Below are 144,179 nucleotides of genomic sequence, written 5' to 3'. Positions count from 1 at the left end.
CCATTATTGAGAATGTAATTACCATATGCAGTGCCTTGCCCAGTTAATAATGCAAGAAAACTAAATGACAGGGCTACTTTGAAAGGTGGTCATAGTTTTAATAACTGCATGAAAGAGGTTTCATAAATCTCTACTCAAATAAAAGAATTGCTCCTGTAAGAAAGTGATATTAAAGTTAGGAAATGCTGGGCAGAACTGATCATAAATGGATTGAACCAGAACATTCATATTTATCCTCTTTTAATATTTTTTCTCTTGGTATTTCAGAAAGTTACCTATTACATTATGTGGCCTGTAACTCAAAAAATGAGGTAAAGTATAGACTCAATTTTTTTTCACTTTTAAGATATCTCCTCTCTCTTTGCATGTGTGTGTATGTGTATACATACATTTTATGTACACACTCACATGTGTACAATATATCTGACACTTAAATACATATAAAAGTTCATATACACATATGTAGAAATTTTGCAATTTTTTCCTTTCCTTTATATGAACAGAATGATGCTTGAATGATATTTGATGTTTTGTTGAACTATTACTAATTTCCATTTAATATATTCAGAGAAAGATGTCAGACATATATATAATCCTTACTCCCGAAATTAATGCAAGCATTCAAATCCAGGGAAAATTACATGCATGAGTTTATAAATGCAGATGTCTGGTAATAAAGTGCTGTAATTACCTTACAATTAACTCTCTATTGATAATACAGAAGATAACAACTTTTTATCAGAAATAGCACAGGAGTTTTTATGGGTAATGTGCCTTTAGATTTCCTGAATGGATTTCTCTACCAGTCAGAATTCAGTGAAGGAAGCAGAAACCACTCTAGGCATTTTTAAGCATGAAGAAATTTCATATGAGGAATTATGTGCTTATCAAAGCATTGCCAGGATTGAAGAACAGTTTCTAAGCTGTATCTCCTGGAATAACTCCCAGACTTATACAAAATTGATCCATTCAGAGAGCAAATACCGCCGAGGCCACTATTGAAATTATGCCAGAGGTAAGAACTGCTACCTTTGCCTACACAGCCCAATGCTGAAGGTACAGGGGAATGTGCTCACCAGTGCAGGGATCCATGGATGAGAACCACATAAAGGTGCTGCACCCACCTCTGCCTCAAATATGTAGAAAGCTGGAGGATGGACAGTACTGCAGAAAAGCCTCACATTTCCTGAAACTCCTGTGCCAGCTTTAACAGCCAAATGACATAGCAAGAGGGTTTCTGCTGAACTCTTACCTTTTAAAACTTGTTGAAGGCATCCAAACAGTGGAACTTAATTTACATCCAGGATCTTAGCTGAAATAAATCTGGGAAATATAGTTTTTAGGTGTTCAACCTTATGATAAAGGAAGATTAGTTTAAGAGAGCATTATTAGATGTCTAATGTGAGTCACCTATTACAGCATAATCCCCATAAGGAAATAAAATGCTTTAAAAATAATACAGTAATGTGCTATTTATTCCATGAGAACATATACATACACCTCAAATTTTACAAAGTATGTTCTGGCAAGAAGAAAAAAATTTCTTAAAGCAAATTAATTAAATTTGGCAAAGAGAAGTTAAAATAGGAAAAAATCAAGGGCATCTTTTTTAAAAAGCTGTTAGGATTTGATAGGAACAAATACTGTGTCTAAGTCCCAAGATCAGGAGCAACTAGTGGTCACATGAAAAGTAAAGTAAATTTGAGTCCATTTGTGATTGAGGTCATTTCCCAAATATTTTACCTCATTTAATTTAGAAGGTAGTAACATTTATTAGAAGCAAGGGAAGAAAGTTTTTTACTAAATATTTACAATGTGGTAGTACTGAAAACTGACATTTAAAAAATAAATGTTTCCATGGAAAATTTTACCTTTTGCTACCAGAGCAACTTATCACAAAGAGTAGTTTAAAATAGTTTAAATTTATCATCTTACAGTTTTATTGGATAGATGTCCAACACTGGTCTCACTGAGCTAAAATGAAGGTACTGGCAGAACTGTGTTCCCTTCAGGAGGCTGTGGGAGAGAATTATCTTGCCATTTCCAACTTCTGGAGGCTGCCCACTTTCCTTTCTTCATCTTCGAAACCAGTAGCGTTGCATTTTGCTGTGCCTTTTTCCTGTAGATAGATCTCTGTCTGACTTTCACTTCTGCCTCCTTCCTCTACTTTTAAGAATCCTTGTGATTGCACTAGACCCACCCGGATAATCCAGCATATGTCCCACCTCAAGATCTGTATCCATAATCCCATATGCACCATCCTATTTGCCATGTAAGGAAACATTTTCTCAAGTGTCTGAGTTAACAACATGCGCGTCTTTGGGGAATCTACCACATCTGCTAAGAATAAGAATAACAATGAATTACTGAAATTTCTTATGCAGAGAAAAACTCTTAGCTGTGATATCTAACTTACTCTCATATTATACATGTTACTAAATGCATGATTATAGGGATGCATTCTAATATAGTGTTCTGAATTATCTGAAAGTTAACATGCAATTTGATTGTTTATAGTTGAATCAATGTAGCTGGAATACTCAAAAAGATATTTATAGTAATAACTGCATGCAAAAAGCAAAATTTATTTTATTTTTAAATAATTTCATGAGCAAAGATAAGCTTGTATACATGCTGTGAGAATTATTTCAATAAATTTCTGAACACCTATATTATTTTTTAAAAAGAGGTGTAAGATGGAGGCATTTTCAGGACTTGGAATTGTCCTGGATGACTGCAGTGACTGATACAGATCATTATACATCCTGCCATAACCCACAGAATGGTATGAGAGTGTAAAATACAGTGTAAAATACACAGAGTGGTAGAGAGTGTAAAATACAGTGTAAACTATAATCCATGCCTAGTGGCAATGCTCCAAAGTGTTCATCAATTGCAATTAAAGTACCACATGATTGAAAAAAGTTGTTAATGTGGGGAAGGGTGGAAGGTATGGGAAGTGGGGCATGTGGGAATCCCTTGTATTTTTTTGCATGTAATATTTAGTTTAATCTAAGTATCTTTTAAGAAATTAAAAAAATATATTGAAAAAATTCAGCTACAGATTAACAGTAATATTTGGATATATTTATTTGCTGTATATACCATAGAATTTAACTAACAATGTTTAGAAACAGGTTCTTATTTTCTGTGTCTGTTTGGTTGCATCTATTTGAGGACATGGAGTTAGACTAAAGCAAAACAAAACAAGAAATCTAACCCGAAGATGACTTCTATTTGGAAGAAATGAATGCAAAATTATAACAAACAGTTTAGAAGTTATATTTCCTGGGGTAAAGAAGAAAGACTGTATGTATTATTGAGAGAAACTTAACATGGGAATGTGAAGGTAGAGATTGAACAGGAACATACTAACCTCTGCTTTATATGTATAAACTGATAAAATACAGATGTGTGACAAAAAAATCAAATTAGGTATGGATACAGAGTATCCACACACAATATGTAATTCCCAAAGGAGTGGAAGTATACATATATAATTCACATATCTGTGAAAACGGATTAAAAATAGCATCATTGCTTTGAGTGGAGTTTCCACATTCCTCATCAGCCTGTGGGGCACCATTAACAGTGTTAACTTAAATTCTCTGGCTCTTTTCCTCACTGCTTATGGAGAACATCAGCCTCCCAGCTGGTTATTGCTCTCTCCACCTAAATAGTTTGCATTTTCCAGGTTGTCTTATGTGTGGAACAAGCACAGACAAGGGCATCCTTTGACAGCTACATCTTTGGGACATGGTGACTCCAGTCACTCATTAAGATTAGATTCACTGGGAAATAACCCTCTGAAGGAACTGGTGCCCATGGGCATGGTGTCAATTCCCTTGGTCACTTTCCATATGCACTATCTCCCAGATCACACTATTAATGTACTAGAAATATCCATGGGCTCTGCAGTGGACAAAATGGTAGAGTGTCTTTCTACTTAAGTGTCGAAGTCCATTTAAAAGCAACAAAAATATTGTGTTTTGGGTCCTGAAATGCAGTGGTTTGGTGAGAATTTTTTCTTTTTGCTTGGAGCCCTCTCTTTCCCTTGGACTTAGAGGTAGAAAGTCTAGATGACTGATCTTCTGCTGAAACTCTTAATAACTCTTCCCTCTGGTTACCAAGTTGTCATTACTGAGACCACGTTTTTTTTCTGCCTGGGTTCTTCTTCCTTTCCAGTGAGTTTCTCTTACTGAGTCTCAAACATTCATGCAATTAGAATTTGATTTAGACTTTCCCACCAATTCAATAGATAGGTATAAACATGTATGAACAAGACACAGCTTGGACTTAAGCTGAAAAATATATATTCATAATATATGTCACCTTTATTTTTTTTAAATAAAGGTTTATTTTATATTTTTCTCTCCCATCTCTGCCTCTACCCCATTGTCTCTCTGTGTCCATTTGCTGTGTGTTCTTCTGTGTCTGCTTGCATTCTTGTCATGCAGCACCGGGAAACCGTGTTGTTTTTGTTGTTGTTGCATCATCTTGCTGCGTCAGCTCTCCATGTGTACAGTGTTACCCCTGGGTGGGCTGCGCTTTTTTTTTGCATGGGGTGGCTCTCCTTGTGGAGCACACTCCTTGCATGTGGGGCACCCCTATGCAGGGGACATCCCTGCGTGGCATGGCATTCCTTGCATGCAGGCAACACTGTGCATGGGCCAGATCCACACGGGTCAGGGGATGCTGGGTATTGAACCATGGACCCTCCATATGGTAGGCAGACTCTCTATCAGTTGAGCCACAACAGCTTCCCATATATGTCACCTTTAATATCAGAAGTAGGAAAATACAGAGGTACAAGAAAATGAGTAAGCACCATTGATCTGAAACTATGACAATATGGCCATCAACTATCAACTTACTATACCTAATGCTGGGAAAACATTTATTCCAAATATAAAGATCATACACATCCTTCTTTCTCAAAATTTGAGAAAGGTAACAATGTACAAAGATGTTTTAGGATATTTTGGGCATATCTGTGCCTGAATGGGGAAGGGAACTCACCCTCCCTTCATCCAGTCTTGATTCATCCCTTGTTTTGTGTTCATCATGTATTTAGTAGATATTCATGGAAAATTTCTCAAAATACCTCCATGGTGAAGGAATTTTGTGGGATACAGTTCATTTCTTTAAAGCATTTCTGTAATGATGCTTAAATTCTCACTTGACAAAATGTATAGCCTCTCTCCTGGAGAAAATGGACTGTTCATTTATATTGAATACCATTCTCTTATCCATGAATTTAAAAAGAAAGAGGAAAAAATGGGACTGATAACATCTCTCTATTCTTGTAAGAGGGGAATATGTTCTTAAAGTAACTGAAAAATTGACTAGCTGATTCATCTTAATATTTGACATGTCAAATTTATGTATAGCCTGTAGTTCAAAAGTTAAATTATATTTTACTAAGAAATAAGGGTTATTCTAAATATGCCATCACCTAGTACTGTATCATACTTGGTAGAGTGTTCTAAAGTGAGTTTTTAGCAATTATGTGTTTTTTTCCCTTTAACAATGTTCTTTTTAAAAAGTGTTTGCATTTTATTTTAACATGTTATGTTTATAAGATAGGCTAGAAACATTATTTGGTCTGAAATGTAGTTAAATTGTTTATGTTTTTATTTAAAACTAACAGTATACATAATGCTTATCTCAAATTTTATAATATTATATTATATCTCATATGATATATCTCAATTTAAGTGTACACTAAACTTTTAAAAGGCAAGTGCAATTTTTGTAGGACAAAGAGGTAGATGAAAAGCAAAGATCATATGAGTAAGTCTGGCCACAATCTCCTCAGCTTACAAATGGGAAATTCGTGAATAATTAGTGAAACTTATTCATCACTATGCCTAATTTCAATGTGAATATTTTTAATATTTTGATTTTAATAAGGAGATTTTCTTAAGAATGAGGAATATGGCAACCCTAACAAAGTTTCCACCAAGATTTTAAAGCAGGAGACTAAAGAAAAATATTGTAGAAAATGTGAACCAAATAAATATGATTGGAAGGTTAAAAACATATCATAAGTACTTGCGCTCACTGTGCTTATAAGGCAATGTTTTTCCAACATGATAAATGCTGTAATATAAGTTGCTACATAATTCTCTTATGATTCCAAAAGATAAAGGAAGGGGTTATTTTTATAACTATTTCCATGAGTAACAATATATATATATATATATAATTTTTAAAGAAGCTTTAGATTACATGAATGTAATAAAAAATATAAGGCATTCCCATATGCCCTACCCCACTCCCCCCAACACACTTTCCCTTGTTAACTACATCTTTCATTAGTGTAGTTACAATTGATGAACACAAATTGAAGCATTGCTTCTAGCCATGGAATATAATTTACATTGTAGTTCATGCACTGTCCCACAAAATTTTATAGGTTTTGACAAAATGTATAATGGCCTTTATCCATTATTGCAATGTCATGCAAGACAATTCCAATGTCCCGATAGCCCTATGTTACACCTATTCTTCCCTCTCCCACCCCTCAGAACTTCTGGTGACCACTGCCTTTATATCAATGATAAAAGTACTTCCATTGCTAGAATAATAATAAGTCTATATTAGAATAATAATAACTTCTTTAATCCCTTTTTCAGTTCCCAACCTTGAGGATTTGGGGATGGTGATGCCCACTATGTTTCTAATTGAGAGGGGACTTAGAAACAGTTTCTATGTTTGGTTGGAGCTGTCTTGCTTGAAGTTGCCAACACTCTCTGTTTCTTGGGATAGCCATTATTCCTCATCATGCCCTTGCGAGCGTCCTTGGTGAGTCCAGTGAACTGGAGAGTAGGTGTTGAAACTCTGCAGAAATTCAGGGCTCAACTGGCACATGAACAGACCAAAGATTTAAATCTCTGGGAAATGCACTTGACAAGTATAGTGCTAGTTATAGGTCCAAATAAAAGGGGTAAAAACTAAAAAAAAAAAAAAAAAAAAAAAATTAGTCTAACTCTTTCACTGGGGAGCACAAATTCCAAAGTAAGTGCCACTGACAGGGTGCCAAATTCCTAGCCTGTCTGCCCTACATATAGTGTCTCTAGATGTCTCTAGAGCCCTTAGGAGCCCTGCTCTTTGACACCCTGTGGCAGTCAATGAGATCCTGCTGAGATGTGCATAAATGTAACCTCTGGAATGACCTCCTGACTCATTTTGAAATCTCTTAGTCATAAAATCTCATTTATATTTTATATTTCTCCCTTTTGGCCAAGGTCTTTTTCCAGATGCACTGCTATTTGGTACTTGGTAATAATCTCTTGGTGCCTGGAAGGCTCATCTGCAGGGAGTCATGACCCACACTGGCAGAAAGATAGTGCATTTATACGCCTAGTTTGGCTTAGGGAGAGGCCACAAATTATTCTTTTTTAACGCGTTACCTTATTTATCCAGATACAATACTCTGAGTTCTTTGTTAGTTAGCTTATGTTTCAGTCTCTTTACTTTGTGATATTATTCACCCTGTTTGAAATTTTTGAAACAGAGATTCAGCAGTACAGAGTTGTAAAATATATTGTTTTAGTTCCATGCCTCTTAGCTGGTAGAATGGGAGATGACAACGCATGATACTCCTTGGCTTATGGCAGCATAACTCAATCTGTGTCTTCTCTATCACATCTCTGTCACTGCCTCTGTCTCTCTGTCTGTGCCCAATTTTCTTCTCATAAGAATATCAGTCATATTGAATTAGAGCTCACCCTAATCCAGTTTGACCTCAATTTAACTAATAACATCTTCAAATATACTTTTTACAAATGCAGTCACATTCACAGGACCTGGGGTTAGGACTTGAACATGACTTTTGGAGGACTTAGTGCAACTGATAACACGTAGATAGGTTGTCTGGTACAGAGCCATTGCAAATCTAACATCCCTCACATGTTGCTAAAAAAGTTTGGTGAAACTAAGAAATATAATGTTTCCACATATTTTCACCAATATATTTTAAAATCAAAATCTGGAGTAATTCTTCCTTTTGCAAGCAGTTTATTTTAATGAAAGATAATTTAATTTCATAAGTAGAATATTTAGTCATTCTTATTGAAACAAAGTAGATGTGGAAGGAAGAATATTCATAGTGAAATCAGAAAAAGATATCACAAATAATTCAGCCAAATAACTAGGAGCTTTCACTGAAAAAAAAAAACCTGTGGAAATAATTATGCCTTTATGAATGTTGGGAACTTACTTGTGATTTATTCATAACCTACTCATATTTTCCTTTTAATATCTGCCTTCTGGCTTCCATTATATCTGATGTTAGCTATAATTGTTGTTGAGATTCACTTGTATGTGATAAGTCATGAATAAGTTCTTTTTTAATTTATGATTTCAAGATTTTCTTTTTGTCTATTGCTTCTTTCCACATTCTATGAAGTATATAGTAGTTAATCTCTGAGGCTATCTTACTTAGAGATCATTAAGCTTCTTAGATACATAAATCAGTGATTATCATTAAATTAGGGAAGTCTTTGGCCATAAAACCCATATACATATTTTCTGTCCCAACCCTTCTTTTTCCTCTCCTTCTGGGATTTTGATGGCAAGCAAACCAATTTGATGATCTTATTGATTTTCTCTATTTTTTTTTTTTTGGTTTTCTATTTCATTTATCTCCAATCTAATCTTTGTTATTTCCTTCCTTTTGCTTGCCTTAGGCTTAATGTGCTCTTCAATTTTAGTCCTTCCAGTTTTGTGGTTAGGTCTTTGATGTGAATTTTTTCTACTTTTTAAAATGTAAGCATTTATAGTTATAAATTCCTTTCTCAGCACTGCCTTTACTACATCCATAAGCTTGGATATATTTCATTTTCATTTTCATTCACCTCAAGATATTTCCCTATGTCAGTTCTGAGTTCCTCATTAAACCATTTGCTATTTAAGAGAATGTGGATTTTCCCTTTCTCCCTCTGTTAGTCATTTCTGGTTTCATTCCATTGTGGTCAGAGATTTTGCATGATTTCAATATTTTGAATTTATTGAAACTTGTGACCCAACATATGGTCTATTCTGTATAATGATCAATGGTACTCAAAGAGATTGTGTATTCTTTTTGTTGTTGTTGTTGGGTGCAATTTTCTATATATGTCTGTTAGGTCTAGTTGGCTTAGTGTATCATTTGAATTCTGAACTTTCTTATTGATATCCTGAGTAGATGTTCTATCAACTATTGGGAGTGGAATGTTAAATCTCCTACTATTAATGTGGAACCATTAATTTCTCCCTTAAACTTGTTAGTATTTCTTCATGTATTTTGGGGCTCTGCTATTAGGTGCATATATATTATCAGTTGTTACGTCTTCCTATTTAATTGTCCCCTTTATCAGTATGTAATGACCATCTTTGTCCCTCATAAATGCTTTTGATTTACGATCTTAGTACAGCCACCCCAGCTTTATTTTTCTTCCTACTTGTATATTTTCTATCCTTTCACCATTAATGTATTTGTATCTTTGACTTTGAGGTGAATCTCTTTCAGACCTTATATAGTTGGCACATGCTTTTTTATCCATTCTGCTAATCTTGGCCTTCTGACCGCAGAGTTTAATCCATTTAAATCTAAAATCACTACTTATAATACACGTCTTTCTTCTGCCATTTTTCTATTTAATCTTTGCAAGTCATATCTTTTTGCCCCCCACTTCTGTTAAATCCTGGAAAAAATCCCAGTTGGTCATGGTGTATAATCCAATTAAATTGCTGTTGGATTCAGTTTGTCAATATTTTACTGAAGAATTTGGCATCTATCCATAAAATTTATTGCTCTGAAATTTTCTTTCCTTGTGCTGTCTTTATCTGGCTTAGGTATCAGGGTAATAATGGACTCAGAATAAGAGAAGAAGTGTTATGTCCTCTTCTGAGTTTTCTAATTTAAATGTTTGTTAGAATTCAGTAGTGAAGCCACCCAATCTTGGACTATTCTTTTTTTGGGGAGGGTTTTAGATTACTTACTCAATCTCTTTATTTGTCTACAGTCCATTTATTTGGTCCTGAAGGATTCAGAATTTTAGGTCAGATTTTCTGGTAATGAAATCCTTTAGGTTTTGCTTATCAATAAATATCTTAATTTTTCTACCATTCCTGTAAGATAATTTTGCCAGATAGAGAATTTTTATTTGACTTTTTTTCCTTTAAGTTCTTTTAATTTGTCATCACACTGCCTTCTGGTTTCCATGGTTTCTGATGAGCTATCAGTTGATCTTATGGAGAATCAGTTATATGTGACAAGTTACTTTGCTCTTGTTCCTTTCAAAATTCTATCTTTATCTTGGGTTTTAACAACTTAACTATAAAGTATCTTGTGACTTTTGTTGAGTTAATCATGCTTGGATTTAGTTGAACTTCTTGAATTTATTAAGGAATATATCTTAGAGATATTGTGGCTTCCCTTCCAAACTACCATAATAAAGCAAATATTGTAATACAGTGAGTCCCATATTTTGTTTTGCTTTGGGTTTTTGTTGTTGTTGTTGTTGTTTCTCAATATCAGTAAATATAGTATGAATATGTAAAAAGATTATTGCTGTGGAAGGGAAAAGGGTTTCATGTTGGATATGTGGGAGTACTGTATATTATATATATGAATAACTGTGATCTAAAACTTTTGTGAAGATAAGCTTAATAATTAGAAAAAAATAAAAGAAAAAGATAGGATGTAGACATTGAGGAAAAGACAGAAGAAATTGCCTTGCCAATTTGCACACAGGGCAACACTTATTGCAGTGATGGAAGGCAAAACATCAAAAACAAAGCTTTTGCATTTTTTAATTTATTGATATTCCAATTTACTTTTACCTTAATTTTTCTAAATTAATATGTATTCTATATCTAACCTTTAAACTCATCACTATATTCCATTTTACTATTAATGGAACCTGGCAATATATTGGGCTTCACTTTTGAAGAAGTTTTGGATCACAGAGAGGTTCAACAATGGCAGGGGAGGAATACTGGTGTGGGATGTTATTGACAGGGGACACATGGTTGGCAGGGAGTTCTACAGGGCATATATCCAGGGTGCCTAAAAATGTTTGGATATTTTCATAGTGGATACAATTAAAAACAACAACTGAGGGAGTGCTGAGTTCCTAGCCAGGGGAGCTCTATCGCAGTCCCTAAAGGAACAGCAACAATCCCCCAAGTGCAATGGCAAAGACCAAAAAAAAAGAAGGTCTAACAATGAGCCCTTGATACTAATGACTATGCTTGTGAGCCTGTACACCTGAAATAAGAACAAGACCTAGAGCTGCAGGGTGCCTAAGAGTTACCTCCTGAGAGCCTCTGTGTTGCTCAAATGTGGCCAGTCTCGAAGCCAAACTCAGCATGTAAATGTGTTGCCTTCCCCCCAGCGTGAGACATGACTCCCGGGGATGAGCCTCCCTGGTGCCGAGGGATTACTACCAAGTACCAGCTGATGATGTAACTAGAACATGACCTTGAATAAAATGGTCAGTTCAGACCAGCAGGATATGTCTGTCTACATATAATACCAGGAGTTAAAAATGCTTTTTGGCCTGAATAAAAGGGGGAAAAGGAAAGGATAAATGAGTTTATGTGTCTATGAGTCTCCAAAAAGAGCCTGGAGGTTATCAGAGGGGTTGTCCTTATGCACACCTCAGCAGAGTCCCAGAGACAGCTAACATAGATACAACCCTGGGTATCGGTTCTTCTGAGTGCTACAGAGACCCATAGGTTTTATGGTCATGGCAGATGGAGTTCAGTGCCATGTCAATTGGCCCTACTTTGGAGTTTGTGTTTCTTTGTGATGGAGCTGGACTCAGATGTGATCTTTGTCCACAAGCTTCTCCTGTTACTTTTACCGGAACTGTAGTTGGTGCTGGGGTTTAATGTATACCCAGGGGACCTGAATCTCTGGACTGACCATGTGATTGCCAGGCCCTGCTCCTCAACAGACTTCAGCTCCTACACTCTGGTTTATTGGACTTACCCCACTCAGCTAACATGAAGGTGAAGAAGGTCAACCATCACACCATGGAGCCAAGAGTTCCTACAACTGAAAGCAGGAGAATTGCATCCAGTGTCCATGTGGAATCTAAGCCCCCTCTTGATATAGATGTGGAGTGGACACAACCATTCCAAGGTCCACAGGATGGAGGAATAGAGTATGGATTAGAGTGGACTCACTGATATTCTATTCATGAACTATTGTGATTAGTAATCAAAGAAAATGTGGCATTGGTGTAGAGAAAGGGGCCATGGTGGCTGCTGGGGGTAGGGAGTGGGAGGAAGAGATGAGATGTGGGGGTGTTTTCAGGACTTGAAGTTGTCCTGGGTGGAGCTGCGGGGACAGTTACCAGATATTGTATGTCCTCCCATGGCCCACTGGGTGGACTGTGGGAGAGTGTGGGCTATGATGTGGACCATGGGCCATGAGGTGCAGTGGTGCTCAGAGATGTATTCACCAAATGCAATGAATGTCTCATGATGATGGAGGAGATTGTTGTTATGGGGGAGGAGTGGGGTGAGGGGGTGAAAAAAAAACTATTAAAAAAAAGTAATAAATAATGAAAAATAAAAAATACGAAAGTTACATTTACACTCTACTATACTCTATTAAGTCTGTGTTAGCAATATGTCTTTAAAAGCAATATATACTCTTAATTAAAAATGCATTATTGCTTAAAAATGTTCATCATTTGATCCTTCAGCAACTCATAATATTCTTATGGATGAAGGATATTGCCTCCAAGTTGATGATTACTGTCTGATCAAGGGTGGTAGTTTTGAAGGTTGGGGTGGCTTGGCAATTTCTGAAAATAATTCAATGAAGTTTGTCACATCATTGTACTCAACCTTTCACAAAATCCTTCTCTGTAGTTAGGTTATAGAACAAGTCCAATGAATTTAGAAAGATTGAAATTATACAAAGCAATTTCTCTGATAACAAAGGAAATCAATAATGGGCAGAGAACTGGAAAATTCACAAATATACAGAAGTTAAACACATATTCTTAAACAGTAGGTTAAGGAGGAGTTGCAAGAGAAATCAGTAAATATCTCAATGAGAATGAAAATGAGAAGTCAGTGTATCAAAACTTATGGTATGCAGTAAAGGCACGCTTAGAGGAAAATTTATAACCCCAATACCTATATTTAAAAAAAGAAAGCACTAAAATCAAAGACCTAGCCTCACACCTGGAGGAACTAGAAATGCTAAAGCAAGCAGAAATAACAAAAATTGGAGCAGAATTAAATGTAATTGAGACTGAAAAGCAATAGAGAGAAGTAACTAAACCCAAAGCTGGTTTTTTGAGAAGATTAATAAAATTCAGAATCCTTAAACTAGACTAACAAAGAAAAAAAGAAGAGTGGATGCAAATAAATCAGAAATGAAGAGGGGACCTCCCCCCAATCCCACAGTAATAAAAAGGGATCATAAGGGGATACAATGAAAATGTGTGTGCCATAATAGATTAAGGGACAACTTAAATTAAGTGCACAAATTTCTAGAAACTCACAAACAACCTACATTGTGTGAAAACTGTATTGTACCAAGGATAGACATATTGACCAATCAAACCATATTGAAAGAGTCCGGTAGTAAACCTGGACTTCTGCAGCCTAGTTATATTTGACATGACTGCCTAGTCAACTCAATTGGGACAGAATAGTCTTTTCAACAAATGGTGCTTGGAGAACTGGATATCCATATAAAAAAGAATAATAGAGGATTCCTATCTCATGTCCTGTACCAAAATCAACTCAAGATGGATAAAAGACCTAAATATAAGAGCCAGAATCATAAAATTCCTATAAGATAACATAGGGAAACAGCTACAAGATTTGGTAGTAGACAATGGTTTCATAAACCTTATACCCAAAGTGCCAGCAATGAAAGAAAAAAATAGATAAATCGGACCACCCTAAAATTAAAACCTTTTTTGCTTCAAAGGAGTTTATCAAGAAAGTGAAAAGGCAGCCTACTCAATGGGAGAAAATTTGGAAACTACATTTCTGATAAAGGTCTTATATCCAGTATGCATAAAGGAATCCTACAACAGAATAATAGAATGACAAAAAAAAAACACACACACAAACAATTAAATAAATGGACAAGAGACTTGAACAGAACATTTCCAAATAGGAAATCTAAATGGCTAAAAAGCACATGAGAAGATGTTCCATATCACAAGCTATTAGAGACATGCAAATCAAAACTACGATGAGATATCATTTCATATCTGCAGTCTAGTAGCTATTAAATAGCCTGTCTAGGCTACTATTTTAAAAATGAATTAAAAAAATAAAACTATAAATATTGGAGAGGACGTGGAGAAATAGCTACAATCATTCACTGCTGTTGTGAAGGATGAATGACACAATAACTGTGGAGGACATTTGGGTGGTTTCTCAAGAATCTAAGTTTAGATTTGTCATATTATCTAGCAATCTTACTCTACATATATACCCAGAAAAATTGAAAACAGGGATATAAACAGATATTTGCACACCACTGTTCAGAGTGGCATTATTCACAATTACCAAAAGATGGAAGCAACTAAAGTGTTCCTTAACAGATGACCAGATAAACAAAATATGGTATGCATACATAATGGAATGTTATTCAGCTGTAAGAAGCAATGAAGTACTGATGCATGTGACAACATGGATGAATCTTGAGGAACCTCATGTAAGGAATTTATATTGAGTGAAATAAGCCAGACACAAAAGGACAAATATTGCATGATGTCACTGACATGAATTAAGTCAAGTGAGCAGACTCATGGAGGAGGTACAGTCTGGATAATAGGTTACCAAGAGATAGATTATGAGTAGAGATTAGTGAGTTAATGCTTAATCTATGCTGAATGTATGATTAGGTTGATTGTAATAGCTTAGAAATGGATGAAAGTGATGCTGGCTCAGTGATGAGTGTAATTAACAACCACTGAAGTCTGTGTGAACGTTTTTGAAAGGGGAAATTGTTGGTCATACATGTTGCTAAAGGAAAGCTAGAGGATAAAATAATAATTGTATGATATAGTGAACACTTGGGGTGGCCTGGGACTGTGGTTAATAATATAAATATAAGAACATTCTTTCAGGAGCTAAAACAAAGTTACATCACTAGTGTAGGGTGTTGATAGTGTGATGGTATAGGGGGGAAAATGCACCTAAATCCTACTCTATGGGACATAAATGTATTATTGATGTCAAAAGTATGTTTTCTGGATAGACAGAAGCCAACACAGCAGCTAACAAAATATTAAACTTCAATCCTGGTGGAGTGCCACTACTTTCTTAAATACATAAACCTTGCCTAATGAAAACAAGCAAGTAAGCCAAGGCCTTTATTTTAATGCTTGTAGTTATGAACTTTATTAGCATAATAATGAAATTATGCCTAATTAAAATTAATGTCTAAGAGTTACCTTTTGAAAATCTTGTTACTCAAACATGACCTCTCTCTAAACCACACTCCACGGATAAACTCACTACCTTTACCTGATGTGGAGATGTGGAAAATGACTCCTTGTATGAGGACCCCTGGCACTGCAGGATTAATACCAAGTGTTAATTAATGTTGCATTTGGAAAAAGACCTTGACCAGAAGGGGGAAATATTAAGTAAAACATAGTTTTTATAGCTTAGAGATTTCAAAAGGATTCAGGAGTTCATTCCAAAGGTTGCACTTACGTAGGTTTCAGGCAGTTTTCACAAACTGGCACAATAAAAAAAGCCTCAAACAAAAGTATTCCTGAGGGCCTTAGGACATCCAGACACTATAGTCAAGCCACATAGCATCATGAAATCAACACACTTTTGGTGGGCCTTACTTGGGATTATACAAAAATCTCTTTCCCCAATATAACAAAGTTGTACCCATTTATAATTCTCCTAACCATGATTCTTCTACTCCTTTCATTTAAACCTTTAATTTCAACATACCTGTTAAATGTATTTCTCAGAGACTTAAGTCTTTGGATTGTTCATATGCCTGTTGAGTCCTGAAACCCAGGAGAGTCATGGTCACCTCCTTCTTTATAGTTCTTCAAGCTTGCCATAGACAACTAACAAAATGTTGATGACGGACAAGCTGTATTCCAAAAAAAGTCATTATTTTCAAATGCAAACAAACCAATTCCTTTCCTCTGCCCCTTAATATCTAAATCTCTTCTCAGCCTTAAGGAATCAGAGTAGACATCATCCCAAATCCCTCAAAATTGAGAAATGAACAAAAAGAAGGGATGAATGTGCCATAGACCAAAATAGATTTACTGTTACTGTAGTTATTATCTTGTGTTAATGTGTACCCATGTAACATTGAAATAAAAATTTAAAAGTGAAAAAAAGAACCCACTCTGCTCATCCATAAGAACCTCCTTATTCAACCATTCAAGTTTATCATGAGATCACACCAATTCAGTTACATTTTCAGCTTCCATGTATAATTTTACTTCTCTTGCTATTTCTACCACATCTGTGGTGACTTCATCCATGGAAGTCTTGTAGTCCTCAAAGTCATCCATGAGAGTAGGAATCAGCTTCTTCCAAACTCCTGTTAATGTTGATATTTTGACCTCCCATGAATCATAAATGTTCTTAATGGTATCTAGAATGGTTAATCCTTCCCAGAAAGTTTTCAATTTGCTTTGTCCTGATGGATCATTTTTATCACTATCTATGGCAGCTAAAATTTTATGAAGCACATTGCTTATATCATAAGACTTGAATGTCAAAATTACTCCTTGATCCATGGTCTGATTAATGGATGATGTGTTAGCAGGCATGATAAAACATTAATCTTTTTGTGTATCTACATAAGAGGTCTTGGATGAACAAATGCATTGTCATAGAACAGTTGTATTTTAAATGGAATCATTCTTTTCCAAGCAGTAGGTCTCAACAGTGTCTTAAAATATTTATTAAACTATGTTGTATATGGATGTACTGTTATCCAGGCTTTGTTGTTCCTTTTATAAAGAACAGGCAGAGGAGATTTAGTATAATTCTTAATGGCCCTAGGATTTTGGAATGGAAAATAAGCATTGTCTACAACTTAAAGTCACCAACTGCATTAGCTCCAAACTAGAGAGTCGATCTATGCTTTGAAGCTTCAAAGACAGGCATTGACTTCTCTCTAGCAAAGAAAATCCTAAATGGCATCTTCTTCTAATACAAGACTGTTTTGTCTACACTGAAAATCTGTTGCTTTTTTTAAGTGTAGTCATTTTCTTCAGTTGTCTTAGCTACATCTTCTGGATAACTGGCTGTAGCTTCCACATCAGCCTTCTGCTTGACAGGCACATTTATATTATGGATATGGCTTCTTTTCTTAAACCTCATGAACCCATTTCTGCTGACTTCAAACTTTTCTTCTGCAGCTTTCTCACATCACTTCATTTTCATAGAATTGAAAAGAGTCAGGGCCAAGTTCTGGAATTATGGCATTGGAGTAGGTTAAGCAGGACACAATGCTCTTACAAAACAGGGAAGAAAATTGAGGAAGCTTCTTTGTAGATCTTCAGATAAGAAAGAGAGTGCCATGTGCAATGTCCGGGAATGATTGGAAACAGAGGGACATAAAGGCTGAAAGGAAAACTGTGAGTTACTCAGCCACCACAGCTGGGAATGGTGCCCATCCCCCAAACTTGAGATGAATAGCCTTCATGAAACTCCATGACCATGATCAAGTGTGAAGATAATGGATGTGTTCCTCCCTGCAAAGAGGGGTGCTCTGGCAGAGGGCTGATTGTGTTTTCTTTTCAATGAGTTGGAATGGCAGGGGTCTGCTTTGAATTGCAGGCTGAGGGCCTCCAGTCAGGGAAAGCTGAAAGATCCATCTCCATGGAAAGGTTTGTCAAAGATGCTATCTTCTGGCAGGCCAAGAAAGTGAAGAAGACAATGCTTGTCCCTTTTGTCCCTAATCCCAAATCCTCATGAATCTGATTTGTTCCTTGGTAATGGACCCTTGGATCTGTTTTAATTACATAAATGGGAAAACCTAAAAGTTTTAGAAAATGTTGAACCAAAAATCAAAGAAGAGCCATGAAACACAACTTGTAGGCAAGACAGGGAAATTGACCAACAAAGTAAAATCATCAAGATAATTAGATGCCTAGACAGCAGCAAAAATATTGAATATATGGTTTAGCCAAAGGAACAAACCAAAACTGATGAAATACAACTAATTAATAATGTTCACACAAAGATCCAAAATCAATTCAAAGAGCTGATGGAAAATATAGCTAAAAAGATAAAGGATATTGTGACAGCTTGAATTCTGTGACTCACAAACACAAAAGATTATGTTTTAAAATAATTAATCCCTTTGAGTGTGAGACTCATTTGACTGGATTACAATGGTGGGTTGTGATTTACTTTGAGTCCCTGCCCTTTGTTGGGTATGATATAAATGGACTCACTCAGACAGGCAAAAAAGAGAGTGCTACCATTTCTATCCTGCAATGTAAGAGAAAGAAGAGACTCAAAGAGCTTGGCCCTGGGGAGAGATGAGCCATTTGCCTGGTAGTTTGCAGCTGAAATTGGGAAGAAAGCAGAGCAGCCAAGTCTGAGAGAAGATGACCATTAAAAGAACAGCTCTATGCCTGGTTGTCCTAAGCTGAGTTCCAGGGGATAGTACAGTAGGGAGGGGAAGGCAGAGACTAGACAGAGATCACCCACCTTCTTGCTTCAACACATGTCAGCTGATGTGTGAGAAAGCACCTATTTTGGTGCCTTGAGTTAAGGTTTTAATGGCTTTGGAACTGTAGGCTTTTACCCCAAATAAATGCCCTTTATAAAAACTAACACATTTCTGGTACTTTGCATCAGCAAGCCTTTGGCAAAATGTAACAGATATTAAGACACAGGGTAAGCATAAAGAACAATGTGAAACCCTGCAAGGAAAATAAACAGAGCTTATGGGAATGAAAGATAAAATTGATGAGATAAAAAAATATATTAGAGTCATATAGCAGCAGATTTGATTGAACTGAGGACAGAATAAGTGAATTATAGGACAGAATATATAAACTCAAAAAGACAGAAGAACAGTAAGAGAGAAGAATGGAAAAAAATTGAACAGTCTCTGAGGGAATAGAAATGACAGTGAAAAAGTCACAAAAATATATATGTTATAGGTGTCCCCAGAGGAGAAGAGAAAGGAAAAGGGGCAGAAAGAATATTTGTAGAAATAATGACTAAAATTCCCCAAGGCTTATGAAAAATATAAATGTAATTATCCAAAAAAGAAAATGCACCCAAAAATGAATAAATATGAATAGGCTTACTCTGAGAGACTTACTATTTGAAATGCCAAATGCCAGAGATGAAGAGAAGATTCTGAAAGTAGCAAGAAAAAGGCAATGCATCATATACAGGGGAAGATCATTAACACTGTCAGTCATCAGAAATGATGGGACAGGAAGACAGTGGTATGGTATTTAAGGTTCTGAAACATAAAAGCATCCAGCCAAGATTAAATCTCTATCCAGCAAAACTTTCCTTCAAATGTGAATGTTAGTTTAAATTCTTCACAGAAAACAAAAATCTGGGTTTGTCACCAAGAGACCTGATTTATAACATATATTAAAGGGAGTGCTGCAGCCTGAAAGGAAAAGACAAGGGTTAGAGTCTTTAAGAGGAGTACGAAATGAAGATTATAAGTAAGGATAAGTAAAAGAGTAAAAACACTGACTATAGTAAGATATGACAATGGAAATTGAAAGGATAGAATGGATGAAGTAAGTAATGCCTTTATACTGATAGCAATGCATGTTAATAGACTGAAATCTCCAACCAAAAGACATAGGCTGACAGAATGATTAAAATAATATAAGCCATCTATATAATGTCTGAAGAGACTTGCCTTAGATACAAGGGAACAATCAGGCTGAATGTGAAAAGCTGGAAAAAGATATTTCCTGAAAACAGAAAAGAAAAATATCCTGGAGTAGTAATACTAATATAGACCAAATAGGTTTTAAATGCAAAACTCTTACGGGAGATGAAGATGGTCATTATATATTAATAAGAAGAGTAATTCACCAAGAAGAAATAATAATAAATATTCATGCATCTAAACTAGGTGCCCCAAAATACATGAGGCACACACAGGCAAACCTGAAGGAAATAATAAACATCTCTACAGTAATAGTTGGTTACATCAATACACCACTCTCAGCATTGGATACCTAGACAGAGGGTAAATAAAGAAACAGACTTTAAATAATATGATAAATAAATGTGATTTAAAAGACATTTACAGAAAATCACATTCCCAAAGAGCAAGATATACATTCTTCTCAAATTCTCATAGAACTTTCTCTAGGACCAGTCTCAATAAATTTAAAAAGATTAAAAGTATAGACAGCACTTTCTCTGATATTATTGCAATGTAGCTGGAAATCAATAATGGTGGACAAAGAGAAAACTCAATAATACATAGATTTTAAAACAAACTTTTACATAATCATTGGTCAAAGAACAAATTGCAAGAGAAATCACTAAATATCTCAAGATAAATGAAAACAAGAAAACAACATATCAAAATCTATGGGGTGTGATACAGTGAAGGAGATGCTGAGAAGGAAATTTATAGTCCACAGTGCTTATATTAAAAAGGAAGAAAGAGCTAAAAAATCAAAGACCTAATACTCACCTGGAGGAAATAGAAAAAGAACAGCAATCTAATCTCAAAAAGAGTGAAAGCTTTTCTGCTGAGATCACAACAATCAATATACTTTTATAAAAAATATTGGACATGTGTTCAATTACTTCCTGGTCCATTAAAATGAACATTCCTTTTAGTTCTACAATTTTTTTTCAAATTACTTTTGGGGACTTTTTCATAGGTTTTTCTATATAAAATCCTCAAGATTTGAGAATGAACAATGGACTAAAGTCGACTTACTATTATTCTACTATATACTTATTGTTATTCCAGCAATAGAAGAACTTTTATTATTGATGTGGAGGCAGTGGCCATCAGAAGATCTGAAGGTAAAGAGGGGAAAAAATGATGTAATATGGGGGCATTTTTGGAACATTGGAATTGTCCTACAGGACATTGCAATGATGGATACAGGCTATTAAATAGTTTGTCATAACTTACAAAATTACACAGGTCAGAGTGTAAACTATAACATAACCTATAATCCATGGTTAGTGGCAGTGTTTCAATATGTGTTCATCAATTAGAACAAATGTACCACACTAAGGATGTTGTTAATGTGGGGAAGTGTGGGAGGGGGAAGGAATGGGGTGTGTGGGAATACCCTATATATTCTTATGTAGCATTTATGTAATCTAAAGTTTCTTTAAAATAAATAAATAAGAAATAAATCCTTAAATCTTCATTCTGTTGAATATAAGACATTTTAGTGTTTATGATGATGCAATATTTTTGTATTGTTAGGGTACAACCTATTATGAAAGCCAAATGTAAATAATCAATATTTTTAAACATCCGAATTTGAAATAATTATCCATTTTTCCTTAATCTGTTTCTTCTGTTCCCTGCTCCAGGTTTTAATGAACATAATTTGATTTTAGACCCAAATAATAACTTTATATTCTGTATATTATTGCTCAATATTCCTTTCAGATCATATTTGATTGTAACTATGTTCAACAAAGGTTTTTTAAGGACATTTAGTTTATTGGTCTTGTTTATTACCCAACTTCTCTCCTACTATCTAGTTACTGATTTTAATTATCCCTTGTTTATCAAGATTTCTTCTTCAAACTTCTTTTGTTTTTCAAAGGTTTTCTTTCAATCTGAATCCTTTTAGGCCTGAGAATATTTTCTGTTCTTCTCACTTTAATAAACCAATCATTCAGCGGGTATAAATTTCCAGGATTACAGTTTTCACATTTAAAATTGCTCATATATTTAAGCAATTAATTCCAGAGAATCCATTGTTGTAAAGAAAATTTTGGTACAGAATTTTTTAACTAGTCTGAATTTTTCCTTATAGATTTCCAATTTATCATTTGTTTAAGTATGATGCCACACTGAGTTACTACTATTTGTGTAAGGTGTAATTTTTAGGTCCAGATTCACGTTTTTGTCTTTGAGTGTCTAATTGCTCCAGCACAATTTGTTGAAAATGACATCCTTCAAAAGAATTGATTTTGCATCTTTGTCAAAAATCCAATGCCCATATATTTTGATTTTAAAATACTATTCTCTTGCACCAAATTATGTCTAATTTTATGACAATATCAAAATGATCTGTTTATTGAAGCTTTATAGTAAGTCTCTAAAAAAGTAGTGTGTAGTGTAAATCTTTGTTCATTTTCAATGTTGTTTTCTACATTCTAGGTTACATGCCCTTCTGTAAACATTTAGTAACAGTTGTCAGTTTAAACCAAAAATCCTGCTGGAATTTTGTTATGGATTGTGTTGAATCTATTGTTCACTTTGGGAAGAAATGACATCTCAATATTATTTAGTTATTTAACCCAAGACCATGAACCCTCTCTCTCTCTTTCTCTCTCTCTCTCACTCTTTCTGTATTTAGATCATATTTAATTTGTGTTGATGAAATTTGGTAGTTTTCACAGAAAATGTTTTTACACATTTTGCTAAGCTTAGCCCTCAATATTTCGTGTCTTTGGTGATATTATAGTTGATATTTTAAAATTCCCATTTCCAATTGCCTATTAAAATCATATAGAGGGGGAAGCAGTTGTGGCTCAGGTGATAGAACCTCCACCTACCACATGGGAGGATCTGAGTTCAATCCCTGGGGTTTCCTGGTGAAAAACAAAAAGAGTAAGCATGACTTCATGGTGATCCAGTGCTCACATGGTGATCTGAGTGCTTGTGTAGCAAGCTGAGTGCCCACATGGGTGCCTGCATGGTGAGTTGAGTGCCCGCATGGTGACCTGAGTGCCCATGAGAGTGCCTGCATGGCTATCCAAGTGCCCACGTGGTAAGCCATGTGCCCACATGGTGACCCAAGTACCTGCATGAGTGCTTACATGGTGAGCCAGTGCCCATGTGGCAAGCTGAGTGCCTGTGCAGCAAGCCAAGTGGCACGTGATGAGCCAGTGCTTACACAAGTGAGTCACACAGCAAGATGATGATACAACAAAAAAGAGATGACAGGGAGAGTCTAGGTGAAGCAAAATAGAGACCAGGAACTGAGGTGGCAAAATTGACAGGGAATCCCTCTCTACATCAGAGATCCCCAGGATCAAATTCCAGTGAATCCGAGAAGAGAAAGTTGAGAGGAGAAGACAGAGAGAGAGAGACAGACAGACAGACAGACAGACAGAGACAGAGAAATAGATACAGAAGATCACACAGCAAATGGACACAGACAGCAAAAACAGCAGGGTGGGGGAGGGGGAGGGGAAGAAAAAAATCATATAGAGGGATTGGATGTGGCTCAAGCAGTTGAATGCCTGCCTCCCACATGGGAGGTCCTGGGTTCAGTTCCAGTGCCTCCTAAAGAAAACAAGCAGACAATGAGCAGACAACAAGCAGACAACAAAAACAATGAATAAACAATAAGCAAACAATGAACAAAAACAAATGAGCAATGAGGAAACAGATGAGGGAGCCAAATAAAATAAAATAAAAAATAAAAAAAAATATGAGTTCTATGTGCTATTTAAAGAAAAAAATCATATAGAAACACAACTATGTATATTGACCATGTATCCTGTGACTTTGCTTAATTCAGTAAGTTTTAGTATCACTTTGTAAATATTTCAGAATTTTCAACACTAATGACTACTCCACAAGAATTACTCCAGTTTAATTTCTTTCTTTCCAATGTGTATGTTTTTATATAATTTTCTTTTTAAGTTAATTGTAAAACATGCTTTGATAATTAATATTTCCATTAAAATTCAGTTATTTTATGATTTTAATATCAGTTTTATTTATTACTCTGTGGATTGCAATTTTATAAAGTTGATAATATGTAGTTATATTTAATATTTAATTACCTTGCTGTTCTAGTTTTTAATAACATTTTCATATTCAGAGTTAGTCTGCATAATATCATTTAAAAAATTGTTCCAAGGCTTACTAATAGCTTAACACTGAATTTTTTTTTATTTTTTTACTTTTTTAAATTTTTTAATTCATTTTTTAAAAATATTACATTCAAAAAATATGAGGTCCCACTCAACCCCACCGCCCCCACCCCACCACTCCTCCCACAGCAACACTCTCTCCCATCATCATAACACATCCATTGCATTTGGTAAGTATATCTCTGGGCATTGCTGCACCTCATGGTCAATGGTCCACATCATAGCCCATACTCTCCCATGTTCCATCCAGTGGGCCCTGGGAGGATCTACAATATCTGTTAATTGTCCCTGAAGCACCACCCAGGACAACTCCAAGTCCCAAAAATGCCTCCACATCTCATCTCTTCCTCCCATTCCCCGCACCAGCAGCCACCATGCCACTTTTCCCACACCAATGCCACATTTTCTCTGTGGACCTTGGAATGGTTGTGTCCATTGCACATCTATGTCAAGAGGAGGTTTAGATTCCACATGGATACTGGATGCAATCCTCCTGCTTTCAGTTGTAGGAACTCTAGGCTCCATGGTGTGGTGGTTGGCATTCTTCAACTCCATGTTAGCTGAGTGGAGTAAGTCCAATAAATCAGAGTGTAGGAGTTGAAGTTTGTTGAGGCTCAGGGCCTGGCTATCATATTGTCAGTCCAGAGATTCAAATCCCCTAGATATATCTTAAACCCCAGCACCAACTACAATTCCAGTAAAGTAGCATGAAAGTCTTGTGAAAAGAGATCCCATCTGTGTCCAGCAGAAACACCAGCTCCAAAGAAGGGCCAACTGACATGGCAGTGAATCCCATCTGCCATGACCATAGCACCTTTGGGTCTCTTTAGCCCTCAAAAGAACCAATACCTGGGGTTGTATCTACTCTATCTGTCTCTGAGACTCTGCTCAGGTGTGCATAAGGGTAATCCTTCTGACAACCTCCAGACTCTTTTTTAGAGACTCATAGCCATATAAACTCATTTCTCCTTTCCATTTCCCCCTTACATTAGGTCAAACAGCATTTTAAACTCGTGTTATTATATGTAGACAGGGATATTCTGCTGGTCCGCGTTGAACCTTTAATTCAAGGTCATTTTCTAGTTGCATCATGAGCTGGTGCTTGGTACTGATCCCTCGGTGCCAGGGAGGCTCATCCCTAGGTGTCATGTGCCATGCTGGGGGGAATGCATTGCATTTACATGCTGAGTTTGGCTTCGAGACTGGCCACATTTGAGTAACATGAAGGCTGTCAGGAGGAAACTCCTAGGCACAGTGCTGCTCTAGGCCTTGTTCTTATTTCAGGCATATAGGCTCAAAAGCATAGTCATTAGTATCAGGGGCTCACTGTTGGACCCTCATTCCTTCCTGGTCCTTACCATTGCACCTGGGGGACTGCTGCTGCTCCCCTAGGGACCATGACAGAGCACCCCCAGCCAGGAACCCAGTAACACCCCACCCCCACTGTTGCTTTTAATTGTTGCCACTATGAGTATATCCAAACATTACCATGCACCCTGGACATATGCCCTGTATAACTGCCTGTCAACCATATACCACCTGTCAATAACATCCTATACCAGTATTCCTCCGCTGCCATTGTTGAACCACTCTGTGATCCAAAACTTCCTGAAAAGTGAAGCCCAATATAAATGTCAGGATCCCTTACTAGTAAAATGGAATATAGTGATGGGTTTAAAGGTTAGATCTAGAATATTTATTGATTTGGAAAAATTCTACATCCTATCTTTTTCTTTTCTTTTTTCCTAATTATTGAGCTTCTCTTCACAAGAGCCTTAGATCACAGTAATTCATATATACAATATATAGTACTTCCACACATCCACCATAAAACCTTTTCCCTTCCACAGCGATAATCTTATAACTTATTCATATCATATTTACTTAAACTGATGTACAGACTCTGAGACAATAGCTTTCAAACAAGGTGACATCTGTGCTTACATTGTGGTCCATACTTTAGGATATACAGTTTTCTAAATTTTTAGTTATCCTATGTTTTACATTATGGTTTACATTATTAGTCTGTCATCCCCTATATGTTTTTGGTGTAATATTACATGTTTTATATCCATCCTTGTGTACTCTCGTGAAACTCCTCTCTTACCCCCACATTTACCTTGGTTCCAACCATTCAACATCCATTTTCCCCTCCCCTTAGGGCCCACAGCAACAGCCAATCTCCATTTCCCGAGGAGCCACGTCCAGAGATACTTGCAACAGTGTTCAGGGCCTGACTTGCTCTACTGCCCTAATGCCCTGGGAGCCATCCTTTCTCTTGAGAGATACAGTTCCCTATTTTTTGATGGCATTAGTCCTCCCCATGATGTGGGTCCACTCCCACTCTCACTACATGGGTCTCTATCCAATGGTACAACCCACCCTGGCAAAATGAGCATTCAGACATTCCCCAGGAGTCCATCCCATGTCAGACCATCCCCTCTGAGCATCCTAAACAGATAACCCTCTTAATTATATTTTGATACAGTTTTCTCAGCATTTTACTCTCAACCAGCTCCTGACACTCTCCTATGTTCGTATGTTGCCCTTCCCTCCCCCCAATTTTTTGGGCACTATTACCCATCCGCCCATCCCCAACCCCCCTCAAACCCGCAACGCCCCACCCAAAGGCAACCCCTTGCCCCCATTTTATCTCTTCTTTGTACTCATACTTACTGCCAGCTCATCATAGATTCCACCCCTGCAGACGTCGGCTCATATCCTTCCTCCACCCCCTGATTTCCTGTAAGCCTATCTTCCAGTCTCTAGCTCTCTAAGGCAGCTTGTTTATTTCATATCGTTGAGGTCATGTAGTATTTGTCCTTCAATGCCTGGGTTGCTTCACTCAGCATAAGGTTCTCAAGATTCATCCATGTTATCACGTGTGTTTGTAGTATATTTGTTCTTAAAGCCGAGTAGAATTCCATTGTATGTATATACCACATTTTATTGATCCACTCATCTGTTGGTGGGCATTTGGGTTGATTCCAACTTTTGGCAATAGTGAACAATGCTGCTATGAACACTGGTGTGCATATATTGGTTTGTGTCCTTGTTTTCAGTTCTGCTGGGTATATCCCCAGCAGTGGTATTGCTGGGTCATATGGCAAATCTAAGGTTAGTTTTTGAGAAACTGCCAAACTGTCCTCCAGAATGGTTGGATCCTTCTGCATTCCCACTAGCAGTGGATGAGTGTTCCCATTTCTTCACATCCTCTCCAGCATTTGTATTCTTCTGTTTTTTTCATAGCTGCCAATCTTATGGGAGTAAGATGGTATCTCATTGTAGTTTTGATTTGCATTTCCCAGATAGCTAGAGATTTGGAGCATTTTTTCATGTGCTTTTTAGCCACTTGTATTTTTTCTTTGGAGAAGTGTCTGTTTAAATCTTTTTCCCATTTTTTAAATAGGTTGTTTATCTTTTTATTTTCAAGATATAGGAGTTCTTTATATATGCAAGTTATAAGTCTCTTATCAGATATATGGTTGCCAAATATTTTCTCCCATTGTGTGGGTTCCCTTTTTAATTTCTTGACAAACTCCTTTGAGATGCAGAAGGCTTTAATTTTGAGGAAGTCCCATTTATCTATTAGTTCTTCCGCTGCTCATGCATTCGGTATGATATTCATGAAGCCATTTCTTATTACAAGGTCTTGTAGAGGTTTCCCTACACTGCCTTCCAAGATCTTTATGGTCTTGGCTCTTATATTTAGGTCTTTGATCCATCTTGAGTTGATCTTTGTATAAGGTGTGAGATGGTAATCCTCTTTCATTCTTCTACATATGGCTATCCAGTTCTCCAGGCACCATTTGTTGAATAGGCCACTCTCTCCCAGTTGAGAGGGTTTGGTGGCTTTATCGAATATTATATGGCTATATATGTGAGGTTCTATATCAGAGCTTTCAATTCGATTCCATTGGTCTGTGTGTCTCTCCTTATGCCAATGCCATGCTGTTTTCACTACTGTAGCTTTGTAGTATGTTTTGAAGTCAGGTAGTGTGATTCCTCCAATTTCGTTTTTCTTTTACAATATGTCTTTGGCTATTCGGGGCCTCTTTCCTTTCCAAATAAATTTCATAGTTAGTTTTTCTAGTTCCTTAAAGAAGGCTGTGTTGATTTTTATTGGGATTGCATTGAATGTGTAGATCAGTTTTGGTAGGATAGACATCTTAATAATATTCAGTCTTCCTATCCATGAACAAGGAATATTCTTCCATTTATTTAGGTCTTCTTTGATTTCCTTGAACAGTCTTGTGTAGTTCTCGTTGTATAAGGTTTTTACATCTTTAGTTAAATTTATTCCTAAATATTTGATTTTTTTATTTACTATTGTAAATGGTATTTGTTTCTTGATTTCCTCCTGATCTTGCTCATTATTGGTGTATAGAAATGCTACTGATTTTTGCGTATTGATCTTATAACCTGTGACTTTAATAAACTCATTTATGAGTTCTAGAAGCTTTGTTGTAGATCCCTCAGGGTTTTCTATGTATAGGATCATGTCATCTGCAAATAATGAAATTTTGACTTCTTCCTTTCCAATTTGAATGCCTTTTATATTTGGTTCTTGCCTCAGTGCTTGAGCAAGTACTTCTAAGACAATGTTAAATAGAAGGGGAGACAATGGGCATCCTTGTCTTGTTCCTGACTTTTGAGGGAAGGATTTTAGGATTTCTCCATTGTAAACAATGTTGGCTGTAGGTTTTTCATATATACTTTTTATCATGTTCAAAAAATTTCCTTGTATTCTGATCTTTTGGAGTGTTTTTATCAAGAAAGTGTGCTGTATTTTGTCAAATGCTTTTTTGTATCTATAGATATAATCATGCGATTTTTTTTCCTTCAATCTGTTTATATGGTGTATTACATTGATTGATTTTCTTATGTTGAACCATCCTTGCATACCTGGAATGAATTCCACTTGGTCATGTTGTTGAATACGATTAGCAAGTATTTTGTTAAGTATTTTTGTGTCTATGTTCATTAGAGAAATTGGTCTGTAATTTTCCTTTCTTGTGGTGTCTTTGTTTGGCTTTGGTACTAGGGTAATGTTGGCATCATAGAAGGAGTTAGGCAATGTTCCTTTTGTTTCGATTTTTTTGGAATAGTTTCAGCAAGATTGGTGTGAGTTCTCTCCGGAATGTTTTGTAGAATTCACCTGTGAAGCTGTCTGTCCCTGGGCTCTTCTTAGTTGGGAGGTTTTTAATGAATGATTCTATCTCTTTACTTGTGATTGGTTTGTTGAGATCATCAATTTCTTCTTTCATCAATATGGGCCGCTTATGTGTTTCTAGGAATTTGTCCATTTCCTCTGAATTGTCATTTTTGTTGGAATAGTTTTTCAAAGTATCCTCTTATGATAGTCTTTATTTCTGTGGGGTCAGTGGTGATAACTCCTTTCTCATTTCTTATTTTATGTAATTGCATCTTCTCTCTTTTTTTCTTTGTTAGTCTCACTAAAGGTTTGTCAATTTTGTTGATCTTCTCAAAAAACCAGCTCTTGGTCTTGTTTATCTTTTCAAGTGCTTTCTTATTTTCTATTTCATTTAGTTCTGCTCTTATCTTTGTTATTTCCTTCCTTCTTCTTCCTGTTGGATTACTTTGTTTTGTTTTGTTTTTTCTAATTCCTCCAAATGTGCAGTTAGTTCTTCAAGTTTTGCTCTTTCTTCTTTTTTGATATATGAATTTATGGCTATAAATTTCCCTCTCAGTATTGCTTTTGCTGCATCCTATAAATTTTGGTATGTTGTGTTATCATTATCATTTGTTTCAAGGTAGTCGTTGATTTCTTTTGAGATTTCCTCTTTGACCCACTGTTTCTCTAAAAGTGTGCTGTTTAATTTCCAAATAATGGTGTGAAATCTGGGCCTCTGACCCTTGCAAATTTCCAGCTTCACTCCACTGTGGTCAGAGATATTATTTTGTATGATTTCAATCTTTCTGAATTCATTAAGCCTTTCTTTGTGGCCTAGCATATGGTCTATCTTGGAGAATGATCCATGTGCGCTTGAGAAAAATGTGTATCCTGCTGTGTTTGGTTAATGATTTATATATGTCTATTAGATCCAGCTCCTCTAATATACTGATCAAGTGTTTTGTTTCTTTAGTGATTCTCTTTTGAGATGTTCTGTCCAGAGTTGATAGTGGTGTATTAAAATCCCCCATTATAATTATAGATGCATCTATTCTTTCACTTAGTTTTTCCAGCATTTGCCTCATGTATTTAGAGGTGCCCTTGTTAGGAGCATAAATATTTATGATTGTTCAATCTTCTTGACAGATTGTCCCTTTCACTAAAATGCAGTATCCTTCTTTGTCTCTCACAATTGTTTCGCATTTAAAGTCTATTTTGTCTGATATTAATATAGCTACTCTTGCCTTTTTGTGGTTATTGTTTGCTTGTATGATTGTTTTCCAACCATTCACTTTCAACCTCCATGAGTCTCTGGATCTAAGATGTGTCTCTTGTAGACAGCATATAGATGGGTCATATTTCCTTATCCAATGTCCCAGTCTGAATCTTTTGATAGGTGAGTTTAATCCATTGACAGTCAGTGTTATTACTTTCAAGAAATTATTTGTGTTATCCCTATTTTGATTGGACTTGTGTTTGTCATATTTTGTTTGCTTTTTTTTTCCCCTTTTCTTTTTGTCTTTTTGTTGCTCTTACACTCTCCTCCAACTCTGCCTGTCCTGTTTTTTCCTTTCTTCCTGCAGAACTCCCTTTAGAATTTCTTGAAGGTAAGTTTCTTGTTGGCATACTCTTTCAGTTTCTGTTTATCTGTGAATATTTTGAACTCTCCATCATTTTTTAATGCTAGTTTAGCTGGATAGAGTATTCTTGGTTGGAAAATTTTTTCCTTTAGTACCTTGACTATATCATACCACTGCCTTCTTGCCTCCATGGTTTCAGATGAGAAATCAGCACTTAATCTTATGGAGCTTCCCTTGTAGGGGATGGTTTTCTTTTCTCTTGCTGCTTTTAGAATTTTCTCTTTGCCTTGAGCATTGGATAATTTGACCAGTATATGTCTTGGGATGGGCCTGTTGGGGTTTATGATGATTGGGGTGCACTGTGCTTCTTGGATATGTACTTCTTTCTCTTTCAGTAGATTTGGGAAGTTTTCAGCCATTATTTCCTGCAACACTCCTTCTGACTGCTTTCCCTTCTCTTCTCCTTCTGGAATGCCTATAATACGTATGTTTGAGCATTTTGCATTATCATTCAGGTCCCTAAGTACTAGCTGGATTTTTTCTATCTTTTTATCAACCAATTCTACTATCTGTTTGATTTCCGATGTACTGTCTTCCACATCACTAATTCTCTGCTCTGCCTCTTCTAGTCTGTTGATATTTGCTGCAAGTATATTTTTGATTTCTTGAACTGTGTTGTTCATTCCCATCATATCTGTTATCTTTTTGCATATGTCTGCAATTTCCCCTCCCAGTGTTGTCTTCATGTTGTTAATCTCTTCCTTTACTTCATCAAATTTGTCGGTGATAAATGTTCTGAGATCTTTCATTGCTTGTGTGAAGTTCTGCTCCCCTTCCTGATTTTTGGTTTGTTGATTGGATTCAGCCATGTTTTCCTGATTACTGGTTTGGTTTGTAGATATTTGTTGCTGCCTGGTCATCATTTTATCTTGACGGGTTTAATCAGTTCCTTAGCTTCTTTGTCTTGTGTTGGGGATTAATTAGCTGTTGTTTTTGCGTAAGTGTTATATCTTCTCTTCGTCACTTTGTTCTTCTTATTCTAATTTCTTATCGCTGGTTGAGTTCACTTTAAAGGAGAGTATTAGGGCCAGGGAAAGGCATTTGTGTAAGCAAGGAAAAAGTGTAAAGTAGTAATGGTGATAAATGTTAACAGAGCAACAATATGAGATCTGGGAGGATGGATATTAGATTCATGTAAGTTGTGTAGAGTTATAGCAGTAGGTATAGTACCTATAATGAGGTAGTCAACTGAATATGGGAGGAATATGGTATGAATTAAAAAGCTAGTATTTTCATGAGAGAGACAAAGAGAAAAGAAAGGTAATAGTTTCAAGAGTGGATAACAGACAGAAAACAAAACAAAGGTATTAGAAATTAAGAGTTAGACACTTTGTGGATCAAAGAAAGGGAGGTGGAATATAGGAGAGACAGTAGATTATGGAGGATATCAAGATGTAGGGGAAAGGGGATAGTGTAGGTAGCCAAAATCAATTCACACAGAAATGAGGCAGTGGAGGATGAGGAAACCCAGCAAATGTGAGGTGTTCCCTGCAGCACCTATTGTATAATTAAGATAAAATAAAATAAGAAGAAAATGAGGGACAAGAGAGAGAGAAAAAACAGAAAGAAAAAAAAGAGAAGAAAGGAAGGAAGAAAAGGGGGTGGGTAAAGGGTGGGGAACAGGTAGGGAAAAGAAAAAAAAGATATACACCAACCACAACAGCAACAACAACAACAACAAAACACTCTAAATAACTGAAAAAAAAAAAAAGACTTTGGGGGATACGCTGGGAGAAAAGACTAGGGGATAATGCAATTTTAGCAATCAGGACATTAAAAAAAATAAAAAATAAGATAAAATGAAAATAAAAACAAAACAAAATGAAACAAAAAAGAAAAAACACAAACATTGAGGGCTAGAACTTTCAAGGACCTCAGATGGACCTCAGGGCGTGATGGATTCAGGGGTGGAAAGTCTGAGATATTGAAGACTCAAGAGGTGTGAGTCTCTGGGGTGTGGACCACCAGGGTTTAGGGTACTCAGACCTGGTAACCTCAAATCTGGCCAACAGGGAGCCTGGGAGCACTGCAGTGTAACACAGCCTTCAGGGATCCCCACGGCTGGGTGCCAGCCCTATGGGGGAAGTCAGATCTGCAAACACTATCTTATGTGTCTGAACCCCGCAATTCACTCACTCACTGGTGTCTATTCTGTGGATGTATCATCAGTTTGGCTTCAGGACTGCTCCCACCCTGTAAGCCCCCAGAATGGCCACCTGAGGGTGCCTCTACACTGTAGCCAATTTAATGACGCAGATCAGAAGCCAGGCCCGGGGGTGGGGCTCCAGCTGAAAACGCTGACAGCGGAGTCCAAAACCAAACTCTCCAAACTTCACAAAATATTCCCCCAATTGGCTTCCAGATGTTCCCCCCCCCCATCGCCACACCCTGTAACAGCCTCCCAGTTACGTCCCTTTATTGCCAGCAATCTAAGTTTGCTGCAGATCGGCAGCTGGGCTTGGGGGGGCGGGGCTCTTGGAGGAAGTGCTATTACTTGTGTCTGCAATAAAAAATTACCCGCTTTGCAACAAAACCCCCATTTGTCTCCCCAAATCGGACTGCAAAGGCATCCTGTCCTGTCAATCCCCTAACAGCCCGCCCAGGGCTCACGAAGTCCCCAGTACCACAGAGCCTCCAAAAATCATGGCTGCAGCACCGGTTCCGCAGCTCCACCCACCCGAGGAGGGAGCGTCCTGCGCACAGCTCTCACCTCTGTGCAATAGAGTTTCAATTATATCTTATAGACTAATCCTCTCTTTTACCTTCTCGCCAAATCGATGTCCAGATACTTCCTGCCCTGCAAAAATCCTGAAACAGCCTTGTCCAGGAGAACCTCCAATGCTGCCCAGCTGCTTCTTTGCAGGAGAGACTGTCAGGTAAGCTCACTCAGCCACCATCTTGCCCCACCTTCCCTCTGAAACTTTTTTTAGTATTCTATCTGTATTAGGGAGAAAATCTATTCTCTATTTGTTGCATAGATTGTATCCTTTATATCAAGCATCTTAATTTTTTAATTTAAGCCTTTAATATTATTACTGGAATTTAATTGGTTTGATTTGTAAACTTGTTGTAAATGTTTATTTAAATAACTAGAACTGCAGGGTGCCTAAGAGTTACCTCCTGGGAGCCTCTGTGTTGCTCAAATGTGGCCACTCTCTAAGTCACACTCAGCATGTAAATGTACTAACTTTCTCCCAATGTGGGACATGACTCCCAGGGATGAGCTTCCCTGGCACTGAGGAATTACTACCAAGCACCAGCTGGTGATGTAACTAGAAAAAGACTTTGAATAAAAAGGTCAATTCAGACCAGCAGAATATCTCAGCCTACATGTAGGATCATGTGTTGAAAACTGCCTTTTGACCTTGAATAAAAGGGGGAAATGGCAAAGACAAATGAATTTATATGACTAAGAGTCTTCAAAAAAGAGTTGGGAGGTCATCAGAGGGGTCACTCTTACACACACCTCAGCAGGACCTCAGAGAGAGCCAATGTAGATACAACCCCAGGTACTGGTTTTTCTGAGGGCTATGGAGACCCACAGGTTCTATGGTCATGGCAAATAGCCTGGAATTCAGTGCTCTGTCAGTTGGCCCTACCTTGGAATTCGTGTTCCTGAGTGTGATGGAGTTGGACTCAGATGTGAGCTTTCTACACATGCCTCTTCTGTCACTTTTACTGAACCTGTGGTTGATGCTAGGGTTAGTGTATACTCAGGAGACTTGAATCTCTGGACTCTCCATGTGCCAGTTGTGCCCTGAAGCTCAGCAGACTTGCAACTGCTACCCTCTGGCTCATTGGACTTACCTAGGCCAGCTAACAAGGAGGTGAAGATGGTCAACCACCACACCAGGGAACAGAGAGGGCCTACAGTTGCAAGCAGAAGAATTGCATCCATCATCCATGTGGATTCTAAGCCCCTCTTGATAAAGGTGGGATGGACATCATCATCTCAGGTCCACATGGTGGAGAAATAAAATAGGATTAGAGTGGACTTGCTGACATTCTACTATGAAACTCTTGTGCTAGTAATGGAAGAAATTGTAGCATTGGTGTGGAGAAAGGGGCCATGGTAGTTGCTGAGGGCAGAGAGAGGGAAGAAGAGGTGTGATTTGGGGGAATTTTTGGGACTTGGAGTCGTCCTAAATTATATTGCAGGGACAGATGCTGGATATTATATATCCTGCTATAACCCACTGAATGGACTGGGGGGAGAGTGTAAAGTACAATGTAAACTATTACCCATATGGCACAGCAGTGCTCTAAAATGTATTCACCAAATGCAGTGAATGTGCCACAATGATGAAAGAGGTTGTTGATGTGGAAAGAGTGGGGTGAGGGGAGGTGGGGGGTATATGGGAACTTCTTATATTATTTGAAAGTAACATTTAAAAAATATATAAACAGATAAAGAGAAAAAAGTTTTTAAAAAAGCTACAATGATAGAAAATCAGTCATTTAGTTTACCTTTGGAGAGCTAAGTTTTGCTTTATGTTATTGAAACTTCTTTAATGTGCATAAAAACTGAGTATTTTCATCTAGAATTAAAATTTTGACCAATAATTGGTGATTCATGTTATTCCTAGTAATGCTATAATTTTCCCACAAAAGTTAGTAAAGATAGATGCTTTTTAATATTTCTCCATGCTGATTCTTTAGGAATGCCATCTTAAAACAGGTTAATATTTTAATTTTTAAAATTTTATTTTATTATAAAAGTTGTAGGTTTAAAAAAAGATGTAAAATTCACTTCCTAGATAACCAATTATTAACATAATGTTATATATTTTTACAACTAATGAAAGGAAATTAAAATTAGAACATTAATTATAGTCCATAGTTTACATTAAAGTATATTTTTCATAATTTATCAGTCTATTATTAACAACTTGCAGTTGTGTGGTACATTTGTTATAATTTATGAAAAAATATTTTTATAATTGTACTATTTTATTAACTATATTCCATCATCTAAAATAGGCTTCATTGTGTTGTAGTCCTGTATATTTTATTTTAATTTTTATTTGAGTAACACATATACGAGCTATAATTCCCCATTTTAATCATATTCACATCTATAACTCAGTGCTGTTAATTATACTCACAATGTTATGCTATTATCACCATTATCCATTGCCAAACTTTACAATAAACCCAAATAGAATTTTTGTATAAATTAAACATTAACTCCCCATTCCCTACCACAACCCAGCTTCTGGTAAACTATTTTATTCTAGAATCTAACTCTAGGAATATTCTGATTCTAATTATTTCATATCAGTGAGATCATACAATATTTGTGCTTTTGCTTCTGTCTTTTTTCACTCAACGTAATGTCTTCAGGGTTCATCCATGCTGTTGCATAAACTGGAATTCCATCCTTTTTTAATGCTGAACAGTATTCTATTGTATATATTTTGCTTATCCATTTATGGGATGATAGACAATTGCAGGTTTCCATATTTTGACAATTGTGAGTAAGGCATCTATGAATACCAGTGTGCAAATTTCTGCTTATTTCCCTGATTTCTTTTGAGTTTATACCTAATATATGGATTGCCAGGTTATATGGTAATTCTTTCTTAGCTTTTTGAGGAACTGCCAAACTGACGTCCAGGTGGCAGCTCCAGTTCATATTCTCACTGGCAGTGAATGAGTATTCCTATTTCTTTATATCTTCTCCAACATAGGTAATGGTGTTGAGGACTTTTCATGTTGTTTTTAACCTTTGTATATCCTTTTAGGAGAAATGTCTATTCAAGACTTTTGCCCAATATTTAATTGGGTTGTTTGTGTTTTTATTGTTGCATTGTAGGATTTCTTTATATATTCTGGATATTAAGCCTTTACCAGATAAGTGCTTTCCAAATATGTTCTCCTATTGAATAGATTGTCCATTTATTTTCATGATGAAAGCTTTTGGGTTCCTCTGGGCTCAGCTCCTCTGTTTTCTCCTCAGGGTCAGCTGTAGAATATGAGGCTCTCTATGCTTCGCCTCTCTCCACAAGCTTAGCTGTAGATTATCAGGTGAATAGCTCTGTCTCTCTCCCTGGGGCATCAAACCCCAACATCAAAACTCCAACATTAAAAGCCCATCAACTCTGTTCTTTTCCATGCCTTTTATCTGTGAGTCCCCACCTACCAAAGGGTGGGGGCCCAGTGCCCTAATCATAACTCAATCATTCCCAGGTACTGAGTGGATTACATACATAATCTAATATCTCTTTTTGGAATTCATAACCATATCAAACTGCTACAGCCACTGTGGAGGATATCTGGCAGTTCCTAAGGCAGTTGAATATAGACTTGCCATTCCTAGGTATATATTCAGAAGAAATGAGAACAGTGACACAAATAGATATCTGCACACTGATATTCATAGCAGCATTATTCACAAGAGCCAAAAGTTAGAAACAACCTAGGTGTCCATCAACTGATGATAGATAAATAAATTGAGTATATGATGGACTATTATGCAACAATAAGAAGAAATGAAGTCATGAAACATTTGACAACCTGGGTGAACCTGGAGAACATTAAGTTGAGTGAAGTAAGACAGACACAAAAGAACAAATACTATATGATGGCCCTATTATGGGCTAAATATATTTTGTGAAATATTAGTATGGGTAGAATTGCATATGTAAGTCCATTTTTCTTTGAAGCTGAACAAATGTAATTTAATGTCACAAATTTTTAATATCAGACAAAAAATGAATTAACATTATACTAAGTGAAGTAGAACAGACATAGTGCTACATATTATATGATTCCATTTATATAAAATGTCAATATAAATCAATGTATAAAGAAATTAGATTAGTGGTTATGTACATCTGAGGAAAAATGCTAGGGGGTGTGGAGTCTTTCTTTTTGGAGTAATAAAATTGTTCTAAAATTTTTTGAGAAGATGAATATACAACATTGTGATTATACTAAAAGTCATCAATTATACACTTTATTTTTTAAAATATTTATTTCTCTCCCCTTACCCCCCTCCCAGTTGTCTGCTCTCTGTGTCCATTCTCTGTGACTGCTTCCATCCTTATCAGCTACACCGGGAATCTGTTTTTTTTTTGTTGTTGTTGCGTAATCTTGTGTCAGCTCTCCGTGTGTGGGGGGCCATTCTTGGGCAGGCTGCACTTCCTTTCACACTACGCAGCTCTCCTTAGGGGCTGCACTCCTTGTGCATGGGGCTCCCCTACATGGAGTCACCCCTGCGTGGCATGGCACTCCTTTCATGCATCAGCACTGCACATGGGCCCACTCCACCTGGGTCAAAGAGGCCCAGGGTTTGAACTGCGGACCTCCCATGTGGTAGGCAGATGCCCTATCCATTGCACCAAGTCCGCTTCCCAATTATACATTTTAGATAGGTCATATGGTATGTGTATATAGCTCAATAAAACTGCTTACTGAACAAATAAATAATTGTGCAAAAACAGCCAAGTATGGCTGCTATGTACAGCAGGGGAAGCATAATGAGATTGAGAGGTGAGGAAAACTTTGTCTGTTTTTTGTTTATTATTATTACTATTGAAATAATGAAAATGCTCTAATGATGACTGAGGTGATGAAAGCACAGCTAGGTGATTGCACTGAAAACCATTAATTGTAAACTTTGGATAAATTGCATGATTTATTAACATGTATCAATAAAATTGAGTTGTTTAAAAAGCCAATTGATTTGTTTAAAGTCAGTTGGCTTTTGTAATGCACCTTGAAGACAAGAAGTTTGAAACCTCTAACTTTGTTGATTTGGAGATGATTTTGATTATTCAGGACTCTTTCACCTTCCAAATAAGTGTGATAATTGGCTTTTCCATTTCTACACAGTAAACTGTTGAAATTTTGATTGGGATTGCATCAACTCTACATGGCATTTTGGGTAAAGTTGTCATCTTAAAAATATTTAGTTTTCAATCCATGAACATGGAATTTCCTAGATCATTGAATTCTTTTAGCAAAGTTTTGTAATTTTCTGTGCAAAATCCTTTGCATTCTTGGTTAAATTTAATCCTAGGTATTTATTCCTTTAATTGCTATGGTAAATGGAATTTTTTCTTGATTTCCTCCTCAGAATGCTCATTACAAGGTTATGAAACACTAGTATTTTTGAGTGTTGATCTTGTATCCCATCATTTTACTGAATTCATTTATTAGCTATAGTATCCTTGTTGTAGATATTTTCAAGATTTCTTATATATAGGATCATGTCATCTACAAATAGTGAAAGTTTTACTTATTATTTTTTAATTTGGATGGCTTTTATTTCTTTTTCCTGCCTCCTTGCTCTGGCTGGAACTTCCAGCAAAATTTTGAGTAAAAGTGCTAACCCTGGGCATACTTGTCTTGATCCAGATATTAGAAGAAAAGGTGTCAGTCTTTCACAACTGTATATGATGTTAGCTGTGGCAATTTCACGTAGGCCCTTTATCATGTTGAGGAAGTTTCTTTCTATTCTTAATTTTCTAAGTATTTCATTTTTCAAGAAATGAGGTGGGATTTTGCCTAATGTTTTGTCTCATCAATTGAGATGATCATTAATTGGAGTCAATTTACAAGTATTTTTAAAAAATTATTGAAGTATATCACTCGTATATGAACATACATAAACTATAAGTGTATAGTAATAGTTGTGAACTTACAAAACAAACATACATAACATCATACAGTGTTCTCATACCTCACCCTACCATCAATATCTTGCATTGTTGCTAAACGTTTTTAACTAATGATTAAAGAGCTTCTTCTAAATATTATTACTAACCAAAGCATTTTCCCCACCCACCCAATTATTATTTTTATATCATTTATACATGGTTATACATAAACAATAAATATAGAGTAAAAGTTGTGAACTTACAAAGCAAATATGCCTAACGTCATACAAGGGTCCCATACTTCAACACCTTGCATTGTCATGAGAAATTTGTTAAAATTATGAAAGAATATTTTCAAAATCTTACTACTAATAATAGTTCTTATCTTACATTTGATGTATCTCCCCAACCCACCTTATTATTTTTAAAATATATTTTTATGACAGAAGTTGTAAACTTACAAAACAATCATGTACATGTGCAGAATTCCCAAACAACACCCCCTATAAACACACCACATGATGACAGAATATTTATTACAGATTATAAGATAATATCATCTGACTATTACCAGGTCCATAGTGTACATTTGGCACACATTTTCTGTACTCCACCATTGTGACCGCAGTACATCTTAGGCATTGATGCAAGAATATTACATTATTATTGTTAACCACTGTCCATAGGTCACTCCAGTTGTATTTTTCCCATGCTTCTCCACATTCCCAACACCCTGCAGTAGTGATATACATTTGCTCTAGCTCACAAAGTATACTCTTCCATCTGTGCCATCAACGACAATTTTCATCCATCTCTGTGTTTACTGTGCTTTTCAGTCCCTAGATTATTCTCTAGCCTTCCGTCAATTGGCATTTACATCCCTAGACTACCATTTTCAGTCACATCCCCACTTAATAAACAAGCTGTTATTATAATGTGTTACCATTACCTCTTTACATTTCTGCACAGTAATCCATGTCAGTCCTCCTCTTATCTTTTTTAAGAATCCATCACCTACCACCAGGGCTTGAAGATATTTTCCCACATTTTCTTCTAGAAACTTTATGGTTCTTGCTTTTATATTTAGGTTTTTTATTCATTTTGAGTTAACTTTTGTACAAGGTGTGAGATAGGGGACCTCTTTCCTTCTTTTGTCTATGGATATCCAGTTCTCTCAGCACCATTTCTTGAATGGACTGTTCTGCCTGAGCTGGGTGGGTTTGACAGGCTAGTCAAAAATCACTTGACCATAGATGTGAGGTTCTGTTTCTGAACCATCAGTTTGGTTCCATTGGTCTATGTGTCTGTATTTATGCCAGTATCATGCTGTTCTTACCACTGTATCTAGGCAATATAATTTAATGTCTGGAAATGAGAGTCCTTCAAAGAAAACTTTTTGCCTGAATTTAATTACATAATTTCAAAATGCTGGTTCTTTGAAAAGTTTAAAAAACTGGCAGACTCTGAGCTAGACTAAAAAAGAGAACAGAGAGAAGATGCAAATTTAAAAATAAAAAATGAGGGAGGGAACATCACCACTGGTGACACAGAAATAGTGTCATAAGAGGATATTTTTACAAATTGTTTGAAAACAAGATGGATAAATTAGATGAAATGGAAAAAATTCTAGAAACACACAAGCAACCTCCATGAAATTGATAAAATTAGCAGAATCATCACAAATAATGAGATTGAATTAGCCATCAAAAACCTACCAACTGAGTCAAGATGGCAGCAGAGTAAAGAGCTCCTAGAGTCAGCTCATTTCACAGGACAGTTGGTGGTCACCCAGAGCTACCTAAAGAACCTGTTTGGAAGACCCAGGAGACCAGAGGATTATCTTGCAACATCCTTGAGAGTGTGGAAAGAGGAGGCTACCCATCTACAGAGAGGAATTATGAGTACAGTGCTCCACGCTGTGGAGGTCAGTGCCCACGGCATGAAAGCCTCCTTGGGAGCTGTTCTGTGGTTGGAGTTGGAAGTCCTACTTCCTCCAATAAAAACAGGAGGAAAACACGGTGTGGTGCCAATTTCAGCTACTGATTAGTGGATTCAGCAGGCTGAAGTTGAATTCTAGTACATTTTGAGCCTGTCCATGTCAGAGGGAAGCTGGTGGCTACCATTTTGACTCTGCCCCAGGCACAAGGGAAGCCATGCTGCCTGAAAGTCATAGTGCTTATAAGGACTGGCTTCTTTCTTCCCAGGTTGGATTGCAGGTCTAGCCTAAACCCAGTCCCACCTCCAGCAGGGAGGAAGTTGGGGGGACCTGCACCACCTCTTTGGGAAGCTGCATGCCACAGAGACTGGTGCCCATCCTATTCTAGGGGCACAAGCCACCTCATGAGATATTCCATGACTGGAGTTATAAGTTCCATTTACCATAAACAGTGGAAGAAGAGACAGATGTCCACTGACCTCAGCTACTGATTAGTGGGCTTGGCTAGCTAAAGTATAATCTTAGAGACAGCTAGGGTCTGAACGTGCCCAAGCTGGAAAGACTCTGGTAGCCACCATTTTGACTCTGCCCCCTGGCATGAGAGGAAGTGGGTTGGCTCAAATCCAGTGAAGTTAAAGATGGGTTCCTTTCCACTAAGATTGGACTGTAGCCCTAGCCTAGGCTCCAGCCACACCTCCAGCAGAGAAGTAGCTGGCAGGACCTGCATCAGGTTCTCAAGGCAACTGCAAGTGCTTTCCACTGGTACAGGTAGAATAGTCAGACACCTGGGGCTGCATCCCCACACCCCAAGAGAATATGTGAGGAGCTGGGTATCCTTGGCCTCTCTGGGCAATGACAGGAATTTTCAACCCACACAAACAGGCTTGTTGAGTGCCTTTGAGCCCATCTCCACCTCTGTACCCCCACAGGATAGGAGGTGGCTGATGTTGCCTCAACCTCTCAGGACAACAGTTTGGGGCTGCACAAGCCTGAGTGTTGGGCACCTGTGGCTTCACCTCCATCCCCAGTAGGACAAGAGATGGAGTGTGTTTGTCCAGCCTCTTTGAGTAACTGTGGGTGCTTTTGGCCCACAATAGGAAATTCACAATAGGAATGAAGGGGCTGGTCTTTCCACAGCCTTTTTGGGTAACAGCCTTTTTGGCTTTCATCGACTGGACTATTGGATGCCTATGAATCCACCCCCACCCCCAATAGGATAGGAGGGGTCTGACCTCTCCACAGCCTTTCTAGACAATGGTGGGTACTTTCAGTCAACAGGGACTGAACTCTTGGGTGCCTGTGGATCCAACCCTATGCCTTAAGAGGATAGAAGGGAGCTGGTGTTTCTTCAACCTCTCCAGGCAGGTATTCTTGGCCTAAAGGGACTGAAATGTTGAGTGCCCGTAGAACTACCCCCCACCACCCAATAGGATAGGAGGGGACTGGTGCTTCCTCAGCCTCTCCAGGCAATGGTGGGTACTTTCAGCCTACAGGACTGAACTTTTGAGCATTTATGGTTCTGTTCCCACCACAAAGGTTAGATTGTTGGGCACTCCAGAGGGTCCATTCCCACTCCTAGCATGGAGAGGTTCTGGTGATACATCAGTTTACCTGAGCAACTGTGGTCATTTTGGACCCACACAGCATAGATTGCTGAAAAAAACTGTAGCTCCATCTTTGCCTAAGGTAGGGGAGGAAGGCTTGTGAAGCTTCATTAGTGTCCCTGGGTGACTACAGACACTCTTGTGCCAGCTTAGATTATTCTACACAGCTGCAGCTCTGTCCCTACCCCTGACAGAGGAGAAAAGTGGGAGAAGCATCATCACTTCCTGGGGCAACATGGGCAGCTTCAGCCTCTATAGCTTACAGCACCAACTACATCCTTGGCTCCTACTACACAACCAGCAATGGAGAAAAGATAAGAAATCTCTAAACTAAAGGGAGTAACTGCACCGAGAATAAATACATCTAGCAAGCCAGATGTGGAAACACCAACAAAAAAATTACAATCCATACAAAGAAACAGGAAGAGATGGTCCAATTAAAGGAACAAGATAAACCTGCAGATGACATAAAGGAGTTGAGACAACTAATATTAGATGTTCGAACAAATCTCCTTAATAAATTTAATGCAATGACTAAAGAGATCAAGCATATTAAGAAGATATTTGATGAGCACAAAGAAGAATTTGAAAGCATACATAGAAAAAGAGCAGAACTTATGGGAATAAAAGGTGCAATAAATGAAATTAAAAATACACTGGAGGCATATAACTGCAAATTTGAGGAACCAGAAAAAGGATCAGTGAGCTTGGGGACATGGCATCCAAAAACAAACAAACAAAAAAAACAGATGAAGAAAAGAATGGAAAAAATCGAACAGGGTCTCAGGGAATTAAATTACAGCAAAAGACATGCAAACATATGTGTAATGAGTGCCCCAGAAAGAGAAAAGAAGGAAAAGGGCAGAAGGCATATTTGAAGAAATGATAGTGGAAAATTTCCCAATCCTGTTGAAGGATATAGATATCAATGTCCAAGAAGCATAATGTACTCCCATCTGAATAAATCCAATTAGATCAACTCTGAGACATATAATAATCAGAATTTCAAATTCCAGAGACAAAGAGAGAATTCTGAGATCAGCAAAAGAAAAGAAATAGATAACATATAAGGGATACGCAATAAGATTAAGTGCTGATTTCTCATCAGAAACCATGGAGGTAAGAAGGCAGTGGTAAGATATATTTAAGATACTGCAGAGAAAAACTGCCAACCAAGATTTTATACTCAGCAAAATTATCTTTTAAAAATCAGGGTGAGATTAGAATATTCACAGATAAACAGAAACTGAGACAGTTCATAACAAAAAGACCAGCTTTGGAGGAAATACTAAAGGGAGTTTTACAGCCTGAAAAGAAAAGAGAGGAGAGAGAGGCCTGGAAGAGAGTCTAGAAATGACAAATATATCAGTAATAGTAACTGAAAGTGTCAAATATAAAATGACAGATAAAATGCAAAGATCAAAATGTATGAAATAAGAACTGCCTTTACAGTAATAACATTGAATGTTAATGGATTAAACTCTCCAATCAAAAGACACAGACTGGCAGAATGGATAAAAAAATATAAGCCATCTATATGTTGTCTTCAGGAGACTCACCTCAGAACCAAGGATACCAATAAACTGAAAGTGAAAGGTTGAAAAAAGATATTCCACGCATGCAGAAACCAAAAAATAATCTGGGGTAGCTATACTTATATCAGATGTTATACACTTTAAAAGCAATACTGCTATTAGAGACAAGGAAGGACATTATGCATTAATAAAAGAAATGACTCACCAGGAAGAAATAATAATTATAAATATATATGCACCTAACCAGGATGCCCCAAGATACATGAGGCAAACACTGGAAAAACTGAAGGGAGAAATAAACTTCTCTAATAGTTGGAGACATCAATACACTACTCACAGAATTGCATAGAACATCTGGGCAGAAGATCAATAAAGAAACAGAGTGCTTGAAAAATATGATAAATGGACTAAACTTAATAGACATATACAGAACATTGCACCCCAAAACAGAAGGATATACATTCTTTTCAAGTGCTCATGGATCTTTCTCCAGGATAAAACATATGTTGGGACACAAAGCAGATCTCAATAAATTGAACAAAACTGAAATTATACAAAGCACTTTCTCTGATCATAATGGAATAAAGCTGGAAAACTACAAGCAGCAAATAAAGGGAAAATTCACATATATATGAGATTAAACACACACTCTTAAATAATCAGTGGGTCAAAGAAGAAATTTCAAGAGATATCAATAATTATCTCTAGACAAATGACAATGAGAATACAACATATCAGAACCTATGGGATGCTGTGAAGGCAGTGTTGAGAGGAAAATTTATAGCTATCAACACTAACATTAAAAAAGAAGAGCTAAAATCAATGACCCTACTACACAGCTGGAGGAACTAGAAAAAGAACAGCAATCTAATCCCAAGGTGAGTAGAAGGAATGAAATAACAAAGATCAGAGCAGAAATAAATGAAATTGAGAACGAAAAAATAATAGAGAAAATTAACAAAATGAAAAGTTGGTTCTTCAATAAGATTAACAAAATTGACAAATCCTTAGCTAGACTAAGAAAAAAGAGAGAAGATGCAAATAAATGAAATAAAAAAATGAAAGGGAAACCTTACTACTGACTCCACAGAAATAAGAAAGATCATAAGAGGATACTATGAACAGCTTTATGCTAAAAAACTAGACAATGTAAGTGAAATGGAAAAATTCCTAGGAATGTACAAACAACCTACACTGATGATAGAAGAAATCAAAGACCTCAACAAATCAATCACAAGTAAAGAGATTGAAACAGTCATCAAACAGCTCCCCAAAATGAAAAGCCCTGGACTAGATGGTCTCACAGGTGAATTCTACCAAGCATTTAAAGATTTAATAAAAATCTTACTCAAGCTCTTCCAAAAAATTGAGCAAGAAAGAATGCTATCAAACTCATTCTATGAAGCCAATACTACCTTAATACCAAAGACAGATAATGATATTACATAAAAAGAAAATTATAGACCCATTTTTTCTAATGAATACTGATGCAAATATCCTCAATCAAGTACTTGCTAATTGGATCCAACAACACATTAAAAGAATTATCCATTAAGATCAAGTGGGTTTTATACCAGGCATACAAGTCTGGTTCAAAACAAGAAAATAAATTAGTTTAGTACACCACATTAATATATCAAGGAAGAAAACTCATGTGATCTTATCAATTGATGCAGAAAAGGCATTTGACAAAATACTGCAAAAAATAGGAATTGAAAGAAACTATCTCAACATGATAAAGGCCATATATGAAAAGCCCACAGCTAACATTGTACTTAATGATGAAAAACTAACAGCTTTCCCATTGAGATCAGGGACAAGACAAAGATGCCCACTATCACCACTGTTTTCCATATAATGATAGACGTTCTAGCTAGAGCAATAAGGCAAGAAAAAGAACTAAAAGGCATCCAAATTGGAAAGGAAGAATTAATGCTTTCACCACTCATGATGCTAGGATTGCATATCTAGAAAGTCCTGAAAAATCTACAACAAAGCTGCTAGAGCTAATAAATTATTTCAGTAGAGTGTCAGGATACAAGATCAATATGAAAAATCAGTGGGGTTTCTATACACTAATAACAATCTGAGGAGGAAGTCAGGAAAAAAATTCCACTTACAATAACAACTAAAAGAAACAAATATTTAGGAATAAACTTAACCAAGGATGCATAGCACTTGTATTCAGAAAACTGTAATGCATTGCAAAAAGAAATGAAAAAGACCTAAATAATTGGAAGAACATTCCATGCTCATGGATTGGAAGACTAAATATCACTAAGATGTCAATTCTACCCAAATTGATACACAAACTCAAGGCAATATTGATAAAAATTCCACAAGCATTTTTAAAGCAAATGGAAAACACAATTATCAAATTTATCTGGAAGTCTAGGAGGTCCCGAATAGCCAGAAAAATCTTAAAAAGGAAAAGTGAAGTTGGAGGACTCTCAGTTCCAGACTTTAAATCATATTACCTAGCTACAGAGGTGAAAACAGCATGGACTTGGCATAAAGATAGACACATAGACCAATGAAACCGAACTGATGGTTCAGAAACAGACCCTTACATCTATAGCCAAGTGATTTTTGACAAACATATCAAGCTGCTCCAGTTGAGGCAGAACAGTTTATTCAACAAATGTGTTGGGAGAACTGGATATTCATAGCCAAAAGAAAGAAAGAAGACCCCTACCTCACACCTTACACAAAAAATAACTCAAAATGGATCAAAGACCTAAATATAAAAGGAAGTACAATAAAGCTCCTGGAAGAAAAAGTAGGGAAACATCTTCAAGACCTGGTGGTAGGTTGTGGATTTTTAAACCTTATACCAAAAGCACAAGCAATGAAAGAAAATATGTATAAATGGGACCTTCTCAAACTTAAACATTTCTGTGATTCAAAGGACTTCATCAAGAAGGTGAAAAGGCAGCTCAGTCGACAGGAGAAAATATTTGGAAACCACTTATCTGATAAGGGATTGATTTCCATTCTGTATAAAGAGATCATGCAACTCAACAATAAAAGAGCAAGCAATCCAATTTAAATAGACATTTCTCCAAAGAGGAAATACAAATGGCCAAAAAGCACATGAAAAAAATGTTCCATATTACTATTAGGAAAATGCAAATTAAAACAATGAAATACCATATAACACCAAATGACAATTATTAAAAAAAACAGACTATAATAAGTACTGGAGAGGATGTGGAGAAATGGGAACACTCCTTCACAGTTGGTCAGAGGATAAAATGGTGCAACCTCTGTGGAAGACAGTTTGGGGGTTCCTCAGGAAGCTAAATATAGAACTTCCATAAGACCCAGCAATTCCTCTATTAGGAATATATCCAGAAGAACTAAAAACTATGACATGAACAGACATCTGCACACCAATGTTCATAGTGGCGTTGTTCACAATTGCCAAAAGATGGAAACCCAAGTGTCCATCCACCAATGAATGGATAAACAAAATATGGTATATACATACGATGGAATACTATGCTGCAGTAAGAAGAAATGAAATTGGAACATATGTAATAACATGGATGAGTCTTGAAGACATTATACTGAGTGAAGTAAGCCAGACACAAAAGAACAAATATTGCATGGTCTCATTAATATGAACTAAATACAAATGATAAACATGTGGAATTAAAACCTGGAGTATAGGTTATTAGGAGATAAGAGGAGGGTTGGGAAGAACTGTGAGTGCTTAATATATGTAGAAGTTTTAATTAACTTGACTGTAAAAGTGTGGAGATGGATAGAGTTGATAGTAACATATTATAGTGAGTAACAACTGGTTTATAAATGGGATTGTGACTGAAAAATGTAGTCTGGGGAAGTAAACGTCAATAGAAAGAAAGCTAAAGAATAATCTAGGGACTAAATAACACAGTGAACCCGGATATAGTTGAGAATTGTGGTTAAGGGTACAAATGCAAGAGAATCCTTCTGTGAGCTAGAGCAGATGTACGTGACTAGTGCAGGTGATGGGAATATGGAAAAACATGGGAAAACTACAATTGGTGTGACCTATAGACTGTGGTTAACAGCATTACTATAATATTCTTGCATCAGTGCCAAGTTGTACTGTTTTGTTAATGGGGAGGTGTATGGAAAAAGTGTGCCAAATGTATGCTATAGACCATGATTGGTGGTAATAGTCTGATGATATTGTCTCATAATCTGTAACAAATGTTCCACCAGGGTGTGGAGTTGTATGGGAAATCTATACATCTGTATAACTGTTTTACAAGTTCACAATAGCTGTAACAAAAATATATTTTTAAAAAGTAGTATGGGTTGGGGGAAAAATACACCAAATGTAAGATTAGGAATATAGTCGGTAGTAATATTTTGATGACACTCTTGCATAGTTTATAACAAATGTTTCACACCAATGTGAAGAGTTGTTGGATGAGTGATATATGAGACCCCTGTGTGATGTTATGTATGTTTATTTTGTAAATTCACAATCTTTACTATATACTTATTGCTTATGTGTATTCATGTATGAATGATATACTTCAATAAAAAATAAAAAATTAAAAAAAAAAACTACCAACTAAGAAAAGTCCAAACTCAGATGGCTTCACAGGTGAATTCTACTAAACTCTTCCAAAAAATAGAAGTGGAGGAAATATTGTCTAATTCATTCTATAAGGTCAATATCCCCGTAATACCAAAGTCATATAATGATGCAACAAAAAAACTATATACCAATTTCTCTAATGAACCTGAATTCTAAAGTCCTCTACAAAATAGTTGCTAATCATATCAATAACACATCAAATGAATTATACACCATGATCAAGTGTGTTTCATCCCTGTTATATAAGAATGGATCAACATAAGAAAATCAATCAATGCAATGCACCACATTAAAGATTGAAAGAAAAAAATCACATGATCATCTCCATTAATGCAGATAAAGCATTTGATAAAATACAGCATCCTTTCTCATAAAAACACCTCAAATGATAGGAATAAAGGAAAATTTCCTCAACATGATAAATGGTATTATATTAGTCAGCGAAAGGGGTGTTGATGCAAAATACCAGAAATTGGTTGGCTTTCATAAAGGGTATTTATTTAGGGTAGGAGCTTACAGATACCAGACCATAAGCATAAGTCACTTCCCTTACCAAAGTCTATTTTTCACATGTTGGAGCAAGATGACTGTTGACATCTCTGAGGGTACAGACTTCCTGGGTTCCTCTCTTCAAGGGCCTTGCTTCCTTCTGGGCTCAGGGTTTCTCTCTTCCTGCTTCCTTGCTTCTCTTTCCTCTATGAGCTTACTTCCTGGGGCTCCAGCTTAAGGCTTCAGCATCATACTCCAACATCAAAACTTCAACATCAAAAAACCTCAACTCTATCCTTTGCCATGCCTTTTATCTGTGAGTCCCCACCCACCAAGGGCTGGGGACTCAATGCCCTAATGACATGGCCCAGTCAAAGCCCTAATCATAACTTAATCATGCTCAGGTACAGACCAGGTTACAAACATAATCCAATATCTATTTTTGGAATTCATAACCATATCAAACTGCTACAGGTATATATGAAAAACCCACAGCAATCATGATTTTCAAGGGTGAAATGCTGAAGACTTTCCCCCTAAGACCTGGAACAAGACAAGAATGCCCCCTTTCACAACTCTAATTTAACATTGTGTTACAAGTACTTGCTCGAGCACTTAGATAAGAAAAAGAAGTAAAGGACATTCAAATTGGAAAGGAATAAGTAAAAATTCCACTATTTGCACATGACATGATCCCATACATAAAAAGCCCTGAAAAATTTACAACAAAGCTTCTAGAGCTGATAAATGAATTCAGTAAAGTGCCAGGTTATAAATCAACATGCAAAAATCAGTAGCATTTCTGTATACTAATAATGAGCAATCTGAAGAGGATATCAATAAAAAAATTACAATTACAATAACAACTGAAAGAATCAAATATCTAGAAGTAAATGTAACTAAAGATATAAAGGGCATGCACCCAGAAAAGGTCACATCATTGTTAAAGGAAATCAAAGAAGACCTAAATAAAGGGAAGAATAATCCATGTTCATGGATTGGAAAACTAAACATCATTAGGATGTCTGTCCTACCCAGATTGATTTACAGATATAATGGAATCACAATGAAAATAACAAGAGCATAAGGAGAAAAACAAATTAAAAAATGATTGAATTAGAGAATAAACCTGTTCATACTTCTTTTTAAAATTAAAGTTGGATCTGCCTCAAGATGACACTAGGAGGCCATATTATAAACTATTTCTTGAAAATATGTTCTGTGGTAAAAAATTCATCAAACTATCTTCCAAAATCATATTAATTTTGGCATATTTACATTATATTCTGCTTATTTTTGGATGTTATTTGAATTATGATGAAAAATTATTTTATTAAAGCAATTCCTGTACATCTGTAGATCAGTTTCCCTTTGAGAAGAATGTTGATTTTAAGACAGATAATCCATACAAATAATCAAGCATATTTGTTATTATGCTCACAGATAGCAGCAGATATGTCTCCTTTTGAAGATAGAGCACTCATGAGGCAGAATAGATTCAGGTCCACTTACATGTGTATAAAAATCTAAGAATGCAATAGAAACCTAACAGTGGTGGTGAGGGGATAGGTATGTGGACACTAAGTAGACAGGGAATCAGATTAGTGTGAAATTCTACATTACAGATTTTATTATATTATTGGATTTTAAAACATACATGAATGTTTTACTTTTTAAAGGAAATTTTGAATAATCAAATAAATAGTAAACATATCTTCAGATACAGTCCTCAGTCTTTGTTTCCAACATGTATTTAGTTTCACTTTATGCATTATGAAATAATAAGGAATACAAATGATATGAATATCTTCCTACATGCAAAAAAATTTTGAAATGAGATGAAAATATCACTAAAAATGCTTTGATTCTTTTGTTTTTATGTATTTTAAATATTTCTTAAAAAGTAAACTTGAACTATTTAGATCTCATCAAAGTACATATTTCTAGAGGAATTATTTTTCTTCTTTCACATTGTGAAATATAACTTCTTTTGTCATATACTTTAATGCATTTGTGTAACTATGCTGTGTATTTTTCAGTCTAAATTGTACATGTCCACTTATGTAAAAACATATAAATGATTACTATCCAAGGATATATGTTTGAGTATATGCACAAGCATAGTTCATATTTTCACAGCATGCTTCCTTCCACATTTAATAGAATAAACAAATGGATAAAAGATTGCTGCATGGGCACACTTATCAACTTAGCACCTCTTGAAAATTTTGAGAACTTCCATTCCAGCTTTTACATTAATATCTTCCTTTCTCCTAACTTTACAATTTTTTTGTGGAAATTTATATGTCCTCAATGTATTTTATACTTTGATAAGTCCTTAAAAAGTCATTTTTAAAGAAAACATATTTTGTAAAATATTGTTTGGATATTTGTGTGTAGATATATAATAATATATATATAGAAATAAAGCTAATCTCTTTTTAATATAAGATATATTTTAAGAATATCTTAAAGCATTGGGCAGGAAATTTTATTCTAACATTTAAACTTATGCAACAATTTTGTTTTTTATAACATATGTAATAGAATATGTAAAAGAAGTACAGAGATGGGAGAAAACTTTATTAAACCCTGTTTTGCTAGTATTTCAAGGTATAGTTTGGAATTCTTATTAGCACTATCTTAAAATATAACCAAGGGATAAATATAGATCTAAACTATTATTATCTAATTAAGTTAATTTATAAAATGACATTTTATGACATATTTGTAGTAAAGTACAAGTGTTTGAATCTCTTGATATTTCTTGATTTTAAGCTTTATATTAATGCAAGTAAATGAAATGCCGTCATTGCATTATAAAAGAAGTGACAAATATGAGGAAATACTCTATTTTAATAAAATATGAATTAAATGACTTAAAATATGTTTTGCCTGAAGTGATAGTGCTCATTCAAGAATAGGTAAAAAACAGAACAGGTAATGTGTGATATAAAAGCTGTGGCCAAATTATGTTTAAACAATTATAACTTATTTCAAATATCAGCAATGGCTGCTAAGAAGATGTTAGCAATTTCTTAAAGAACATTTAATAATCCAATAAAATTTGACAATCTTTCAAACATCTTTGATTTGTAAATTTTTCAGTGTTATTTGTAATTTATATGGCCTGTAAATGGCAGAATGAACTATTTCACATTTAAAATTGCTGACTTGTCTTAATTTAGAGACTAGTATAATATTTCAAATGAAACCAGATACCACTTTTAATTGATAAAATTAATTCCCTAAGGATTTTCCAAATATAATGTTGCTTTACCTTGCTTACCATATTATTATTTTAGAAACAATGAGCACATTGTATTTAGCAATATCACCGTTGTTTACTGGAGGTTTAATTTCATAGACTGGTTTTAAAATTCATGTTGAACTCGGCAAGGAACACAAAATAAATAATGCTTTGAGAATTCTGAAGTGTTAGAGATGGGCAATAAATATTTTAAGGCAAGCAGTTTTTTTACAAAGACATCAGCTGATTGCACTAACTTCCTTCAAATTGAACACTAACCAAATAAGAAATACATTTTATACATTGTTACCATTTCATCCTTGAAAGAGAAACTTCCTCTTTTAATCAAACTTCTAAATTAAATCTTTTAAGGTGTTTATCCCTCTACTTTGGCTGAGGCACAAATTATCCCTAAACTAAGCAGTGTACAATGGCCATTTACTATGTTCAAAATTCTGTTAGTCAGGAATTTGGACAAGGCACAGCTGGGATGGCTTTTCTCTCTTCCATGATGTCTGGAGTTTTAACTGGACAGCTTAAAGGCTAGGGGCTGGAATTATATGAATCCTCTTTCATTAGTGTGTTCCCTAGTGCTCTAGTAGCTTGTTGGAAACTGAGGCACAGTGGCCTCACAAGGCAAGACGTGCTGTCTCCATGGCTAGGCTTGCACCCTAAGGAATGCAGTAATTAAGAGTTCCCAGCAAATGGGATGAAGCTGTTAAAGGCTGAAAGAAAAGATGAGCACATACTTTTTGTAGTAAATAGAACACTTAGACTTTGTACCTTGAGATAAGATTTTTTTAAATTCCTTAGACTATGAATAATGCTGATAGTTAACTGCATGTTGCTGCTTGTTGTCACGTAGACTGGGGTATATAGAGAGCCCCTTGTAAACAATAAAGTTGTCTGATGAGTCTCTACTCGCAGTCCCCCGATCCCACCTCTCTCGTTCTCGTTCTTTCTTTCTTTTTCTTTCTTTCTCTCTTTCACTCTCTCTTTCTCTCTTTCTTTCATTTCCGATACCCTTCGGGCCCAACTCTCCAACATCTTATACAATGATCTCCAATAGTAGCTGATAATGGTTGTCAGCTATGAGTCTTAATCATCTTCCACCTGGACTTCTCTATGAGGTTTTTCTAGTTTGGCTAGTTTCAGCTTCTTTATAACATGATAACTAGGTTCCAAAGGCAAGTGTCCCAAGAGGGACATGGACAAACAAATTAGTAGAAACTGTCTTGTCTTTATGGACTAGCCTCATCACAAAGCTTCATTTCTGCCACAGTGAACTTTCTCCCATATGTATAATACACACAGCTCCCCAGAGAATATCCAGTTTTATCATATTAGGACAGTTTGGGCTTAAAATGGAGGTTGAGAGCCTTGTCATCTAGATGAAGTACTGGTTTGAATAAGGCTTACCAAGTGTAGTTTCTTACAGAAGAACTATGAGTTAATGGATAAGTCATATGTCCCTTCTAGACTCAATAGTCAATTGTGGGACAAATATAGGTTATCTACTATAGTCTTACCTTCTCCAAGGGAGGAAAGTATGAAGCATATGGGAATCACTAGTCTTTAGAAATTGTGAAATATATCTAGACTATATCGCCAGTTTCTTGGTTAGGCATCAGTTCTTTTGATTTATATGCCTCTTAGATTCATTCTCTGGACTCTTGGTTCTTTCAAATGAGTCATCCTCCCTTTTCCGTGAAGGGTATCTTGTGTTTGCAACTAAGTTGTTTTCCCAGCTTCTTGCACTCTGTAGTTTGGGGGTTCAAATACTTGTTTTCACTTGCACTCTGACAATACCCAAAAGTCTCAAGTGAAGCCCTTCTTTACTTTTGGCATACTTTATTGCTTCTCTGTAATTTCAACTTTAAGATTCTTAGAAGATCTTTTACTTTACTAGGACATTTGCAAAAAAAAGCCTTTAAAATTCTTAAAAGGTCTTTTGTCTGAGTGAATGGTAGTCTGAGATACCACATCAGAATCTAATTTTTCTACCCTTCACTTAATATTTGCATGGAATTCTTTTTTAATTTTAAAGTATTGAAGAGACTGGGAATGAGAAACAGTTTCCAATGTTCTCAAATCTATTAAGTCCTGGCTCCTAATTGTTTAACAGGACTTTACTTAATGGATATTATTCCTCTTATGTTGTACTGTAATTAGCAAGAAGTCAGGCAGCACCATCAACTCTGCTTATATTCTTCTTGGTTAGATAACTCAGTTCATCTGATATATTACCTTCTACAATACTATAATCAACAGTATTGATAAACTTACAGTTGTTAAATACAATAACCTGTTTTCTTCAATTTCCAATACTATTATCTTCACTTTCATTTAGGGTCTCACTGACATTCTCCTGAAAGGGCACTGGACTTCCCCTAAAAGTCTAATCAAGACTAGTCCAACTTTTACACATGGCCAGGTCCCAAAGTATCTGACACATTTTTTATTTTTTTGTTACAGCATGGCTTACTCCAGAAACCAAAGTATTTTTCAGATTCTCTGGCAGCATAACACATTACCTTATTACCCCAAGACTTAGTAACATTAAACAATATTTTTCTCAATAATTCTATGGAATAGAAAATGAGAAAATGCACAGCAAGAATGGTTTATCTCTGGTCTATGATATATGGGTCTCAGAAAGAAAAATTCAAAGTTGGGTGGTAAAATTATCTGTAATATTCTTCACTTACTTAGCTGGTGGTACATACTGCATATAAGCAGTGGTTCCCAGTTCCTCCCTGTGTGGGGACTGTATGAACTAGAATGGGTTTACTCCAAGCATGGTAACTGGGTTGTAAGTTCAAGATGCCAGAAAGAGAATACAACAGATGAAAGCCAAGAATGGTAACTGGGTTGCAAGTTCAAGATGTCAGAATACACCAGATGAAAGTCATGCCACTTCATGTGAACTAACTTCAGCAGTCATACATTATCATCTCTACTATAGTCTCTTCTTTGTGGCAGTCACATATTCTGCCCAAACTTAAGGGAAAGGGAAATAGACTCTAATTCTTATTGGGAAATGGGAATGTTTATGAAAACCATTTTAGGACTAGAAATATTTGTTTTTTGTGTTTTTTTTGTTTGAAATGACAATCTGTTACAGATTGAGATAACTAAGTAAAACATTTTTTGAAAAAAGAAAATCTGTTACCTGTTATTTATAAATAATTGACTGTATACATAAGCATTTTATTAGTATTAACATATTGCAATTTATAAATCATTCAGAAGAAAATTGGATACAGAGATCTATGACTGAAATTTTCATCCCTAACCCCTGATTAGTTATACATGCACTAAAAGAACCTTTTTGCCATATTGAATAAATTTAAATAGTAATTGAGTGTTAATTTAACTCACAATGCTATGGAGTGTTATTGTGCTTTTTGTTACATATGGGATAGCTAATAAGATATTATTTCAAATACAAAAGGCTCCTTTGTTAAATATTTGACAATGTTATATTAGAGAGAAAAGAGCTAAAATAATTGTATCTGAAACATTGGAACCTTCAAGTCTTAATATACTTTATGTTAACTACTGTTAAGAAAATGGTTTAACATCAATGCTAAATGAACAGGAGACTTAACATTCTTAGCATATGTCAAAATAGGCAAGAAGTTATGCTGCTTTGGCTGGAGATATGTTTTCAATCCAAACTTTGTCACTGTTTTAAAATCCATAAATTATTATGGTTTTAGGGGGAATTAAAAAATGACCAACAAAATATGGATGTCAAGATAGTTTCTAATAAATATAATGATACATTCTTAAGAGAAATTGGATGGATAATAAGAGGTGTTCTATGCATTGGTGACAAGGAGTCACTATAATCATGGCTTCATGAGTTCCCAGCATGATATCACCTCATAAGATAATAGAAAAATAATGCCACTAGTGCAGGAATTTCGTTAAGGAGCACAGTAACTCTATTCACTATTTTTTGCCTTCCAACATTCATAAAAATAGTGAAAAATGTATTTATTTGTCATTGGAGTAAAAGTACTTTTCCTGAAAACTGATAGTTATTGAAAGAACTACGTGTCAGGGAAAATCTTAAGTCAGGCACTGAAGATAGAGGATTTGTGGTAATTTTCTATAGTTAACTTGACCTTTGCGTTGAACCATTTAAAAATTAGTCTATTGAGAAACCAAGAAATATAAGTGTGATTAGTAAATATACACTGATCTATTAACCAATTTATACCTTCATGAAACAAAAGTTTCCTGACCTCTCCTCCAGCACTGAACCGGTGCTTGGGACCCAACTTTGAATAAGACAGCCATGATCTCTGCTTTGATAGAATGAAATCAGTGAAAAATGGAGATTTCCAAGTGAAAAATGGAGATTTCCAATTATTATAATGGACTTTATCTGTACAAATGTCATCATTGTACCAATTACAACTAACTCTTAACTACACTTCTTATTGTGTGATTCAAAACACTTGAAAATATCTTTCTTAAATATTGTCTCCTATTTTAACACCTGCTAAACTCCCATATAAATATACATTATATTTTTACCATTTTTATGTGACCTAAATTCATATTTCCTTATTTCTTCTCAGGAATTTACTTTTATATGATCCAAAATAACAAAGTCAAAAGACATTTACACATAGAAAATTTTTTCAGTATTGGCTTTATTGATATTTTGGGCCAGGTAATTCAAGATGCATGAGGATGTCATGTTATTGAAGAATGTTTAACAGCATCTGTGTCTCTACCAACTAAATACCAGTATTACCTGCCCCCAAATTATGGCAAGAAAAATTGTCTCCAGACATTACCAAATGTCCTCTGTGGGAAACATCTCTCTGGTTTGAGAACTACTCCCATCATCTATTGTCAATAAGTCTACTTTAAGGAAAAAGACAAATGTTGCTTTTTGAGTTTGATAAACTCAGACATAAATTCAAGAAGAGATGCATTTTCCATCAAATAACTGATCCATTAAAGCTGATGAAGGGAGGAATACATAATATGAATATGTAATTAACTAATTTCATGTTTTATTACATGGTATATGACTGAGCATAATATGAACAAGATTTAGCAATCACATTAGGCTCTTTTAAGGTACTTCTCTGTGTTTATGGGGAATTGACAGATAAGGAATTTAAACAGAATATTTTGTAAAGTTAATTAACTTCTAGAAACATCATCAAAACCTTAATAGGAAAACAAATGATAAAATTGGCTGCTTCAAATTTTATCTTCTTTATTGAAATTCCACAGTGCTTAGTTTAGTGGTGGGCCACCTCAGAGGGGGAAAAGAAAAAGGAAGATCTTGAGTGCCTACATAAATCCTATATTATTCATGTACATTTTACCCTCAGAACAAATCTTTGAGTTAGCTTTTTCTGTATCTTTTTTTTTTTAGGAGGCATCAGGGATTGATCTCAGGGAAGCAGGTGCTCAAACTACTGAGTTACATTCACTCTCCTCGATAACATTTTTTAACTTAATTTAAAATATAATTAATTTAAATGTAATTTAATTTAAAATAAATTTAAAATAAATTAAATTTAACTTTAATATAATATTTAATTTTAAATATAGGGAAATTAAGGGTTGGGAATTTTCAATTACTGTTTTAATAGGCACAAGTATGGAACTGGTAATTTAAGCATCTAAACCCAAACATGTCTTACCTCAAGGAATATCACACTACAGTGCTCCTCTTCTTTTTAAATAAAGAAAAGTGGAGACATAAACAAACATAACTTTTCTGGGACAATTGCAGGTCAAACACATGAATTTGCAAATGTAGGGGATATGTCAGTCTATTGCCATTGTCCCATTACCCAGACTCCTCTTCTTTCTTTATTACCAAAACTCTGACTTTTACCCAGTCACATGTATTAACTGAAAAAATATTATATTTATCCTTTATTGTAGCTAGGTGTCATCATGTAACATGACTAAGTTCAGGGCAATGGATATATGTGAATGTGACATGGACAAGTTCAAAGTAACTCCCAAAAGAAAAAGTTGCTTATTCAATAATCCCTTTCTTTCACTATTGGAAGGGAAATACAATGACTGGAAGAATCTTGGAAACCATAAGTTAAGTAGAGAAGCTTTTTCAATCAGTCATGAATTGTTTACCTTTGGACTGTTAATGTGAGCATGAAATATTTACTATACTGTACATTTGTCTTCCTTATTATAATACATTAACCAGTACCCGAATCAACGGAGGGGGCATTTACAAAAGGGAAATAAGGTGTTACACCTAGGTTTTAAATGTGAATATTAAATACAAATTTCAATTTATTAATGTGAATATTAGAAGATCTGAAATTCTATTTATTGTTTTAATAGCAGAACTGTTTTATTGCTTTGGGTTTATTCCATATTTAAAAAATAAATAGTAATACCTTACATTTTGTACTTCAAAAGTAGTATAAAAGAACATCACCACCTTCCATGATGGAGTAATTGGTCCCAGACTTATCCTTTCTCCAAAAAATCTATAAAACTTGGAAAAAATATGTGACAATATTTTTTAGGAACTGAACAACAAATATTGCAGAACTTTGATCATTGAGGTAAGACCCTAAATCATCCCATAATTGTCTTTCATTTTTTTCTTGGAGCACAGTTTTATATGAAGTAGAAATGTGGAACACATGTAGAGATCAGAGGAGCAAGCTTTTTAAAAGGCCAGAATATGTGGCTCAAGTTACCTGAGAAGAAGGAATTATCTGCAAGTAACATCCAAATGTCTGTATGGATGTTCATTACTTGTCTTGGCACATGCATAGGGCAAAATGTCAGGAAGGCTTACCAGAACTTAGATTGATATAAAAATGGTGACCATTAAGGTTTTGCAACAATAGGATATTTTATAGTTCAAGCCCAGTCAAAGGGGTGAGACCTCACCAAGTATCTTAAAAACTTGCATTGCAAGTGAGGATGGTTTTTTTCCCCTTAAGTGAATAAAATGTCAATATCCTGTAGGACAATATCATATGGTCTACTAAGAATGTAATTACAGTCTGTGAAGAGAGAGAAGAAACAGAACAAATATTTGAAAACTTAATGGATGAAAAATTTCCAAATTTGAACAAAAAGCATCACTTAAAGACATAAGATGAGAGAACAAGAGGAAAATAAATACAAAGAAAACCACATTTTGGCATTCCATAGTAAAACAGCTGAAAATCAAATATAAAGAGCACCCTGGAAATTTACTTACAGGAGTAATATGAGTGATGTCTGATTTCTCATCAGAAAAATTGTAACATAGAGGACAATGGAACAAAATCATTGAAGTATTAAAAGATTAAATTACTATTACTAATTATAATAATTATAACAAAATATCACAGGATATGAAATTTAAAAAACTTCTCATTAAGTGACATCAAAGTGAATGTATTTGTATATTTTAAAAATGAAACTATTTGTTGCCAGCATACTTGCACTACAGGAAATGCTAAGGAGAACAATTCAAGATGAAAGAGAATATTACCAGATGGAAATTAGAACTATTGATTTTAAAAGAGAGCACTAGAAATAGTAAATATATGGGTTAATACATAGGTAAATATAAATCCAATGCATATTTAATTTTTCTCTTAGTGTCTTAAAATATATAACAGGTTAAAGCAAAAAGTATAACTATTTTTGGTTTATATCCTAGGAAGATTTGATATGCATAAAACCAGTAGCATAAAATTGAGAATATGAAATTAGACTGTTGCAGTTTTAACATTTGAGGTGAGGTAATATATATAGTTAAATTATAACATGATAGTTAAGGAGGTATAGTGTAATCACTTAAGCAGCAAGAAGAAAGTAATGCAAAGAGGTATAGCCAAGAGCCAATACAGGAATTAAAATACAAGAATTTAAAAAATGATTTTTCTTCTCATAAAATGCTGGAAAAAGGAACAGGGAACAAAAGGTCACAAGGAGAAAATATTTAGGAAAATGTTTGATATACTCAAACAATATCAATAATTGCACTAATTATAAATGAAATAAAATAAAGTGGAATTGGCTTTAAGACTGGGTAACAAAAGAATCCTGTCCCTAGTAGCTATTCCCTAGTAATAAACCTTAAATACATATAAACAATTGGTAAAAAGCAAAAGAATGGAAATAGAAATGATATGCAAACTTTCAGAATAAGAAAGCTAGAATGACTATATTAAGAGCAGGCAAAATATTTGTAAACAACCAGTATTGTCAAGGAGCTAAAAGCTAATATTTCATAATGAAAGTATAGCTCATCAGCGAGACATATTGATAATAAATAAGCAGATTTATCTCTGAGTATAAAATAAATATCTATGAATCTACACACACACATACATAATGAATGGAGTGAAGGAGTTGAGAAAACTTTTCCTTACAATGTCAATTAATGAATAAAGAAGGAATATTGGAGAATTTCTCAATGGTAGATAAAAGTAGTGAAAGGAAATTTGACGGAGAGAATATTTACATAGTCACAAACTTCTCTCTACAGATTACTTATTAATTACAAAAAGAAAAATAATGTTTTACACTGGAAATTCCTAACATATATCACTTTATTGAAATGATCATTTTGTATCACCAAAACTGGGAAATATTTACAAAATGTACTTCCTGATACAGTGAACTGAGAAGCACAAGGCATCACTTTTGTAGTGTTCCTGACAAAAATGCAGAACAAGAACCTAACCATGAAGAAGTACCAGAAAGGTTGAAGGGCATTTTGCAAATTACTGGTCTCTAGTCTACATTTAGACTACCGGAATGTAGCCTGTAAAGTCTATAGAAGAAAATGAAAAGATAAAATATTGTTTCAGATTAAAGGAGACTAAAGACAAATGGTAACTAAATGCAGTGTGTTATACTGGAGTAGATACTGACTATGGTTAAAAAAAATCTATACAACCTATAAAAAGGTATTCAGACAATTGATAATTGATTTGTCATATGAATATGGACTCTTGATGATAGCAATATTGTACAAAAGTTAATTTTTTTCTAATTTTGATATTTTAATGTGTTTATGTTAGATAATTTTTTCTTAGAAAACACACACTGACAAGTTTGGTAGCAAAGGGAAAAAAATCTCCAATTTACTCTCAGTTCATAATTGGTTTCTATAGATCAAAATTATGACAAAAAATAACAACGTTACAAGATACTATGAATATAATGAAATAAAACACTAAGTTACTTTCAGCTAACTTTAACTAAATTAATCTTAAGCTAAAGATTCATATTTATATATCCAGAATGTACTTGATTTTAGACAAGTCTTCAGGCACAATGAAAATAGATTAACAATGGTTTTATCACTTAAAGTGCTAAGTATTCATAAACTATTTTGGTTGCCTTGAATGAGTTTAAATTATATGCATTTACATTTTCTAACTTTCTTTACTTGTATTTTTATGTCTACAATCCAGAAACAGTTATTAAAGCCAGAGACATCTAATCTACTAACTCCTAATATTCTAAATTTAACCTCTTAGTGAAATTATAATTAAATTATTTAACTTTTAATTAATTTACATGTCTTCTATTTTTGGTTTTTTATATTTTTTGCCTCAATTTTTCTAAGTTGTGCCCAGCTTAGACCACCAAAAAGTGTAAAGTAACGCATAATGTGTTGTTTTAAGCCAGTAAGTTTTGTAGTTATGAAGAATAGCTAATAAATGTATTAGCTGTCTGGCTTTAGAGAGCTCCTTGTCCTCCTACTGTGTCAGTTTTTCTGATATAATAAAAGTTCCTGTATCATCAGCATATCATGATGATTAACCAGAAGCATCATCTAGCACATAATAAGTTACTAATAAATAGTATTAAATAAAAGCAGTATATATAGTTTCCCAAAGGCTACAGTCAGAATGCCTGAGTTCAAGTCCAGCTTTGTCACTTCTTAAAAAGTGACCTAGTCTTTCTGTGTGTCAGTTTTCTCATCTGTAAAATGCATATAGTAAATAATGTCTACCTAACGGGATTATTGTGCGAGTAAAATCAGTTAATGCTTGTGAAAGATTTAGAACATTGTATGGATCATATTGTAAATTTCTTACAATAAATAATAACAATAATATTTCATCACTCAGAGGCCAATATCTGTCATTTTGTAGTTTTCTCTTTACCTTTGATAGGCTCAGCTAAACACATAAATGGTACATCAGCAGAAGCCATATCACTTCAGAGTAATCTATCCAAGTGTAGTCCTTTTAAATTCACATAAAGCCATGGTATAGTCCCTTGGGGCTATTAGACAATAGTATTGCAATAGTTTTGACATACTGAAAGAAGAAAATATTTCATTTGGTTCTCTTTACCAAGAGATAGCTTCTTCTTTTAAATAGCTTTTTACAACTTCTAATACATTATTTTGCTGTATTGAACTTAGATTTCACTGAATATTTTTACTTCACCTCTTGTTTTAATAACAATTATTTCAATGATGGTGTGAAAATTATTTTAATGTCCCTAAAGTGTATGCAAACAAAGTATAAAAGACAATTGATAACTTAAAGTGTATTATAGCAGACAGATTTCAAAGGTAGCCCTCAAAGATGAATACCTCTTGATATCCACATTCCTTTTTAATACCCTCTTCTTAAGTGTGAACTAGACATAGTTACTTCTATCCAACAAAATACCATAGTGGTGATATCCTTTCATGATTAGGTTAGGGAAGATTGTGCCTTAATCTCTATCTAGCAAACTTGCTCTATTGTCTTCTTGGCCTGTTTTATTGAAGCAAGCTGTTATATTTGAGATGTGATAAGAAACTGAAGGCAGACTAGTCCAACAAACCAACTTCCATGTGACCTTGAAGCCATTCCTAGCCCAGTCAAGCCTTGAGATGAGTATGGCCAAATGGACACACTGATTATGGTCTATGAAGTAGAACATCCAGTTAGGCTGTGCCCAGATGCCTAACCACCAGAAAGTATGAAATAATGCATGCATGTTGTTTTAATTTGTTAAGTTTTGGGATAATTTGTTATACAGAAATAACAAATATAGTATCTTAACTATAAAGCAACTTAAGTGCCATGTTAATATGCATTTAACTAGTTTAAGATAAAATATCTTCACTTGACTTTAACTCATATGGGTACTGTTTGTTCTTGTTAGACCAAGAAATTTCTTAAAATGGATCCTTTCAGTGGTTCACATCAATTCCAAACTAATTTCAAATTAGTCTGACCCCCGTTTCATTAGCTAATCTCCTATTACATTGCCCAGAATGAAAGAGTTACATTTTAGTTTTAAACCACCACCTTTATTATCTATATAATTAAAGCTTTAGCAGAAGAACTCAATTTTGAACCGGTATCTATATTATTCAAAAAAATACATTGAACTAGATTTTTCCAAACATATAAGCTAACACCTAGAATAGTAGTAACTCAGCTTTCTAAAGATGTAAAAACCAGTTGGGGCTGGATCAGCCCTAACATAAATTTGCCTTTGGATGTTCCTGGATCACTTACTATAACTGGATTTGTATTTTTGGAGCAATCCAAGGTTATAGTGTATTATTAGATGGATCATAGATATAGAAAAGGTCATCTTGCTTTTTACTTCTCAAAAATCATTTCTGCAAAAATTATTCTAAGGAGGGAAGCTTAAGTCCATAATGGGTATATTTAATTTCTTAAATTGTTCTAAAAAGTTTTCATCCTTGTTTCCCTTATATTGCTGCCATTAAGAGCAGTTTCATCTACTAAAGTGTTTCTATTTATCTCACATTAAATTTTCAAACCTAACATATTTCCTGCAAGATATCTAAAATATGCAAATCAAATAACTTTACATTTTTTTGGGGGTGAGGGGCAAACTTTTCCTTGATGTTGAAACTGTTTTTCCCCTAATCTTTTATAGAAGGGAATTAAATTTATATACAGAGATTCAATTCTATTTCATTACTTCATTGTTGCATTTTTCAAAGTGAATTTCAAGTGCTTCTTTGTTTTGTAATTCTTTTTTTAAAATTAATAAAAAGAATCTGAATTAAAAGCTTTAATCTGATTATAAAACTCTAACTTTATAAGGAGGTTCAGATTTTTAAAAATATTTTAATATACATTTTGAAATTTTACTCTGGAGCCCTATGCTTACTAGACTATAGCATAAAAAACTGTGTATGTGCATGTGAGTGTGTTATGAGATCTAAATTAATTATTTTGCTAGTTTTCTGGTGCAAATACATATTCCATAAATACTTAGAGCAACCATTATTTGCACCTTATAGTCTTTCAATATTAATTATTATGCAACGAATATATATGTGATATAGTTTGCATTTTTAACCTCAATATCTCATGCATCAATAAGTGCTACCTGGGAAGCAGTTATTTATTCTTGATCTGGAGTTAGATGGGCAGCACACAAGCCATAACATTTCTCTGTCCCCTTCAGTATTTTTCAGTATAATTTCATTATAATGTCCTTTTCAAGTATATTCTAAGAATAGAAAGGAGCTACTGACACTTTGCTAGTTAAATGAAGTAAATGAGGTATAGCAAAGACTGTTCAGTCCTAGCTCAAGTCTACTTCTCCACAAGAATGCAGTTGTTTGAGGAAGGAATTAATTTTCATATATGGGGATAACTATGACTTTCTTAATAGCCACAAAGAACAGCCTGGCTCTTCATTCCAGGAAAACAGCATTTGAAGTTGTTAACTTTAATTAATGCAACATTTAGAACCAACTAATGCTTTGGTTTTTCATTTTTTGTTGTTTCTTGAACAACACAACATTTTACAAGTAAGGAATTACCATTTTGTGATCCAAATAATTCTCATCTAACTTCAGTGTAGGTTGTTTAATTTTTAATAATGATTATCTAGACTTAATACTTTAAAAGATTTCAAAGGGTAAAAAAAAGTCTCAAGAAGGAGAAGATATAGGTTAGTAGAGTTATGAAAAGTCAGTACTGAAGTAATAAACAAAGGCCCAATGTAGGAGATTGACTCATGAGCTCCACCGTAGACTTAAATAGGATTTCTTCAGTTAACATGTGGCTTAACTATATGAGGTTGGGCTTTAATCCAAAATACTGGAATCATTTATAAACAATGAAATTCAGAGAGAGAGAAGGAGAGAGGAAGAGAGGGAGGAAGAAGGGAGCCCCTAGGAGCTGCCAGAAGTTGGGAGTCAATGGAACCTGCAAGAGCAAGCGTAGATGCTGCCAATAGCTCTGGAAAAGCCACAGAACCTCAAAGCCACTGGCCAGCCAGAAGATACTGAGTCCAGGAAGAAGCAAGTCTTCTAGCCACTGAAACTGTGAGACAATAAATTCCCACTGTTTAAGCCAACCCATTGTATGGTATTTGTTTTACCAGTTTTAGCAGCCAGGAAACTAAAACACCTGGAAATACAAAACCACATTTTCATATGAAACCATTCATACTTAAGCCCTGTGGTAAAGAGTACAGAGAGGGAAAGATCTTTTTCACAGTGAACATGTGAGAATACACATGGCCAATGTAGATCAGACATAAAGGGAAAAAAGCAACACAATCACATCCAATAACATCCTATAATATCTGTATTCTCTAAATATTTCCTCATACATTAATAATATTCTACTTTAATATGTCCTTCCTAATCTAAAGAAATAAAGCCTATATTTCTAAGCTATGAAAATCCATTTGAAACTGTTTGCATATGTAAAGGCATGGGTATGCATAATTTTATTTAGAAATTGTTTGTTAATACCTTCTGTGCCTCTGTCTTCTTACTTATGTGTATGAAAATATACGTTTGTTGTACCAGTACTAAATATAAAGAATTGAAATCACTTAAAATAAGTTTTCAAATAATATTAAATACAGAAAATATATTACAATGTTGCCTACAGCCACATATAACTAGAAACTTCTAATATTTTAATATTTAGCACTCTCCATATATATTTTTTGTTAACAACTTTATTTCAAATTTAATAAAATACAAGAACAGAAAAAGGCAGCTCAACAAGTTATGGAAACATTATTCCTAAAAAGTTGTCAGGCACTTTGATCTCATCTAATTCCAACTGCTAACTCAGTTGTTCCCCTAGTGTTCAGAAAGATCTGCAGAAGAGCACAGATTAAATGACATAGTCAAGGTCTCCTTATTAATGAAAAAAATGAAGAGGAAAATAATACTTAATCGTACTCATATCTTACAAAACTCCATATTCATTTTTTACCTCTAGAATTAATATTGTAACAAGTTTGCCTTTGCTACTAAAACATTACATTGTTGTCATTAACTGTAGTCCATAAATTAGTTATATTTTCCCATATATCACTACATATTTAACACCCTGTAAGTAAAACCTTCCTGTATTTAAATTACTAACCACAATCCTCATCAACTTCCAAAATTATTGCTATACATTCCCAATATTATCCTCCAGCTGTCATCCAACTAACATTAGTCTTCCTAGATTATGTGCGTCAGCCACAATCAACAGTAACCTTAAATATTTTTGTTATTATTTATTTCATTATCAAGCTGCAAGGTAAATATATCTTCTTTTGAATTATCACCATAGAATGTAGCTTTGTTTGTACTGACTGAGCACAATAATATTTTTTTTTCTTTTAACTGGCGCAATATGCTAAAAATATTTTCCAACTTCTCATTATCTTGTTCTGAATATATGCAATTTTTTGAATCTCTAATAAAATGGGGAACATCTGAAATTATCAGGAAAAAAGAAAAGAAGAAAACAATTTTAAAGTCATTCTCACTTAGGTTTCAAATTCCAATGCAGTGTTCTAGCCTTCAAGCATAGATAATTCCATGTCATACTCTACATACTTAAGTTTTGTGGAAGTAGTTTGCACTCTGTTCCATGGACATTCCATAAAACAAGCCTCCTCTCTGGGTTCCTTATGGGAGAGTTTAAGAAGTGGGCCCATTAGTTGAAAAGGGGACATTACATCTGTTTTTGATTATGAGCAGCTCTGCTTTCATCAGCTTTAAATATTATATTTCTGAGTAACCTACTTTAAATAAAAGTGTCTCTGATTAAAACATTTTAAAAGATTTGGAAAAATAACTCCACTGTGACATAGTGTTAGCTTTAAATTTAAATTAAACCTTTATTTTCCTATGGTACAGATTTACTGATAGGTTTAAGGTCTCAATATCATAGGAAGTATAATAGTGTGAGCATCAGGAAATCAGATTTAGATCTATAGTTTTACAATATCACAGCCACGTACAAAAAGAAAAAGAAAAGTTAGTTGGAAAGAGACATTAAGTTCACTCATGGAGAATCAGTACAAATCTTCCTGTAGAACAGGGATTTTTAACCAGGGGTCCATGGACCCCTTCAGGGGGTCTATGAGCTTGGATTGAAAAGAATCAACTTATTATCTTCATTATCTCTGACCTCTAACTGAATTCCAGCATTTCCTATCTTCTGCTACATTCTGAGAAGGGGTTCATGGTTTTCACTGACTGGCAAGGGGGTCCGTGGAACAAAATAGTTAAGAACCCCTGTTGTAGAAGATCAAGGGTTGTTCATTACTATCCTCCTTTATAATTTCTTTCATGTGTTTTCAAAGATATAATATCTCTTGCTCTCTTCTTTATAAATATATATATTAATATAAACAGATTATTTTATATGAATTCAAAGTCAAATATCTCTGATAGAGTTTAATTTTCATTATTAAACATATTTTTTGATAAATACCTGGGTAGTATTTGTCATTGCCCATTTTGCTTTACCTGAAAAGCTCTTAAACATGTTTATATTAGACAAAATAATTCATGACATGGAGAAAACAAAAAGAAAAGGGAAATCATGTATATTATATAGAGAATTAAACTATCACCAACAAGCACTAAGATGAGCTACATATATTCTATTTCATCAAATATAAAATATCATTAATTCCAAGACATATTTTCTTAAATGAACATTAGTTTATGCTCATTTAAAAAAAGAAAAATAAATATTAACAAGTAAATTATGACATGCCACTATTGTAAAACTGATCCTATTTTAGATGTTGTGTAAATATATGTACCCAGAAATAATTACATATAAAAATAATACATATGATAAAAAATACCACGTAGAATGTGTTATTAGCCCCAAGTTAAGGATGAGGAAAACCAGCAACACAGAAACTACCAGTAATAATCACAAGGGCACAAAACTAATATTTAATGCAAATAGAATTTGAAATAAACCTTATCTGACTCTATGGACCCTCTTCTTTCCCCTATATAGCTCTCCTTCTCACAAGTTCACTGTAATAACCTTACACTGCTGTTTCACTTGTGGAAATGCTTCTCATGGCTTTTTCTTAGTAAATTGGTGTGCCATCACTATTAAGAGAAAATGGTTTGAAGAAAATACAGATTTCATCATGTCTTTAACTTTCATGACCATTGAGAGAAAGATATGATTATCTGCTTCAAAATCTCAATAATTTTTTAAAAATGTCATTTCATGATTTTATGCCATGTATATAGCATTTTGTACTTAATAGCTTTACAAATGCTTACCAAATGAACAAAGGGTAAATAATAGCCTGAGGCTAAGAAATCAAACTTTTTTTTTTTTTCTTTCTTTTTTTGGAGGTATCAGGGACTGAATCCCTAACCTCATACATGGGAAGCAAGCACTCAATCGCTGAGTAACATCCACTCACTTGAATCTATTTTAACTTAATAATAGCACAATGCAATATAACTTGGTTATGACTATTCATGTAATAAGTATGAATTAATTATTTTTAAGAAATAGATTGGATGACATTAAATTTTTTAAATGAATTTTAACTTTAAGGTATTATAAGAAGTTAACATTAGATAATCTTAACTAGATTATGTGGTGGTTTGGAGACCTAGAAAAAAAACATGTTCTTAAAGTTAACCCATTCCTGTGCATGTGGACCCACTGTGAGTAAGTTAAGGCATGACCAACCTTATTCATGTTGGGTCTAAATCCTATTACTGGAGTCCTTTATAAATGGAAAGAATACAGAGAGAAAGGGAGAAAAAGAGAGAGAGAGAGAGCCATGAAAGCAAGAAACTGAAATCAACAAAACCCAGAAGAGAAGGAAGAGACCAGGAGAAGACACCATGTGCCCTGTCATGTGACAGAGGTACAAGGATCTCCAGCAACCCAGTTGTTGGGAAGAAGAAATCTCCTTGGTGATGTCATGATTTGGACATTTCTGGGCCTTAAACTGTAAGCTAAGAAATTCCCATTGTTTAAGCCACCCCATTTCATGGTATATGTCTTCAGCAACCTAGGAAACTAAAATAAATAGTTATATTAATGTCTTTAAATATCTACTGAATATTTACTGTCAACCAAGAATTCTGCTAAGTGGTTTCTTGTCGCTTCTACATTTACTCCTCACAATTAACATACCTGGAGAAAATTGCCATCATTATGCCCAATTTTTAGATTTGATCAATAAGGAGAGTTCAACAACCCATTTACCCAGTTTAACAGAAAATTCAGGATTTAAACCAGTTCCACAGCCCAGATCTTAACTTACCCATAATACTGCTTTGCAAGGAAGAATGAGAAATGGTCTGGAACTTTAAGATCAGGGTATGAAGTAAATGTGAGTCCTGGAGCTTAACCAAATCACTTTACCTGATTCAGAGTGGCAAATAATCATTCTGAAATATCTGCCTTTCGTTGATTATTCCAGGTTCATTTATGTCTTACAAGTTTTGCACATTTGTTTTCTTTTGCCTGTACTTCTTCCCCACTGGCCTAATCCAAATCTGTTGGGCTAAGTTTTCCTACCGATGGCATGAATATGCTCCTTTCATGTCCCTGGTATCCAAATCCTATGTTTATGTAAAACATAGAGCTCTTTATTCCTTGCTTCCTGACATCCTGTGCTTTCTATAATTGATGTATTTGTTAATTCATGATATCCCCCAAAGACTCTGAACTCCTTTAATGCAGGAATGGCATCTTATTTGCCACATAGAAACAAAAGATCCTGGCATCTATAATTCTGATGCACAAGGAGCATTCAGTAATATTTGTTATATGGAAGGACAAAGAAAGAAACTGGCATCAATTTATTCACCGATATAATAAGAAATTTGGCATAGTTGCATGCTAGGACTCTTAATAACTCTAAAATACCAGTCATTTCTACCGCTGTTGATATATCAAAGCACTCAGTAGACATTTCTTGTTAATCTCCTCAACCTCAATCTCTACTAGACATTTTTTGTTGGTTTCTTATTGCCAAAGCTGAGGCAGATATAACAGATTATTAGTGCTCTTAAGCTCCTAAACTTATATCACCCAGTCTCCCTTGTAAATAATTAGTCCATGAAACTGACTTTGTGACAAAGGAATTTGGGGGAGAGCAATACTTAACTTGCAGGCTCGGTCTCTAAAATGTTTTGAAAAGCCTCATGACTCTCTTCCCTTCTCAGTCAGCCTGCTGGAAGGAATCAACACATATATTCCTTGGAGGCCCTATGGGACAATGGGAAAAACAAAACGAAAAACCTCTTGTTTGCTCAGTCATTGTTTATATGACATCAGTCCAGGAAAGTCACATGACTTGTATCAGACTATGATGTAACCAGTAACTAAACATTTCTTATGTATATATTTATGGCAATTTACGGTAATTAGCCTGGCTAATACAGCAGCAACAAAATATAATGACTAGAACACTAGTTTCTTCCTTTTGTTTGTTTCTTCAATTTTAGTCTACAGAGAAAATGTAGCCAGAAGAGATTCATAGAATCATCATCTGAGTTTTCTTGTCAGAATTTCTAAATATGGGTCTGAGTTATAAACCTATATAATCTTGGTCACAGCAGATCCATTATTAATGGAAATAGTCATTATTAATGGGAGCATTTTTAATGGAAACAGTCAAGATAGTTTCAGAGAGATGCTAGATTCCTTAATATTCAAAACACTTTAAAGACATACCAAAACAAAGAAATCTACCATTTAGGATATTTCTTAATGAGAAATATATATTTATTTATTTTCTCTCCCTGCTGTTTTACTTCTGCTTTGTTTGAATAAATGATATAAAATAGAGAAGAGAATATGGGATACATGGGGAAAAGATCATACTATAAGGAAACTAATAATGACTAATTAATTAACTCTGAGACGAAATGTTCTACAAAGATTGGCATATTTTACTCTCTTGGAGCTTAAGGTTCAACTTCCTGAGCTGTAATAAAAGAAATCTCATGGAAAGAGAATACCTCTCTCTATATATATATGTTTAATTATTATAATTTTTCAAAATTGTCTTTAAAACAAGGGTTAATTTAGGGCAATTATATTTTAAATCATTTGCTAAAGTACTTAATGTTGATTCTCAATCATCTAACTCAAGAGTTCTTAAAAAGGGGCCAATGAGCTCGAATTTAAATAAAAAAACATTATTCTTGTGGGGAAATGTTGATGTTGATGTGATATATTTATTAAATAATACACAGTATAGTGTGGACTTAGTAAGGGATCTCTGGTTTTCACCTGACTGGCAAAAGGATCAGTGGAACAAAAATGTTAAGAACCCCTGATCTAAAGTATTACAGTGAATTGTCAAAGGCATATACAAAATGTTCCTTTAAATGGAGTTTCTGACAAAGACAGAAGATAGTAGACCTCTAATTATCATATAATTCTTTAGCAATTAGAGTAAATAATCTCAATAAGTTAAGATATTAACAAGTAATTTTCTATCTCAATTTTCTCTTATTCTCTTTTCTACATCCTTACAAATTGCAGTCCTTTAGATTTCTCTATTAAAATGTATAGCTTTATAAAGACTTAAAAAAAAGAAAGAACAGGGAGAGTGTAGAAAGGATGGTCAGAAAAAAGAAAAAGAAGAATAGAGAGAGGAAGAGAAAATAAAATATTTATGTGACTATAAAGAAAATATCTGGAAACCCTAGATTTCCACTCAGAAAAAGCAAATTAAATTACAGAGGAAATTCCATGCATTTTATAGAATGGTTAATCGTGAAATCAGGCAAGGTCTTGGAAGAAATTCAGAATGACCGAGAGTTGTGCATATATTGCATGTTGGGACATATTAGGTCACACCAATTATCACTGTTAGGAAACCAAATAATTCAGCTACATATTCAAAATGGTACATTAAAAAAAAAAGGATATTTTGTGAAACTTGGGTCAACGTTAAAAGCCTTAAGCATGACCTGTAAGAAGGAACATTCTGAATTAAATAATGCTTTACTCTTTTTGTTTAAAATATGGCAACCACTGATTGGTATTATTTAGACATCTTTGGAAATTAGGAAAAATTTGATTAATAAAGTTGAAGAACAATCAATTCTGTAAATAGTCTACCTCAAAGGAAACATTTAAGTAACTTCTCTAATTATTAAGGTTTTTTCCAATAGATAATAGATACAAAACTCAGCATTTAAAAAAGAAAAAAAAAGCCAAAAAAACTAATTAATAAATTTCCCCATATATATATGTATGTTTTTGTTATTTGTAATCCCCTTCACTCCCTGGAAAAATGGCCAAGGACAGGTAAACAGAACACAAAGTTTCTAGAGAACTTGCAGAGTTTATTATGACATAGATAAAGATCCCAAAATATGAAAATTATGGATAGGTTTTTATACAGATTGCTAACCAAGCATTTACCAGTCACAAGGCATGCCTGAAGTGAAAGATGATGCTAAAAGCCACCAAATCAAATTAGCTTCCCTAACATACCAGACTTGTACTGTCAAAGTGGAAGAACTTTGCTTATTTTCATTGACCAGTAGTGTTCACAACAATCTGAAACCAAATAATGGGCTGGCCTATTAACATTAAGGAACCATTCAGTTGAATGAATTGAATGATTTTTAGTTCCCTCTATCTTTCCTTAATGGAACTCATGATACTTTCCATGATACAGCTATAAAGGATAAAGTATAGTTTTCCAACTCTATAATGGAGTGGCCTCTCAGCAAAGAATGATTTCCAGAAGTATTTAGGTAAGCTGTATGGTTTGGGCTGCTTCCATTTTCCTTACTGAACATGGTCTAGCACTTTTTGAATTTTAGGACATCAGCTACAGTTACTTGAGTCCTCATTATACACTTTCCATACAGATGTTGAGCTAGTTGTTAACTTTAATATTGGTTGGTCAGTTGGCTGTTTTCCCAGGACATTTAGAATTAGTATACTATTAAGTTTAAATGACTATTGATTTCAAACATCTATAGCCAAGATGACTTTTCAAATTAATGATTCAAAGGTAGTCTGAGTACACATAGTAGGTATATAACTAAGGATATGTTAAGACTGAAAAGGATATGAGACATGAAAATTCATAAGGTTCAGCATTTGTTTTTATTTGTTCCTTTTTTTAAGTTTTAACTTTTAAAGAAGCTTTAGATTCATGTATTTGACTTGAATGGACTAATTATTAAATATTTTACATGGTATTTTAATTGTAGCAGTTATTACCACATTATTGAAAAATCTACCTGTATTAGTCAGCCAAAGGAATGCTGAAGCAAAATACCATAAATTGGTTGGTTTTTATTAAGAGTATTTATTTGGGGTAGCAGCTTACAGATACCAGGCCATAAAGCGTAAGTTACTTCCCTCACCAAAGTCTATTTTCATGCGTTAGAGCAAGTTAGCTTCCGATGTCTGTGAAGGTTCAAGCTTCCTGGTTTCCTCTCTTCCAGGGCCTTGCTTCTATCTGGGTTCAGGGTTCCTGTCTTCCCAGGGTTTGCTTCTTCCTGGACTCAGGGTTCCTCTCTTCCTGGTACTGGTTTCTCTTTCCTTGTGAGCTTATTTCCTGGGGCTCCGGCTTAAGGTCAGCATCAAACTCCAACATCAAAACTCCAATATCAAAAACCCTCACATCAAAAGCTCCAACTCTTTGCCATGCCTTTTATCTGTGAGTCCCCACCCCTTCGTGGCTGGTGCCTAATGATATGGCTGAATCAAAGCCCTAATCATAGCTCAATCATGCCCAATAATAGACCAGATTACAAACATAATCCAATATCTATTTTTGGAATTCATAACTACATCAAACTGCTACACTCCCCTTTTATTTTCTCATTTGACTCTTCAAATACTGACTTACTAAACTGCTGTACATTATAGCATTTGGGATAATATAGAAGATAAAGAAAACACCATGTATTCTTTTTCCATGTGTATATTAACCAAGATACTATTAAGATGCTTGGAATTTCTCCAAAACATACAGCATATTATTAAAGTCAGCAATAGTTAAAATGTGTCCAAAAGGTGCATTTTCTGTTGATCAGTTGACATTCTCTTAAGCTGGCAGAAACTGCCTTTGTGGATCTTGAATCAACAGCTGTAACTGTGTGTCACAGAGGGGTCAATAGGCCACTCTTCTCTTCTTGTCAGATGAACTCCTGCACATTCGTGTATATTCATAGGTTTTAAAGCATTTTTCATTCTCATTCCCATTCTGGTCTCTGCAATTTTTTTTTTTACTATATAAAAGGAACACATAGTCCCATCTTAAAATTGAAATTTTCACTGATCTATGGTTATTCCTGTAATATCACTAGTGTTAGTGAATAATTCAAATTAAATGGTTCCCTATATATTCCATTTTTAAGGAGACTTCATTTACTTTCTCTCAATGGTTTTTTTCCTGCACCATTTTTACCCTGCATTATTCATATGCAACCTCACAAATTGCTTCTAGTTCAAGCAATGCTGATATAAATCATAGGTCCATTTTCTCTGGAGGACTTTCAGCATGAAGCTCCACAACTTGTTTTAAAATGAAAATTATGTTCAATTAAGGTGATTTGTTTGCTTCAAAAACATAACTATCTTCTATTGATATTTGCCTGGAGAGAAGACTGAAGTTAGATTCCATACTGTTGAATAATTTCAGAAGGAAATGACTTTCTATCTCACTCTTTCTTTGTTGTCTTGCAACTAGCTTTTCCTGCACATTTATTTGCAACTAGGTCATATTTCTCAGAATATAAATATTAGCTCTCAAAGCTTTCTTTCCCAAACTGTTTTGCATTTTGCGTTTGAATAGTTCCTTTGTAAATAAACTGGAAAAAATAACATTGTGTTCTTCTCAGCATTCCAGGTTCTTCCTTGGAAGAAGGAAAAAAAGATAATTAATAAACATAAATGCAAGAAACTGGGTAGAAACTGAGAAAATAAGATTCAATGTATAAAGTCTGACTATGTTTTCTGTTATCAAACAGTTTTATTGACATCTAAAAACAAAATTTACCCAACACTGAAAGGTATTTTAACATTTATGTTGCTTTTGCTTTCTTTTTTCTTTTTTACTAACAGCAGTGTGAGGAACAAATCACAAACATGTACCTTGGGGAAACAGAGACCATAAGGTATAAAATCTCTGTATTGTGCTCCTCAAATATCTAGATCCAGTCTTTGCATAAAATATCATAGCTTTGTCTATTACCTTAAAATTCTGCAGCAGCCTAAAGATAAGGATGAGATATACCACCCCTTGCTGTTTTGAAATGTATCTATTACTGTATTCAACCTAATGGTAGTATCTAAAAAATCTTTCTTCCATAGGAAGTCTCTGATAAGCTGTTATTCATATTCTTGAAGTAAAATGAATCTGAGGACAATATATATATATATTAGAAAAATTTAAAAATACTTATCTACCATGTTCATATTAAAAACAATGTCTATACAAATCAATTGAATAAATTATTTTATGAAAAAGGTGAGCATAATATCAGATTAACTTAATTCTGGCAGACAAAATGGACAACTCTATTCCAGTCAGTCATTAATCTATTACAGAGAAATGACAACATTACAAAAGGTGATTTTTACCTACTGAGTAATGATTATGATGTCCCCTCAGTTTCTGTTCTTTTTACCACTAGTTCAGTTTCTGTATCAGCCACTGTGTCACTCTTATTTTATCTCACTTGAAGGTGCCAGTTTGTCATAGAGTTGAGTTTCATTCTGTACTTAGAAAGGTGGTGGTTGAACATGTCTCCCTATATTTTCACCATTAACCTGAGACACATTATCACCTTTTCATTGGGAACTGGCCCCTTCAAAATAATCAAAAACCTGAGAATGAGGAAGGGGGATCCAAGTATTCTCAATTCAATCTCATCCAAGTCAATTTCCATTAATTTCTCTACAAAAATCAAAATCTCTGTCATCCCTATCCCTTTGCCTCTCCCAGGGTCTTATGTACCTATACCTAATGTTTTAGACCTAATTGGAAGTAATCCCTTTTTCCATTGTTTTTTCTCTCATTCTCCAGCTTTTCCTTCACTAGAGTATGAAAGTGATGATTTCCTCTTTCTTTTTCTTGAGCAGGAACGTGGTCACTTTCTGTCTTTATGTTTTCAAGAACCAGAACAGGAAGTAGACCTTCATTTTCTTGGTGATCTTGAATGAGATCCTGAATGCGTTCTTGTTCTGGAGTGAACGGCCACTTTTTTTTTTTTTTTTTTTTGCTTCTTGTTCAAAGATCTCCTCTTCCACCCCATCTTGCCCTTCATGTAAACCCGTATCATGTTGCAGAATATCCACAGAGGTCATCCAAATTTGCTTCAGTTTCAAGGAGATGCTGACTGCTCCCTTGTGATGGTGATGGTGAATGCTATGTTCCAAATGTTCCTTCTTGTCTATCCTGTGGGGTTGCCTTTTGAGGCTGTTGGTGTTCCAGGAGCTGCTAAGGTATTCAAAGTTTTGCTGCTGTAGTTTTCTGTTATCTGATGAAAAATGGAATGGTTCACAGGTTCTGAAACATGAAGAATTTGAGGAGTCAGAATTTCCTTTTTCTGTTCTTCACTCTACTTAGAATCTTCTCCAAAATCAAACCTACCCATCAACTTCTTGTTAAAAGAGACTCCCTGTTCTATAGAAGTAAGGGCGTTAGCAGCTGCGACTGCCGAGGTTACGTTGTGCAGTGAGAGCCTGCAACTGAACAAGACCAGCAGCCAGGGCCTGCAGAATGGAAGGTTGGGGCTTCTGTTGCGGTAACTGCAGAGTTTGTATTAACTCCTAAAGCTGTTGGCCTTGGGGACTCTGCAAGACCTGAGTCACAGCAGCTAGTGTATCTGTGCTTGCTATCGAGATACCCATAGATCAGATAAACCTGGGACAACAGTGGCTGGAGTAACAAGTGTCACAGGAGTTCCTGGAATGTCGCTCTTAACAACAATAGTAGTGGCTGAAACAGGTGTGACTACTAGACAGGGAACCCTACAGCCATATCCAGAAAAGGTCGAATAATCTCACTCTTAAATATGTTATTTTTCTGCCATAAGTTTAATACACTCACTATTTTACTCTTGTCATCCCCAGGGCAACAATATAAATCTGGAAAGTGCTCATGAAGTTATTACTAAATCTGGATGCAAACGCATCCTTTTCTTGACCAAACTGATGTTGGGATTGCCGTACAGTGGAGTCAGTAACATAAAGTCCAGGCACTTATATTCTGGTTTACACTTATGTGGTTTACACTTACTGTGCTTCTTGTGTTACGCTGCTGGAAAAGCAGTCTGCACCAGTGGGAAGAGAGACGCAATCCGCGCTGTTGAAGGTTTTCACCGCCTCGTACTGTCGACGCGGGCGGGCGGGCGCGGAGAGCGCGCGGCGCTGGCGGGCCCCGGGCGGCGAGGGTGTGCGCAGCCGCCGGCAGGCGGAGCTCGGCCCGGAGCCGGTGGGCGCTGTGGGGAGAAGCGGCGGGCAGAGCTGGACCGTAGCGCCTCAGCCTCTCGGCCCCGCGCGTTCCTGTCTCTTGAACCCCCACCCCCACCCTCTCCAGCCCCCTCCTTTGGCAGGCGCCTGTTTCGCCTCCCCGCCGCTCGCGCCGCGGGAACCAGCCGCGCTGGGCTGAGACGCGCGAGGCGAACTGGCGGCGGCGGTGGCGGCATCCACCACAGAGTCTGACTATTAAGTAGAAATGTAGGAGTAGCGTCACGGAAGTATGGCGGAGCAGGGAATCCCACTCCATCGCTCCCCAAAATCAACTGAGGAGAGGCAAAAGCTGTCAGAAACAATTTTCGAAGAACTCCGGAACCCAGTCAAAAACTTAACAAAAAACCCTAGAACAACAACAAAAACACAAGCAACACTGGGAAGCTTTGTTGAAGTACAAAGCTATTGCTTTGTGCCAAGGATTGCTAAGGGATTTTAAACTCTAACCATTCCCTGTATTCCATATCAGCAGGGCCGCTAGGCTGGTTCTGGTACAGATTGTTAGAGCCTGGGTGTAGAATATAGACCTTATTCTCAAAGAAAATTTGGTTGCGGGTTTCACCCTATCCGGTTTCACCTTCAAAGATCAGCACAAAGGCTTTCCTTTGTTTCATTTGACTCGATCTAGGACTGCAGTAACTTCCCAAGCAGCTTTTTCCTGAAAGCATTTAAAGGCACACGTAGTGCTGAAATAGGTTGGGGAAAGGAATAACACATGGAACTAGAAATATACAGACTGAGAAGCCTGGGGAGGAAGAGATCAGGAAAAGGTATTCATGCCAGAATAAGGATTTTTAAAAACTTCTGACAATGTTGGGGATAAGAAAGTCTCATTCATGTCCAAGGTGCTACACATGTTATGAAAGACCTGAGGAATGTAAACTTTGTACTGTGGCTGGCCTCCATGCTCTCTACAAGTAGAAAATGAAGACTAAGGCAGAAAAGTAAATGGCTTACATAATATTGAAGGAGTGCCCTAATGCAGGGACAATCTACAAAGACTGAGAGCATACTTTCATTCTTTCCTTCTTTTTCCTTTGTTGTTCCTTTTATAATTGTTTTAAATATGCTAAACAGAGTTAAAGAAAACTTAAGAACAAAAAAAGTGAACTGGGAGAACCATGTCTCATCAAATAGAGAATATAAATAAAGAAATAAATTTTAAACAGGAACCAAATAGAAATTCTGGAACTGCGAAGTACAAAATTGGAAAAAAAATTTACTAGTGGAGTTCAGCAGATTTTAGCTGGTAAAAGGGATTGTTGAAATTGAAGATACATCATTTGAGATTATCCAGCCTAAAGAACAAGAATAGCGAAGAATGAAGAAAAATGAACAGATCTAACGTAACTGTGAGACATGATTAAACGTACATACATATTAATAATGCTTAATCTGCTCTCCCGGAAAGAGAAAAAGGAACACAGATAATATTTGAAGAAATAATGGACAAAAACTTCCCCAATTTAATGAACACATGGATTTACACATCCAAGAAATTTAATGAAACCGAAGCAGGATAAAATCAAATAAATCTTCACTAAGACACATTACAGTTTAATCATCAAAAGCCAAAGTCAAAAAATCTTGAAATAGCTAGAGGGAAGCAATCTGTCATGGACAAGGGAACCTCAATGACATTAACAGCCAATTTCTCTTCAGAAACTAAGGGGTCAGAAGGTAGTGAAAGGATATATTTAAAGTACACAAAGGAAAAAGAAAAAGAAAAAAACCGTTAAAAAGAATCCTGTATCTGACAAAATTATTCTTAGAAAAATGGGAGAGAAATTAAGGCATACTTAGATAAAAACTGAGGAAGTTTGTCACTAGTAGATCTACCCTCTAAGAAATGGTATAAGTGCCATTCTGTACGCTAAAATGGAAGGACACTAAATAGTAGCACAAACCATATCAAGAAATAAAGGACAACAGTAAAAGTAGCTACATAGTTAAATTTAAAAGCCAGTAGTATTATATATAGTCAATTATTTATTTTTTTGCAGTAGTTATATTCTATAAAGTAGTCATGAAAACTGAAATTAGAAAAAAACTGAACCATCACCTAGGGGTAACACAGGGTTAGGTTCCCGGGAACATCTGGTCACATTTTTGTCATCTGATCAATACATATGTTTAAAAATATCATATTTAATATATATTGTTGATTCATTAACATTGAACTCATAGTCAACAGCCCTACAACTCATGCCTGGTGAAGCTTATCCAACACATTATTTTCTTTGTAAGGCACATCACAGTCTTCTTTCACTTTAGCACTATGATTGGGGCCATATTAAACTATAAAATCATCAACAGAAAGCACAAAAATATGAAAACATGGCTCTAAATATACATCAAAAAGGAAACACTTATAATATGTGAGCTGAGACAAGAAGGCAAAGCAAAACATCATCTTAATTCCATCTCAACCAGGAATGTACACTCGGGTGATTCAAATATTTGGCTATTCTGTGCATGCCCACAAATAACTGTGAAAGCACATGAATATTGATTTGGGGTTTACATAAAAATTTTGGTGAGTAGGTGAATTCACAAATATTGAATCCATGAATAATGACGTTTTTGGGGGATTGAATCATGCCTCCACAATGGACAAGTTCAGGTACCAAACCCTGGTTCCCTGTAAATAGGACCTTTGAAGATATTATTAGTTAAAATGTGCCAAACAGAATTAGGGTGGACAGTAATTCAATATGGGTGATTTCCTTCTTAGTAAAGGAAATTAGACAAAGGAAAGAAGCTGCAGGGAAAAGCCAGAAACTGGAAGTCAACAGAAACCAGAAGAGAAAGATTATTCTTTGTGCATTGCCACATGACAGAAAAGCCAAGGAATCCTAAGGATCACCAGCAGCCAAAATGAGAATGCCATAGTCGTCGAGAACAAAGCATCACCTTGTTGTTGCTTCAATTTTGTACCTTTTCTATCCACAAAACTGTGAGCCATTAAATTATTGTTGTTTAAGCTAACCCATTGAATGGTTGCTTTTGCAGCCAGGAAAGTTATACAAGGGCCAGTTTTACTTGACTCTTGACCCCTATATTTGTCTATAGGATTTCAAACAGAAATGCTAAAGAAATAAAATATAAAGCTATGTAAAAGGGCATGGTTTACCCGTATAGACATTTATAAATACTCATAAAGTTGTAACCTGGGATAATAAGAATATAATGGGGATGGTATTATAAAGGAGAAGAGTTTTGATATACAATAGAAGCTAAATTTGTATTAATAGAACTTGATTATTGTATAGTTAAGAATTTCATTGTACCTGCCAGTGAAACCAATAAAGAAAAAATTAAAAATAGACATGTAAAGAGAATTAAGGGATCAAAATGGTATGTTGTAAATTTCAATTAATCTCAAAAGAAAAAAATAATAGAGGAATTGAGGAACAACATGTTCTGAGACAGAAAATGAATAGCAAAATGGATTTTAGCAGGCATTGACAGAGTGGATTAAAAACTTAAAAATGAGCAAACAAACTAAAAAAAACCATGATCTGACTATATGAGTCTACAAAAGACTCACTTTAGATTAAAAGACAAATATATCAATTGTGAAAGGATGTGAAGAGATATTCCATCCAAACAAAAGAGAGCTAGAGAATTAGAATGGTTGTACTAGTATTGGTCCAATAACTTTTAAATAAAAAATTGTTACAAGAGAGAAAGGACATTATATATTGATAAACTGGACAATGAATCAGGAAGATGTAACAACTATAAATATATACAAACCTAACATGAAATATATACAAACCTGAGTACCGTAAGCTATATGAAACAAAAAAAAAGAAAAAAAAAAAGACAGAATTGAGGGGATAATAAGGTCTACAGTAATAATTAGAGACTTTAACATTACACTCCAAAAAATGGGTACACATGTAGCCAGAAGATAAATATGGAAAGAGAGGACTTGAACAAAACTATAAATCAACTAGCTCTAACAGACAGCAGCAGAACACACATTCTTCCCAAGTGCAAAAGCAACATTCTCCAGGATAGACCATATGTTATGCCAAAAATCAATTCTCAATAAATTTAAAAACATGGAAAATATTCAAAATATCTTCTCCAAACACAATTGAATAAAACTGGAAAGCAACAACAGAAAGAAAACTGAAAAATTCACAAATATATGGAAATTAAGCTATACCCTTTTAAACAGCTAATGGATCAAAAAGGAAATCACAAGGGACATTAGAAAATACATTTAGGTAAGTGAAAATGAGAACGCAACATACCAAGTCTTTGGGATACAGAAAATAAATGGTCAGAGGGAAATTTATTCCTCTAAATGCTTACATTAAAAATAAAAAAGGAAAGAGCTCAAATCAATAGTCTAGCTTATCTTGAGAAAACAGGAAAAGAACAGCAAGCTAAGACAAAAGATAGTAGAAGAAAATAAATAATGAAGATTGTAATGGAAGTAAATGAATTGAGAAAGTAAAACCAACAGAGAAATTCAATGAAAACTAAAGTTGGATCATTAAACAGATAATAAAATTAACAAACTTTTAAGTAGACTAAGAAAAATAAGAGATGGCTGAAGTAAATTAGAATTGAAAGTGGATATATTAATACAGTATTTACAAAAATAAAAAAGATTATGAGAAAAATACAATTAAATACATGCAATCGATTAGAAAATCTACATGAAATGAGAAAATTCCTAGAAACACATTACTGCCAAAGCTTACTCAAGAACGAATTGAAAATATGAACAATCATATAACAAGTAAAATGAATGTGTCAGTATTATTTACTAAAATCTAAATGTGTACAACCAGATGACTTCAGTCATGGTCAGAGAAAGAAACGAGAAACAAAACATCACATATTGTATATTTACATTTATATGAAACATCAAGAGTAGATAAACTCATAGAGACAGAAAGCAGTCTAGAAGTTTCCAGCAGTTGGGGAATGGGAGATTGGGGAGTTATGGTTTTAATAGGTATGCATGTTAGTTATAGGAGGATAAAAATATGTTGGAACTAGATATAGGTGGAAGATGCTGTTTTACTTTTCTTGTCGGCTCAAGCAAATGCAATGAAGTTGGTTGGAAATAAATGGAAATTTATTTGCTCATAGTTTTGAGGCGAAGAGAAAATCCCTAATCAAGTGACAAGGAAGGTAATGCTTTCTGGCTGAAGATTCTGGTACTCTTGGGCTGTGTCCTGGTGATCCTCAGTCCTTAGGCAGTCACATGGCAATATACATGGTGGAGTCTCTTGGTCGCTCCCTTTCTTCTGGGTTCCATTGATAGTCAGTTTCTGGCTTTTCCCTCTGTGGCTTTCTCTCACTTATGGCTGAAATTTATTCCACTTATACCGGACTCCAGAGATAGGATTAAGAGCCATTCTAATTGAGCCCAGTTACATGTTTACTGAAGTAATCTCATCAAAAGGACCCGATTAAAATGGGTTCACTCCCACCACAAGAATGGATTAAGTTTAAGAATGTTTTTCTGGGGAACATACAGCTCCAAATCACTACATATGCATAGCACTGTGTATGTACTAAACACATCTGAATTGCTAATTTCATATTATGTAAAATTTACCCCAATAAAATAAATAAATACACATAGTATTTATTCATACCAAGCAAAACATTGTTCCAAAGGATGACTGGAGAAGTGGTTTGGTGACGTCAAAGTGTGAATGGGTTAATGAAATTTAAATAATAACTATTATGATTTAAATAATCACTATTAACCAATTGTGATAAGGTAAAAGCAGAAAAAAAGGAAATAAAGCTAGATGTAAAAACTAGGGTCATTGTTCCAGTAATGCAGAGTGATGTTTAAGCAGAAACTTTAGAAATGCTGACTTGGAATGCAGAAATAATAAAATAAATAAGATAAAACCAATCTATACTTTAACAGAAAAATTTTTAAAAATCCAAACAGCCTCAACATACTTGCCTGAATGGGCCAATGGTGTGCTAGAGCCAGCTTGAAAGAGAGAATTTCTTTATATAAACTGAGATTTAAATAAATCATTTTAAAATTAAGTATTAAATAATCTAAACTCCTTTGCTTTTATCATAGTTACCTATGTTTTATTATTATTTATATCTTGAGGTTATTTTTACCTAATATATCTGTTGGTAAGAAGACTATATGATGGTGTGCTACTGCCCATATCTCTCCAACTCTGTATTGAAGGAAGACTGCATGTCTCCCTGACCATGGTGGAAGTATTTAAGCCATGAAAATAAGCAAGTACTACAAGTAAAAATATAATTTACTTTTATTAAATGTTCAGACTAAGATAATGATAGAGAAAATGTTAATAAAATACCCTTTAAAGTGTGTAGCATTTGTGTTTTTAAAATTATGATTAAGCAAAATATGAATAAGTATTTTTCCAATATTAAAAACAATTATCTGATTAAGCAAAGAAGTCATCAATCTCATTGGCAATTGAGGGAAATTACAACATATGTTTTCATTGTTTCACTTTTGCCATATTTGTTAATAATTGAAAATATCAACTGACACTGTGATCTGAACTACACTCATTCATTGACTATGACTAAAGGTTGACTATAGATAACAGAATACAAATGCACTGCTGGTTGGTACTTGGTGTTAATCTGTCAGAGACAAGGAGGCTCATCCCTGGGAGTCATGTCCCATGCCAATGGAAAGGTACTGAGTTTATTTACTGAGTTTGGCTTAGAGAGAGGCCACATTTCAGTAGCATGGTGGTTTTCAGGGGGTAACTGTTAGGCAATATACATTATTAGGCTAAGTTTCAATTTTACAAAAGAAGTTCACAAGTACAAACATTAATATCATGGCCTTAGCATATTGGTTTGTTTTCTTTTATTAGGCACTGCCTATGTACTCTAGAGATTCTGGACACTATATTTGAGATTGTAGCAGGACTCCCCAGGATGGGAATTTAATATTTTGTTAGTTATTGTGTTGGTCTCAACCCATTGAAATAATATCATATGATCATATGAACACATTAATATTCTATAGAAGCATGTCCCAGGTGCACCCTTCCCCATGCATTACTCCCATCACCAACACCCTGCACCAGTGACACTTCCCTTCCATTGTTGCCAAAAGAATAATCTCACAATTGTATTCTCACCCTCCCCAGAGTTCATCTGTTCCTTCCTTTAACCCTCACTACAGCTATGGACAGCTCAACCCAGCCCCCCAACCCCACTCAGACCCACACTCCAGCATCAATGACCCCACTCACATCACTGCACCCAAATCACCCCCATCCACTACCAAACCAATCACATCCACCTTATACATTCTGCCCAGATTGAGCATTGGTTTGCCACTCTTTACTCCCTTTTTATCTACTGGTTACCTATCTTCCAGGCTCTACCTCTGTGAGTAAGCTCAGTACCCTTAGTTCATTTCAGTAAGATCATGCAATATTTGTCCTTTAGTGATTCACTTACTTCACTCAAAATAAGGTCTTCAAGATTCATCCATGTTGTCACATGTGTAAATACTTCATTTCTTCTTATAGCTGAGTAATATTCCATCATGTATGTAAAACATTTTGTTTACCCATTCATCCACTGATGGACACTGTAGCAGTTTGATATGGTTATGAATTCCAAAAATAGATATTGGATTATGCTTATAATCTGATCTGTAGCTGGGCATGATTGAGTTATGATTAGGGCATTGAGTTCCCACCCTTTGGTGGGTGAGGGCTCACAGATAAAAGGCATGGCAAAGAAAGAGTTGAGGGTTTTCTGATGTTGGAATTTGGAGTTTGGAGTTTGATGCAGAAGACTTAAGCTGAAGCCCCTGGAAGTCAGCACCCTGAGGAAAGAGAAGCCAGCCCCAGGAAGAAAGGGACCTTGAACCCAGAGAAAAGCAAGCCCCAGGAAAGTAGGAACTCAGGAAGCCTGAACCCTCACAGATTTCGGCAGCCATCTTTCTCCAAATAGATTTTGGTGAGGGCAGTAACTTATGCTTTATGGCCACCTGGTATCTGTCAACCCCTACCCCAAATAAATACCCTTTATGCAAACCAACCAATTTCTGGTATTTTGCATCAGCACTCCTTTCGCTGACCAAACAAGACACTTACTTGGATTGCTTCCAACTTTTGGCAAATGTAAATAATGCCATGATGAATATTGATATGCACATATCTGTTTATGTCCCTTCTTTCAATTCTTCTTGGTATATTCCTAGTAGTTGTCTTAACCAAAAGGGGGAAACATTAAATACAAAATAGTTTTTACAGCAAAGAAATTTCAAAATGAGTCAAGAGTTCATTCCAGAGGTTACATTTATGTACTTCTCAGGATAATCTCACTGATAAAATAAACAAAGCCACAAACAGTATTGCTTCTGAGGGTGCTAGAGACTTTCAACATTATAGGCAAGGAACATAACACCATGAAATCAGAACCCTGTCAATGGGCATTATCTTGGAATATATGATGCCCTATTTCTCCAATGTAACAGAGCCAGACTAATTTGTAATTTTCCCAAACATGATTCTGCTACCCTTTTTATTTGAATCTATAATCAGCACTGTGTCAATTAAATACAGATCCCAGAGACTTAGATCTTCAATCTGTTCATATGCTGGTTGAGCCCCGAATCTCCGAGTTGCAGCCAACACCTACTCTCCATCTCATCAGATTCACCCAGGACAATTAACAAAATGATGATGGACAACCCCCATCCCAAACAAGCAGTGAGTGTCTACATCTGCAAGTAAAATAGCTCCTTCCATCTCTCCCATAGCCCTGTCTCAGTCTGAAGCAGATCAGTTATCACCATCCCCAAATATCAAGACTGAAGAATGAACAAAGTTAAGGGGGAAATGCAACCACGGGCCAAAGTAGATTAATATTATTCTAGTAACGGAAGAACTTGTAGCACTGATATAAAGGTAGTTGTTACCAGGGGATCTAGAGGGAGGGGATGGAAGAATAGGTGGAACATAGGACATTGGGATTGTTCTGTATGATATTAAGACAGATACAGGCTACTGTACATTTTATCAAAGCCTATAAGGTAGTACTGTGCAAAGTACAAAACATAATGTAAACTATAGACCTTTTTAGTAGCAATGCTTCAATATTTGTTCATCAATTATAACAAATGTATCAAACTAATGTAAAATGTTATTAATAGGGGAAAATATGAGAGGGGAATGGTGTGAGGTATGCGAAAATCTATACCTTTGATGTCACTTTTCTGTAATCTAAAACTTTTTAAAAAATAAAGTATATTAAATGAAAAAACTATAATACAGCAAATATCTTTAAAAAAACATTCCATTATACATTTCTATTATATCTGTAGACTGTATGGAATTTACAGTGAAGAGTGTTATATACTCCATTATTATTTATAAATTGTGTATTATGCATCTTTTGTAAAGGCAAAATTCATAATAGACTTATGCAATTTTTCCCTATGGAGTCAAATGTAAAGAATCTGTTACAAAATATACTGAATAAAGTACTCTTTCTTAATTTTGGAATGTTCTGTCTTTACACCAAGATTGGTCTCTATGAAATTAATACTTAAAAGCTTTCAGTGATCCTTAGAAGTTTCCTCTGTTCCAAATCAGAAATTGCAATACCCCTACAGCAGCCCTTAGTATCCCCATCTTCTTAACTTGCCTCTGCCTACAAAATCCCAACCAGTTATTAGACCAAGGAGACTAAATATCATGGAAAACTCATGATACATTATACAAATTGAAGGGAAAGTATCTACTTAAATTATGTGGAATGCTTCTTTGCAGGTGAGATTTGTTTCTTATCTTCTGTTTATTTGGCAAGGATGGCATTACAATTTGTTCAATCATTTATTTATAACAGTATAGATCCATGGATATTTATTTTATTAATTGGGTTATAATATAATGCTACTTAATTTGTTTCATTCTAAAATTGGTCCAGCCTTGGCTTTTTTGGGCTCTTTCACTTGGCTTCTTTGTCCCTTTGACATACCACTATCAACATAAGGTTTTTGTTTTTTGCTTTTGTACTTTTACCATTATCCTATATTCTGACACTACTAGATACTCCAAGATTATACTGTATATAAAAGACAAGCAATAGACTGTGAAAAAAAATTTGCAAAATACACATCTGCCCCAAATCTTAGAATCAGCCATTTCTCCAAAGACCCTAGCTTTCTTTTACTGAAGAATTCCTTTTATTCAAAACCAAGGTCTGGCATCCACATGGTTTTGATAAATGATTTTAAACATATTTTCATATATTTAATTGTATATGATGATATTGAACATATTTTCATATACTTATTTGTGTGCGCTTTGTGTGATGTCTGCTCTGATCTTTTGCCCACTTTAAAATTATACTGTTCCTTTCCCTATTGTTGTGTTTTCAGATCCTTTTTGTATTGTAGGGACAAGTATCAGATGTGTATTTTGCAAATATTTATTCACAGTCTATTTCTTGTCTTTTAACACAGCAACCATTTTAAGCTTTATAAAGTACATTTTTTAGTGCCTTGGTGTTATGTTGAAAAATTTATCATCACCTATAAAGGAACAAGGGTAAGAATTACAGCAGACTTCTCATCAGAAACTATGTGAGGAAGAAGAGAGTAGAGTGAAGTGTTAAAAAGTGCTGTAAGGAAAAAAGAGTGACATAGCATCCTATAACCAGTGATTTTTTTTTTTACAAAAATGAAAGAGAAATAAAGACTTTTGCAGAGAAAAAAAATCTGAGGGAACTCATTGCCAGCATACCTGCCATGCAATCAGTAATAAAAGAGATGTTTTAGGGATAAGGAAAATGATATAATCAGAAACTTGGAGTTACATAAAGAAAGGGATAGTTTTGGAGAAGGAATAAGTAAAGGTAAAACAAAATCTTTATTTTTCCTATTGCTATTTGATCGAAAGGATAATAATTTGCTTAAAGTAATAAGAGTAACAATGTGCTAGATAATTCAAGCATATAGAAAAGTAAAATATAACACCAATGTCTTAAGGGCTGGGAGAGGAGATGGGAATATCTGATCTCATGTGAAGCAGTATTGTGTTATTTGCAGGAGAATTTGCACTATAATATGTATTAATATATGATAAAGTCTAGAAGAACTGATAAATATTTTTAGTAGAAGAATGATTGTTATGCTCAGAGAAGATAGAAAATGGAATTATATGATATATCCATTTAAAACCAGAGAAGGAAGAAAAAAAGAAAAAGAAACAAATATTAGTACAATGAATGGAATACAGAATACAATGATTGGAAACATGGTCATGATATTAAACCAACCCTATCAGTAATAACTTTAAATGTGAGTGGCACAAATAGTAGATTTTTAGAATGTATAAAAATAAAGATATTCCTGTTGATGTTGTCATCAAGTGAACCACTGTAATTATAAAGGCTCAGATAGATTAAATGTAAAGGATGAACAATAATATACCATTCTAACATTAATATAAAAAAACCTGAAGTAGCTATATTAATTTCAGGCAAAGCAGACTTCAGAACAGGGAGCTTTATCAAGAAGAAAGAGAAGCATTAATGATAAAGGCATTAATTTTCTAAGAAGATACAACAGATCTAAACTCATACACACGTACAACAGTGTCAAAATTTTTGAGACCCAAATTGATAAAATTTCAAGGAGAAGCAGACAAATTCACTAAAATAGATGGAGAGGGATGCAGACTTGGCCCAGTGGTTAGGGGATCCATCTACCACATGGGAGGTCCGTGGTTCAAACCCCGGGCCTCCTTGACCCATGTGGAGCTGGCCCATGCCCAGTGCTGATGCGCACAAGGAGTGCCCTGCCTCGTAGGGGCTTCCCCCGCATAGGGGAGCCCCACACACAAGGAGTGCACCCCATAAGGAGAGCCACCCAGCGCGAAAGAAAGTGCAGCCTGCCCAGGAATGGTGCCACACACATGGAGAGCTGACACAACAAGATGACACAACAAAAAGAAACACAGATTACTGTGTCGCTGACAACAACAGAAGCGGACAGAGAAGACACAGCAAATAGACACAGAGAACAGACAACTGGGGTGGGGGGAAGGGAAGGGGAGAGAAATAAATAAATAAATCTTTAAAAAAATAAATAAATAAAATAGATGGAGATTTCGATCTTCTTTCGGTAATTGATAGTTCAAACAAAAAGAGCATTAGTAAAGGTAGAGTTGAACTGAACTACACTATAAATCAATAGGACTTTTTTGTTCAGCAGTTCTCCTGAAAGTTACTATTTGCTTTCCTAAATATATATTATAATTTATCAGAAGCTTCATGTGCCATCGTTCAATTAATAGAGTACTTATTTGTACTTCCAGATTCTTGTTTATTAAACTTATGAAATGATTTATTTCTTCTGAAAACATTCTTCCAAAATCTCCCTGATATCCTCTTCTAATTTCTACTTATTGCTTTCCTTTTTTTTTTTTTTTTTAGGTTTTTTTTTTTTTTTACTTTTTAAAAAATTTATTGAAATATATCACTCATACATAAACAATATGTGTATAATAGTGAATTTACAAACCAAACATATATAACATAAAACAAACATATATAACACCTCACCCTACCACCAATAACTTGCATTATTTTTAAACCTTTTTAACTAAAGACTAAAGAGCATTGTCAAAATAGAACTATTAAACAAAGTACACTATGGACATGGTAACAATCAGATCATATTATCTTAGCTGTAGCAAATGACACACCACATTGTGGTGTGTTGATGGAGGGGTGTTGTTTGGGAATTCTGCACATGTATACAATTGTTTTATAAGTTTACAACTTCTATCATGAAAAAATATATTTAAAAAATAGTAATAGGGTGGGTTGGGGGAAACACACACCAAATGTAAGATAAGGACTATGATTAGTAGTAAGATTTTGACAGTGTTCTTTCATAGTTTGTAACAAACGTCTCGTGACAATGAGTGGTGTTAGTGGAGGGTTAGTGGATGGTTGATACACCCTGTATGATGTTATGCATATCTGCTTTGTAAGTTAACAACTTTTACTATAACTTAATTGTTTATGTATGTTCATATATAAATAATATAAAGATAATAACAATTGGATTGGTTAGGGGAAAACTGCTTTGTTTACTAGTAATACTTATTGCTTTCTAAGTCTTATACTTCTTGGCTTAATTTCACTATTCTTTGCATTTTTTTGTAGGAAGACATATCTGAGTAACATTAATTGAAAGAATAAGTTAAAATACAAATAATTTTGGTAGAACTTGAACGTCTGAAATTTGATTATTTGTTTTAACTCTTGAAAATTTGATTTGCTATATATTCTAGGTTCAAAATTATTCATCATGACTTTAGAAATATTGCTTTATGATCTTGTAGTATATAGTATTGTTGATGTCTGATTCATACTAATTTTCTATTTTTTAATTCCTATTAAGTTTAGGATTTTCTTTTACATTGCCATTTTAATTGAATGTTTAAAATTTTTCTTAATATTTCACAGTCTTTCAAAGTAAAGTACAGAAACTTTATTTCTGCCAAGGACTTATTTTCTGTAATTGATTTTATTACATACTATTTCCCATGGTTTCTGTTCAGTCCTTTTTTTAATGCCTAATTTAGTTTTTTATTACTTTTAAAAAATATTTACAATGAAGTACTGTTCTAACATAGGCATGATAGAATTTAAATTTAATCATTTTCCAGTATCTTCATAAACCTCCGGGTAATATAAACAATAGAAAGACTATATTCACTGAATAATTCTTTTCAAAATAGAATCACTCAAGAATACCACAGGAAAAGTATAATCACCGTGGAGCTAATGTTAGGGCTCAGTTTTCTACTCATTTGTCACCCTTCTGCAGTTGTCTCTTCAGCCCCAGTTTCTATTATCTGCAGACCTGCCAGCCTCACCTGTACTCACGGTACATCTGATAACTATTGCAATTACCCGCTAAACCCTTGTTCTGACCCTGTAAACTAAGACATGCAGGGTCAATAATAGGGAGTGTGAGGAAGAGATGAGATGTGGAGGCGTTTTTGAGACTTGAAGTTGTCCTGGGTGGTGCTGCAGGGACAGTCACCGGACATTGTAGGTCGTCCCATGGCCCACTGGGTGGACTGTGGGAGACTGTGGGCTATGGTGTGGACCATTGACCATGAGGCGCAGCAGCACTCAGAAATGTATTCACCAAGTGCGATGAATGTCCCATGATGATGGAGGAGGTTGTTGTTTTGGGGGGAGGACTGGGGTGAGGGTGAGGGTATATAGGGACCTCATATTTTTTTATATGTAACATTAAAAAAAAAATAAAGACAAAAAATAATGAAAAAGAAAAAGAAGATAGTGTGGGTAGACACAGTAAAGAAAGTGGTTTTAACATTTCAAAATTTCATTTTGAAAACAGTTGCTGCAGTGCATTTGCATAAATAATGTGGAGATGAATTCTGACTAATTGCAAGACAAATTTCAATCATATTAAATAAATTTGCATGTGTTCAGTTCTTCTTGAACTTCTATTACATTGTACCTCATTCATCTCATCTTTGCTTGATCATGGTTTTCTTGCATTTTTTCTGCTCCTATGTTTACCTTTGGCCTTACGTTTGAGTGATATTCCAGTATGTATTTCAAATTTCAGCCAACCCACTTGATGTACCATTTGATTACTAGCTTTCTAAATTTCAACAGTATTATTTTTAATCTTCTAGAAATTTATCACCACCTGATTGTCTCTTGATCATCTCATTCTATTTTATTTTATAAATATATATATATATTTCTAAATTATGTATTAAAGAAAAATAGGTTGGAGTGTTTGTTTTGTTTTTCTTACAGTTGTAGATCTGTTTACTCTCTAGATACCTACCCTGAATGTGAACTTTCTGAAAATTAACAGAGCATACCAACCTATAGCCATCATCTAGAAAGTCTTACTTTTCGGGAATAGTAAGGCAGTAAGACTGGATTAGTTAACACATCTGTCAAGACAATCATCAGCTATGGGTGAGGTTTAATATTCCGTTTTCTCCTCTTTCTTTTCTTTTTCTACTCCTTTTTCTCTCCCTCTCCCTTTTGTTAATCTTTGGTTTGTTTTCACTCCTATTTTTTGAGAGGCAAATTAAACATGTCCTCCAACTCCTATCTTGCACAACAGGTTCTCTCCATTTTATTTTAAGAAATTTATCTAGGGTTTTTGTGAGAGAAGGTGAAGGCATTTTGCATATCTGCCTCCTAATTTTGTAGAGGAAGTTCTCGTGCCCCTTAGATTCTAAAAATGACTCAATGTGTTCAGTAGGGCAATATTTGTGTAGTCAGCTGATTATGGTATTATGAAACCAGTAGCTGTACTGTCATCTCATAATATTAAAACCATAGCATGCCAGCTCTATCTTTTAGGGTAGGGATTGCTATTGTCAATCATGTCTATGCTTCTTGCTTCTGACTCTGATGATATTCATTAGAATTAGCCTTTATCATCTTCCCCATGTTATATATTATAAAATTAATTTATACACTTTATTTGATTTAATTTTTAAAACATTCATAGGTAACATAATTCCCGCACTGCAGAAGATAAATAATAACATTGGTCTACATGAATCCACAGTTCATATCTAACCAACAAAGGTCTCTATTTCCCTTTCATGTTTGGGGCGTAGCATTACAGCCAAAATACACTTATGACAAGAGGTAGAATGGGTTAATGGGGCAACCTAAGAAAATGCTATGGGTTTTGAGGACTTTTTTTCGAAATGACTAAATTAAAACCTGCCAATGAAATTACTTTGTAAAAACCTATGCAAGATTCACACTTTTATTTTAAGAGTGTACTTTCAAGCTACTCTTAGATAGCTTTATTTTCTTTTTTGAGGAATTGTAATTATTTGGCAGAATACAACATTGTCTGTTTCTATGGGATTACCTTGACTTAATATTGTAATATTTTAAATTTACTATTACATGAGGTTTTCCGAGAGCTTACATGATTACTGCATAATTTCACAAGGATATTATTGAATGATTTCAAGCATTATAAAGATGGCTTAATTACATTATTTAGAAGATGCCTTCTAGTAAATCACATGAAAGATTTTTTCTCTTTCTTTTATCTTGTCCAGAGGATTTTGAGGATTGAGCTTCTCAAAGGACAGAGTTTGGTTATGAAAAACAGATATCATCTAGAATCGGTCTTGAGAAGCAAATATTCTTCCTGTGATAGCAAAATATCGAATAAACTGTGATTGGTAGTTGATAAAAGGAGCCAGAACAAGCTACCTCTCTCATTCTCTCTCTGTTTTTGTCACACAGCCTTTTTTTCACTTTGCATAATGACCATGCCTTTTCACAACTTTCTATTGATTCTCTCTCTACCAGAAATATTTATTTTTCTCCAATTTTCTTCCTGTTGTCTCCTACTCATCTCTGCTTTCATGACACTTCCTCTAGTTTCTTCCTTTGTCTAAATCTCATAATCAATTTGTATTTTTTTCATTATAGAACTTTTTAATGATTTTAATTGTATAGTGGTTTTTGAAAGAATTTATTTTGAGGGGAAGTGTTTTTTCTGCATTAAAGTTTACCTAAGGATTGGAAAGTCACATGTATACACAAATATACAAACATATATAAAAGTATGTACGTATATGTTTGTATATTTATATGCACATTATTCACGTACATATGCATGTATATATTTAATACATCAGGAGATTCAAGAAATGAAGAAAGATCAGAAGAGATACACAATATTTACCATTAAATCAGTTGAAGAGGTTATACCCTTTTAGCTGCTCAGTAGACGAATAAGCTAGAGAATCATGGAAAACAGGTGTTATAGAAAACAAAGCCAATTTTAACCCACACTCAAAAAGTAAAGCATTAAAATAAAAAATTCTGAAAATGGCATATATCTGGTCTCTATAGTTACACTGGTTATTATTATTTAGATGATTTGCTACAAAAGGGGAATACTTTAATATTTTAAAAAAAATAGAAAAGAAGGAAATATTATCTGTCCCAGTGAAACCTATCTGGTAGTATAAATACCATCCAACCCTTTCTCTGCAACACTACCAAAAAAATCATTCAGAAGGCAAACAGTCCGCCAGTTGTGAAGGAAAGAGAGGAAAATCCACTCTAAGCTAGAATCCTGAGTCCATGCACCATGTCTGTGAGGATGTGAGGACCAGCAAATTTCCTACAGAGGAAGGAACATGGGGAAAGCAGGGAACACAGAAATTGTATGTAAGAAAGAGAAAGGTAGTCTTTCATTTTCTGGTTGATAAGAAAGACCTTGAAATTAGTAATTTATCCTCACAACTTCAATCTTTTATAATGCACAGATGTTAGTTTTACAGCCCAACTGGTAATTTTAGGAATAAATATTGAATGTGCCTTAACTCTTAAACTACATAAAATATAACTGCATTTTCTTTAATTGCACTACAAAAGATTAATTGAAATTAAAAAAAAGAAAAAGCATAAGAATTGTTGAGGCACACTATTTTAGCATTTGAGTTTTAGTATTATTTATACATGTAAGTATTGAGAAAACCATACCAACATTATACAACAGAGAAGCAAAAATCTCTCACCTTAAATATGTTTTCATGGGATTTAGATAGATAGATGATAGAGAGATAGATGATAAAGATATAGATAGATAGGTGATATAGATAGATAGATAGATAGTAAAATTCATTCTCCTTTTTTCATAGAATGGACATGGAATTTAAAATTTCAAAGCTTTTCTCCCTCTCATTATCCAGCTGTGAAAATATGTTTGTTTGTCTTATCCCTATAATGCGGAATGAGAAAACTTTGTTTAGCATATAGTGATTATATAATAAAACGTTCTGTCTTAATTTAAACAAAAGTGTTAAGTTGCCAAGTCATTTCCCTAAGACAGACAGTCATTAAATTAGAAACAACTGGGGCAGACCTATAATCATCATAACCCTCTACCAGGAAAGGAGGAAAGAAATGAGAGATTAGACCAGGTAAATGGTTAGTCCAAAGCTGAAAAGAAATTAGAGAGGATAGTTTACTTTTAATTATGGAAAGGACACTTTCAGTTATGTCAAAACAAACAAACAAAAAAAACATAAGACCAAGTGCATTCAGTTATGTCAAAACAAACAAACAAAAAACACATAAGACCAAGTGCATTTTAAGCGCCCTTCTTAGGGCAGATCCTTCTTAGGTAGCAGTAAAATTGTTTAAAAGTTATATTTTAATGATGAAATTTTGCTTACTTTTGTTCTGAGAGGGAAGATATGGTAGAGAAATTTAAAGCTTACAAAAATCTGAAAGAAATCTGTAATAAAAATATGTTTGGAAATGAAATATTTTATTTACATTTATGTTTGTCTTTGCCTTGTTTTATATTAGGAAGTTTATAAAATTAGAAATAAAGGAATTACTTCCCACTTTTTATGTATTATAAATATAAACAACATTTCCTTATAAAATGCTAGTAAGCATGATAGGGTATATCCTTCAGGTGTTAATTTTCCATGACACAAGTAGTTAATGCCTAAACTAAATTTTAGCTCATTATATCATAACATTACCCTACTATTAATCACCTGGTAACAGAAACTCACTGGCCATGGAATTTGTGCACAAGACATTCTTTAAGAAGTGATTTAGGACCTTAGTCTTTGAAAGGAACATAACATTTTCATCAAATCTTTGAGATGATTTTAACTTTGAACAATTTCTGTTTTCCTCAGATTAATCTATAATTTTTGTTTTCTCAGATATTTGTTGCATATTTCTAAAGTGCAGGTGCATGGTATCTATTTTTCACATTGTTCTTCAACTGAAGCACTTAGTTCATGTGAGAGAGGCCAATTGTTTTTTCTAATAAGCAATATGATAGCATAGGCAGATATATCAAAGAGCATTGCTATAAATAAAGGCTAACAATAATAACTAACCCTTTTGTTAAGTGCTTACTTCATGTCAGACATGATTTTAAGTGCTTAACATCTATTAAACTAATTCTCACACTGTTCATGTGACATAATTGAAATACAGAGGGATTAAGCAACATACCTATATGCTTAAAAGTGACAGAACTGGGATTGAAACTTAGTTTTCTTTCTTGGGATCAAAAACCCTATGTTATTTTCTACTTATCCCTCAGAACTTGGTCAAAATCTCAGTCTTCTCTTTTGAATCTAACACCAAACCAATTGGACAATAGTTGCACACACACACACACACAAAAGTAGATTACGATCTTAACAACTCATAAATCATTTCCTTAAAGACATTTCACAAGGAAAATCAGGGATCTGACTTACTATCTAGAATTTCAAAATGGTGATGTCAATTGAGAAGATAACTTATATCGAGTAAATAGGACACACTCTATTGCCTCTATCACATTTCTAATGTCAAAAGATTAAAAGCCCACCAGAAAAAAATGCAAAACTAAGTTAATTAACTCACTTCCAGTGAAGCAGTTCATTGAGCAGTACATAGATGGGAAAGGCATATTTTTTAAGCGCTAGACAGGGGCATGGTGGTCAGGTTGGTAACACTAATTAGGATTTGGAAAGTATTGATAGCCCTCAAATGGGACAAAATGAATGCACACGTCTGTCTATGGCTGACTAAAGCAATTCCCATATCCGGTCACAGTCTGTTGTACTGAGGTAACAGGTCCATAGTCCTTTATCAGTTTCAATGGATTAGATACAGGTGCAATGAAATAGAATATACATTTTTTATATCATCTAAGCAAGAGCTGCTTTAAGTGGAAAATTTCCTTTTACACTCTCATAGTGTTACAGAGAACTGTCATGGCATTAATGTTGAGGTGATTGTTTTCCATTGCTAGGATGTTTTAACAACAGATGCCATGTATACAAGCAAAGCATTGTATATGTGTTCCTGAGGAAACAAGACTGCAGGATATTTGCATAGATTGCATGGTTATGTATTTATCATTAATACTATTAATTCATTATTCCTTCAACCATTTTTTCATTCAACGCTTTAATAAGGATGTTATTAGGGAACAGGGGAATCAGAATGCATAACTTTGTTTTTATCTTCTAATTATATTTATTTTACTCAACCTGGGAGAACAAAGGCAAATGAAAAACTCTCCTGTCTTTAAGAAGGGAAGCAGAAAATAAAATTATCATTTAGAGGCAACTGTGGTACTAAAACATACCAGGAGGACAAAATGAAGTACAGAGGGACATTAAATTTAACTTGGACAAGGGATTTGGTAAGAAAAAGCTTCTTGAAAAGGTAACACCTAAGCTGCGTTTCTTTTATAATAACTTTATCGAAAATTCAAAAAAATAAAATAACAGAAAAAGGTAGTTCAACAAGTTATGGAAGGATTACTCTTAAAATATTCTGTCCAGGTACTTTTATCTCATATAATTCCAACTGTTAACTCAATTGTTCCCCTAGTGTTCAGAAAGATACAGACATGAACGCAGATTAGTTAAATGACATAGTCCAGGTCTTCCTCCTAATGCAAAAATTGAAGAAGAAAAAAATGCTTAATCACATTCATATATCACAAAACAAAATCCTATTTTCTTTTTTTAACCTTTAGTATTAATATAGTATCAATTTTGCTTTTGCTACAAAAACATTACAGTGTTGTTAACTGTAGCTATAAATTACATTAGTTATATTTTCCATGTATATCACCATGGTCTAATACCTTGTAGTAGAGCATTCTTGTATTTATATTATTAACCACAATCCATCTACTGCCCGTATCATTGTTATAGACTTCCATGGTTGTCTTGTGAATGTTCTCTCTGATGCCTGTTTGGCATTGAAAGTCCCCAACCCCAGGACAGATACTGTCCAGTTCACAGTGGATGTGTTCCATTTTGCTAATGACTCTAGAAGCATGATATACATTACTTGCCATCTGAAGGTCACACTTACTGACCAAGTCCCAGAACAAAGAAATAAAGCCTGTTTCTCCAGTAAGTCCCAGTAAATGGCCTCCAGTAGAAGGCACTGTTTGTATCTGTGGGTGCTGTAATAAGAGTATTCCAGACCATTCCCGGAGGCTGCCTTCCTTTTCTAAAAGCCAGAGGCAGAAATCAGCTTCCTGTAAACCCAGACATGTGAAAGAAGATCTAGGCATCACCATGGGGCCACTGGTCTTCCTGGTCAAGGTTGCTGACCACAGCACATGGGGGTGGGATCTCTCCTGTTTGTATCTCCATGGCCTCAGGCTTAGACCTGGCCATGCTGGTAGCCTTGACACTGCTAATGTATCCCTGGGTCTGGCCAAGAAGTGCCAGGCTGCTAACCATTGCTGAAACCATTAGTCTAGGGAGATTAATGTTAGTTGCAGGATAGCTGGAGGATAATATAGGGAATGTATAAAAATGATCCTGAGCTGAGTAGGGTTAGATGAAGTCAGGTAGGAAAAGAAGACAATGGGTAAGAAAGACAAAATAATTAAGGGAAATAATTATGTATTTATCCTATCATTCCTATACTTGATGCAATTTTTTTTTCCTTTATAGAACAGTGTTATAAGTAAATGCAGATGGACTGATAAAATCAGAAATTCATCATTTTGCAATCACTAATGAAATAATGGATCTAAACTAGTGGCTGCAAAAACCATTAGGTGAAAAGATATGAGAAAGATCAAAGGGCCCACCTTCAAACACACCAGTCAAATATCAGTAAAAGAAATACAACCAGGCATTCTGTGCTCCCTGATATGTTTCAAAGAAAGAACACAGCAACATCATGAAAAATTGTTAAATAATAAAAGGAAATTTGATTTGATCAAGCACTGGATTGCATTACCATTTTTCAAAAAATTTAGTGAATAGAGGAAAAGGCTTATAGGTAACCATGAAGTAAAGTAAGCAAAATTCAAGATGTGGAAAATTCTAACAAACAAATGAAATAGGTTTTTCAAGAATTAAAAATGAGAGTAGAATATGGGGGTGGGAACGTATTTATAAATTAATAGGATCATAAGACATACCAAACATGCAATTTTTTAAAATGTTATGAATGCTGATTAAATGACCACTTATCTGGTTCTTCAAGCAGTGAAGATTGATTGTCACTGTGGGCCCTGAGGAGAGGGGGAGAGAAGAATAGAATAAATGGAAGCAGGATAACTGGGGGGGCAATGGAAGTATTCCACAAGATCATGCAATGATGGATACAGGACATGCTAAATTATACCAAAATGTATAAAAGTCTATAGACTAAAATATAAACCATAATGTAAAACATAAGATAACTAAAAATTTAGAAAATTGTATAGTCTAAAATATAAACCAAAATGGAACCATGTTTGGTAGCTATGTTTCAATATCTGTACATCAGCTGCAGCAAATATAACATAAACATGTAAAAAGATCATTGCTGGGGAAGGGTGAAAAGGGTTTGATGTTGGATATATGGGAGTCCCCTATATTGTATATGTGACTTTATTGTGATCTAAAACTTTTTTTAAAATAAAATCTAAAATTAGGGAAAAAAAGAAAGGATGTAGATGCTGAGGAAGAAAAAAGTTGCCTTGCCACTGTACATATAGGGCAACACCTATTACAGCGATGAAAAGCAAAATGTCAAAAGCAAAGTTTTATCATATTTTTCATTTTTAATACCCCTATTTATATTTACTTTATTTTAGATTTTCTAAATTAGTATATATTTTATTTCTAATCTTTAAACCAACCACTACCATTTCATTTTCTTATTAATTGAACTTGACAATATATTAGGCTTCATTTTTTAAGAAGTTTTGGACCACAGAGTTTTTCAACTATGGTAGGGGAGGAATGCTGATGTGGGGTGTTATTGATGGGGGATGCATGTTTGGAGGGGTTCTCCAGGGCATGCATATAGGATACATAAAAATGTTCAGATATATGTTGGACATTTTCATAGTAGTTACAGTTACAAATGACAACTGAGGGAGTGCTGAGTTCCTAGCCAGGGGAGCTCTATCACATTCCTCAATGGAATACCAACAATCCCCCAAGTGCAAGCACAAAGACCAGTTAAGAAGAAAGGTCCAATGATAAGCCCTTGATACTGATGACTGTGCTTATGTGCCTGTGTGCCTGAAATTTGAACTAGGTCTAGAGTTGCAGAGTGCCTAAGAGTTACCTCCTGAAAGCTTCCAAGTTGTTCAAATGTGGCCACTCTCTAAGTCAAACTCAGCATGTAAATGCATTACCTTCCCCCCACCCTGGGACATGACTCCCAGAAATGAGCCTCCTTGGCACCAAGGAATTACTACCAATCAGTAATTGGTGATGCAACTAGGAAAAGACCTTGAATAAAAGGGGAACTGGTAAAGACAAATGAGTATATATGGCTAAGAGTCTTCAAAAAAGAGTCAGGAGGTCATCAGAGGGGTTGTGCTTATGTATGCCTCAGTAGGACCACAGAGACAGCCAAAGTAGACACAACCCCAGGTACTGGTGCTCCTGAGGGTTATGGAGACACACAGTTTCTATGATCATGCCAGTTGACCCTGGAGTTCAGAGCCTTGTCAGGGCCCAACTTTGGAATTTGTGTTCCTGAGTGTGATGGAGTTGGACTCAGATGTGACCTTTCTACAAATATCTCTTCTGTCACTTTTACTGAACCTGTGGTTGGCACTGGGGTTGATGTATACCCAGGAGACTTCAATTTCTGAACAGACCATGTGCCAGCTGGGCCCTGAGCCTCAGCAGAGTTGTAGCTCCTACTCTCTGGTTTGTTGTACTTGCACAGGTCAGCTAACAGGAAGGTGATAGTGGTCAACCACCTCACCTGGGAACCAAGCGTGCCTACTACTCCAAGCAGAAGAATCGCATCCATCAACGATGTGGAATCTAAGCCCCCTCTAGGTATAGAGGTGGAGTGGCCACGGTAGTTGCTGAGGGCAGGGAAAGGGAAAAAAGATGAGATATAGGGACATTTTCAGGAATTGGAGTTGTCCTAAATGATATTGCAGGGACTGATGCTGGACATTATATATCCTGCCATAACCCACTGAATGGACTAGGAGAGAGTGTAAACTATAATGTAAACTATAATCCATGTAGCACAGCAGTGCTGCAAAATGTACTCACCAAATGCAATGAATGTGCCACAATGATGAAAGAAGTTGTTGATGTGGGAAGAGTAGGGGGGTGGGGTCAGGGTATGTGGGAACCTCTTATATTTTTTAATGTAACATTTTTTGTAATCTATGTACCTTAAAAAAAGACAATTTAATAAAAAAATACAGTAAAATAAAATAATAAAAAATAAAAATAAATTACAAAAACAAAAACACAAAAAACGAACACTTGTAAAAAATGTGGCAATCAGGGAAATGTGGGCATGGATATTTGATAATAATAATATACAATTTTTACTAATGTTTTAGGTTTAAAATAGTATTAGCCCATTAAAAAACATCCTTGCTTAGGGACACAAACTAAAGAATCTATAGATGATAGGTAATCCGGACTTTATTTAAATGATCCAGTGAGGAGTGGGGAATGAAACAAGACTGTTAGGAAATTTTTAAAGCTGAATGATGAGTTCATAGGTGTTTATTGTACTATTCCTCTTTTTAAATATATTTTAAAATTTTATGGGACTCAAGTGATAAGGCCTCTGCCTACCATATGAGAGGACCCAGGTTCGATCCCTGGGACCCCCTGGTGAAAAAGAAGAAAAGAAAGCATGCCTGTGTGGTGAGCCAGTGCCCATGAGGTGAGTTAAGTGCCCAAGCAAGTGCCAGTGTGGTGAACCAAGTGCCCATGTGAGGGCCCACATGGGGAGCCAGTGCCTGTGCAAGTGAGTCATGCAGCAAGATGATGACACAACAGAAAGAGAGACCAAGGGGAGAGTCAAAGTGAAGCACAGCAGAGACCAGGAACTGAGGTGGCACAGTTGACAGGGAACCTCTTTCCATATTAGAAGTCTCCAGGATCGAATCCCTCTGAATCCTAAAGGAGAAAGATGAGAAGAGAAGACAAAAAAGATAAATAGATACAGAAAATCACACAGCAAATGGACACAGACAGCAAAAATATCAGGGTGGGGGCAGGGGAGGTGGGAAGGAGGAAAGGGGGAAAAATAAATCTAAAAAAAAAAAAAAGAAATGAAGGCATAAAGCCTGAGGTTAGGTTATGAAGGCAAAGTACAAGTAGCTTGTTTGAAGAATAGACAACAGCAAGCAGCATTAGAAGTGGAAGCAGCTGATTATTTATTCATTCTATAGTATATTTAAATACTTGCAATTTGTCAGGCATTAGAGAAATGAAAACAAGCAAAACTTCATACGTTGGGTATTGCCTCTTATCCTCAAATTGGATTTGAATCCCAGTCCCAATACTTTTATGTATGTGATTAAGAAAATAACTTACTCTTTCTGTACTTCAGTTTTGTGATACGTAAAATGGAATAACAATAGTAACTCAAAGGTAGTGTCATACAGTTTGTCATGAGAAGGTTATAAGATATCAATAAAGACCTTACAAAAGTATTATTCAGAACTTAATTATAGGATCAATGATGACCTATTATTATTCTTGCTTTATTGTTATTAAAAGTTAGCTAACATCACAGAGGAGTTTACAGGCAATTTTCATAGAACAGGAATGTTCTTCTGAGAGGAATAAAATAATAAAAACTAAACATTCAGTGTATTGTCATCATCTATTCCTTCTCAGAATCCTCATAGTTATGAGGTTGAAGAGATTAACAAATTTTGCTATAGCATAAAAATATTCATTAAGAAACAGTTTTAAAGATTAGTCTTTAGTGAATTATCTCCCTCTCTCCCATGCTGGCCACTTACCATTACTAAGAATCCCTGCTCCTCTGCTCACATTCATTATTGATAAGTCTGTTCAATTACTGTAGGGCTCTGTAAACATTTGTCAATGCAATGCAAATACAATGCAAATTAATTAAAAAGGGAAAGTGCATATCTCGCAAGAATCACATTTTCACTATGCCAATAAATTTAAGTTCACAGACTATTGCAAGTAACATAAAAAGTCATTGTCAAATGAAGGCCTCACAAGGTTAAACTGAAAAATGAAGAAAAACATTGGTGAGAGTTATGGCATGCTAGATGCTTAAAACAAAATGTTTTAGAAATAAAGTCAAGACATAAAGTAATCTTTTGGGAAAATGAATGAAAACTATACATTTTATTAAAAATGACACTTTCTGATCTTTTTGTGAAATTCAACTTGTGATACAGGATGCTATTTCACACTACTATAAAATGTTGTCAGAAAAATTATAGGCGAAAAAGCAGCACTTTTAAAAGCCACAATCCTAAGAATGAGAATATTTTGGCCATTATATCCTGTACTGAGAAAATATAAAATCAAATAAGCTATTTTTTATTCCTTAGGTTTATCTCAATGTAAATTATCAATAAGACGCCCATTCTTTTACTCCAGCACCACTGCCACTCTTTCTTATAAAATTTTGGTTCCAGTTTTAATAACTATCTTTGGATAATGAGGACCTCCTCTATGTATTTATTCCAGATTCTGTTATACACACAAGATCATCTAAGAAGAAACTCAATCCATTTTTGGAGGACCACACATAGCTTGTCAGAGGATTCTTGGATGTTATGCTAGAGTATAATTTTCATTATGAAAGTTAGGGTGGCCATGCAGAATTTTAAGCACGGCCTTTGCATAATCAGATTTACATTATGGAAAGAGCAGTTACATGAGACATTGCTTATTCTTGCCTCTCAGTCCACCGATAGTCATTGTTGCAGTAAACAGCTTCGAGCAGGTATAACTTAAAGTACCTTAGCTCAGCTTCACTACATCAACTTGTGTTCTCTCCCAAGGTCTTTGAGAGACCATGCCTTTGAAAACCTGCCAACCACTCAGAACTCATATATGAACATACATGATGTTCTGGAGAGTAAACACTCCATAAGCTAGCACTTGATTAAAGAGAATAAGAGCTAATGTACAATTGTTCCCTTTGCTTTCTCCGAGGCAGGCAATTCTAAGGCAAGGATACTCAAAGAAACCCAGTGGAATCAAGCTCCAGTTGTGAAAGTGGTAAACAGCAGCCTTTACTTTTCTTCCTTCTGTGATTAATTCTTTCTGCTTGAGATCATGCCCCCAAATCAACTCCCTACACACAAACCCTTTCCCCAGGGTGTACTCATCACAGAGAGGCTAGAAAATCATCTAACGGAATTCTAATAGAAGAAAGATAAGGTGTACAGTAATTTTGATAATCCAGGAAAGATGTGATTAAAACATGAACACAGCCATAGAATAGTTACAAAGAAATGGCTTAAAGTTTAAGAGGTGTTAAGGAGATAGAACCTGCAACTTATTAGCTGATTAAATGCAAGGAATGAGGGAGGGGATGGAATATAAATGGCCTCAGACATCATGGAGCTGCGTGGGCACATCATAATTTGTTAGTTGAGATCAACCACAGCATGTATAGTCAAAGAAGATGCTCATGTCAGGGATCAAAGACAGGACACTAAAATCTGGGCAGAAGGGGAAGAGGAGCCAACCAATAGAATGGGAAGAAAATACAAGGTATTACATGTTGCTGCAGTAAAATTAATCTAGATATTGTACAAAAGGTGCAGAAAAAAAATAGATTATAGACAAAAGTAAAAAATTTTAGAAAATTAAAGATCAAGAATACTAAAAAAATTGCAGTCATATCATAGATGACTTCAATAGCTCCTCCTGCCAAAATTATAAGCTTTTTGTGAGCAAATCATATATGAGCATTTTAGATAAAATGTATTGTTAATAATAAACAAGTTTTTCAACAACACTGGTTGGTGAAATACTTCATTTGATAATATCATCCTGAGACATTGATTTTCCTCCTTATGTTATCATTAATATGGATTTACTATATAGTTGATTTTGCTTTATTTATGGTGAGGTTTAGGAGGGTGCTGTGAGAATAAATTGTGAATTATGAATTATGACCATGAGAAAGCCACATGATTATAATCCTAGTGCAACTGACTGTCATAGGTGACATGTTTGAATTCCACTTGAAATGCACTAGAACAAGTGTTTTTAATTAATCATGAAGCAATAAAATGGAAAAAAAACACCCTTGCTGTTAGACAGCAGTTTTTATGTAAGAAAATTACCATTATAAAAGGAGTCTTTTTAAATTAAACTAAATAATATCATTTCAATCACTGTACAGCTTGAGCATATTTTTCAAATATAAATACTGAATTCTTTTAAAATTCTGAACTTATCATGCATATTTATGGAATATTTTGATAGCACCTACTTGTAAAAATATTATTGAAGTCTACAAAAAAGAGTAAAATAAGTAAAGGTTTTGAATATTTTTTATCCTAATGAATTTCCATTTTCTCAGCAACTTGTGTTTGTTCAATATCAAAATTATGTTAAATATTTTATGTTAATGCTACTGCTTCTTTTTAATGTGACATTTGATACTGGTACTAATAATGTAATTGCATAAATCTACTTTGTGGTTTTAAATATTTAAGCTTCATGATTCAGTCATATTCAGGAACATAATTATCATCCACAAAAGTAAATCCTTTCTTCAACTCAGAATTCCCAATATTTTCATATCCATTGTTCCATACCCTTACTATAGAAAAAATGCAGTCATTCATATTTATGTCACTTCTATATCTTATCCATATACAAATAAAGCTCAACTGTTATTTCTAACATGTTCTAGTAAGTCACTTTATTCCACATTAAACATATCTAAAATATTACTACTTGGTGTTTTACATCTCACATATAGTCTCTTGTTTCTATTTAAATTAACTTTCAATGATCTTGTAAAATGAGATGTGAATCTGTCTTGGAAATTTGAAGAATCCAGTTGCTTACCACTAGAAAGGAAATCAGTCTTACCAGTCTCTACATCTTTGGTAACCAGCACAGTGCTTTGAACTTATCAGATAACTTTCAATTTTCTACTAAATGAATAAAGAAAACTCTGAATTGAGAGAAATCAGGTCGTGTAGCAGGGTTAAGTAAGCATCAACACAAAATAATCAGTAAGAACATGTCATACAATTGGCATGTATATAGTTATGTCATACAACCCGCTAAGTGCATATTTCCCGAACCTGGGCACTGACACTGAGTTTATCTTTATTATTTATATATACAGGGTCAACAATGGAAAATTTCACGGAACACTAAAGTTGGCCTTTAGCCCTGGAATATTTTCTGAATGTTGTTGCTCCAGGACGCTCTTGAGGACTCCCTGCCGTCCCGCGTCTTACTGAAGGTTTACCACTCCTGGAGAGCAGCCAGTGCTCTGGGGTTTCCTCTGCCTCTCTAGTCAAAACTGCGTTATTTCATTGTGATTTTACTCAGGGATTTAAACTTTCTCAATAAGGTTAATCTGAGAAACTAATCTATGCTAATGGTAAATGTAATCTTTCCCAGTCAGGAACAAATGCTTTCACAGGCGCTTTCTAGATTCGAGAGTTTAATATAAAACTTTTTCTGATTGCAGTTCAGAATCCGTATTATAAAAGTGTTATTCAGGATTCATGCAATAATAGCAAAGGAATTTCCTTGAAATGAAAAACTGGTAATACATGATAGCTATCTCTAATTATTTTTAAAATAGAAAAATTGGATTTATCTTGTACTGTTACAAAGGAGTATAATCATAATTATTGAGTATATTTATAGGGAAAATCTGTCATCCATGTTATTAAGTGTTTTATTTGAATTATAATTAAAGGGTTCAGTTTGTCTTATCAAATAATGTCAAATAAATATTTTATTAGAGACCGGATTATCTCATTTGTGGTGGTCTTCTTGGAAGTGGGAGAAAAGATAAAGGAAAGTATGGACTAGAGGTCTTTCAAGATTTTAAGTTCCCTTTAGAGTCTAAAGTGATCTGAATGCATGGGGATCACTACGCTTTTACAGGGCTATCACTTTAGTTTATACTTGAATAACACCTATGTATCAGTGAAAAACATTTTTACATTTGGCAGTTGATTCTCTGAAGAACAAGTCAGACTTCATTGTAGGGCTTATTTCACTCTTTGACTCCGTGCATTCATAAAAGGTATTTTGTTGTGTTTCTGTTCAAGATGCTCTCCCTGATCTCTGCAGAAAGAAAGTTTGTCCTTCTGTCACTATTTCTATTCATTTTGCAGTGATGATGAGTTTCACTATGCTACATTGTGACCATAAATCATATTGTTATAAATTATGTTTAAATTAACTTCTTACCTGTGTTTTAAAGTCCTTTATCTTGTCTATCTTTTTAAGGCTATTTATTTCCAAGATCTCTTTCATGATCTTCTCTTATGCTGTGAATTGTCCAAGGAAGATGTTTCAACTACCTATGTTTTCAGTCCTGGATTTTCTGCACCTTTTCAGAAGTATACAATGACATTCCCATCATTCATATCTTAACCTCAAAATCAAAATATCTTTGCCTTAAGATTTTTGTAACATACAATATTTAATGCTGTAGATTCCTAAATTTCTTCACTGTCCCCTCCCATCGAATTTCTGGCCAGATTATGTTGTGTCATCTCCCTGTTAAAATTCCATCCACATCTCCTTCTCACCTTTGGAATAAATTCCAAATTCCTTATAATGGCATCAGTAAGTCACTCACAATCTGACCTTTGCCTAAATTTTTTATTTCTGTTTCATCTTTTTCTGGTCCTCCCACGGATATTTATGTCTCAGCACAACAAACCACCTTACATACTTGAATATGCTAAACTTTTTGACTTCTAAATAGTCTACAGATAATTTTTTTTTTCTTCTAGTATTCTTTTTGGCTTATATTCTCTTCTAACTTTTTGGTTACCTTCCAAAAACTTTTCTTTATTACCAAGCAGGATGACATGTCTTTTCTCTATACCATTCCCTACCCTAACGTTGTGTGAAAATGTCTTCCATTATACTTATAATACGATGGTGTAATTGTTTGTTATTTGGTAGTTCCCCCATCAGTCTTGGATAACCTAGATATCCATCCCAGTAACTATCACTTACTTAGTAAGAGGTCAATAAAGATTTGCCAAAGGGAGTTTACATTTATTCTCTATATTTATTCATCTTGGCATTACTGAGTTATATGGGAAAATACATTATTGATGGACTTCTCTTGGAGACCTATAGAAGTGTTATTTTTCACTCTATTGTGCTTCTTTATTTTAAAAATTTAGTTCTTTGGTGGTACTGTGAGAAAACTGGTGTTTTAAAAAACTGAATAAAACACAGAAAATGATAGGCTTTTTTCTCACCCTAAGTAGACATCACAGACTCTCTGCTGAGTGCCCCCTCCTCCCAGAAATGTGCTAGTTCTCTTGACCCTGTTATCAATGTCGCATCACCACTTCTTTTAACAGTATACTTTAAAGCTTCAGATATTTTCATATTTTACACCTCTTTTTAGATCTTCACAGTTGAGACTGTTACGTGTCTGTAATATTTTTGAGCTGTATTTTTTTTTGCCCAAAGTGTTACAAAATGTCTACATAACGGCCCATAATTTACTGAATTATTGTGAGTAGGTACAGAAAAGCATAAGCAGAAAAATGTCACACATTTATTCTCTCATTATATTTCCAAGCAAGAAATTTTAAACTCAGGACTGTAAATCTGTTCTATTGGTAAATCCAACAGAAAAATTTAGACTGCAAATCTGGCATCAGAAGTAGAAGGCAATTAAAGTTGCAAACTCTAACAGCACTTTTATTCCTCAAATTTTCCTTAAAAATCAAGAATGTAGCTTTATTTTCTACTAAGAAAAACAGTTCAGTATTTCTATATACTCAAAGGGAAATAATATTTAAATTAGTATGATGAATTCCAATTTTCAAATCTTATTAAAATAATTATTTTAAGTCCATATCATTTATCTATTTTTATACTTGGATTCATTAAGATAAGGACTTTGGTTATTATATTAGTGAACCAATGGGATTCTGATGCAAAATACCGGAAATCTGTTGGCTTTTATAAAGGGTATTTATTTGAGGTAGAAGCTTACAGTTACCAGGCCATAAAACCTAATTTATTTCCCTCACTAAAGTCCACTGCCATGTGTAAGGGCAAGATGGTAGCCAACATCTGCCAAGAGTTCGGACTTTTTGGGTTCCTCTCTTCCCAGGTCTCCATTTCCCTCCAGGCTCAGCTACTGTGCTCTTTCCACAAGGCCTGCTATAGACTATCAGGCAAATGGTTCTGTCTGTCTCCCCAGGCTCCTGCCTTGTCTAAGGAGCCATCTCTATCCCTTTGCTGTGTGTTAATTTCCTGGACTCCTGCTCAAAAACTCAAGCATAAAAACTCCAACTGGGGACACAACATCCTACTGATGTGGCCAATCAAAGCCCTAATCATAATGTATTCATGCCCAGGTACAGACCAGTTTACAAACATAACCCAATATCTATTTTTGGAATTCATAAACCATGTCAAATTGCTACAGTTATACTGACATATTTTTATAATTCTAGGATGCTACTTTTCATTCTCTGGGGAAAAATAATTGTTCCTTCTTTATTTCAAATAATTTCTACTCTACATATTAACATATTTCATCCTAGCATCTGAAAGTCAGGCTACTTAGTAGTACCTGTTAAAATTTACTGATCATTCTTTATTTTTGAAGAGGTAATTGAAGTGTCTAAATATCTTTTTACCACTAAAATACACTTCTGCTTTGAATATAATTATATGTGGTAAGGGGATATTCTTAACAACAATGAACAAATATAATTTTTTGAGGAAAGAATGGTCTTCTACATTAGAATATGATAATGAGCCCACAAATAAAATGACCTGAAAATACTAGGACAAAAAGACAATCCTTGGATTAAGCTACAGTTTCATTTGTTCTAAATATTTGTAATTTTATAATCCTGTGTGCTTACAATGGCCTGTGTTTAGAAAATAGAATACATTAGTGGTATTCTATATTACATTAAGTCATTTTTCTTTTATATGTAAAAAGGAAGTAATTCTAGTCGTAATGTTCCTGATAAGAACATCAGAATACTAACATATAGACCTTAGACAGCTTGAACCAAATATAACCTTATTATCTGAGTTTTAAATATTTGTTCCTTTTTATTTCCTATTATTTACTTTATAATTCAAATTAACCACTCCTGTCTCCCAAATAAAATGGAATCTTAGTACAATTTGTCCATTGATTTAGTAAATATGCACTCTTTTACCAGCTATGTGTCTTCACATAGACACAGTTTTACTCATATGGAACTTACAGTAAAATAAAAAACATATGTCAATCAAATAATAATGCAAAACAAAATATAAAATTGCAACATTTACAGGAATTATGGAGAGCAAATCTGAAACAATACAGTGAGAACCAGGGCGTCTGATTTCTTCTGAAAAGACAGGCTCTTCATCCAGGAAGATTAGAAATTCAAACTGATATCTGAAGAATGAGTAGGGAGAGCAACAATTCATGGTAATAATCCCAAGCAGCATGAAAAAAAAGGAAAATTAATATGGAGCTAAGTATTTAAAAAAAAGCATTTATTGTTTAGCAATTATCTCCTGACTTAAATACAATTTAGAAAAAAAAATAGTATAAAATATTTAAAAAGACATAAATTAAAATCAACTCTGTAAGAGACATAAAGAGTCTAGAAGACAGGTTTACAGTATACAGAAAGGGAGAAGATTGTGAGCCAATGCCCATATGGGCAAATACTATGATAAGGTGGAAGGATGTAGTTGTACAGTGGATGGGCCTAACAGTAGTGAAGTGATGCTATTGGGTTGGATAGTGCTGGTCTGTGAGGGAGTAGGGTTGGGAGGGTGGGTTGTGCTATCCGTGGAACTGGGAGAATGTTGGGGGAAGGAGCAGGTGAATGATCGGGATTTGCAGGTATGTACTTGAAACTACAACATTGGGAATGTTCTTTTGGCAAATATGGCTGGGAAGGGTTACTGGTTTAAGGTGTTGGATGTGGGGGGCCTGCAAAACAGGGCACAATGGGGCAGGCTTCTCCGGAGGGTGTAGTGTTCATCTTGTCATAATGTATTGTATCAGTGTGTGGAGACTCACATAATGACCAGGAGATAGGTATGGACTCCCATTTTGGGGAGTCCTGCTATGATCTCAGATAGAGGGGCAGGAGTCTCTCAAGAACATAGGCAATACCTAATAGGGAAGAACAGGCCATTATGTCAAGCCCTCAATGTTGTTATAAGTAACAATGAATCTTCTCTTTCAATGAGTTAATCTTGGTGGTTATCTTGGGTCCTGAGAGTAGGGGAGGAAGGAATAAAATAGATAGGACATAGAACATTTTTGGGGCAAAGGAATTGTTCTACATGATCTTGCATGATGGACACAGACCATGATACATTTCATCAAAATCTATAAAAGTTGGGGCGGAGGACTTGGCCCAGTGGTTAGGGTGTCCATCTACCACATGGGAGGCCCGTGGTTCAAACCCCGGGCCTCCTTGACCAGTGTGGAGCTGGCCCATGTGTGGTGCTTATGCGTGCAAGGAGTGTCCTGCCATGCAAGGGTGTCCCCCGCATAGGGGAGCCCCACAAGCAAGAAGTGCGCCCCGAAAGGACAGTCGCCCAGCATGAAAGAAAGTGCAGCCTGCCCAGGAATGGTACCATACACACGGAGAACTGACACAAGATGATGCAACAAAAAGAAACACAGATTCCTGTGCCACTGACAACAGAAGCAGACAAAGAAGACACAGCAAACAGACATAGAGAACAGACAACCGGGGTGGGAGGGGAAAGGGGAGAGAAATAAATAAATAAATAAATCTAAAAAAAAAAATCTATAAAAGTGTATGGTCCAAAATGTAAAACATTGTGTAAGTCATTGACCATGGTTAATAGCAATGTTTCAATATTTGCACATCAATTGTAACAAATGTACCATCCACATGTATAATGTTATTAATAGGGGAAAGGGAAAAACGAGGAGAATGTTGGGTATATGGGAATCACCTATACTCCATACATGACTTTAATGTAACTTAAATTTTCTTTGAAGACAAAATGAAAAAAAATAAGACTTTGGGGGAATAAGTGGAAGAAAATGTCACTGTACACACAAAACAACAGATCTTAGTGATGAAAGATAACGTCAAAATTCATTTTTAATTTTATATTTTTATTTCAAATTTAAAAAATTTTGCATTTATTGATCATTTTTAAAACTATCATTATCATATCATTTTCCTATTAATTGTATTTGGTTATTTGTTGGCTTCAATTTTGAAGAAGTTTTGGATCACAGAAGGCTCACAGCAACAGCAGGGGAGGATCATTGGTGTGGGGTATAAGAGATGGGGGATGCATGGGAGGCGGTTCACCTGGGACATACCTATAAGCTTATGAATGTGTTTAAGTGTTCATGGGGCATTGTCATAGTTGGAGATTCACACAATAACCAAAAGAATATTGAATTCCCATCCTAGGGACCTCTGTCACATTTGCTAATGGGACAGCAAGAATCCCTCAAGTACAGGGGCAATAACTAGTGAAGGAGGATGGATCATTGATGAGCCCTTATAAGTGATGGCTGAACTTATAAATCTTTACTTTTGGAATTGAAAAAACCTGGTACTATAGGGTGCCTGAGAGTTACCTCCTGAGAGCCTGCTTGCTGCTCAAACGTGGCCTCTCTCTAAGCCAAACTCAGCATATAAATGCATTATCTTCCCTTACTCCCCTGGTGTGGGACTTGACTCCAGGGAATGAGCCTCCCTGGCACTGAGGAATCACTACCAAGCACCAATTAACACTGCAACTGGAAAAAGACTATGACCATAAGGGGGAAAGAGTAAATATAAATAAGTTTATATGACTAAGAGACTTTAAAGTGAGTGGGGAGGTCATTCCAGAGGTTATGCTTAGGGACATCTCAGCAGGATCTCATTGACTGCCAAAGTAATTATTGCCTCAAATAGCAGGGCTTCTGAGGGCTCTGGAGACACTCAGACATTATAGCCAGTGCAGAAAGCTCAGGAATTTGGTGCCTGCCAGTGGGGCCTATTTTGGAATTTACGCTCCCCAGTGTGACAGAGTTGGACTCAGTTGCAGTTTCCCTACACATGGCTCTTCTGCCCCTTCTATTTGAAACTATAATTAGTGATAGAGTGGATAAGTACATGTCCAAGAGGCTTAAATCATTGGGCGTTGCATGAGACAGTAAGGCCCTGAATCTCAACAGCATTGCAGCACCTACTCCCCAGTTCTTTGGACTCCCCCAGGACAACTAAGAAGTATATGATGATGGACAATGACCTTCTCAAGGAACAGAGAGTTTGCAACTGAAAACAAAATAGTCCTGTCCATCCCGTGGGATCTAGGTCCCCTTTCAATTAGAGACAGAGTAGCATCAGCATCCAGAATCCTCAGGATTGGGAAATGAATGATGGACTACAGTAGACTTACTGTTTTTCTACTATAGACTTCTTACGATTCCAGCAATAGAAGAACAATTGTCATTGATGTAGCTACAGTGGCCACTGGATGTTCTGAGGGAGGGGAGAGGAAAAAATAGGTGTAATATGGGAGCATTTTCAGGACATTGGAATTGTCCTGAATGTCATTGCCGTGACAGATACAGGTCATTATGTATCTTGTCACAAGTTACAAAATTGTGCAAGAGAGCATGTAAACTACAATGTAAACTATAATCCACACTTACAGGCAATGCTCCAAAATGTGTTCATCAATTGTAACAAATGTACGCCACTAATGAAGGTTGTTGTTAATGTGGGAAAATGTGTGAAGGGTAGGGAGCAGGGCATATGAGAATCACCTATATTTTTTATGTAGCAATTATGTAAGCCAAGTATCGTTTTTAAAAAATAAAAAGGTTGCGGTCACCCCTCGGGCTGAAGTGTGGTTTGCTGGCCTGGCAGGGGAGCGGCCGCGGTAGGCCTAATTCCGCTGCCCCCATAATATGGTGGTAGGTCGGGCCCACCGCCACCCCTGAAGGAAGCTCGGCATGGGCGCAGAGTGCCCTCGGGTCTCCCCTTCTCGGCAGCCATGCTTCCGCGGCCACCCCTCCTCCCAGATGGCACCACCCGATGCCTTGTGGGGCGGCACCCTTCTTCTTCCTTCTCCCTGCGCAGGCGCAGGGCAGAAAATTCCAGTCTGCCCTTTTCCCCTCCCCCGACAGCAGCAACAGTCAGGCATGGGCAGAAAATTCCAGTCTGCCCTTTTCCCCTCCCCCGACAGCAGCAACAGCCAGGTGTGGGCGGAAAAATCCAGTCTGCCCTTTTCCCTCCCCCCGACAGCAGCAACAGCCAGGTGTGGGCGGGAAACTCAAGTCTGCCCTCCACCCCAGCAACAGCAGCCACCAATCCCTAAACCCTGCCCCTTCCCCCAGCAACAGCGACAGCCAATCCCTAACCACCACCCCTCCCCCGTCCGGTACCGCCCACTGACCTTTCGCTGGCAACCAATCAGAACAGGGCGTGGCTTCAACCAATCAGCCTTCCCCAGCCCCTATAAAACTGTTGCCTCTCCCTCAATAAAGTGGACTTGTGTGTTTACCTTGTCTCCGCGGTAGTTCTTCTGCCGTGCGCCCTCCAGTCCTGAGAGCCCCCGACAAGGGCCTGGCCTCCATTGTCCCCAGTTCGTCGCCTGCTTCTCCGGGCGACCCCTTCGTCGCCGGCTTCTCCGGGCGACCCCTTCGTCGCCGGCTTCGCCGGGCGACCCCGTCAGCCGAACCACGCAACCCCTTGTGAGACTGATCCCTCGCCTGCTGCTGGACCGACCCCTCGTCCCAAGTGGGACCGACCCCTCGTCCCAAGCGGGACCGACCCCTCGTCCAGAGCTGGACCGACCCCTTGTCCAGAGCTGGACCAACCCCTCCTCCACAGCCAGACCCCACCTCTACCGACCGAGCAAACCATCGCAGTTGGCGCCCAACGTGGGGCAAGGCAACCCCACCACAGCACAACATGGGGCAAGGCAACTCCACAACAGCCTCACTCCATAACCTGGCGCCCCCCCCCCTCCTTTCTTCTCACCTTGGGATTTCTCTCGTGCAACATTGCTGCTACCTGAGCCTTGGCTACCTCATACAATCCACAGCGGTCTGGGAGAATTGCTGGATGGCTTTCTCCTTCCATGTCGGGGGCTTATACCGACCCGCTATGATTAAGAGGAGCCTTGGATTTCTCGGGAGCGCGCGCTTGCACGTCTGAAGTAATCCTACCACAGCCCTACGCCCTCCTCTCTTCTCACCTTGGGACTTCTCTCATGCAACATTGCTGCTACCTGAGCCTTGGCTACCTCATACGATCCACGGCGGTCTGGGAGAATCGCTGGATGGCTTTCTCCTTCCATGTCGGGGGCTTATACCGACCCGCTATGATTAAGAGGAGCCTTGGATTTCTCGGGAGCGCGCGCTTGCACGTCTGAAGCAACCCTACCACAGCCCTATGCCCTCCTCTCTTCTCACCCCTATCTTTTCACTCTGCATTGCTGCTCCTGAACCTTGGTGACCTCATACGATCCACGGCGGTCTGGGAGAATTGCTGGATGGCTTTCTTCTTCCATGTCGGGGGCTTATACCGACCCGCTATGATTAAGAGGTGCCAATAAAACTCTCAGGAGCGCATGCCTGAGCACCTCCACCCCTGCCTTCACCTGTGCCTCCTCCCCTCCGTGCTTGCTCCCCTTTGCCTTGCTCCACTGCTCGTCGTCCCGCCCTCCCCTCGTCGGGGTCTTCTCTTGGCCCGCGACCACCGTCGGAGCCCCACTGGCTCCGACCCCTCGTCTCACTGCGCACCTCGGCTCCCATCGCCGCGCTCTCAAGGTAAGGGCCCCTTTTCTTATCGGCTCCAAAAGGCCATTAGCAATGGGTAACATCCTATCTGCTAAGCAAGCCCCACAAGTTCGGGCCCTCGCCGGTCTCCTAGACACTCACCGGTGTAAGATCTCTTTGAAACAGCCCCAAGTCTTCTGTAACCGCGGCCCCCCATGCCGCCATCACTCTCAAGAAGTGCCAGCCCCGCTAAAACGGCCCGCAACCCGTTTTCCCCGGCCCGCGGCCTGCTTTCTAGCATCTAATAACGCTTCTGCTCTTGCCTCCCCATACTTCTGCGGAGCTTCCTCCTGTCTCGACCTCACTCCTCTTCTCAGTCATCCAAAGCGTCCTTTCTCATCCCCCGCCCCCCTCCTTTTTTTGCTTGAACCCCCATTGCGTTGCAGATTGGGCCGCCCCATGTCGGCCCTCCACGTTAACATCGGCCTCTCTCGCGCCCGTGGAGGCTTTGGCCTTCTTATTGCCCTCGCCTACATCTCCACCACTCCTGACGCTGCTGCCACCACCATCGCTGGTGCCCTGATGCGACTTGTCCTCACGGCTGCGATCCTCCAGACCATCACACAGTCTGCCTCTATCGCTCTTCCCCGCCAAGAAGAGATCAACTACCTGTAATGCACTGTCATTCGGGACTTTTAACAACAGATAGACCTTATAGCTACCGAGATCGAGAATTGGACATTGGCCACCCTTGCTTGCAACGGCAAGATACCGCCCCCTAAATTGTACATTTATATCCCCGTCATACTCACCTCCCTCTTCAGCCCCGCTTCCCTCATTGCTTACTGCCTCTTGGGCCTCGGCTACTTGTTGCTGCTGCCATCCTGGCCCTTATTGGAAAAGAAGGGGGAAATGCGGTCACCCCTCGGGCTGAAGTGTGGTTTGCTGGCCTGGCAGGGGAGCGGCCGCGGTAGGCCTAATTCCGCTGCCCCCATAATACGGTGGTTGGTCGGGCCCACCGCCACCCCTGAAGGAAGCTCGGCATGGGCGCAGAGTGCCCTCAGGTCTCCCCTTCTCGGCAGCCATGCTTCCGCGGCCACCCCTCCTCCCAGATGGCACCACCCGATGCCTTGTGGGGCGGCACCCTTCTTCTTCCTTCTCCCTGCGCAGGCGCAGGGCAGAAAATTCCAGTCTGCCCTTTTCCCCTCCCCCGACAGCAGCAACAGCCAGGTGTGGGCGGGAAACTCAAGTCTGCCCTCCACCCCAGCAACAGCAGCCACCAATCCCTAAACCCTGCCCCTTCCCCCAGCAACAGCGACAGTCAATCCCTAACCACCACCCCTCCCCCGTCCGGTACCGCCCACTGACCTTTCGCTGGCAACCAATCAGAACAGGGCGTAGCTTCGACCAATCAGCCTTCCCCAGCCCCTATAAAACTGTTGCCTCTCCCTCAATAAAGTGGACTTGTGTGTTTACCTTGTCTCCGCGGTAGTTCTTCTGCCGTGCGCTCTCCAGTCCTGAGAGCCCCCGACAAGGGCCTGGCCTCCCTTGTCCCCAGTTCGTCGCCTGCTTCTCCGGGTGACCCCTTCGTCGCCGGCTTCGCCGGGCGACCCCTTCGTCGCCGGCTTCGCCGGGCGACCCCGTCAGCCGAACCACGCAACCCCTTGTGAGACCGATCCCTCGTCTGCTGCCGGACCGACCCCTCGTCCCAAGTGGGACCGACCCCTCGTCCCAAGCGGGACCGACCCCTCATCCAGAGCTGAACCGACCCCTCGTCCGCAGCCAGACCCCACCTCTACCGACCGAGCAAACTGTCGCAAAAGGTATGTTATTTTTTTAAAAAGACAAAGATTTCAGTTTCAATTGTTTTTTTTCCTAATAAAATCTAAGTGTTATCTATTACTCATATAGGGAAAAAAACTTTTTTTTTAATTTTAAGTTTAATTGAATCAGATCAAATTATTCTTATTTGCTCACTACAAATAAACCTTCTCCTTGAATAAGTGGATACATCTTTTTTCCCTCAGCTGAAGTAGAGATGTTGCATATAATATCAGTTATCCATAATAAATATTTAATTTCATTCTTAAATGATTCCTTCTCTTAAGATTTTGTTTTGTAAAAAAATCATTAGTAATTATCCTTTTAATATAAAAGTTAAGATCTTTCTTCACTTCTATCCTCTGGTCTTAGAAAAAGCATTTGATTCTTTTATTATCCACTAATATTTGTCAAAATAGGGACAGTTACTGGACATTGTGTGTCCTCCCATGGCCCACTGGGTGGACTGGGGGAGAGTGTAAACTATAATGTGGACCATTGACCAGGTGGAATAGCAGTGCTCAGAGATGTGTTCACCAAGTGCAGTGAATGTCCCATGATGTTGGAGGAGATTGTTGCTGAGGGAGGAGTGGGGTGATGGGGTTGGGGGTATATGAGGTCCTCATATTTTTTGAATGTAACATTAAAAAACAAATAAATAAGACAATAAATAAATAAATAAATAAATAAATAAATAAATAAATAAATGAAATGCATTTGCCTAGAAGAAAATTCACAGTTTGGAGTTTCCTGCCAGAACTCATTGAAAAAGACAGAAAAACAATAGGTTTTACAACTCATCCAGTCAAGCAGACCATTTAGTTAAGTTAGAAATTATTTTAAATTATATTCCTGTTAGGATTCAGAAAGTCTTTATGTATGTGTATTATAAAGAATTTAATTAATTACAGAATATGTTTAATTACAATTCAGGTATATATTAATGCATTTTCAATACTAACATTTCTTATCAAATCATTGCACAGTGCTTTCTTTCACACTTATTTGAGCTTGTGAAAAGTATAGTATGCAGATTCAATTGAAATACTATTGCTTAAGAGTTCATAAAATGGATTAAATTGTACACACACTTATTACTAAGCTAAATGGGGTGATAAGATATCTTAGGCTTGATTCACAACAAGTATTTACATCTAAAACATTGATGATGTGTCCCTTAGACATATGCCCAGAAGTAATTCAGTGTGATTCCTCATTGTCAATGTTATTCTATTGGTTTATCTTTATTGTAATAACAATAAAGTCTAATTACTAAAAATGTGCACATTGAATTTGTTTTACTTAAGTTACACTATCACTATTTATTTCAACTACATAAAATAATTCTACCTATATAAATACTCTCTCTAAATGCATAATTTTTGGATATGTGACTGAAAACATAATATCACTTTTTATTTTTTTATTAAATAAATTTTTATCTTGTGCCTATGTACTTTGCACCCTTTTATGCATAAGCCATTTCTCTTCTCTGTACTATTTCTATTTTTTAAGCATATCAGGGCTTAATATAATTGACCATATTTCAGCAAACCATAAAGAATGTTAACTAATTAAATCTCCAAATAACATCTTCTTACATTAAATATAAAGTGATATGTAGAGCTGTCCATATTTATTCAGTGCACACTATAGGCAGTGCATTACACTGTGAATTAAAGAATCTGTGCATACTTTTATATGTACAACTGTGTCTAGAAAACTGTTGATTTGAATATATTCAAATCAATGATGAGGAGATATTGAACTTGCATGTGCATATGATAGTATGGAAGCTTATGTCAAATATTATATTAAAAGGTCAATATACTTATTTGAAATGAAGTTTGATAAATATATCTAAAATAATATAGTTATTCTTTGACTTCAACAAAATGTGCATAAATATACCACTTAAATAAATATTCTATCATTTATTTTGCCATACATTTGATTTGCCAAAACCTGATGTACAAAATAGATTTTGGAATGTAATTAGCAATTCTTTGACTCCATGGAATTAAAGCTGAGTTTATTTGAATCTTTGAAAGAATTAGTTTGCAATTATAATGACATTTAAAAACTATATTTGGTGCATCATAATTTTTACCTAGTCCTAAACCCTTTTTAAATGAACATCTCAGTTAGCCTTGCCCTATGAGAAAGGGCAACTAGCAATGCCTGCACTTCCACATGGTTTGGCTGTGGGGAGCCGCCCGGAGCTACGTGCATTTGCGGTCTCCAGCAACATGGCAGTTTTCATAAGTACGCCTACTCCACCCCTGTGCTTCCGCCTTCTTCTTCCCCTTTCCCCAGTTTCCCGGGCAAAAAGTGTCGCACCTGCGCAACAAGATGTTGAAGCCATGACCAGCATTGAAGACTCGCAACCTACAGCAAGTGGTGTAACAGCATTTTATTGCCTTATATGGAAGAGCCGCTTCATCAGCCTACCACCCCCTGCTAATACCCTCCCCTTAGTATATATTCTGATGCTCTACCCTCAATAAATGGAGACTTGATCAGAATCCTGTCTTGTCTCCGTTTTTCTCACCTCTTGTCCCCCAATTCCCACTCCCTCTTTCAGGTGCTGGTTCGTTTGACCTGTGGGCCTGGTCAATTGGCACCCGAACACAGGGACCTGAAAAGGAGGGATCCAGTGAGGAACGCTGACAGACAGTCCAGCCGGACCAAGTATAACGTCCAGAAATCAAAAAGGAGAATCAGAGAGTAATAAGAGGATGATGCAGGGGAACCTGCCTCCAGGTTGCGAAGCCTCGGTAAGTGATCAGCAAATATGGGACAAGCAATGAGTGAGCACGAACTTTTTATTAAGAGCCTCAGAGAGGCATTAAAGGGGAGAGGAATAAAGGTTAAATTTAAGGAGCTAATAGAATTCTTTAGATTTTTGAGAGAAGTCTGTCCGTGGCTTCCTCAGGAAGGGACCATAAGTGAAAGGTGGTGGAGTAGAGTTGGGGACACTCTACAAGACTTTTATAAAACCTTTGGCCCTGAGAGAGTTCCCGTAACCACTTTCTTCTACAGGAATGTTATCAATGACCTCTTTGCGATCTGCCACACCAACGTATTGGCTGCACAAGTAGTTGCTAAAGATGAGGAACTCCTAGCACAGGACAGGTCTAAATCCCCCCTGGCAAAAAGTCCTGCTAAATACCCCCCCCATTCAGACTCGGTGTCTATTAAAATAGATAGCGATGATGAGAGTGCCCCTTCCCCTTGCAAAAATAATATCTCTGTGGTCACCACCTATGGCCCTACTGCTCCATACTCCCTCTCCACCCACCCCCATATGCACCCCCTGCTTCCGCCCCCACTAGCCTAGACCCCAATGCAGATCTAAAGTTATGGCTTCTCTTTTAAAAGAGAGAAAGGATCTACAATCTCAATGCACAACTCTGCAGCGTCAGCTCAACTTAACCCCTCCTCTAAAAAATCCCCTAACTGCCAGCTTCTGCAAACCACCCCTTTTTTCATTCCCCGTTATCAAGAGGCCTGGGAGCCCTAATGAGGCTGGTGAGGGGAGCCTAAGCACATCTATAACCCTTTCCCTTTCAAAACCTTGAAGGACCTTAAGTCTGATGGGTGGCTCACCCCCCATGACTGGCACACCCTTGCCCACTCCACTCTCAATGCAGGAGATACAGGAGATTATCTCCTCTGGAAGTCAGAATATTGTGAGTTTTGCAAGGAAACTGCACAGCGGAATCTCAGAACTGAGAATGGGTGGACCGAGGACATGCTTCTCAGCACAGGAGATTTTAAGCAGATCTCAAATCAGTTGCATTATGATGCCGGACTTTTCAAACAAGTCCGTGCCGCAGCCCTTAAGGCCTGGAAAAGACTGCCTACCAAGGGACAATCCCTTACCTCCTTAACTTCTACAATTACAAGACCCTTATACCTACTTGGGGTTTCATATAGCAGGAAATAAAATAACCACCCAGAAAGCCAACCTCAGACTAGATAGACTAAAAACTCTAAACGACTTCCAAAAGCTCTTAGGCAACATAAATTGGCTCCATCCCTACTTAAAATTAACCACAGGAGACTTAAAACCCCTATTTAACATATTACAAGGAGACTCTAACCCCAACTCTGCTAGAAGTCTTACTCCGGAAGGATGCCAAGCCCTTAAAATAGTCAAGCAAGCTATACAATATACTTTAAGGCTTATGTTCAAAATTACCAGAGAACAGGCTCATCAGATTGTTAAAAGATGCCCTTCCTGTGTAACCCTTTTACCTACACCTCATTTAGGAGTGAATCCTCGAGGTCTCATACCCAGTGCCCTCTGGCAAATGGACGTAACTCATATTCCTGAATTTGGTAATCTAAAATATGTGCATGTTACTGTTGGTACCTGTGGCCGCCGCTGCGGTACCGCGGGCGGGTCGCTGCCGCGCGGGCAGGTCGCTGCCGGGAGTCGGGCCGAGCCCATGGCCAGACTGGGGTGGCAGCGGGCGGCTCAAGGCTTGGTGGGGACGCACAGTTTGATGGAAGAAGAACCACGGAGACGAGGTCTATGCGCAGGTCTGATTTTATTAGGGAAGTACACGGGGTTTTATAGTCTCGTGGGGGCGGGGAGGTTGTGGGAGGGGCATGTCCACGGGGCAGCTGAGGATTGGCTGCAGAGGCAAGGGCGGGCCTGCGCTGCCAGGGCAGGTGCGGGATGAGGGCAATTGGAATGAGGCGGGGAGAACAGCAATCGGCTGGGAGGGGGAAGATAACAGTGGCTGGGAGGAGGGGCGGAGGGAGGCAGCAGCGTAAGCTACTGCTGAGAAGGACCATAATACAGAGAGGTTACGAAGAACAGTCGGGTAAAGTATAGGGAAGCGTAGAGCAGGGTGGGAGCAGGGGACAATTGCTCCCTTTTTCGAAAATAAGGGACATTGACGGCTTTGAAGAAAGCGCAGGTTTCGCAGGATTGACATTTTGTGGGGAGGAAAGATGGGGGGGTGAGAGGAGGGGAAATAGGAGAGAAAGGAACGAGGGGGGGGCTACCGGTGGGGGGCGTGGGGGGCACGAGGGGGGCGTGAGCAGAGGGGAGGGCGGCTGAAACGCCCGATTCCCCATGCGGAGGGCAGAGAACCCATACCCGCAGCTCGAGGTGGCCACGATGGGCCCTATCGATGGCCGCCTCTTGCCACCCTCATGAGCCACACCTGGACGTGCCGGGCTTCCTCGGGAAGGGGAGAACTTTGGGAGCTAAACGTGGGAGGTGCAACACTGGGAGGGACGGGGGCGCCGAGTGGCGTGTGGGCGTGGAGGGTTGGGCTCTGAGGTGGCTAGGCGTTGGTAGTGGACTTGAACGAAGGAGGAAAAGACGCTGTTAGCTTGGTCTTTAGCAAGGCGAATGATTCGCCGAATGGCCCAGGGACCGATGGTAAGGCCTAGGACGAGGAGTAAGACTGGGGTCAGTAGAGGCAGGAGGTACAGGAGGAGGGGCTGCAGGAAGCCCCAGGAGCCGGCGGCCTGGGCTCGCTCACGTTGGCGTTGGTTAAGGCCTTTCTCGAGTTCTTTTAGGCTGGAGTCTACTAAGCTGGTGTAGTTGGCATAGACACAGCATTCTTCTCCTAGAGCTGCGCACAGGCCACCTTCTTTGAGGAGGAGGAGGTCAAGGCCTCGACGGTTCTGTAGAACAACTTCAGAGAGGGAATTGAGAGAGTCCTTAAGATACTTGACTGCATCTCGGAGGTAGATGATGTCAGTATCGACTGCCTGTCTGAGGTTTTGGAGGGCGGAGGTTTGAGTGGCGAGGGCCGCGACACCAGTGGTGGCTCCAGCTGCAGCTAAGAGGGAAGTGACAGTGAGCACAGCAGTGATAGGTTCGCATTTGTGAAGATAGATAGCTTCTTGGGTGTGATCGAAGGCTTCAAAGAAATGTCTTGGGGTGTGATAGATGACTCGGGGTGTAAGGAGAATGAGGACACACGTCTCATTGGTCATATTAAGGGTAGCGACAGATAGGCATGGGGTGAGTCCAGTGGAGGAGCAGAGCCACTGGGTAGTGTTTAGGGGGACTAAGTATTTGGTGGAGGCATTGGGGAAGGTATAGTTGGAGCAAACGGGAAGGTTAGGAGTGGGGGTTGAGCAGGAGTGGACGCATAGGCCTTTGGAAGAGATGTGTGTGAGAGTAAGCGGGACATGGGTGGACTTATTCCAATTGCAGGAAGAAGGGGCATCATCGTCAGAGGAATTGAAGAGTGGTGAGGGGATTGTGAGTGGATCGTAAAGGGGGAGGCCGGGGGAAAGACACAACCAGCAGGAGCGGGTGAGGTTAGGGTGGGAGGCGTTGAGGGAGGAATAGGAGGCATTTAGGAGTTTGAAGTAGGGGCTGGAGTGGAGGAGAGGGTGCGGCTGCATACGGGGAGCGGGGGGGGGGGAGATTAAGGCCTGTAGAGGGTATGGCAGTAACTAAGGTGGAAGAGGTATTGGGAGGAGCGGACGGGGATGGAAGACGGACAGCGGGCGTGGGGGGAGGGTTAAGAATTTGGTTGGGACCAATAGCTGAGGGTGGGGCGGAGATGGGGCGCTTTTGGATTTCAAACAGAGCTCCGTAATCGTAGTTGTCCATATACAACCGGAGCCCATAGGGGCGGGCAGACAGCCAGGTATCGTCGTGTGGGTTTTTAACAGTCAGCCAGATGAGGTCCCAGTGGGTGCTATTGGCGACTCGGAAGGAAAGATTTGGGTCTCTGTTGGGGGCACCAGACCAACCATAGGCCATGGTTTCACATCCCCAGGAGGGGCAGTAGAAGTGCAATGGATCATGACAGCCTCGAGCGCTGGCAGGGCAGATGTAAAAGCCAGTGATGGCGTTATTGTAGGGCCCTGAAAGACCATCAGTTCATCAGTCGTTGGCAGCGCCGGAACAGCGTAGGGCGATAACGCCACAAATGGGGGCGCCCGGAGAGCCAGTGTTCGAGATTCCTGGCTGCTTGCACCGATAGTAGTAGGTGAGACCTGCAAGGGGGCAAATGTGTGAGAAAAAGGAGGGGGCAACACTGGTAATATTATAGGCAAGAATGCGTTTTTCTGGGAATGTTTGGAGGGTCCAGTTGAATGGCTGGTGGGAAGTGGAGCTCTGAGCAGAGGAGGCTAAAGACAGCATGATGATAAGGAGATGAACGAGGTGGGGGAGGGTGGGGGGACAGGGGGTGTGGGCAGCGCGGGCTCGACGGAGGAGCTGGAGAACTTGCTGTTCGACGGGGTCATCATCTTCAATGGAGAGGCGGCTCAGGCGACGGGCAAGGAAGCTGCGCCGACGCCGCTCGCGGCAAGAGAGAGCTGGCGTGGTCCCTACGGGTGATGGCGCAGGAGGGCTCGACTGGGCAACTGGAGGCGTCATCTGCAATGACAAAAGGAGAAAAACCTCACGGGGAGGGTGAGGTGCGGAGAGGGGCCATCATTACTGCAGGGGGGAGTCATCAGGGGGAAGGGGGTCTGGAGGTGGAAGGTTGGCAGGGCCGTGTGGGGTGAAGGGCTTAACAAGGCGAGCAGGGATCCAGACAGGCTGGGATGCGGATTCCGGGAAGACGCAGGCAAATCCTCGCCCTTGGGTGAGAAGGGGCGCTGGTCTGGTCCACTTGCTAGTGAGCGGGTCGCGCCAGAGGATGAGAGGGGCTGGAGTGGGCCTGTAAGAGGGCCCCCAGTGCTTGTGGACGGGCGAAAGCCCCTCAGAGTCAAAGGTCATCAGGTTGTGCTGGATGAGCACCTGCGTGACTGTTTCACGTGGGGTGAGACGGGGTTGTGTCTCTCTAGTCTTCTGGACGAGGGTCTTGAGGGTTTGGTGAATTCTTTCAACAAGTCCTTGGCCTTGTGGGTTGTATGGGATGCCGAAGTGGTGGGTGATGTTGTAGAGCTTCACAAACTCGGCAAAGGCGGCGCTGCGATAGGCAGGGCCATTATCTGTCTTTATGTCCCAGGGGACTCCCATGAAGAGGATGGCCTCCCGGAGCACTTGAGTGGCATACTTGGCAGACTCTCCCGGGAGGGCGACGGTGTAGCAGAGGTGTGAAAACATATCGATGGCAACATGAAGGAACTTCCATTGGCCAAAGGAAGCGACATGAGTGACATCTAATTGCCATCTAGAGTTGGGCCGCAATCCGCGCGGGTTGACACCCTGGGGCTGGAGTGGCCCCAAGGGCAGCAAAGGTGCGCAGGAGCGGCATGCACGTACTAGATGTTTACATGTCTCGATGGGAAGTTCTGGGAGGAGTCGATGGAGGGCGGGCGCACCAAGATGGAAGCGCGCATGCAAGGTCTTTGCCTGGTTGATAATGTCTCCTACGGCAGCTGTGGGGCTGAGGGCATTGATGGAAGCACCTTGGGCGGCCTGGTCAGCGAGATGGTTGCCGCGAGCCAAGGGGCCTGGGAGGCCTGAGTGGCTCCTAACATGGGCAATGAACCAGGGTTGTCGCCGCCTCTCTAAGAGGAGTTGAAGGTCAGCTAAGGCCAGGTTGATGTCCCGGTTGATGCTAGCAGGCGGCAGGAAGGCCGCAAAGGCAAGGATACGAGAGACCTGCAGGCAGTAGAGACTGTCCGTGAAGATATTTACTGGCTGGTCCTGGAGGTATTGGAGAGCCAGAGTGACGGCTTTCAATTCGGCCACTTGGACAGAGCTGCTATGTTGGCGGGTGTGGCAGAGGGGTTGTGTGGAGTTGGGCTTGTAGAGGACTATAGCAAGGCAGTGTTTGGAGGCATCGGTGAAGGTGATGGCGGCGTTGGGGAGCGGCTTGGAGGACGGGAACGGGAAATGGTCAGGAGCTGCGACGGGGAGCATGCTGAGGCCTTGTATGAGGCGGTGCTGGGGGAAGTGATTATCGAATGGGCCGGGGAATAGGAGGAACAGTGTCTGCATATCTATGGAGTCCTTTAGCAAGTGAGTGACCTGCTGAGTTGTAAGGGGCCAAATGATGACATCTGGATGACGCCCGTAATGGTGGGTGGAGCGCTCAACAAGGGCGATGGCGAGCTGCGCGAACAGGATGGATTGGGGGGTGATTTTGCGAAGCTTGCTTTTGGCTAAATGGACCCACAGGAGTGGACCGTCCTGCCAGATGAGGCCAGTGGGGGTTCCACAGGTGGGAAGGACGAGTCCTGCAAATGGCTTGTCTGGGTCTATTCGTTGGAGCAAGCAGTCCATTAGGGCAGAGTTGACACAGCCCAGGGCGCACTCCGCTTCATACGACAGGGTGACCCTCTTTGTGGGTGCCTGTGATGGTGGGCCAGTGGTCTGAAGGAGCTGGAACAGAGGCTGCAGCTGATGTGTGGTGACTGGCAGCGACGGGCGCAGCCAGTTGAGCTGGCCACACAGTTGTTGGAGATCATGGAGCGTCATGGTTTTGGGGACATTTATAAGCGGCGCCATGGGTGTGACTGTTTCCGAGATTTCAAAGCCCAAGAATTGAAACGGTGGGTGGAAAACGGCTTTCTCTATGTTGATCTGAAGACCGATATCTTCCAGATTGGAGAGAAGACTGGCAACTATAGCTTGCAGTTTTGGCTCGCTCGGATGGGCTACAAGGATGTCATCCATGTAATGCATGATAGTGGCCTCAGGGGTTAAGGGCTCAATAGTAGTAGCCACAAACAGCTGGCAGATGGCAGGGCTGTTCTTCATACCTTGGGGGAGGACTTTCCACTGATATCGTTTGGCAGGCCGGTGGTGGTTGGGCTGGGGAACAGTAAAGGCGAACCGTGGGTGGTCATCCGGATGCAGGGGGATAGAGAAGAAGCAGTCCTTGATGTCGAGGACTGCCACATACCAATCTTGCGGGAAGGCTGACGGGTGAGGCATGCCGGGCTGAGGGGAGCCCATGGGTTTGATGTGCTTGTTAACCTCTCGCAGGTCGTGGAGGAGGTGTGGCTTGCCAGATCTTCAGCCGCCTGTTGCGAAGAGGACTGGCCTGTGGCGCCTATGACGACGGGTCCGACTGTGAGTGGGAAGTCACAAGCTTGGGAGAGTGGGATGCAGGAGATTTCGGCGCCGGTGTCAAGAAGGCCGTTCATCCACTTTCCATTGACCTTGATGGTGAGGCGCGGCTGTGAAGCGGGCGACATGGGAACGGTCCAGTGGATGCCTACGGGCGGGGTTGGCGAGGGGCGACTGGAGCCTCTTGGTGGTGGGGCTGAGGCTTGCCCCGCTGCCCGTTTAAAGGCTGTCTTGGAACACGGCAGTCGCGAGCCCAATGATACCCTTTTCCGCAGCGTGGGCAGGGGGTGGGGGGCGGCCGGGCGGCAGGAACAGGTCGCGGTGGTGGCACCATAGGCTGGACTACGGGTTGCGGCGGAGCCGGAAGGTTGGGGCACTCACGAGCGAAGTGGCCCAATTCGCCGCAGCGGAAGCAGGTGTTGGTTGTTTGGACTGCCGCGACGATAGCCGCTGCAAGCGCAGATGCTTGCCCAGAAACCCTGGAGCATGCGAGGACCCAGTCTTGGAGCGGCTTGTCACGAAGGGGACGAATGATGGCTTTGCAAGCTGGGTTAGCCCCCTCCTGCAGGATGTCCTTAACGAAGGACTCGCGGGCTGCATTGCCGACAACTCCCCTCTCTGCAGCGGCCTGCACACGAGCTACGAACTCGTTAAATGGCTCCTCGGGTTTTTGGAAAAGCTTCACGAGGGGCTCTGGGGCGGCCACGGCGCATGAACGGAAGGCTCGGAAAACACAGTCACGGAGCTGGAGGAAAAACCCAGGCGAGGTGGCAGTGTAGGCGCTGGGATCGCCGTAAGGGCCGAACCCGAGAAATGCGTTTGCAGGGTAATGCACACCCTGACGCGCGTTGTCAGCAATCTGATTGTCGATTAGGACACCGAGATGGGCTCGCCAGTCAATGAATTGTCCGGGGGAGAGAACCGCTCGGGCTAGAGAGATCCAGTCGTAAGGGATGCAGCGAGGGATGGCCATACGCTCGAGAATGTCTTGGGCATGAGGGCTGGCAAGGCCATCCTCTTTTATCGCGTTGCAGAGCATCTGGATGTCTTTGGGAGAAAAGGGGACCCACGCTTGTGGGTTCTGCGGAGTGCGAGCAGGATTGAGGGGGAACATCTGAGCCAGAGGCAGAGTGGGAGGGGTGAGAAAGGCGGTGTCGTATGCTGGCGGAGGAGGATTCACGATGCTCCCGCTATTGCTGGGGCAGGCGGGAGGTGAAGCGGGCCATGGAGGTGAGGCATTGGCGGTGCCACCGGGCACCGGCCAGGAGGGCGCGGCTGCAACTGTGTTTCTGATTGGCCAAGATGGTGGCACGGAGACGTCACGTCTGACATCACTTCCGGCTTCGGGCCAAGATGGAGGAGTGGCCGCGTCACTTCCGGGTACAGGCCAAGATGGCGCCGGAGGCTCTGCCGGTTTAGCCGAAAATGGCGGCCAGCAGGCATCCGGGACGGGACCGGATGGCGACGAGACAGGAAGAGGCGGGTAAGGGCGGGAAGAGGGCGCAGAGGAAGAAGAAGGAGGAGGTGCGCCATGTTGGCATTGTTTACAGGGCGCGGTGGGGGGGAGAGAAGGCGGAGGGTCGCCATGTTGGTTGGGGTCCGGATCGGAGGCTGTGGGGGGATTCAGTTCGAGCGCGGCCTCGAGCTGGGCGGACAGAGAACGAGCATCGTCGTCTCCATCAGGATCGCAGGTGAGAGGGTGGCTAGGCTCACAGGCGAGAGTGGAGGCAGGGGAGGGCACACCTTGGAGACAGGCGTGAATAGCGACGAGGGTCGGGATAAGGCCGGGGGGAAACTGCTTGCGATCGTGCTCCATAGCGGACGTCACCCGCTGAATTAAACGTTCGTAGGTCTCTGGGCTCCAGAGAGCACAGGTGACGAGCCAAGGGTTAAAGGGTAGAAGAAGGTCCCAATACCGCTGTAGCTGACGGAGAGAGACCTTTACGTGGTGAGTTTCTAAAAGGGCCGCGAGTAAACGTACTTGAGGGTCTTGGCGGGACGAGAGAGAGGCTCCCATTGTGACGGGGGGTTCAGGAGGGGGGTAGACTCGCTGTCGCTGAGGGCCGGGTTAGGTTTACGGATGGGCTGGGACGGCGGAGAGGAAGGGAACAGCGCCGGAGAGTCCCTACCTTGAGCGGTGGCACGGGAGGACGGCGATGGGTCCCGTGCGGGGGGTCGAGCGGCTGGCCGGCCAAACAGGAATGCGAAAATATCGCTCCACCGCATACGGAAGGGAGCGGTGGTCCCTGTTCGGGCGCCACCTGTGGCCGCCGCTACGGTACCGTGGGCGGGTCGCTGTCGCGCGGGCGGGTCGCTGCCGGGAGTCGGGCCGAGCCCACGGCCGGACTGGGGCGGCAGCAGGCGGCTCAAGGCTTGGTGGGGACGCGCGGTTCGATGGAAGAAGAACCACGGAGACGAGGTCTATGTGCAGGTCTGATTTTATTAGGGAAGTACACGGGGTTTTATAGTCTCGTGGGGGCGGGGAGGTTGTGGGAGGGGCATGTCCGCGGGGCAGCTGAGGATTGGCTGCAGAGGCAAGGGCGGGCCTGCGGTGCCGGGGCGGGTGCGGGATGAGGGCGATTGGAATGAGGCGGGGAGAACAGCAATCGGCTGGGAGGGGGAAGATAACAGTGGCTGGGAGGAGGGGCGGAGGGAGGCAGCAGTGTAAGCTACTGCTGAGAAGGACCATAATACAGAGAGGTTACGAAGAACAGTCGGGTAAAGTATAGGGAAGCGTAGAGCAGGGTGGGAGCAGGGGACAGGTACCTTTAGCAGCTTTATTTTCACCACCCCACAAACAGGGGAAGCAGGAAAAAACGTTAATGCACATGTGTTAACTGCCATGTCCGTATCAGGAATCCCACAACAAATAAAAATAGATAATGGCCCCGGTTATACCAGTCACATGTTTGCCATCTTCTGCCAACATCTGGGCATAAAACACATCACAGGCATTCCATATAACCCCCAAGGCCAAGGTATAGTCGAAAGAGTGCATCTGTCTCTAAAAAACATCATAGAAAAAATAAAAAAGGGGGAGTGGTACCCCATCAAAGGATCCCCCAAAAATCTATTATCCCACTCTCTCTTTATTCTAAATTTTTTAAGCTTAGATCAAAAAGGACATTCTGCGGCTGACCGCTTCTGGCACCCTAATACCAGCACAAAACATGCCACAGTCCTATGGAAAGACCCAGTGGATAATACCTGGCATGGACCCGATCCCGTCCTAATATAAGGCAGAGGATCGGTTTGCGTCTATTCCAAAGAATTAGATGCAGCCAGGTGGCTGCCGGAATGATTGGTAAAACAAATAGATAATGACAACCTATCCAGGGTAGAGAACTCTCCCTGAGATGAACTCTGCTTTCTTGCAGGAGAGCAACCAATGTTAAAACCCATGCGGCTGTACAGCCCCCCTGGAATCCTTCTGTGACGCCGGCACTCTGAGACTTTAGTACAACCTAAGAGAGTATCGGCTAACGCCGCACACCACATCTGCCAGTGCCAGCTGCTTGTGACTGAAGAGCCCATGCTTGCTACAGCTCCCTCATGTTTCTCTCTCCCCCTCTCGCTTTCACCTCCCCAAACCTCCATTATGAAACCGCAGTAAGAGAACACAGTGCGTACCGCACCTCCCTCTGGCCTCCACACATTATAACCAAAATGGGAGCACCCTGACTGCTGGCAGTTGTTCTCAAATACATATGAACCCTGTCAGGTTCTGAGGTGATGAACTGGATAGCCAATGACGGGCAACTGGGCATGATCGGTTCCAAGGCAGAGCCACCTAAGACAGAGACACAGCCTTTAGCCACTGTTGCATTCTCCATGACGGGTAAGGCAATCCGCCTAACCATTTGCACACCCCGACCTAAGACAGGCACAGTTCCCCCCGAACTCAGGGTGCTTCATAAAATATAATAAAGAAGGGGGACCTGTGGGGAGCCACCCGAGCTACGTGCATTTGCGGTCTCCAGCAACATGGCGGTTTTCATAAGTACACCTACTCCACCCCTGTGCTTCTGCCTTCTTCTTCCCCTTTCCCCAGTTTCCCGGGCAAAAAGTGTTGTGCCTGCTCAACAAGATGTTGAAGCCATGACCAGCATTGAAGACTCGCAACCTGTAGCAAGTGGTGTAACAGCATTTTATTGCCTTATATGGAAGAGCCGCTTCATCAGCCTATCACCCCCTGCTAATACCCTTCCCTTAGTATATATTCTGATGCTCTACCCTCAATAAATGGAGACTTGATCAGAATCCTGTCTTGTCTCCATTTCTCTCACCTCTTATCCTCCAATTCCCACTCCCTCTTTCAGGTGCCGGTTCATTTGACCTGCGGGCAGGGTCATTTGGCTATAGGTCTCCTTTATCTTCTCTGCAGCCCCTGACACTTTTTCTCCAAACACCCCTTTCCCTTTCCTGCCATATAATTTAAAAGCCTCAGCTTTTCCAAACAGCCCCTGCTGCTCCTGCTTTTCTAACTGTATAGTTTAAAAATCTCCCCCCTCCAACCCAGTGTCAGCGGGAAAGCCTTACCCTTTCATTATGGGTCACAAGACCTTGGGACCCACATGTGCTACTCTTCCCCTCTGCCTTCCCCATGGACCCTCAGAGGAGACTGGTTTAGGTAAGCCCTGGGCCCCTCTGTCACCATATGCTTCCCTTTCCTTCTCCAGGGTCTTTGACCTAATAATGCTGTTTTTTCTTTTTTTTTTTTTTTTTTTTTTTTTGCTGACTAGTTCTCCATGTTTGAGTATCATTACCCAAAGAACTTCCACATAACATTCAAAATAACTATTTAATAAATGGTTGTTAAAAATACAGCTTTACAAGGACAGTTGAGTTGTGGTTTACCTTGATTTTCCCTTGTAGTATAGTAAGCATTAAAATTTTTAGTGTAGTGCTTTACAAGAACAGGTTGTTTAGATTTAGACAATCTGGGTTTATATTTTGTCTCCAAAATTTACAATATGAACCTGGTGATGCTACTTAATTATCTTTTGTTAATTTTCTTCTTCTTTAAAATTGGATTTAGAATAAGAATTAGCAATATTCATTGAGTTCTGTGTTTATTTCCTACTGTTACTGTAACAAACTATAAGGACTTTTCCTGTTTCTCATGACCCCTTCCATCGTTTAAGCCAGCAATGTTGGAATGAGTTCACACTTCTTTTCAGTCCATTCTTTCTTCATCATCATATTTCCTTCTAAAACTGATTCTTCCTCCTCCATCTACACATAAAGGACCATCACAATTTCACTGGGTCCTCCCGGGTAATCTCTTTACCATCTGTTTAACAACCTTATCTCTTTAGGCAATCTGAATTCCCCTGCCATGTAACATACAATATTCGCAGGTTGCTGGAATTAGGATGTGCACATCTTTAGGAGGCTATGCTTCTGCCTACCACAAGTGTGTACTCTGTGCCAGGAGTTATTATATATGTATTTTTCTGAACTAATGTTTATCATCTTCACAAGAACCTCAGATTCTTGTTGCCATTAGCATCTCCACTTTCCACATGAATAAAGTGAACAATAATAGTAATAATGATAACTTTCAGAATAAATGCATCTACTATTTAGTGATGTTTTCAGGGTTAAATCAATGATATATACAAAATTTTTTAGCAGTATTTAGCACTCATTTTTCATTTTTATTTCATTTTTCATTTTTATTATTGTATTATCTTCAACTTTAACTCTATTATTCCATGTTCCTTAGAACACTTCCTAAATGAGAGTTGTCTGCTGAAGTAAAATATTGTGACTTCTATTTAAATATAGCAAATTAATCCACATACTTATAATCTCTCAGTCCTGAAACTACTCTAAAATGACAGTAGTTTTTTTATAAATATAAATGCATAAAATATATAAGAATAAAGAAAATGAGGGAGAGCAGGGCATTACAGCTAGAAATCAAATAAGTCAAATGTAACTTAGAGAAGCATAGAGAATTAGACCATAACCCAGCATTAGAAGAATTTCACATGAAAGTGGTTCACAGCCCAGGATCAGGAACTAGGGGTAGTGGATGTTTCTGAAAGCGTAGCTGCTGTTGTGGCAAAAGAGTTGGGTTATTGTTTTAAAAATGCACAAGACATAGTTAAAATCCTAGAACATGTTTTAATTCACCAAATTACTCTCTGGAGAGACTGAATCAGAATTTTAACAGCAGGCCATTAGTCATGGTGGTACTGCACCCGGGCAGATCCTTTTCTTAGTGGGTGCACTCATTGCATAGCAGCTGTGACTAATGGTTTATGACAATGACCTTCCCTGGAGAGTTTCTCTTGGCTTGCCCAGAGATGCCATGAAGGTACATCACCACAACTCGTTCAGGATAGAAGGCAATACATGGCTGATAGAGAGGTACAGACGCAAGCTACAGTGAGATACATTCCAGAACACTGCTAGCCTAGGCTATCTGAGAACACATGTCTTCCCCTTCCCTACTCTGCTTCCCTTTAAGTTTCTCTTGAAGAGTACCTTCCTCAATGATTCATTAGCTTTTGCTTTTCATTCTCAGGCTCTGTCCCTGTCATCTGATTTAGGATTATGAAACACTCCACTGAACAAATAAATTAGCATGGAATAGAATTCCATAAACTCAAAACTGAGACCCCTCATCTATTTTCCCACTTTGCTCTAAGAATGCTGGTTGTAAGCTTTCAAACATTGTTTAGCAGATTAGAAGATTACTTTCTAGGAAAAGTGACCCTTCTAAGATTTACAGGAATTGAGAGTTGACATTATTCTTAAAGAAGGGCAAAACTACATCACTTAGATTTAAATCCTCTACTTAAAACATATTACCTGCCATGTTTTCTGAGTTTTAACTTGCTTCTTTGACCAGACTGCCATTTTCTGTACCTTTGTTTTTCTTGTAATCTTCTATTTCACACTGTATATTTCAATACCTTACTGTGTTAACTCAGGGATTTGGTCACTGAGTTATCTGTTCCTTAACTTTTATTCAGCTAGTGATTTGACAGACCTCTTCTTAAGTGCAAGGAGCTACCAAAATTAAACAAATCAATACAAAAACACCTTTCACAGTCTTTGCAAATTGGCTGTGCCTTGGCTTGTGCCCTTCTTCATGGTTTAGCCCTCCTATTAAAATGATCAGTCTGAGGTGAAAATGAAGTACAGTATTGCATGAATCTGAATGTTCCCTCTACTTGCTGTGAAATAAACTGCCCACCACTCCTTCTGGGTTCTCCATTTTATATCTTAAAGCAGATAATCCTTTGTCCTAGACCAATTTACTTACTTGTTTCTTAGAGGGTTTATGCATCTGCAAGCTGCTGCTGCTTGCAGGGCAAGTTTTGGGAGGGCCAGAACTAGAGGAGAGTCCTGGTTCAATCTACTACCCCACAGATTGTGAAAGAGTGGCATTAGCCTGCAGGGACATCTGTATGTGTGTAGAGGTACTCTGCTCCATCCAGAACAGGGCCAGGAACCCACAACAGGAGAGCAGGCCAGCTTTACACTATGTTGGGCAGGGCGGGGGGAGGGTCCAGCAATTGTCCCACAAACTTCTACCATTTTGAAAGCTGTTTCCTTGATTCAGCATTTGCCCAGTTATTGCAACCCTTTAACTATTTCCTGGGATTCTGATGAAGATGAATCTGCCTGCTCAAAGATTATGTGGGAGGACAGAACCCTGGAGCATAGTATACCGCTGATCCCAGTCTACTCTTCAGAGATTTAAGAAATTTGAAACATACAGTCTCTTTTTAAAATTGTTCTGAATATTGTTCCACATTTTTCTTTTATGTCTATAAATAATCAATCCAGTTTCAGGAAACCCTGTCCTGGTGGGAGCAAGTAAGTAATATTTTTTTGCTGTCCACATATGGTTTGATTACCTGTGCTCATGCTTTGAGATGCCAAGAAAAGTGGCAACCTTGTGAAAGAGTAAAAATATGCGTGAAAATTTGTTCTGATATTTTAAAATATAGTCCATTTTAGAAGGGATATAAAGAGCTTTTTAAAAATGATAAATTATTGGAAAAATAAAACAGAATTTTAAGGTAAATATTTTGTTTTGTTTGTTGCCTAGAAATCATGAGAAGAAATTCAAATGTCATGTAAGCACAAGATACAATGATAAATGTATTCATAGAAAAATGAAAATGAAAGCAAAATTATATAATACTTTGGTTTATCAAATAGAAAATTTAAAAATAATAATGTTAGTATTTATATATGTACAAAGATCTAGAAATTGTCACACAATGCTGCTGGACACTGATATTAAATACATATTTTAATGATTACCTTATTAAACAAAATATATCAAAAGGCTTGAACGGATAAAGCCTTTGGATCAAGATTATCTCAGCATTCAATGGGTAAAATGTGCATTAGATGTTCTGTAAAACATAAGGATGTTCTTTTCTGTGTTTGTATGTGTGTGTGCATGAAGCATATAGAACTCACTATATATTGGGCAATGTTCTATATGCTTTACAACTGTCAGCTTATGGAATCCTTATAATGAGTTATTATTAGCAATTCCATTTTACCTATTAGAAAATTCTGTCCCTGTACACACAGATACATTCAATAATCTACCCAAGATAATCCAGCTAGTTAGTGGTAAAGAAAGAATTAGAACTCGGGCTGTTGTGGGAAACTATCTTGCCTGTTCCCTATATGTTGCACTTGTCCCCATTTATTGTGAACATTACCATGCTGATGAGGAACAGCTGGTTTGGAGTTCCTAATAAATATGATGCAAAAACGAGGGTCAAGGCTCTCAGTTCCAGAAACTGTGAGTCCCCTGGTCCCATCTTTATCTACTTTCTCATGTCTTTCTTTCTATCCTTTTATTTCATAAAGTTCTGCATTGCCTTCCCTTTGAGCCAACCTACTGCTGAGCTGGTTTGCGCAACTGGCGTCCAACATGGGGCTCAAAGGGAAGAAGGCACATAGCACCAGGCCATCTGGCATTGTGGTTGTTGGGCTAATGTGTCAACTCAGCCAGGTAATTGTGCCCAGTTGTTTGGTCAGGCAAGCACTGGACTAACTGTAATACAAGGGCATTTATGGACTTTAGTCATCGTTGACTTTACTGCAGTGGTAAATCATAGATAGCTGATAAGAATTACATCAATCAGGGAGATTGCCATCAGCAATGAGTGACACTTTTTCTCATCAGTTGAATGCCTTAAAAGGGGAAGTGACTCCAGCATTGAGAGAATTTTCTATCCCATCTTTGGACAGCCATCCTCTCCCAGAACTCATCAAGAACCTTCACTGGACTTTCACCAGTGCCTCTGGTTGCAGCCTGCCTGTGGTACCTGGACTTGAGCATCCCCAAGGTCATATGAGAGACTTATAAAATCACATATTATTGACAGATATCTCTTATTGATTCTGTTTCCCTACAGAACCATGACTAATACAGTTTGGTACTGGGAGTGGTTCTTGTGGAACAGAGTCTTAAACATGGAGTGTCTGAGGTGGTTCTGGGAGTTCTGCAATTTGCTCTCTACTCTAATTGCACTCAAGAGTATTGACGTCTCCCTTTCCATTAATGAATAGGCTGCTAACAGTCCATGGTGTGAGTTGACAATCGAGATATGCAAAATATCATCACTGGATTGCCCTACTTCCTCACTTATAAGAAGCAAGGATCTGGTTGAGAGTGTTTTCCACACCTAAACAGAGTTTTTGTGGAGTCAAACAGTATAATGATGTTGGCTGGGTCCTTCTAGATACTCTGGATACTGTTAAAAAAGAAAGAGATGAGGCTTCAAATTTGAAACTTAAAAGTTGCATGAATGATGAGAAAGTTTCTATGTGTGCTCTGAAAGAAAATTTTGTCTACTGTAACCAAAGGCTCCAAATATCTGAAAATTAAACTCAGACTCTCATTGTATGAGTAGCAAAATAAAAAGGAAACTAAAATCTCAACCCAGCAGAGTTTCAGCAGTTAAAATGAAGGCATTGATTGGATAAGAGTGGAACCAAGAGAGTTGGGATGGAGACATACAGGATAATGATAATATTGGTGGAGACATTGGAACCATGAATTCTGCTAAGACTTTACCAGATAAACCTGCCATGGCCTGCCCTGTCCAGACCACACCTTGTCAACCTTGTATCATCCAGACTCCAGCCTGCCCCAGGGAGTCTGAAACAACTTCCAGCCCTGAGGTGGGTACCAGCCAAACTGAAGCCAACCCTGCCCAGCCTCCAACCTGCCCCAGGGAGTCTGGACCTCCTCCCAGCCCTGAATCACATACCAGCCAAACTCCAGCATGCACTGCCTAGCCTCCAGTCTGCCTTGAGGAAACTGCCTTCCAATCCCTGCCTGAAGACATTAATCCTGTCTCAAAAGAAAAAAATGTGGGAATGCCCTGAAGTCAGTAGCTTGCAAGGCATTTCTAATCTTTCTCCTTATCCACCCACACCACCTCTTTTGTCTTTGAGAGCTATTACTAAACTAAAATCACCACAAGCCCCCAAAGGTGAAATACAAAGTGACCCATGAGGAAGTAAGGTATACTTAGAAAGAACTGCATGAGTTTTCCAATTTATATAGACAGAATTTAGGGGAATATGTGTGGGAATGGATACTAAGGGTATGGGATAATGGTGGAAGGAATATAAAGTTGGATCAGGCGGAATTTATTGATATGGGCCCACTAAGCAGAAATCCTGGATTCAGTGCTGTAGCTTGAGTGGTTAGAAAGGGCTCTAACAGTTTGTTCATGTGACTGACTGAAACATGGACCAAAAGATGGCCTAGCATATCTGAGGTTGAGATGCTCAATTTGCCCTGGCAAACAGTAGAAAAGGCAATTCAAAAGCTTAGGGAGACTGAAATGCTAGAATGGATTTACCATTTGAGAGCTGCTGGTCCACTCCAGGAATGTCCAGAGGACACACCTTTAACCAGGACTGTGAGGAATAAATTTACAAAGCTAACTCCATCTTTCCTGAAGAGCTCTGTGATTGCTCTTCTCCGTGGTCCAGATATTACTGTAGTGAGGACTGTAATGGAATTAGAATCCTTGAACATTATGGGAATGATCAGATGTTGGTCTGGTAAAAGTCAAGTATGGGCAGTTAATCGCCAAAGTCAAGGTAGGCGTGGCTACCACAATGAAAGGCAAATTCAAAAAAGCACTCAAAATAGTCTGAGTCATGTAGAGTTATGGCATTGGCTAATACTTCATGGGGTACCTAGCAGTGAAATAGATGGGCAGTCTACCAAATTTCTTCTGGATCTGTATAAACAGAAGAGTTCTACGTTGAGTGAACAAAACCCTAACTCAACTTATAGATGCAGAGAATCATGGCCCCTTAATCAATTCCCCAATTTGAGACAGTTTATAGACCCAGAGGCCCTTGAATGAGGGGAAGTCTGGGTCTCCTTGGGGAAGGATCCTGTTAAATTGCCCAAAATTTATACTGTTAATCTTCTTCCTACCTTTCCCTAAGGAGATATATGGCCTTTTCCCAGAGTAACTGTGCACTGGGGAAAAGGAAATGATCAGACATTTCAGGGATTATTATACCCTGGCCCAGAAGTGACACTAATTTGTGAGACCCAAAATGTCACTGCAGTCCTCCAGAAGGAGTGGGGACTTATGGAAGTCAGGTGGTTAATGGAGTTTGGGTCCACAGGCCCATTCTGTGGTTATTCCCCCAGTTCCAGAATGTATAATTGGAATAGACATACTCAGCAACTGGCAGAATCCCCACATTGGATCCCTGACTTGTAGAGTGAGGGCTATTGTGGTTGAGAAGATCAAGTGGAAAGCACCGGAACTGTCCCTGTCTAGCAAAATAGTAAACAAAAAGCAATATGGGTTCCTGGAGGGATTGCAGAAATTAGTTCCACCAGCATGGATTTGCAGGATACTGGGGTGGTGATTCCCACCACATCCCCATTCAACTCTCCTATTTGGCATGTACAGAAAACATGGATCTTGGAGGATGATGGTAGATTATCATAAACTTAACCAGGTGGTGATTCCAATTGCAACTGCTGTCCCAGATGTGGTATCATTGCTTGAGCAAATTGACACATCCCCTGGTAACCGTTAATTTGGTGAATGCTTTTTTTCTCAGTTGCCGTTATTAAGGACCATCAGAAACAGTTTGCTTTCAGCTGACAAGGCCGGCAGTATATTTCTACAATCCTGCCTCAGGGGTATATCAGCTCTCCAGCCCTATGTCATAATATTGTCTGCAGGGATCTTGATCATTTCTCCCTCCCACAAGACATCACACTGGTTCATTATATTGATGATATCATGTTGATAGGCCCTACTGAGCTAGAAGTAGAGAAGACTCTAGATTTATTAGTAAGGCATTTGTGTGAGAGAGGATAGCAGATAAATCCAACTAAAATTCAAGGTCATATGATCCAGCAGATCTAATGGTGCTGGAAGTTTCAGTGGCAAATAGAGATGCTGTCTGGAGCCTTTGGCAGGTCACTATTGGAGAAACACAAAGGAGACCCTTAGGATTTTGGAGCAAAGCCCTGCTGTCCTCTGCAGATAACTACTCCCTTTTTGGGAAATGGCTTTTGGCCTGCTACGGGGCCTTAGTAGAGACTGAATGCTTAACCATGGGTCATCAAGTTACCATGAGACTTGAGTTGTCTGTCATGACCTGGGTATTGTCTGACCCACCAAACCATAAAGTTGGGCATGCACAGCAGCACTCCATAGTGAAGTGGAAGTGGTATATACATGATAGGGTTCGAGTGGGTCCTGAAGGCACAAGTAAGTTACATGAGGAAGTAGCCCAAATGCCCAAGGTCACAACCCCTGTCATGTTACCTTCTCTTTCATGGCCCACGGCTTCGGCATCTTGGAGTGTCCCTTACAATCAGTTGACTGAGGAAGAGAAAACTCAGTCCTGGTTTACAGATAGTTCTTCATGATATGCATTTACCACCTGAAAGTGAATAGCTGCAGCACTGCAACCTCTTTCTGGAACATCCTTGAAAGGTAGTGATGAGGGCAAATCCTCCCAGTGGGAAGAACTTTGAGCAGTGTACAAACACACCTCTGGCCATGAACCTGGTTGTTCATTTTGCTTGGAAGAAGAAATGGCCAGAGGTGTGTTTGTATACTGATTCATGAGCTGTTGCCAATGGTTTGGCTGGATGGCCAGGGAATTGGAAGGAACATGATTGGAAAATTGGTGACAAAGAGGTCTGGGAAAGAGGTATGTGGATAGACATTTTTGAGTGGGCAAAAAACATGAAAATATTTGTGTCCCACATGAATGCTCACTAGAGAGTGACTTCAACAGAGGAAGATTTTAATGATCAAGTGGATAAGATGACCCACTCTGTGGTTAAAGCTCAGCCTCTTTCCCCAGACACTCCTGTCATTGAACATGAACAAAGTGGCCATGGAGGTAAGAATGGAAGTTATGCCTGAGCTCAGCAGCATGGGCTTCCCCTTACCAAGGCTGACATGGCTACAGCCACTGCTGAGTGCCCAATCTGCCAGCAGCAGAGACCCACACTCAGCCTCCTATATGGTACCATTCCTCGAGATGACCAGCCTGCTACCTGGTGGCAGGTTGACTACATTGGACCACTTCCACCATGGAAGGGGCAATGATTTGTTTTATCTGGAATAGACACATACTCTGGATATTTGTTTGCATTTCCTGCACACAGTGCTTCTTCCAAAATTACCATCCGTGGACTTATTGAATGTTTTATCTACCACCATGGCATTCCACACAGCATCGCTTCCAATCAAGGAACCCATTTCACAGCAAATGATGTGCAGGAATGGGCACATGCCCATGGAATTCACTCATCTTGTGTTCCCATTCACCCTGAAGCAGCTGGATTGACAGAATGGTGGAATGGCCTTTTGAAGACTCATTTATGGTGCCAACTAGTGGCAATACCTTGCAAGGCTGGGGCAATGTTTCCCAGGAGGCTGTGTATGCTCCAAATCAGTATCCAGTCTATGGTGCTGTTTCTCCCATAACCAGGACCCTTGAGTTCAGGATTGAGGGGGGGAAATGGAAGTTAAAACTGCCACCTAGCCACTTTGGGTTTCTCTTACCTCTGAATCAACAGTCAAAGAAGGGAATCACTGTACTGACTGGGGTGACTGAACCTAAATATCAAAGAGAAATAGGACTGCATCTACATAAAGGGTGTAAATAAGAAGAAAAGTTTGTCTCTAGGGCATCTCCTAGTACTGCCATGTCCTATGATTAAAGTCAATGGGAAATCACAACAACCCAATCCAAGCAGGACTAATAATGGCCCAGAATCTTCAGGAATTAAAGTTTGTGTCACACCACCAGGCAAAGAACCATGGCCAGCTGAAGTGCTTGCTGAGGGTAATGGAAACATGGAATGAGCAGAGGAAGAAGGTAATGATAAATATGAACTTCAACCACATGACCAGTTATAGAAATGAGGACAGTAGTGATCAAGAATCTTCCTTCCTTGTTTAATTATGATGATGATTGTATATGTAGAAAATGAATTTCTTTGTGTTCTTCCCCAAACTTTTCCCTTATTATATAACAAGTTGTATCAGTTTCATGTCATAATATTTGAGGATGTCAAGTTTAAGAGTAAAAATTACCCAAGAACTTGCACGCTATTCTGCATGTAATTAATGTGTTGTATTCTGGTTGTATGCAAGAGAGTTGAACATTATTAGATGGAAATATACATATATGCATGCTCATTATTGTTTTTTACTTAGAAACTAAGTATGGTTTAAGGTAATGTGTATGGTTGCCAAGTTGACAAGGGGTGCACTGTGATGGTTAGACTAATGTGTCGGCTTGGCCAGGTAATCGTGCCCAGTTGTTTGATCAAACAACCACTTAGCTAATTGTAATACAAGGGCATTTATGGACTTTAGTCACCATTGACTTTATTGCAGTAGTAAATCATAGATAACTGATAACAATTACATCAGTCAGGGAGATTGACATTAGCAATGAATGACGCTTTATCTAACCAGTTGAATGCCTTAAAAGGGGAAGTGATTCCAGCCCTGAGTGAGAATTTCCTAGCTCATCTTTGGACAGCCAGTGTCTCCCAGAACTCATCAAGAACCTTCACT

At 37.8% G+C, this 144,179-nt stretch overlaps 1 pseudogene; it reads right to left on the bottom strand.

The window, feature by feature from the left end:
* Positions 1-77,038: 77,038 nt before the first annotated feature.
* LOC101412602 (SR-related and CTD-associated factor 8 pseudogene) lies at positions 77,039-123,591 on the bottom strand (annotated as a pseudogene).
* Between the last annotated feature and the right edge of the window lie 20,588 nt (positions 123,592-144,179).

Source organism: Dasypus novemcinctus, chromosome 1, assembly GCF_030445035.2.
Source record: "Dasypus novemcinctus isolate mDasNov1 chromosome 1, mDasNov1.1.hap2, whole genome shotgun sequence".
Lineage (NCBI taxonomy): Eukaryota > Metazoa > Chordata > Mammalia > Cingulata > Dasypodidae > Dasypus > Dasypus novemcinctus.
The sequence above is the reverse complement of the archived record's forward strand: the minus strand, read 5'-3'. Positions and strand labels throughout refer to the sequence as shown.